The following is a 144179-nucleotide window of genomic DNA, read 5'->3' on the forward strand; positions in this document are numbered from 1 at the left end:
TTGGTTTTGGAGAAGCTGAATGATCAAGCTTTGTATGAAGTGGTGCAGATTAAGCTTGTAAAATGGCTCATTTCTGAATTTATTTTCCTCAAGATGCATTGAGGTAGTTCTGTGGAGGCTATTAAAGAGTAATTGCAAAGTATCGTTATTTACGTCCTTAGGCTGGCTTTCTACAGACTATTTGTATTACATCCATGTTTACGTCTGGCTTATATTACCTTTAATAAAAGGACACAGGTCTTCAGGATGTAGAAATGGAAACCCATATATTATGCTTAATATACATATTTTAGAGTGATTATGTTATACAATGAAATTGCATAGCATAGAAGACTGCATGCAGGCAAATGATTTCTCAAGAGTATTGTTGCAAAACAGCATTGGTTTAATGTGGGGTATAGAGGAGATATGATACCATATACTAGAAACTCTCTGTTCGCTGTTTTACTTACAGTCCCCTAGTAATTCTAGCTTTGGGATCCTGTCCCCTAAATGCCCTATCTTAATTAGATTGTACTTTTGGTAATTAGTTTTCCTAATGCAATATAGTCAGTCCTCTCTGAAATTTTCTTTAGATGCCTAGGGACACGTTACGTCTAAACCTGATGAGCGCTATAAGCTTATGTATGCAAAAGATGATTTATAGTCAAGCTCACCGCTCTATCCAACATAGTGAAGAAAGGAAGGACTAGAACAACAATCTTTTTGACATCCCCAGCAGGAAACCCAACTTGTTTTTCTTCCGTTATAAGGTTAATCTCTTGCCATACTACGAGCCATAGACATTTACCCACAGCCACTGAGCATGGCAGGTGTTTTCCATTTCCATCTTCCATTTTTTCTGGTTGATCATCAACATCTGTGCTCAGGAGTGGATATACCAGCCATGTGCACTGATCACCAAATAGCAGCTGGGGTAGAAAAGGGCAACAATTTTTTTTAGATTTTTTTTTTTTAATATATACACAAAAATTGTAGTCTTGACTTGATGAAATTAGTTTTTCAAATTAGTTTATTTTGATGAACTGCTTAGAAAAGCAAAAGAGGATTATAATATTTAGTTTGATGCTTCTTCTTTCAGTGACATTTTCCAAACTGATAATACCTTATATGTCTAAGAATAGCATGTTGAAAACAATAAACTTTCTTCAATGAAACCTGGGATTTGGATTTTTTTAAATTTCTTTGCACACTAGGGAAATTCCTGTACCCCATAAAAGGGTGGAAAAGTCAAGTTACCCAAAACAGAACTGAAGTGCTAAGCTCATCCCTTGAATATGTTACATTGCTTTGTTAAATTATTTCTGTTGCAGCTTATTTTATTATACTCGAGTAACTTGAAAGCACTACACAAAGGTTGATAAGATACATGATTTCTAATGACATTGAAATAAAAACCCAAAGGATTTCTATCTCAAATGAAACTATAGGATATTTTGTCAGTTGACGGAATGGAAAAATTGGAATAGCTGTGAGGTAAAAATTCTCAGAAGACATCCATTGTAGAAATGTTTCAGCAGTTCCAATTAAAATTCTCAAAGATTGATTCCTTTGACATTACACAATACTTTGAGGTAAATTAATACAGTACATTTTCTCATAAGCATGAATTTTTCAAAAAGAAAAAAGTTTAGAAATGCAGGTTCTCCTGGATCTCCATCCAGACAGAGCACCCATCCCATGGTAGGCATCTCCCATAATACTCCCATCCCTTGGGTACAGTGAATCAATAGAGTTTGATGGATGGCTGCAGAGGGCATTACACAGGGACAGTTTGAAGGTATGCTGCACTTGGGGCTAAAGCCAGACAGATGCTCTGGTCCTCAGCTGCTTTTACCACTCCCCTTTGCCAATGCAGATTTTGGGGGCCATAATGTAAAAACAGATTAAAAATAGGCTTCCAGTACAGTTGTTGTCATAGGCTGGATCAGCACAGTGATCCAGGTTAGAGCACAGTCTCCTGGCAGATGGCACGGGAGGTGGAGGGCAGGAACAGGCAGGTGCTGGAACATCTTATATTGTTTTTGCTATAGAAGGAAGAGTACTGTATAATTTTACCCTGAAACAACTACATTTCTAGGGAATGCAACACATGCAGAAAAAAATCAGACCCTGAACTCATTTTTCTGAAGTCTGTGCTGTGATCTGAGGGACATTTCAGTATAATGTTTTATCAGACTGATGTGCAGTTAATGCTTTTGGATGAACTGGATAAATTGAAATATTCTGGGTTGAACAGGCACAAACCACAATATTTACTTTTCTTCATGTAAAATCAGTTTTTTCTTACTGAAAAACTTTTCATCCTTGCACACACCCACAATCTATAATTTCTGTAAAGAAGTTCTTCCAATAAAAAAATTCCCCACTCTTTCTAATTAAGTAATTTAAATCTATAATATAATGGACACATTAAATGAAGTTTTTAATGTTTGTGGAGCCTTTGCCAGGTCCAGAAAGTGTGCTCCATTTTAAGTGCAGAGACAGTGCTACAACTCGTAATACCCCTAAAATGGGAATGAACTAAAATGAACTCATTACAACAAACATTGTTTATGTCAGGCAGAAAAGAACAAACCACAAGTATGTTACTCAAAATGTTTTGTTTTGTTAGGGTTTTTTTGTGTCACGTTAAGGAAAATAAGAACAAAGAATAGAGGACCGGTGGTGTTCTCACTTGTGGACACAACCTAATCTTATGCCTCAAAAACAAAAAGCAAAGCAGCACATTTGCTGAAACTGAGAAAATGAGACCTCGGTATTTAAAAGACCCCATGAAAAGGGAATATTAAAGCAATTTCTCATTTCACTTGCGTACCACATTTCTGCAGCTGTAGCTCAGCTAGATCAAGGCAGGGGTTTGTGGTGAATGTGATACAGAAAGGGAAGAATTAGCGGTTAGCCTGTGGTGTGGATATTTGACGAGTGAAGGGCTGGTGCTCTGCAGTCTGTCTGTGATCCACATGCCCAGCTCCCTTGCCATGGAAAGCACACCAAAGGGATGGAAGACAGAAAACGGTCTTCCTCTAACCTGGAGTTAAAATGCCACCAGGTTGAGCTCTCAGCTCTGGGAAGTGACCCCTGCAGTTTACCTGCGAATTTCCAGCCTCTGGTTGTCTCCTACACAAACACGGGGCAAGCGCTTCCCTTGGATCCTCTCTGTGCACTGTGGATGTGTATGCGGATGCACCCTGAGGATTATAAGGCAGTCTTCCTCATCTTCATAACATGCAACACAGTTGGTCAAGGCTGAAAACACTGTCCATGTGGGTATTTTAAGTGGGCATTTTTGTCATGGGTGATGCTATTGCATGAATTTTTCATTCATTCACCCTCTTAATTAGGGACATTTTGTCTTACAGATTTCAAAGGCAAGGAAGCTTGAGATGGGACATTTAGTCAGTGAAGCCAACAAGAGGATTAGTCTAATTTATTGCGTTCAAGTAGCCAATACAGTTATTGAGCACAATTTTACTGCATTTAAAGATTGCTACACAACGTGCAAGAAACCCCTTGCTATACCTTTCATTTTCTGTAGGAAAATATGGGATTGGCATAGGTCCATTGCAGCATGGGTCCAGCTGATCCTTTTTGCCCTTCGTATTGTAAAGAAGGGATGACCATTTTGCATTCCAAGAATCTTCTCTCTTTCACCAAGATTAAACTTCATTTTAGAAGTTTTCTACCTGAGCACAAAAATGGGGAGGTTTCCTTAGGCATCCTTTCCATCTCTTAAGCAGCAAATAAGTTCTCAAATTTTGGACAGTGCTCAAAGAACCAAACCCGAGCTCCGTATCAAAGATAAAGTGCACAAAGGCATGAGGACTAGTTTCACTTAAAGCATTGACTGGAAATATTGATGGTTAACACAACTAATATTGATTGTTAGCAGAGCTAATAAAATCTTTGGTATTTACACCATTTTAGGCTTAGAGGGAAGAAAGAGCCTTTCTCTTATTTCCTAGAACTTCCAGATTTGCTCAAAAACTTGGAAAAAAATGATGATCAGCTTAGCATCTTAAATTAATAGAGGCTCTGAGAGGAAGACTTTGATGTAAATCCACTCAGCCCTCTCTCTACCAACACTGTGATCTCTTTAATTACAGCCACAGTATGTTTTATAAATATTTGTTTACAGCTTCCTGCATGAAAGCACAGGGAAAATATGGAAATAAATTTATATAATTACAGTTTAATGATCTGCATTTTAATTGAGGTTTTACAAAATAATTTTGTAAGAAGTCAGAAATGCTCCAATAGTGCTGGTGTATGGTTAGGCACTTGGGGTTTGAATTCTTCTATTTTCTTATGTTAGCACCTATAAGGGCATGGAGACAGGGATATTAAAATATTTTTAAATGTTAGGATTTTTTTTCCTCACTCATATTTGCAGTATTCCAGAAAAAACATGTCTTCTTTTCTTATGTCTGGTTTCTTCTGATCAGTCAAAGTGCATTACACAGTTTCTTGAAGAAGCACTTTAATTAAAGTTGATAGTGACGTCTTATAACTACTTGCAAAACACTAAGCTGTGCTGTTGTTACTCTCTGAGACGCCCTCTTCCTAATTCTTCTCTGAAGACAAAACCACACTTTTTTTTTATTTACATTTGCATAGTCCTCTAGTTTCTGCCCTGTTTTCCCAACTAATACTTACTTGACAGATACTGTCACTTACCGAATAGAGAGTTAAGAATGAAGTAGTAGAAGAAGTTGCCAGAACTGTTTCTAAGATATCTTTTTGTATAATTTATGAGTGTGACAGTTGCCACGTTGGCTAAGTGAGCAGGAACTGAACCGAGATCTCTAATGGCTTGTGATACTATTTCATCCTTATTTGGAGGTGTAACAGACTCTTCTCCCTGTCACTTTGGTCCAGAGGACAAACATACATTCAGTAATGCTAAAATTAATGCTCTCCCCATTAAATGGTATTGGAGACCAGTTTTTCAAGGGGTTTTGCTGCATTTCCTCGGACAACAAAGTGTTGGCGATCCGAAAGTCTGGCTACCAATCTCCTTGTGGTAACACTATTACTAATTGTAAATCTTAACCAAACTCGCTAGAAGCATAGAACTTCTTTTTGTGACAACAAGCTGGGTGGGAGAGGGAGACCCAAGCTTGTGTCACTGTGGGAGAGAAGGTGACCTTGCTCTGTGTTAGCCAGGTCTATGCAGGTTCTCACGCTTCCGATTCAGATCTGCTGGAAATTGGATCTTGTTAGGTAAGGTATTGACAAAGCAATTACCAGTCTATGTTTTGCTGCTTTTATTATAACTCTTTTTTGCGTGTGTCCATATTTCAGATCAAACACTAAGAAAAATACCAAATGAATGCAGCTCACTGTTTTCAAAGTGGTCCTCTCTAGTAACTCGTTTCCCTACTGCTACGTTCATGAGGCCTGGGTTATCAACTTAAATGTATTTCTTTTCTTTGTGATTTTTCTTTGCTGCCAACTGCTAAGGCCCACTTAACAATTGCTAAAAACACATGTTTTGTGATTACTCAGTTACTAGAGGTGCTGGGGTTTGGGTTTCTTTCTGGTATAATAACAGTAGATCAGAACATTCTCAGTAAGTGCACCAAATGAAAATGCCGCTCTTTCCACCGACAAGGGTAAAACCATTTGAATATATCCCTCTGGATGTGGTCATCTTCCAGATGTGCAGTGGGATTGCTACCCTTTGGTATTTAAAAGATCACAACTGGGCACAGATTGAAACTTGTTTTAATTTAGTTCTTGTAGAGATAAGGTTGCAATGTTGTAACTTTTTATGTGCTACTGTTAGTTTTCTCAGAAACCTTTTCCTCTTCAGTATCTCACATCTGCTGTCCAGCCTTGCCTTTTCTCTTGTGAGCTCTTATCCGTTTAAAATAGTAACCTTACTCTATGGAGCCATAAACAGGAAATTAGAGTATTGTTACTTCTGGGCATTGAGATTTGCAATGTGTGAATATTCACTGAGCTCTACCATACCTCTCCCAAGTCATAGAAGACTATTTGAGTGCAGACTTGAGTGGCTAGCATGTACTGTTCCCATTAAATATAAGACTTGGAAGAACCACTTGTGTCACGTGAAGTACGTGATGAGCAGAAAGCTTATGCTTGTTTCTCTGCAGGTACTTTTCCAGCTGTGTGTGTGTAAAAATAGATTATATACTTAAATTATGCACCGAAGTCATCCATAAATAACCTTCTCATTTGTTTAAGAAAGATCCCTCATGCAGCACACATATCGCTCTCTTTTGCATATAGCTTTTGCAATCCGTGTCTTGGATATTATCCTATACTTGATTTTACTGGGCATCTTCCAGGTTAAATTTCTTTTTCGCTTTATTATCTTTCTCTGTGCTTTACCTTTTTTGTTAGATAAGCTTTCTCTCCCAGGCACAATGTATAATAGCTATCTCTAGGTATATTGTAGGTGAGATTCTCTGGCTTTCACTTCTTGTGATTACCTGTGTATCCTGTTTTCAGATAATGTATTCTGTGTTTTGTCATATGCTAAGCAGCCAGCCTGATGAAAAATATACAATCACCAAACAAACTGTTACTTAAAAATGGGAAAATCAATGTTGTAACTAATTATCTGTACTCTCATTTAACCCTATCTGATAATTCTATTGGATTTTGAACCAAGCTTCTAGCAAGTGCATATGCATACCAGGAACCAATTAGTAGCAATACTGAATTCTTTTACACAATGAACATATAATCTCATCACTGCAAAATAGTGTTGCGTATACTATTGGTATTCCATCCAGGCTGATAAAAAGTATGCTTATTTGCATTAGGCAAAATTCAATGTCATGAAATGTCTCAGGTCTAGTAGCTTAGAAAAGTCTAGTACCTTAGATATTTTGTCCATAATATATATTTTTTGCCTTTCTTTATATCAGCCTACTGACCAGCAGTAGAAAAAACATAATAGAGTGAACATCATTGTAGTGTCCTAAAGACAATTCATATCAGATCAAATTTAAATATAACAAGTTGAACTGTTTTCCTGTACTGAAATCAGCAGCAAAGTTTCCAGTGGAATCAGGGGCAAAGCAGTTGAGTTGCTTAATGCAAGCCATAATTCTTAGGAAGAGAACTCAGACTATGACATTGTCCCATGACTAAATATAGGGGAAAACTAAGCCTTTCCGTCTCATTTATACTATCACAGAGTTGTGAAATCCTCAGAGGATGAAAGGACAGATCTGAGCGTGAAAGCGCGTGATATTTTCTGAGCGAAGGATGTTAGTTTTACGAATCTAAATATAGAGGGTGGACAGACTGCATAACAGTCACAAACTCCTAAACTCCATGTGAGAGAATTCTAATTACAATGAGTGTAAAATTGCTGCTTATGTAATATCAAAAGAGTCCTGACCCATGCCAGAAAGAAAGGAGCCAGCATTTTCAGAAAGTCTTGTTGTTTACTGATGGAAGTTCCTCACATAGGCAGAAGGATGTGTCCTGTCATGTGAGAACGGATTTCCTACACAGAAGGAAGATATGTACAAAAAAGAGATGATGAGAATACGCAACCTTTGGAGGACTCGGGATTCAAAGGATTAGCTGCAGAAACTTGAATGTAAACAAACAAAACTCCATTCTGAAATCATCTTTATACAGAAAGCCAGATTGTATTCCAGAGTCTTTTAGACTTGTTCTCTGACTTTTCTCCTTGACATGCACTGCTGACACCAGGAAGCATGGAGCAAATTCATCTTATTCTTCTCCTCCTCTGCTTCAGAGCAAGAATTAGCCTGCCCAACGTTTTTTTTTCTTTTATGCTGCCTCCTTCACCTCTTCGGATGTTAATAGATTCACGCTGAATGTTGTAGTAAAGCTTGGGTAGGTTTCTTGAGAGAGTTTTGTGGGGGGGCATTGGCCTTTCAGTTGCAGAGATTGCCTGGCTGCCAGTAAAGAAGGTAGATGTACTGTAACTTTGCACAACTTCTCACCCAGAGGAAACTATACAGATGGCCATAAAATCAGAAGTGATGAGTGTGAGAAACTCCCTTTTAGTCTGGGGGCAGGGTGGTTACTTCACACTCTAGTGGTCTTCCCTTTCATGCTGCCAACAGCTATTTCTCCTCTGTTGACAAGAGAGAGAAACCAGGACTACTCCTACAGTTATTGCTGTCCCCATTCATTTGTTCATACTATGGGGAATCAGGCGAGAAGCTCTTGTTACTCCCATTAAATGCAGAATTTGTCTGCCTGGGGCTTAACGGGGTGGTGATGTTGCATTGAATATACCCCACTGCACTGATCCATTGCACTCAGGGAGGACTGTTGAATCATATGCCTTTGAAATAAAAGTTTTATTCCCTCTCTATAGCTAGGGTTTTTTTCCAAATCCAACAGCATGGATTGCTAGTGAATTTGGTGTGAGTTGCTAGTTAGGAAACAGTTAGAGAGAATTATTTACCTAGAGGGAAACTCATTAAAAAATCCTTCCAAACCAAAAAGCTATGTCTGTTCTCTAGATGCTGAAAAGCTAAAGGGGAAGTTTTGAGATTGTGAAGAAAATAATTTGATGGCCCTAATGACTCATAGCACTGCTTTGCTTATCATCTTTTCTGGTTTCTTATTAGCAGCCAAGTGGACATACACACAAGAACATTTCCTCACACTGGCTAACAGGAGAGCTGTAAGTTCAGCTGCTTATGATCCCTCAGCCAGTTATCTCCTCTGACTTTGTATAAGTGACTCTTCAGGATGCTGTTGTAATGGTTGGATGTTTTGGCCATTTCCAGAAATAAGCCCTTATGAATGTCCCTGAGTTTTTCAATGAGTCATTTCAGACTCTGAATCACTGAGATGTGCTACCAGGGGAAAACAATAGCCCCAATCAGTTGTAGTTAAATTTATGACTAAAAAAGCTATAAACCCCAAGGCTCGTAGAAACAGGATTCTAATTTGGTGAAATACTCCAAATCCAAGATGGAGAACAAGTACAACAGCTGCCTCTGAGCAGCTTCTTGTCAAGCTGCATAAGCTGTTGTCTGTGGTCTGGGGTGTTGAACTGTAAAGCTGTCCTGTGCTGCTCTTGGTAGATGCGAGTCTTCAGCCTCCTTTCCCACCCACTGTTTAGCAGAGCAAAGATGGGACACTCACCTCTCCTGGGAGGTGTTCAGATCTTCCAGAACTTATTCAGTTCCCTGCAGATGGAACGAGTAACAACACTGACTGCGGTGGCTTGGACGTGTATTTCAGGCATGGTCTAACGTGACATCAACTGCTAGCATTGTCTGGCATGGCTCTAATTAAGGCAAATGAGAAATTGCATCTCCAAAAGAAGATTATTTTGCAGTAGCTCCATGAGTTGGTAACATCAGCTGCAACTTAGTAGTGTCAGTTTTAATGAGATTGTTGACATCTTCAAATGGACAAATACAATAAAATAGCTCTCTTGGTTACAGAAGTTGCTATGATTGACGCCAAAGAAGCTCAACAGGCCCCAAGGCCATGGCAGACCATTTGAATTTCTGCTACACACTACTGTTCTTCAGATTCATCAGTGAATTGCAGGTAAAGGCAGGGAAACGTCATCCTCATTGATTATCCGTTTATAGATGTGTATGTTTTTTCTCAGGAAGAACACATTATGATGTACTTGTCGTATAGCATAGGGGTTTATAATACTTTTTATCCCCTCTTCTTTAGATCACAAAAAATATGCTTACACATTAATTATCCATTTTATCTTCCTAATATTTTTATCTTCTTCCAGCCATAGTGGGAAGAGCTTCCCTGTTCCTGACTCTTTTATTAACCAGCTACATTTTTGTACATTGTTACATACAGGTTGTTTTGAGGTCTTTTCAGCATTGTAATTCTGTAAGGATGGATTTTTTTTTTCTTTTCTGGTATTCTGTAGACCTTCTTAAAATGCATGTCAGACGTGCCCCTAAATGACACCTCCACATTTTCTTAAAGTGCACAGAATGTTAAGTGTGAGCATTTGTCTGTAAGCATATTTTATAAATACATTACTGTGCGTGGAGAAATGTTTCTTCTTCCGTGATTACACATTTTTTGTATATGGTATGGTATTCCATTTAGAGGAGCTGAGGGCCCAGTGTGTTAATGCCTGTTAAAGGGTGCTAGTAAACTCTTGGGAATGTGCCATCAGAAAAGACCAAAGCTTTCAATACACTTCATATAAATGTGTGGTTACTGAAATACATATGATATAGTTAAATGTGCAATTACTACTTGATTGAATGACATATCTGATGCTAGTTTTTAAGTAAATGTTAAGAAATCTGGAGAGAAACCTGTGAAATGAGGTTATGATAGCTGAACTGGTTTTGACAAAATTGGATGTAATGTTTGATTTAGGTAAAAGTTTTCATCCATGTTGTTTACTAGCTGAAAAATCAATTTCTGCATGACCTACACAATCTCTCAGTGGGGAACTAAGTTCACAAGAAAATTTCCTTTGGGAAAATTGAGGACCTTATAACATTCCTTTTCACGTTTCATGCAGCATTTTCAAAGTGAAAACATTTTCTCTTTTCAAGTCCACATTTTAGATTATGATAAACAAAATTAAAATTTAGGGAAGAGATAACCAATGCCAACAGAAAAGTGCAGCTTTAAATTTTAAAAAATGTTTTTGCTTTTCTTAATCTTGAGAAGATGGAGAAGGAAATATTACAGTTCAAAGCGCCTCATCCAAATTAGGTTTTGTTCGTTGCTGGCTGGTTTATGGTTTCAGTCACTAACCCCAAATAATCAATTATTTCTGCAGTTCCATCTTTCCAAGTGCTGTGCTGAAAAATAGCTCAAAAGTTTTGAGACTTTCATTAATTATTCCTACAGCTGTGGACTTTTGCTGTCACACAGAGCTTGTAAAATAGCTGAAGGAAAGCTGACTATCTTGCTTTCATGTCTGGGACTAGAAGGATGACTCTAAGACTCGTGAGATGACCTATTTTACTAGGCACAGAGAACTTGTCAAAGTTGGCAAAAAAAAAAAAGCTGCAAGACATTCAGAGAAGTATTAAAACGGCCTCATCCTGCTGTAACTGATTCCTGACCTTCCCGTCATTTGAGATTCTGCCTACCTTTGATGAACTTCTTTCACTTAAGCAAAAATAACCTCCTCCCCTCCACCCCTCCCAAAAGGAATCAACCATAGGGAAGAATACAAATTGTTAGCATTTGTTTTTTTGGCTGGGAGTTCAAATTAATTCTTCCATGTGTTTTATCACATTCCTCATGAAAAGAAATGCCATTTTAGAAAAGTGTTCTTGATTCTGAAGTGATATAAAATTTGTTATAATAGCAATTCTGTTTCTTTAATCTTCTCTTTGCGTTTTTGTCCTAGTAAATACGCTGTTTTGGCTACCTTAATAAAGAGTGAGGAAAAAATCGATAACAAAAATTCATCCTACAATTTCCTTGTCAATCTAGTTAGAAATTAGCTGTCAGCTTAAAAAAAAAAAAAAAGAAAAAAAAAGAAAAAAGGGATAAAAGCCCAACATGCATTCATGCTAGCACAAAATAATACAAAAACACTAGAACAAAAACACTAGAAGAGCTTATCTGGGACCTTGCTGTTTATCCTTCTGGCTGCGAATCTGTCGAAGTGAAAAGCATTTTGACATTTTATGGTAGTGGCTGTGTCTACGTGGTCCTGTAAAGACATCCCCAGTAGCAAGTTCAAGGCCAAATGCCTCAACTGTCTGCCTGCTGTGAAATTCTGGGAACTGTCATGCAAGCACATCACCTGACGTGCTGGGAGTCTACAGAGGATATTTTAAGTGCGCCTTGCCCCTGTTGTGCTGACAAAAGGAGCCACTGTGAACAGCATGGCTGACACTTGCTCAAAAGGCTGCTAGACCTCCCTACCAGGGCTGTGCGCCCCTGTAGCACTGTGCTGATCGTGCCCCTTGAGAGACCTTGAGCCTTACCATCCTTTGCCTTACTGGGCAACCCACAGGGCTGTTGCAACACCAGGCTTTCTGCTAGAGCCATGCATTTCGCAGGCACATTTCTTACTGCCCTCACCACGGGAGAAACATGTCCCATCTGCACGTGTCACCTGAACTTGCTCTGCAGCTACCGCCCATGGGCGACAAACTGCCTTAAAGAACTCACCACTTGCAAAGGCAACTGGTGCACCTCTGAAGGCCTTTTTTTCTATGCAGGTTGCCTTTGCACAGAGGCCAGGTTTGCTCAGGGATCAAAATCTCAGTGTGTCATCCCAGGGTGGCATTGGCCATCCCCCTGTGCCTTTTTGCACATGTGCTCAGGTACTTTATATTATCTTGGGCCTATTCAGCTTCCTTGCGTGGCCATGCCCCTCTCTCTTCTCATCCTCATCAGCAGACCCCAATCCAGACAGTCTTACTTGTTTCAAACAGGTAGCGGTTTCGCTTCTGGCGAAGAACTACAGAAAAGTTTAACCATTATGGACCTCCCTGACATACACCACTCCCTCTTTGCCTAAACTGGGCCATGCCCATCTGCTCCACTTCTCTCAGCTGCTACTGGCTTCTGCTGGCAAACTTACAGCTCTGTCACCTTCCCCGTAAACAGTGTCAGGAAAATCTCCTTCAACCTAATGGGGGCTAAAGTCAAGTGAGGGGATTGAGTCATACCTATAGATGCCCTCAAGAAGGAGGGAAACAGACATTTGTTAGAAGGCTGATTTTCTACCTCAACTTTTTTTGTTTCTCCTTTTTTTGGTTTAATTAAATATTAATTAGTTTTAAAAGTGTTTGTATCTCTTGTCTGTTTCAGTCAGTGGTTCTTAGACCATTTGTCTTTGGGAATCTAATCTCACCTAACAAAAGTTAGGTGGTCCTCACATTCTGGGCCAGATTTTCCAAACTGATTTAACTCATAGTAAGCATTTAGGCATGCAGCAGAGAGGCCGAATTTTCAAAAGAGCTCAAGAAGTTGGGTTGTGTAGATCCTTAAAATCCTACCACAAATGCTACTGCAGGAAGATGTTGAGAGTTCTCTAGTTTTCAAAACAAACACACAAACAAAAAATAAATTCTTTGTCGTGGTAAAGGAAGAGATAATTTAAAAAATCTTCCTATATTTGCAGACACTCATTCCTGGAAACTGTACTGCAAATACTCTTGGATTGACTGTATAATATACTTGGTGAAAACCCAGTTCTTCCTATCATGAATAGAGAATTGCAAGTCTCCTGTGTATTCTGGTAGCAGAGAAAGTTTATATGCCTTTGTTGCCAAGTTTTCTATATTTTATTTTTCAGAATTTAAATCAAACTTGTTTTGAAATCCAAAAAAAAAATGTTCAGGTCAATGCATTTTCATTTCTAGTTTAAGTGGAGGGCAGTGTATCTGGCTGGTTTTGTTTGTTTGATGGGGTTTTCAATTCCTTGAGGTTACAGTGGTTTGTGATGTCTTTGACTTGTAATTACTTAAAGGCACAGTCATCATACAAGCTTTTTTTCAGGCCTTGTTGTTCTACTATAAAGCTACCACATTCATAAAGGAGTCAGTGACTATTGATAATGAGCAACAATCAATACTTTTGTGTAGCAAAGTCACCCTCTCCCTCTTCCGGTCTTTTTATTTTGTCTTCAAAGTTCCCTTCTCACTCCAAATATGCTGCATGGGCCGGAGAGTTGCCGGTGCTCAGTGAACACGAAAATAGTGAGGTTGGCCTAGAAGGTAGGATGGATCTCTAATTCATCACTGAGAGGGCAAGGCTTTAGCACACGCCATCCCCGAGGTATGGGATTAAATTTGCATTGGGGATCACGGGGCAGAAGGGTGCTGGCAGTGGGCTACAAGGTTAAGGAAAAGCTGTGCAAGTGTTGATGCTGGCTGGAAATGAATACTCACTTTCCAAGCAAGAGGCACCACAGTCTGATGTTGTTGTGGAGGATTTCCTGAGAGTCCCCTTGATCTCAGTTGCCTTTATAGACTCATCTACTGTTCATGCATCATTACATGGGTATGATGCCAACCCTAAAACAAAAACTAAGAGTGGCTCTTCAACGCCACTTACAGAAGAGGAAGGTTTCAGTTTTGCATTGAGGAATTGTATTGTCTCCACAAAGTGGTAGCATTAAGAAAAAGTCTCCATCAAGCCACTAAAATGTCCTGTATGCAGCTGGGAAGAAATGAGGACTGGGGAAAGAGGAAATGGGGAGGAAGTGTAGAAAATCGAATCAGAAGACTATAAGACCAGAATTGAGCACCATTTTAGTCCCTTTTTGATATTTTAAAGAGAGCAGTTTGAAATCCCTCACTCCCTCCCCTTTCTGGCTTTCCCTCTTTCCCCTTAACAAGAATCAGTTCTTCTCACATTGCCCTTTGTTCTGTTTCTTTGTAGCCTGTGCCACATTCAGGATCCTTGCCTTCGGTTCTTATCGCTGGTATTAACAGCCATTTTTCAGGAAACTTTCTGTAGAGACATCCTCACACAAATGCTCTAAGAAGTCTGCTACTCAGGAGAGAATTATCAAGCAGCAAGAACCGCACAGCAGGGAAGCATTTCAAAATGGAGTCAAAGCTGTAGTGAAACATTTGCCTCAAGCTAAAATAAGCCAGGTAGACTAGAACTAAAGCAATCGCGTGGTGCAGATACATGCTGAGTAGATGTAGCATTGCTATTTTATCATTAAATCTTCCACACTTCATTGTGTAATGTAAAAAGGCACTATCATTCTCTACTCTCTCATGGCGGATTAGCACCGTGTACTGGCCCAGGGCTCCCCAGGTATCATCCAGGTACACAGGCGTATAAAGTCACTCAGAGTGAACCCAATGCATTCTGGATTTATCAGACATACTGTTCATATGGAAGCTGATTCTACAGTGAATGCACCTGTGTTTCCATCTGTGGCTGTAATTTAGTCTATTAGATGGACATTTAGGCTATATACAGTTGTCCTGGGGCAAGTCTGTCCCACCCAGAGCATCCAGGCTCTGTACTTATGTAATGTACACGTGGCTGATGCCTGTAAAAAGGCTGCCCAGACCTCTGGATTTTGGGTAGCCCACTCAGACTTAGTGCTCCAAGGGGAAGTCTGTGTATTTTGAAGTCCCAGGGGAGTAGTTAAATGCCTTGTCTCTTCTTGAAGAAAATGTATAAGGGACAAGAGGTCATGCTGGGAAAATTCAGACTCATGGTTAACTTTATCCTGGGAGAAAGAGTTTCATAATTTAATATATATACCCATGTTTTCTATATTCACTATCTTTCTGATTTCAGGATTTTACTTTTTTTTTTTTTTTTTTTTTTTTTTTTGATTCTGCTGTGTTCTTTCTCTCCCCTATTTGTTTTTAACCAAAACTATTGCTATAGGAATTTTGGCCAAAGTGCCCAGCAGGTCAGCGCGGGTGAAACATGCTGAGCTTTGGCTGAAATTAATGAAGGCTTTCCATAGCAGCAGGGATCCTGGCATGCTTGTGCAGCTCCACTTAGGAGCCTGTGAGCTGGATGGTGGCTTTTAAGCCAGAGCCCTCGTGTCTAGCTCCTTGCAGGCAGTGGGAGTGCAATCATTTTCTCTCCATTAGAAGTGCTCTCCTCATCTTGTGTGTGGACCTGTTGTGCGAGTGTTGGAAAGGGAAGAAAGCCCTGTCACTTCTCCAGACTTCCTTAAGCATCCCGCTTCCCCTACATGAAAGTAAGAGTGAAGGAATGATTTCTGGATGACCTAAAATATAGTGATTGCTCTTGTTGGCTGACTCCCTCAACTGACTGCTTGCAGAGAGGAAAAGTCTACAACTGAGAGATGTCAGAAGGGTAGCTGAGGTTGTTTTTCTCTTTTCGGTTGGCAGTATAGAGGCATAATAGAACTTGAGCGTGTATCTTTCTGGACGATCTTTAAAAACATCATCACCAGTTATCCCTGGAGAGAAAGACTTGTATCGTTTTTCTGTAATGTATACATACATTCTTACTGCCTGGCAGATGAAAACAATTTGTTTTAATTGTGCGACAAAGGAGGAAGAAGTACCTATAAACACTTACTTTTACCACCTTTAACCCTCCTGACCATGTATAAGGAGATGCTAGCATTTGAAAGCAATTGAGCTTGTTCTGGTCATACTCTAAGTAGTAGTCGTTTCTAAGATTCCCATTCTTAAGCGTTACAACAGTACTTGAGATGACTCAAAGTTCAGTGTAAATGTTAATGTGCTGACTGCTCTATGTTGATATTACTGTGGCATTTTTCCAGTAGAAAAGTAAATAATTAGCACATGAGAATAGGTTATTTTGTTAATAAACAGCATACAGTGCCAGTTCATCCAATATAAACCTATTGCATCTGTCTGTCTAGACAGCACATATACTCCATAGGGCCATGGCCTTATAAATTCTAATAATCTGGGTAAGGGTGGTTGCTAAGTGGCTGGAAACCTGGAATGGTGCAGACAGAGATGATTTAATAGTTGTGCTTCTTCCTCAGATTCACCAGTGATCCAAGTAGGTGTAGGGGATACTCTGCCTCCGGACATGCTGCCAGAATAACAACATTTAAAACAAAGGCCTGATGAGCAACAGGCGTAATGTAGTCTCATATGCCTTGCAATGATAGTGGAGTTTCCTATCCACCCTAGTGAGGATAATTGTATTAATTCCCATCCCAAGTTCTCTTTCCAGTCAAACTGAGCATGATGCGGTATAACTGCCTGTGTAAACTGGAGCAGACCTACTCATGTCACATGGGAAAGAGCAGTTTAATTCAGCAGAGGATGCAGTGCAGCACCCCTAGGAAAAGTTTCCTAGCAAACCCTGTGGTACAGGTGGATTTAGCTGAAGAGTTGGTCTCCAACCCCCTTGAGAAGAGATGAGGATCTGGCTTTTTCTACAGGTGTCACTGAGAGGGGGAGCAAGAGACTGGAGCCCACCTGCCTGGCAGGCCACCAGGAGAGTTCACTGTGGGAGTGCGAGGAGGGACACCTGATTATCAAGAGGTGGTGATGAGCTGTTTTAAATCAATTCACAGTGCTCCAGACAACATTAACAGAGATGTCTCAGCCCCTGAACTTCTCGCTACTTAATGATGAAAGGAACAAAAACACCAGCAAATTTGGAGAGCATCCAGAGCCTAAAGAGACACAAGTTTTGAGTTGGCATTTGCCCAAAAGTGAGACATGAGGAGAGAGGGAAGCAGGGTGTAATGGGATGGCAGGGAGGTTTAAAAGAAATAGGTAAATTAAAATGGCTCTTTTCCTGATAGGACCAATGGGGATGAGTTTCATTTTTCTTGAAGACACAGCTTTCCAAAATCTGACACTCTCTTAGGCTGTGGCTTCTTAGGGCTGTTTCTTTTTCCTTCCATCTGTCATGCAGTCATCAGATGAAAGTGTCGTTACCGCGAGCTTGAAAGTAAAGCTTCCCTTACCTTAAAAGTACTATTTCTCACTCCCCTTTGTCATGTTTTGAATCACTGTGACAAGCAGAATTGCTAACCTTAGCTCTCCTCCTAATTAGGCAACAGCATTAAAACTCTTTATTAATGCCACCCCTCCTGGGTGGTTGCAGATATATATACTTTCACAGAGTAATTGCTTTCTGGCCCTCATTTTAATTGGAGTCAGTGGGGGGCCTGTGGAATTCCACTGCCTTCATCTCCCACCGGCTTATTGTGCCTATGACACAGATTTAGAAACAGGGAACTACTTTCCAGATCTGCATCTGAAAGAATGTGTAAGTGAGGGGAAAAAAACCAACATCGCTGAAATGTAAGAGGAATTAGACTGGGAGAAAACAAAGTCTTTCACTTTGGTTCTTTCTTTCACTTGGGGGGGGGGGGGACAAATTGGTGGAAATTTCTGTTTTCTGTCTAACGTGGTGCAGCTTGTAACTAGGTTAACCAGATCCTGAAGGAGCGTAAAGACTGTTTGAGACTAAGCTTAAATGTTAGTTAAGGTTATGCCTGTTTTGCAGAAATGACCCTCAGTTTTCTGGGTCCTTGGAGTCTCGGACAAAGTATATAGAGAGAGAGAACATCATGGCACAAAGAAAATGCAATACACAATGTTACAAAGCCGAATATGAAAGGAACTGCTTCTCCCAATTCAGACCTTCCTCAACTTTAGCTTCAGAAAAATGTTTTAGTTTTATTGAACATTCATATTTCATTGGAAATGGACCCTTTTGAGAAGCAGAAAGAAACCGTTTGCCAGAAGAAAACGTTTCTGCCAAAGAAACTCCAACAAAGCAACAGGATTGGAAGGAAAATTTCTCTTCATATTTGATTATGCAAAATATAGTCAGGGTTTGGTTTTTTTATGCTTAGAGAGAATATAAGTTTTTGAGATATGTGCTTTAGCTAGATATTTCAAATGAAATGAATAGTACTGAAATGGTAACAGTATTGTTATTATCAGTCTTCAGAGTTAATACGTGCTGAAGTGGATGAAGCAATTCATATCTATCTAAGCTATTGTTTCAGACAGTGACTGCAGACACCTCTACTCTGTATAGTGTTCCAATTAATGTTTTCTAAATTATAGTCATAATCATAACAACTAGAAACTATAATTATTCAAAAAAGTGTGCAGATACGACAGCATGAAAAGAAATTCTGTCTCTCATTTCAACATTTTAAAATAAGAAGTTTGGTTCAATTCTTTTTGTATTAAAGCAGAAATAACTTCATAAAACTGCAGGAATATAATTGCCTTTTTTGGAACTTATTTTTTTCAGCATCTCACAGTTTTGACAGTTTTCAATTAATTCTGATAGAACTTACATCCATCCTTCATTCTTCTTTTTCTCCTTTCTCAGTAAATTTAGCTAGTGGAGCACAGTTTCACGACAATCTAAAAATTTCCCAGTGCCAGACACACAGATACACAAGGCTCAGCACCTGAGTGTCATTCGGTGGTAACTGGGGTGCTAACGTTTTGCTTCTTGTCTCTGATAAAAGGCTGATTACTGTTGCCAGCTCTATGCACAGTTGGGTGTTTCTAGAGGACAGTAGCTCCTCATCACGTCTGTCTAATTAGGCTGATTGGTTCACAGTGCCAAGCCAACCTGATTGAGAGGTGCTCTTGGCTCAGTGTCCTTATTTCTAACTGCATTTGCCTCGTGTTAAATGAACCTTTGCTGAGCCACTCTTCCAGCTAGAAGCAAAGATGCGTGACCAATGTAATGCTGAAGAAGTAAAACCTGTCCTGCTGTGGGTAAGCTATGCCACAAATACACTGAGGTCTTAGTTTTAGGTTGTGGCTGTGTCGAGAGAAAAAACAACTGGGGGGTTCACAGATGAAGGATTTGGAAGGACCTTCACATAACAGTTATCTGTACATGGAGATCAGCACAGCTTGATTAATCTCATTTTCCATTTAAAGCTATTTTGGCCATCCTAGGTGGCTTTACATTTTAGAAGATATAAACAAAAGACTTGAGAGGACTGTGCTTGTTTCAGAGGCTGTGAGGCTACAGCAGACGTGGTTTTGGGCCTCAGTTCTTGCAGCCCTTTCATAATTCAGTGATTCCATTCAACTCTCCTTCAGAGACATTTGCTTAGGACCATTGACCTCAGAAATGCAGCTTCCAGTGTTGCATAAGAAATAGGTTTTTGTAGTAGCAGCAATATGAAAACGCAAGAGGAGGGTATGCTTGATAAATTACACCTGAACAACGAGAAGGATGGGGTAGGGTTGTGCCTGGAATGAGCTGTCTGACTCCTGGGCTGCAAAATCAAGACAGAAACAGAGGAGAGGAGGAGGCTGCATGGTGTGAAGCAAAATTCAGATGTTGGTTTGTCTTTTAAATCCCAAACTTTTAGATGTTTACATTCATGACATTTATTCACTCCATACTGGTGGCCGTAGAAGCTAATTCTCTGCTAGCTGTAATTCTTGTAATCAAAACAACTGGTACAGCACACGATGCCCAGAAAAGCATTTGTAGCATTCATATGTGTGTGTGTATATATATATATTTTATATATATAAAATTGGATTTTGAACTCTTTCCTAAACGTAGGATTGCCCTACTCACAAAGAAAATGTAGCTCTTACATTACGGCCTTTAAATTATCCATTGACTTTGACAAGCAGTCACAGGAATGCTGTGATAACAGTGAATTTAGTATGGGCAAGTGTTCTTTTTTGCTGACCCTTGCAAGGAAAATGGCTTTAAGTGTCTGGAAACCTGAAACTGCCAGGTCCTCTGCTGGGTTCAAGTTATGTTACTGTTAAGTCTCAGTTAATGTCAAGTGCATCAAAATATGCAGAAATCACATTCCTCTAAAGCAGATGAACCACCTGACAGATTTACATCAAAATCACAGACACATTTTGCAGTTTCATTTGATTGCATGTGAGTGTTTCATAATCCAATATTCTGCTGTGTAAATTTAGAGTGCTGCCATTAGCTTTGAAAGCACTGCAGTGAATTCCATCATCTATGTATCTGACCCAGCAAAACTAAACCCAACCCCACATTCCTTGTCAAGATCCAAGTTCTTGAATATTCTGCTCTTTTACCTTTATTTATTCCTAATGGATTAAAAAAAAATATCAAATGGTTCCATTTTGGAAGGCAAGGAAGCTGATACAGCTGCAGCACTGTGCAACGTTTGATCCATTTTCCATTTCAAATATGCATCGGTATGTACAGCTGACAACCAAGAAGAATTTTATATTCAGAATTAAAAGCTCATTTGAACACAGTATACCCAGTGCATTCCCTCCTTTTATAGAAAGACCATTGCTTATGAGCGGTTGCCTAGAAAAAGGCTTACTTCAGACACACAACAGATAAGAAAGCAAAGCATTTCCACAAGCACGCTCCTTTCATGAGCTCACATGGCTTGATCAAGTTCTAATGACTCACAGGTTTGAAAGGCTTTGTCCATGTCACAAATGATGAACACTGGAGAGATTTGTCTGAATAAATGAGATAAATTATGCACAACTATTCCAATCAAAGGCCGAGGTAGAGCGTGGGTGGGAGAGAGTAGTTTGCACTGGTCTAAGAGTGAGGGAATTAGGAGTTATGTTTGGTGGTGCAATAAATAGATATAGGTATTAGCCTTCACAGTGTATTGCCTAAAGTCTTCATGCCAACACGGCTAAGGCATTACAACTGAAAAGCTGGGCTTAGGAAAGGCTCAACGTTCATTGATAGGATACTTTACATTGTTGATTTAGAATTTCAAGGAGTAAAAAAACACCTATTCCTCTTCAGTTTGAATGACAGACCTTCATGCTAGCATTAAGCCTACACGGCCAATGAGTCTGTGGTGGATAGGTGTTCATTTCTAATAAACAGGAAGCAGTTATTCCTTTCGTTTCCATCTAGGAGGCAGCTAAATCAGTGACCAAACTCTAGCTTTCTCCTTAACATATTCTGAAACCTGCTCACAGTCCATGCCTGAATCCACATGATGTGAACACAGGCACACAGGTTTCGTGTAGACAAACCACTCCATAACTCCATGTTCTTTCCTTCCCCACCTGGGGAAGAAGGGAAGATCCTCTGGCCACAGCTGAAAGTGGCATGCTTACATACAGCCAGAACCTGTCTCCCAAGAAGCCTTGCTGTTGATGGCTCTCTACCAGGTCTGTGATGAGTCTTTAATAAAGGCCAAGACACCAGCAGTGCTCTCATTGCGCAGCAATTTGCCTCCTCCACATTGGGAAAACCTATCCAGCTGGTTATGATAAGCTGATAATCATGCTTCCCTATATCTGCCAATCAATACCATTAGAGATTATAGTGTAGTGGTATTCTCTGAGTAAAAAAATAGTGCGATAAATTTGCTGGAGAGCCCTGACAAACTGTTTGTTAGATAAGGCCCCCGATATAAAAACTAGCCTTATGGGGAATATATAAATCGTTTACATGTCCAGGACTGATAGTGGAATATGAGTTGATAACTAAGATGGCTAATTAAAGCAGAAAATTCTTGTTTCCTGAACTAACATGTAAAATTTGAAGCGAATTAATAGGAACCCCTGAGGCTGAAACAGGGACATGGCTTTTAAACTGTGCTGAAATGCATTGGAATAGTTACACTTCTTTGTGAGACAGAATATACAGAAAAATACAGAAAATAGGAATGCGTGTGCTAAAAAGAGAGATTGTCCTGTCTGAGTAGTAATGTCTGACAGCTAAGACAAATTGGTTCGGCTCTGTTGTTTAAAATAGTAGCTGATATTTTGTCAAGTTGCTCCCTCATGGGTAGACTCTTACAAAATGAGAGCGATGATTCCATTAATTTGTGTCTCTTCTGTGGTCCCAGGTGATATAGTTAATATAGTTTCTGTAATGTCAAGTTAATACTTATTCCTCCTTTTGGTGCATTCTTCTATAAATTTGCCCTCAGCTCATATTATACCCTCTGGTAGTAGAGAAGTTGAAAGTTGAGAACGGAGACTTTAGGCTTGATCTAAAGAAAAATTATAAGAGCCATCAAAATGAAACTTCCACACGTATCTTCAGATGAAAGTTAGGTTCTGGCTCACCTGCTTTCCAATGCTACTTCATGCTTCTAAACCCAATTATGTGAATTAGCACAGCTCCCTAAATTCAGTTGTGCTATGGCTGTTTAACTCAGCTGACTACCAACCAATATCAGGCCAATCCAATACCTGGACATTTCACAGAATTTTCCCTCTTATATTCACCTGTATCTTCACTTTCCTTTTTTTTCTTTTTTTTTTGAGTGCTAAATTTTAAAGGAAAAAACTGAAGAGCACAGTGCCATAGCACCTTGACTTGTGAGAATGACAAGGTTTTTCAGCAGGAAGCCTTGGGACAAAGTTGCTAAATACAAACCTTCTCTTGACTTGTATAATGCTTCCCAAGAGGCCTGGAGAAATAGCTAGTCCTCAGTCCAGGGAACCTCTATGTGGAAGGTGGAAAGGAGCTTAGTAATATTTCATCAGATCTCCTAACTGAGCCATTTCATTTCTTGTTTTAGGTGAAATGAGGTAAACACCTATCCAGAGAAAATTTATGTTTTCAGGAAGGAATTTCACCTAAACTCTAATTTCTGTTTTATGTATCAATCACAATTGATTAGCTTAAATATTTAACAGAGCAGTTATTGATATTATTCATGGCTCTAGTAATTTCTGAGTGGCCTTCTCAGAGGTGAAATGAACACATGTAAAAATGTATTTCACCAAGTAATTTCATACATTTCCAGGGATGCTTCTCTCACAGTGACCGAAAGAGAAAAATAACCAAGGTAATTTGGTACAGTCAGATGGCCAAAGAAGCATTGGAAAGAGGTAAGTGTTTGTTTGAAAGTAATATACCCCAGGATTTTTTTTTTCCATGTTTTCATGCTTCTTGAAAAAAAAACAACCCACAGTTAAAACATGGTCAAAATTGATGCTCATCTCTCAGGCTAACATTTTCATGAGTGAAAACTTCAGGGAAGTTTGGCCGTATTCCATTTTTTCTGTTCTGTGCTCTTTTAGGATTTTTAATTTTTTCTTGGATAATTAGATCTCTGACATTAGATGCATATAATTAACAGGGAAAATGGTTTGCATGCTGACTGTAATAGCACTGTCTGATCTGTTGGCCAGATAACTGTTACGGCCTGGTTTTTCAGAATCATTTTATTCCCACAGATAGCAGCAGACGTGCCTAACTGGAGCCACCTGGATTTGTTTGCAGGGATGAAATCCTGGGACCTTTTCCTGGTTTCAGTGGCAGGACTTTGCATGCATCCTCAAAATTTCCCTTTAAGATAATCCTCTGTCAAAATATTTATTCTTTTGGTCGTTGAATATGAATGACTCCCCCTTGTCAATAGAATAATAGGATTGAAACTTCATGTACAAAGCTGTATTGCTCAGGAAAGACGTTTTTTAGAATTGGCACAGAAGCTTTTACTGTAATTTTCAAAATGTGCCTCTCTGGGTGGGAGGGAGATGTGTTCTCTTTAAACTAAAAATTAGCTTTCTCTGGTTAACCATAGTTCAGGACTCTGATGTCATTCACGTCTCTTGGAAAATTGTCACCAAGTCTTTTTTAATAGCCTATTTACTAGCTGCTAAGCAAACAACACCTAACAATAAAGGACTGCAAAAAAACCTGGTTGCAGCTGCTTGCTATCATGTATTTTGTGCTACTTAAAACTTATTTTTTGTACTTAGATCAGATAAAGTTTTGGTTCAGTAGAATAAAGTTTTCAATCCTGACTTTTCAAGGAGTAAAAAACATGGCCATGAGGTGACTGAAGCTAGCACCAGATTACTTTTATTTTTGAGAGTGGGATCCTTGAGTAATTTTTAGGTGCCTAATAATAATAAAAAATAATAATAACAAGGAAAATAGACCTAAACTGTTTTGGACCAAAGGGGTGTTAGGATTTTCAGCTAAGTGTTTGATTATGGTTCAGCTTTTCTGCCCAGGTCAATGGAAGGCAGCTTTCACATCTGTGGAAGAAGAGAAAGGTCCGTGAAGCATTTTTGAAAAATCGCATGATGATTTAAGCACAGTGTATTTCAGTTCATGGAGAAATGGCTTTTAAGACATATTGCAAGCAGCCTTTTAACTCCACTGGGTGCAATGGGATTGAAAAAATATCCCAAAGAAGTCAAAACCTTTACCAACTATCTGCAGTTAAAGTATATCATTCACAGCCCTGCACATTCTTTGCTTTTCTATGTGGAAGATAAAAATAGATTTCCTACACAAAGCTCTCATTAGGGGGTCACACAAATACACAGCAGACACTTTTTTTCTAAATCAGATCATTCTCTACACTACTTCTTTTGATGTATGGAGTACTTACTGCACTGATCTTTCCCCTATCTTTCCTGAGCATTACTGCCTGTTACTGTCTATCATTCAACATGTCTACAACCTATGAAGCCCATTACTGTGCTAAGTGTGCAGCATATGAATGTGTATGCGTATATATATATATAAAACTACTGTCTAGCTTCTAGTTTTTTACTTCAGTGTCTTTGTTTAAGCTTTCAGTCGTGAAAATGCCGTTGTGGTTTTTTTTTAATTTAAATTTAAAAAATGTTTTTATATTTCTTCCTCCATCAGTGCAGAAAAGCAGAACTTTGTTTATCATAACAAAAATGTAGGGGGGGGTCAGGGAGGGTGTAGAGGGGAAAGCAAAGGGAAAAGTTTGGTGATAAAATCTTTAAACACAGCCAAATACTGCACAAGTTAGATTTACGGTGCTGTGGAATTGAGCAGACACATATCCACTTTTTAAAATGATCATTTATTTGTTTTACTGTAATACCTAAGTCCAGACAGAAAGCAAAACTAGCTGCTAGGTGCTGTACAAACTCAAAACAGAAGGACAATACCTAGCCTGAAGAGCTCACAATTTAGATATAAACTTTATGTGTTTGCAGGAGTTCATATCTGAGTACTGGTCACATTCCCTTGGAAAGACAATCTCATCTGTTGTATTCCAGCTTGCTTACTAGTACTTTCCTTTTCATATTTTCTCATGAATCAAAGTTTTTTTCTGACTGAAGTTATATAGAATCATAGAATGGTTTGGGTTAGAAGGGACTTTAAAGATCATCTAGTTCCAATCCCCTGCCATGGGCAGGAACACCTTCCATGGGCAGGGATGCCTCCCACTAGACCAGGCTGCTCAAAGCCCCATCCAGCCTGGCCTTGAACACTTCCAGGGATGGGGCATCCACAACTTCCCTGGGCAACCTGTTCCAGTGCCTCACCACCCTCACAGTAAAGAAAGTCTTTCTAATATCTAATCTAAATCTCCCCTCTTTCAGTTTAAAACTGTTACCCCTCGTCCTATCGCTACACTCCCTGATAAAGAGTCCCTCCTCATCTTTTCTGTAGGTCCCCTTTATGTACTGGAAGGCTGCTATAAGGTCTCCCTGGAGCCTTCTCTTCTCCGGGCTAAACAACCCCAACTCTCTCTGCCTGTCCTTATAGCATAGATGCTCCAGCCCACTGATCATCTTTGTGGCCCTCCACTGGACCCGCTCCAACAGGTCCATCTCCTTCCTGTGCTGAGGACTCCAGAGCTGCACTCATACCTTCCTAATGTCTGCATCTCTTGAATGTTCTGATCATGTGGACTACCAAGTCTGCTGAATTTCCTTGTATGGGGATCCCAGAAAAATGCCCCAGTTTGAAATAATCCCTGACGTTATGAGATGATGGCTATCCCTTCTGCGGTAAACCACTTTCTTTAATTGTAGGTTCCCTGAATTTGTGTCTGTCAACCACCTGTGCTCACTTCTTTTAGTTCTGCTTTTGGCTAAATTAAAGCATCTCAAATACTAGCCCTCCCTAGGAAATTGTAGTAACTTGCTTTTCCTCCAGATTTCAGCCAGCCTGGTGCTCGTTGCTCAGTAGTCTTTTCTTTCCTCATGTTCCAGTAGAAGAGACTAATAAGACACAGAAGTATTAGGGACTACAAAATGAAAATAGAATTTTAAAATCATATGGAGATTATTAGCTAAGTCATCATTCATGTAACTTTAAGTGTCTTCAGCTATCTTATCAAAATCAATTTGACCAATTATATGGATAAACCTACAACATACTTCAGTACCCTGTTTACTCAAAGTCTGAAACCACGGAGCTCGGTCATTAGGTGTTTGAATTTGAGATAACCCGTTCCATGGAAACAGCAGGAGAGGTCCAGCTCTTACTGGGTCTTGTGTGCAGTCCCTTTCTGCCTGAACACTTCAGACACTGAGGCATCAGAATGACAATTATAGAGTGGTATTACCGCAGGTGGTATGACTAACAAACATAAGGAAACGTTAAGTGATTTTTCTCTTAAATCCAATGAAGAATAGAAATAGTTATGAATGTGGAAGGTAAAGGCACTCATACTTTGGACAATTTTCCCCCAATTTTTCTTTTATTTTTCTTCTTTTCTGACGTTTGTACTTCCAAAAATCTTGACTATCCTTGCAAGTAAAATCGTTTGCTCTTGCAGCTGAGCTTGACTCCTTTGAATAATAAGAGGCAGTGACGTGTACTTATCAAATGAAGCAGTGACTCCAGAATGCTCTGTGTTGAGATTTCAAATGGAAGTAAGCCATCGTATTCTTTCCCGTTGCTTTAAGCAAAAAAATAACTATTGTATGCACTGGAGCACTTTAAAAAATGGATCTTCTTTGAAGAAATCTAGTTGGAAAGGATCTCAACTACAGTCCTTAGTGGTTTTATCACTGCTTGTAGACTTAATAGTGAGATCTGATTTTTTTTATTTAAAGTGACCTGAATCCTTTTAATTGATTACATTTGATAGGCTCATAGGATAGTGATAGCCTTGTCTTTACCAAGATGACAAACCTATCTTCCTATTATCATTGTGCACTGGACTCTAAGACCCTTTATTGTTTTAAATAAAACAATACAAATCATTAGAGATAACCTGCAGTGTTTTTAAGGTTTACCTTTATTTTTTGCTTAATTCAAATTTTACTTCCCGTTTTTATTTTGAATTGGTAACTATATAGAGAGATAACCCAGCTACCATCAATATATTTCAAATTTTGATTCTTATCAAGATTCAAGGAACAAAACCAATATATCTGGTCTGTAAGATATGCACTTTCCCGTCAGATTTATAACAGGCTGAACGTTTATTTTCTTTATTCTTGTTTGAAAGCTGTAATAGATCATTATAATAAGTTACATAATTGTGGGCAACCCTCATCATACACACTTCTATTCCAGTTGACACATGCACTAATCTGATAGAGTGGAATGTTAATCTTGATAATGATAATTTCTGATATTTCTACAAAGCTTTTCATCCTACAGGGTTCGAAGGCATTTAAAAGATTTGCTGCACGTCACTGAGTTCTACCACACCCTGCAGAAGAGCCCCACTTTCCTGACAAAGGTCACTGGCACACTGAGAAATCCTTTTTTCTTCCAAAGCAAAATATGATAGCACAACTGTTGCAGGTTTGCAGTTGACAGTGAGGTTCATTTTGCATTCAGCATGCATGTTTGTGCCTAAATATTACAGTGACAGGCATGCTGTAACTACATAAGACAGGAAATACTGTGCATGCACAGCCTTTTAAAATTTGGTGCATAGCCATAAGATATCTGTATGAAAAAAAAAATGCATATACATATCCTTGTGTTCGCCACCAGCTATGCTGGGAATGTTTGCCAGATCTTATTTTGGATTCTATTTACAGTCTAAGCAAAATGTTGCTCTCAATGCATTTTCACTGACATTAGTTAAGAAATAGCTCATGACGACGGTATTCAATACTGGAGTGAAAACAGGAAACCTGAGACAAATCCAGTAAAGCCCTGCGAGCTGTAATGCCCAGCTCACGCCTGGAAAGGCTAACAACTGGACAAAGGAATTTAAGGAACAATTCAGGTTAAGGAAGGTCTAGGAAAGAAAGAGGCGGTTGAAAGCTCCCTCCTACCAAAAGCCTCTCAGAAAAAAAATGCACCCAAGACCCAAAGTGGTGACCCTGTGGGGGATTCTTCCCATCCCACTCTGGAAAAGGCGGAGGAAAAGAGGTAGAGCTGGCTGAGATGGTATGATTAGACGAGACCCTTCTGAGTGGTTCTGAGAGCCATCAGGAACAGTCTTAACTATCCAAGGAAACAGAAGTGAGGTTAAAGCTGAGTCCAGAAACAGTGGAGGAGATGATGTCAACTATCATATCTTTGTTATCTCTTTAAATATTTGGAGCATGGATACCAGGAGATACCATGGATTTGGAGCAAGGATTTAGTACATGGCTAAATCACCCCTGCAGCAACACTTGAACTGATTCACAGCATTCCTGCTACAGTCCTATTGGAGTGAGTCAGTAAATGGTTACTAAATGGCATGAATTTCTAGGAGCATCTGTGAGTTGCAGGAAATGGTGCTACTGATTCCACGGGCCTCTTCTTTTTATATCGCATTCCTATAAAAAGTGGGAAGGAATCATATTGCCAGCAGAGATGTAAAATCAGGTCAGGACTGTCGCTGGTTATTTAAAGGTATTGCAATGCTTTTTGTAAGACTGAACATATTACATGCTGTATCTTGGCTAAATTCCATCTTTTATAATTACATCCCCTTCCTCCCTTTCTCAAACATTTCTTGCTGTCACAAGAAGATGCAGCATTCTTCTTTCTCCTGGTCTAGATGTCTGGGTAGTGGTGTTTCAATCTCATCGTGATCTTTCTGAAAGACAGATTCAAATTGCCCAAGATGCAGCGTGATCTCTGCATCACTCCCTGTGGCATTGCTGTGGATGGAGAGAAAGAGGGTTTTGAAATTAGTACTCAGGCAGAGGTTCCATTTTTCTCCCTGCTTAAGTACAAGCACAAATCTGTTGGCTTGGCTTCCTCCACTGTTACTCGTTTGCTACAGTATAATCACTCCCTGGAGCAGTGGGAGGCTTAATACTTTAAAAAGTACTTTGAGATCATGTAGTCAAAATGCAAACCACCAGTATCCCATTAGCACTGGGAATGCTTTCAGAACATTGACCAGCTTGTGCTTCCAGCTTGATGCGCGGGTGATTGTAGCCCTTAGATGGCATTTTGATAAGCAGAATCCAGGGAGGGTTGTTATTATATTAGCTGCTTGATGAACTGCCAAGATTGTACTGAAAGCAAACAAGGGGTGTGTGACTATAAACAAAAAAACCCAGCCACCTGATACTATTTTAATATTGTTTTCTCTGTGGGTACAATGTTTGCTGGCGAGAAGTGCCCACAAGCCTGTTACTTGGAAACACAGGCAGATACTCCACTAGAGCAATGGTCTGGTCTTTGCAGTCTAGTAGCCAGCTGTGGGCGATAGTGGATATTTGAGAAGAGAGCTTAGTGAAGACATCCACCAGTACATCTGCCCAAACATACCATGCCAAAAGTAAAATTCCCATCACAAATGGCTCTAGGGGGGTATCCTGTTGCCAGTTTCCACAAAGGCAAAATTGAATTGACTAAGAGATGAAGCTACTATTTGTCACCTGGATTACTCACAAATTGGACTGAGGGACTTTGGGAGAGGCTGATCAAGTTTCACTGCAAGTGCCAGAACTACAACCTTTTTTCTGTGTCTAATAATTTTCTGTGGCGCTCAGTCTGCATCCTCTTGGAAGTTGGACTCTCAGTAGACTTAATTCCTCTTTCCTTCGAGGGCTCTGCTTTGGTGGCAACCAGCCTAATTCCTTGCTGCTTTGTACGCTTCTAGAGAGAGGTACATAGTGGTTTAAACCGATGCCATTTATCAGTAGTATCATCTCTATATGCTCCCTTATACCCTCTTTGCTCAGGAGTGTGGGATGGTTTATGCACCAGGCAGTGAATAATGACATCTATAGCTCCCTCTATCCCTTTTTACTTCTTATTTTTCTCTAATAAATACATGGGGGTCTAAACAGGAATAATGTCTTTTGATAAGGACTGATTTCATATCTTTCCTTTGGTGAAATCCAGCTCTAGTCATATACCTCTTTTGCAGAAAGGTTCTCAAGTATTTTGAGGGAATGTCTGTAGAGGAAAAGAAGGCAAAAGAACATGGAATGGGCCAAACCCCCTACATCAGCTTAATCTTGCCACCGTGGAGCTCTACAGCAGGTAGGACTTGGCAGTACAACAGCATGTGTATATTCCTGGTGTCAGGAGCCTCTGGAATGCTCTTATCATGCCAGCCACAGCCGGAGCTTAGGAAGAACTGCAGGATCCCCGGTGCAGAGGAGTGCTCTGCATCACACCCTGACACCTTCCTGTGTGCGGCCAGAGAGCGGGAGGGAGGGAAGATGGACAAGGTGTAGCAGCTATGCAGCAGCCTCGCACCACCCAGCAGGGGGAATGCTTGGCGGTGACTCCGGGCAACATTCAAGCGGCTTTACACGGTGCAACAACTTCAGCTGGGGGCTGAGAATCAGGTCTCATGTATTATTCATCCAAATTGCCTTTCCCCACTCCAGAAACCTACACTCATCTCTTCACTAGAGAATCTGTTCAATTTCCTCTTGTTTAGCACTCTGCTGCAGTGCTCATATTTCCGCCGAGTACCTTCACTTAGAGACTGATCGGCGGTAGTCACAAGTCCAACTTCTCAGGAATGATGCGTGGGAGAGAGAGGAAGATGTAGGTTCATCTAATTTGATCAGTCTGTTTTGTTATACTGAATATTTGATTTTCTATAGCCAGCTCCCATGGAAGGAAATAAAATTATAAGAAATCCAGCTTCTTTTCCTTTTTGCTTTTTTGGTAAGATTTTAGGTTTGACTCATCTTTCCCAGGCTAATTGTCAAGAAACTGACAGATCAGTCGTGGTTGACAAGTGAGTAATTGGGAGAAGAGAGGGAGTGCAGCAGGTGTCAGTACTAATTTGGTAAAACAACAAAAAAAAAAAAGAGTAAAGAGTGGTATGATAGTCACTTACACAGTCATGACGTTACAAGCTTTTCATACCAAATGTGTGCAGGATTTTACAACACTTAGAGCATTAACTATTAACCAGCCACTCCAGGTCCATTTCAAAGGTGACCTACAAGTTAACAAGAAGATGGTTTTGAGCCTCTTAACAGGAAAGACTGGTGCACAACCCTGCTGGGGAACTGGACAAAAATTAGTTTCATGGTTCTCACTGGTCACATTGCTGGGCACACAGAAGAGTCCTTGCAGGGGGCAGACCCCATGTCCCAGCCCTGACTTGGCTGTGCTTGGCTGGACCATCAGGGAAGGATACCGCTGCCAGAGCTGGAGCATTCAACTGCTGTTGCCCTGCCAAGGTCTCCATTGCCCACAGCTGCCCTAATTCTCCCAAACTCTGACTCTGGCCAGTCCCCGCTCATTGCTAAGAGGTGGATTTTGCAGAAAAGCCCAAATCTCACTTGCCGAGTGGAAGAAATGAGCTTTGCACCTGGAGAATTCCTCTGGCTCTGAAGAGAACAGTCTAAGATGCTGCTGTATTTTAGAAATCAAACCTTGGGAAATAAATTATTTTACTTACCTGCCAAATCTCCCTCTCTGAGCTCCGTATTTCCTTGCTTCAATCTCGGTTGTCACTGACACTGCCTCAACAGCAACCAGTGTTCTCTTTTTGATCTCTGTAACGGTGTTAGTGACTACAGGCCAAATAATAGGTTCTACTGGCAGACTCCTAAGACGCGCTTTTGCTCTGAAGTAGCTGTACAAATAGTATTGCAGTATTTCATGTTTATCGTCTGCTAAAGATTTCAGTGTCTTAAATGCTCTATTTCAAAGAAATAAAGCTTTTTTCCCCATCTAACTACCAGTCCTGAAAATTCACCAGGGATTCAAAGAAAAGCTGTTTTTTTTTCCTGGCTTCTGCATAGTTATTAAGAATACAGAGGCTGCAGGGCAATTTCTGCTCTGGCTTTCAGACGTATAACCCCTACTATCTTGAAAAGTTGCCTTCGCTTTCACGCTTGGATTATTTGAAGTGGAGGGGTTCTGCAAGGCAGCCCCAGGTAGCAGTTGTGTTTCTAAGGGATGGGGCTGGAACAGAATCTGGTACCGTCTCCCAGAGCTACAAGTTACTGAAGCTCCTCTCTGACTCAAACCTCAGCAAATCACCTCCAAACACCTGGACCTCCGGTATAGATCAACTAAGCAAAAATTTTTCTTTTCACGTTCCAGGATGTAAGTATTGCTTGTTGGAAACATGTTTGCGTTGCTTTTTTCTGTTTTCTTTAAATGAAAGAGGCATCTTCACCAGCTGTATGGAGCGGCTGGTGCATATATCTGGTGGGGAGCGCATCCATTCAGGCTTTCACAATACAGACCTTAATTCAGCGGGGAAGAGAGCTGCCAGGCACCTTTGCAGCAGATTTAAATCAGAGGCAAAAACTCGAGCAATATAAAGCAATCTGAGCCAGCCAGCAAAGTCGTGCTGACCTTCTGCCAGTACTACTGCAGCCTCAAGTGTGACTTCGGGTGCCGCATCCTTGGGAATGACAGCGCTGGGGGAAGCCAGCCGGCCCTTCCCGATGGCTGCATCTGCTCCGTTGCTGCCCGATGGAATGTTATCACTATGACAACCTACAGGTATAGGATGTGCACGGTAGTGGGAGCTCCAGCTGACCCTGATTGCGTGTGCATGGCTCAGAGCTGGGCTTCCCTGCCCGGGAGGGGAGCAAAGAACATGCGGATCCACAGGTGACTCTCCCCTGACTCTGTCCTGTCACTTACTAGCAAGTTTGGCATTTAAGGCAAGGTGGGAGCTTTAGAGACACTGGGTAGCTAGGATTTTGAATAATCTTCTCTGGGACAAAGTAAGGGAAGACTCATTTTTCTCCTCCGTTTCTAGAGTCCTTCTTCAGGAAAAGACTTGTAAGAATATAAAGCTGCCCTTCAAACTCTGCCTTCTCCAGCCTGTAAAAAGGTAAAATGCTTCCAAACCTCATACACACTGCCTGCCTCTCTGTGTGCATGTGTGTGTGTGTGTGTGCGTGCATGCGCGCATTACTTTCTTTCACTACTATGACAGCACATGCTCCTCCGAAGCTATTCACAGCATTAGAAATACAACTCCTCCCTCCAGTGCCCCGTGTGTGTGTGCGTGGCTGGGGCTTTCTGCTTCGGCTCACTCCCCTCTGATCGCGGGGCTGACGGTCACGACTCTGCTCCACACCTCCGGGCTTCACGCGGAGGGGAGGAGGATCGGGGAAAACACAGAAGCAGGCACACAACTGACCTACAGAGCCATCGATAACTTACTGCCCTCGCAGCAGAATTGCATAGGGGAGGGAGGAGGGAGGGAGAGAAGAAAGAGGGGGAGGAGGAGGAGAAGGAAAAAAAGAAAATCCAGAGAATTCTAGCCTTGCAAATGTAGTGAAACCGAGCGGTCGGAGTTCATTTGCTCCAGAAGAGCAGAGAAGAAAGAGGACGTTAAATGAAAAAAAGCGAGAAAGGTCTGTAGCTTTTTTCCTGATAGTAGCAGTGGTTTAGAGGTAAAATGATTCCTCCAAGCAGCACGGCTGAAGTCAGCGTGGATAGTGTGGAGAAAGAGAATGAAGTGGAGAGCACAGAGCAGCCCCCCTCTCCAGCATCAACTACCAGCCAGGAATCAAAGGTACTCAGAAAATGATATCTTTTTTTTTTTTTTTCCTTTTTCTCTTTCTTTGTTTTGAAGAGAGATGTGTTGCTTTGATTTTTATTTGGAGCCTCTGTGCCAGGATCAGCGGTAGAGTGCTATGAGCCACCTTTGACTGTGGTGCCTGCTCTGACACTCCTACTTCTGAATTCTCCCTGTCACCTGGGCAGCTCAGGAGCCTGAACTGGGAAAATACCCGCCTTTTGAGATGGTTGGGGTTGGGGATTTCTGCTTGTGTTTTATCCTCCTTATTACAGTAAAGACCTGGGGGAGTAGCGGGGCTCAGGGAGAGGATTGGTGCCAATAGGTGTTGTTAGCTCTTTTCACACCAAGCATCAGATCACTTAAAGGATTTTGTTCATGGTTGGAAAGATTGATTTTTCTCACGGGTTCAGAGAAGAGAATTTTGCCTGGGGGCTTGGGGTGTTTCACCTGCCTCACCTTCTTTGGCAGACCCAGCAGTGAACTTTCACTGTTTAACGAGCCAGCAGTTGAAACAGGATATAAGTGACAGTTTTGGCACAATAATCCTTATGTACACCACCCAGAAAAGGATTTTTTTTTTCCACAGCCTCTGATTTATTTATTAATTTTTAAATGTGGTTCAATTTACGTTACTGAAAACCAACTCCCGGCTCAAATGGCATGGCTCTGAATTTTTAATTGACTTGCGTATGAAAAGTTTTTCTGCCTGGCAGTATGTTACTTTAAAGATAGAGACATAAAGGGAGAAAAGTAGTAACCTTACATAATGAATGTTCTTTGGAGCTTACCTGGATAATGTGCTTTTACTGATCCTCTATTACTTACTTATGATTGATATCATGATAGCACCTGACAGATCTTCCTGTGAACTTCATCGTGACGCTATGTGCTGTGGTAAACATGTAAAAATAGGGAGGTCCTTGTCACTAGGAGCTTACGGCTGTGTCGAGCCTTAGGAGGTACCGTATGAGCAAAACAGCTGCTCGACAGGGAAGGTTTGTGGTGGCCCAAGTCTAAAGGCAGTGGCTGCCTGGGTCTAACGTAGGAAGACTGCTATGTTATTCCGCAGTTATAGCTAGGTTTCTGGAGAGTGAGTCGAAATTATCTATCTGTGTGGGTAGAGTTCTGACGTGGGCTTTGGGATTTATTTTTTTATTAGATGCTATACTCCAAGGAGGAGAGCTAAGGTATTCCCTATGTAGAACAGCCTCCTTAAAAGAAAAGAGCTCTCCCAGCAGCAATAGCATACACTATTCACACTATTCACTATACACATTCAGCACTGCTGGGACACTGCTGCAGTCTTCCTGGTTAATGGAAAATTAAAAGTAAACGGGTTATTGGTTTAACCCCAGGCTCTAAAAGGAGCCGATTGATCCGTACCTAAATCTCCCCCTGAGACCACTTCTCTGGAATTGCTGAATTGTTATTTGGCCAGTGGGACACTCAGGCCCCCAGTGAGGTCCCAAAAGTAACTGGATCCTTCACCACACTGCCAGCAGAATCTCCTCATATGTGCTGGGCTGTGCACAGGGCCTGGTGGGCTCTGAGCTCCCAGCTGTGGTCCTCAGTCCCGGGTAAGTTGTTACAGAGCTCAAGGTGCCACTCACATGGTCAGGCACTTTATTCCAGTGGTGCTTGAGGGACTTTCCCGCTGGGTCACAGAGCGCTGTGCCCAAGACGACCTGACAAGCATGAATCTGAAACTGAGACAAAGTGAAGTGCAGCATGTAGGGTTCCTTCTTGCTGTTTGTGCATCTATGCACTTGCAAGGGTGACAACAGGAATTAGGCACATCTGGCCAGAGAACAAATAAACTACAAACTGGTTTATAATCAAATGTTACTATCATCAGTTTTTCCAGTCTTGTGAGCGTTTGAAGTGATACACTGGAATAGGCAAAAGCTATGACTATGCAGTTAATGCCAGATATTTTTAGTAAACATGTAATCTGCGTATATTTTAGAACTGCAAATATGATCAGAAAGCATGCTGTATTGTCGTTTCAGTAGATGGAGGCAAAAGAACCTTCTGATCGCTGAGGTAATGAGATAAGCTTTCTTTTTTTTGGTCCTAGTAAACAGCAGGGTGGAAAAATTCTCAGTGATTTCACAAAGATGTTTTTTGTCGTTGTTTTTTTTTTTTCTAAGAGAATTTTTGTACCTCAAAAGCTTAAGACTTCAACAAAGGCATAAGCCAGAGTGTGCCAAGGGACTATGTCCAAGCTTTTATCCGACGGTGTCCCTTGCTGAGGGAGCTGTCCTGTCATTCACAGAGGGCTCAGCTTTCTTCAGGTCCTCTCTGTTGCATAGGTTAACAAGTTCATGTCTGCTGCAGTTACTGCAGAACAGTTTGTGCAATATCTAGTTACCCCACAATGACTTGTTTCTGTGGCAAAACAACATTATGACTCCAAATATAGGAACAGAAACAACATGGATAATAACAACCTTCAAAGTGCATTTGAAAACATTTCAGGGGAAAAACAATTTTGAAAAACTAATGCAGAACTACTGTAGCAAGCTTGCTTCCGGTCCGGTGTAATTGTAGACAACTGTGGCACATAGCCACTTGTAGTACCAAAGTCCAGAAAAAGAATTTTATCTAGCACAGTCCAGACTGTACTCAGAAGATGACACAGAGGAGATATTGCAGTTTCTGACTAGCATGAGTTTGAGAGGCAGAACTTCAGGCTGCTACCAAGTAGCTGAGATTTGGAAGAATAACTCTCGTGTTAGTCACACACCCCTGTCACAGGAAAGCAGCTCACCCTTTGATAAATGCTAAAGCCTCCCACTGCCTTTTCCTATGGATTAGGAGCATATTTGCAGGTGAGCACACTTGGATGCGGAAAGCTTAAAGACTAGACTCTCGTGCATGTCCTCCTCATCATGAACACCTTAACACCTGGACTTTAGTACAACTGCTCAGAATGAGGAAATCCAAATACACTTTCAATACACCACATTTCCTGGGTCCTAAGAGCAAATCCACTTCTATGTTCTAAGTACGTGTTTGCCTTATGGCATAGTATATATGTCTTTTGAATTATGTGTCCTCAAGTACTTTACACATCGCACCTCCAGTGTATTGTCTCATTAGTGTAACTTCAAATAGGCGTCCAAAGTGTAGGAAAGACACTGTAAGTGGGCCATCCTGTAGCACTACATATACTACTACTGTGCTAAAAACACCAGAGCTTGAACAGTTTAGAATGTTGCAAAACTAATAATTAATTTATTAAATTAATTTAATGGCTCTTGAAGACATTTACTTCACACCTAAGTATGACTTGAGTGGGTACTTAAAGTTTACTAGGAGAATAACTTTATGAAGGTACCATACAAATACATGTAATTTCTAATTCTGTTACCTTCATATGTTTGTAGTTATGGCTCCCACCTGTTTGGGTCCTTCACATCTGGCTACCAAGAAGGCAAATGACCAGTTTGCCAAAGGCTTTTGTAGATTTACAACTCAGTGAAGGAGGAAGTCATTAGCTAATGAGTCCTAAGGGAAAATTTGTTCCTGGTGGTAGCAATTAAAGACACACTGCACACTTGTACAATCACTAACTTAGCAATATAAGCAGAAATCTAGTAGCAACAATCTGAGGTCATATTTCTGATGTCTCTTATGTAAGGGTACCTTGGAATTTAGTAAAGAAAACTAAAATTTGAAGGAACATGTGTCTGAAGAAAAAAATCCTACACCTGGCAATATTTCTTTATGTTTTGGCATAGTTGGCACATAACTCTGTTAGCTTTATCCTTCTTATATTTAACTGACATTTCTATATGAAGAGGAAAGAGCCCATCTGCTAATTTCTTTAGGTGTGAGTCAAGTCATTATTGCTCTATTGTGAATATAGGCTGGAGGTATTCATAAACAATAAAGTATATCTTAGAAAATTCCCTTACCATTTTTAAGTTGGGGGTGGGCTTAGCATCTATAATGTTTGAGCTAGTATCAGCGGGGTTGGTCAGCACTGATGATCTTCAAGCTATTAGTGTTTCATTTCAAGTATGTTAAACATGTGTCAGGCTCTCTCATACACCCCAGAAGGGGTATCAAGCTCTGCTTCTGCTATTGCAGGTAATCTGTTGTGTAAAACTTAGTTATTTGTAGATATCAGTGGATATCTGTGAAGGCCAAATGTTTTTTTCACGGCTTTGCCCATTTCCATCTACTTTTTATAAAGTCTAGATGTAATTGTTATGTACTGCAGTCATGCATCTTTGGTGTGATAGCTTCAAAATTTTCCACTGAATCACAAAATCACAGGCCTAACAAACTGCTTACACTCAGGTCAGTTAGGTAAGTTGAATAGCTGAAAAAGGCAGGGGGGGAGGGGGGGAAGAGAAACTAGACCTCCAAAAAATATTCCACAAAATAAATGAGCCTGTCTCAGTCTGACACTTCCATACACTGACTGTCCAGTGGCCAGCATTCAGGGAAACACAGACCATTATCTTCAAATTCAAGTATGGCGATTCAGGAGACGTAGCGCGATTGTTCAAACACTAGCTTAACCTGACATATAGTACATAAAATGGAAGTTGCTGAAAAGTAGCAAACCATAAAAAGGATTAAGCGTTGAAGTTCAAGATGTAGACTTCATTTACGTATATTCCCACATCAGTCAAGAAGATTGAACTTACTTTCCCCTGTCCTGCTGGTCCGATAGACCAATAATGCATACATAAGGTTTCAAAACCAGGTGTTAATATTAGGTACTGAACTAACGTAAACAGCTTGAAACTCTTTGGATTTTAATAGGATTGCATGGGATTTAAATCATGTAGGATTGATGCTATGTTGTTAAGCAGAGATCTTCCCCACTTAAAGAGTTAATACTTTATGAGGCTCCATAGATGGTTACTCATGAATTAATATTTTAAAAGGGCAGGGAGTATGGTGTACAGTTAGTGTTTCACCTTCCACACCAGTGAGAAATATCCAGTATGTAAACTACTGCTGTAGCCTTCAAAGGAATACCAAACAGCTTTTAAAAATCCTGTGAAAGGGGAATAAAAAAGCGGTTCTCTTTCTTAATCTTACCTCCATGCCTCTGCATAAAATGGTGAGTACATACTGTGAAGGTAAGACTATGTGAAAGAAATGATCTTAAGTATTTTTATCTATTTTGATCAAGTGTTAGAACAAATTAGGTACAGGAAGATTTCATTAAGAGCAAGAAAGTAATGTTCTATCAATTTCTTGAGCAGACTTGTTCTTGTATTTACCTTTATTTTGACTTTTCTCTCTTTCTTACTCTTTTTCTGATCAAAACACTCTGGTATTGTTTTCGCTTTGATATATATGTCATATCAGTTCCTAGGTGCATTGAGATATCTAAGGCAAAATAGAAATCTGACCCGTTCATTCTCTTCTATCCACACTTTCTGCCTTGCCAGAATGAAGAAAATGTCTATTACCTTTCAACAACTAATGATGACTTGACTGAAATCTGGTGTGGTAAAAAAAAAAGGATTTACTAAAAAGCGTAAATTTTCACTGAAACAAAACAAGTTGTTTTCAAAGCTGGAAGACACTGCAGTCCTGCCGCCTCAGTGTCTTATGCTGTCTTTTTTTGATGAAGTAATCCTGTTGAATTCAGGTTTTACCACTATTTCTAAGAGGCTCTCCCAACACCTGGATGCTCTAATGGCTAAGGGATGCCCTCTGCCCCTCACCCTCATCTAATTCCAGTCTAAGTTTATTTCTGGCCAGCTCATGTGTCATTGTAATTTTGATAATGTTGCTTTAGCTTAAACATCTATTTTCCATTCTTAGTGCAGGTTTCCATCATGTCAGAATAGACTTTTTATCTCTTCCCAACCTTTTATTTTCTAGACTAAACAAGCCAGGCTGACGTTAAGATAAACTCTCCATTCTTCATCTCCTTCTAGTAGCAGACCTGCGCACCTGTTTCAGTTTTGAACACTCTTTCTTGAAAAAGGGTGACTGAACTTGTGCATGGTATTCTACATGAGATCTTGTACAGTCCCACTAATGCTTCACTGACTTTCCCAGAAACCATGCTTCTGATGTCTGTTAAGGTCACTACTGTATACTGTTTGTGTCCCCTAGTCACCCCTTAGGTCAACTAGAGGTCGCCATTCTATTTCTCTGTAATTTCCAGTGGATCCAGGATACATTTGTCTTTCCTCATCTAAAGTGGTTTGGATCAGGTGCACAAGCTTACATTTCCACATTTGAACTTCATCACATTTCCATCACTCCATCCCTCAAGCCCCAGACCTCCTCAGTTTTGACAATGCCTCCAACCTCATGTCAGAGGGAAATGGCCTTATGACATGCCTAACCTTTGCATCAAATTCAGTAATAGAAATACAGAGAGCAAGAATGACCCTAAAACTAGGCCAACATTGTTCTTTGAAGAACTGTACCAACAACCTTCTTTCAGCCTAGTACTTCTCCTTTTAACGGTAACCATCTTCCATTGAACTTTACTTTAAATTTCTTCACTACTTCCCTTCTTTTCAATCTAATAAATTCCCTTTTGGTTGCATAGTCAATAATTTTAATGAAACCCATATATACAGAATCTACCTTTGACTTAAAACATTTTCTCTAGAAAATTGTTCATCTTATCCAAGACAACTGGTCTAGGAGGATTGACCTTTTCTTTTTTTTCCAGTTTTTGTCAAGCACTATGGAGGTCAGATCTACAAATCTGTATTTGTTGGGATCACTTTTCCCGCTTCTTGAAACAGACTTCTATTTTACTTTGTATCGTTTCTGGCTTGATAAAGCTTGTTAAGAAAACTTGTTCCTTGACTTCCAAAGTAAATTTTGTAATGGAGATTAAATGGTTTCTTTTTTCCCTTTCACCTCAGCAGGCACGTTGAACTGCCTTTTTAATGTCATGCCATCCATCCATTTCTGCAACCTCGTTTCTATTATTCCTATTATTTTGCTCCAGGATCATTGTTCTGGGAAGAAAGTAAGATGAAGTGTTTTTTTAAATTCTGAGACAGCCTTTTATCTCATCCTTACTGTACCACAGCCTGTTTCTTCTTTAGCTTTCCCTAGCCTGAATCAATCCATTGACATTTCCTTAAGTACCTTTTGCAAGGACTCACTCAGCTTTTCTTGACAACATGCTTAGGCCTAAGGAACTCTGCTTGAAAACTCAAGTTTTATTTGCATACCATTTCTTTTTTCTCTTTTTCCTATTTTTCTTCCCCTCCCTACCATTCTTTGTGGACACTTTGCTTATTCCGTATTTCCTTTTTGAGGTAACTATTTTCATGCAGTTTGCCAAAAGCACTCATCACAGAATCTTTTCTTTTTTTTTTCTTTTTTTTGTTGTTTTGTATTTGTTGTTGGGGTTTGGTTTTTTTTGTTGTTTGTGTCATATTTCAGGTAGTATTAACAGATTTGCTTTGAAGAAATTCTATACTTCTTACTCGTTCAAGCCCATCCAAGTACTTGACCCTTTCTGATCAGTCATCTTTATCAATGAATCACGTCTCTAACCTAATACCTCACGGCTAGCAAAGGCTGTTCCACAACCTGTGGTCATGTGGGTTCATCAGCACTCTGCTTTCTGAGAGCCAGCACCCGTTAGCCGATGCAGTGACCTGCTTACCCAGCTGTGCTGCTTTCCAGACCACTGCTAAGACCTTCATACTTTCAGACGGACACACTAGTTTGGGTCCTTCTGTGTCACACTCCAAAATGTGATGTGGTCTAAAATATATCTCTAGGGAGCTGAGAGTGCTGAAGGCTTGGAATTTCTTCAAGGGGACATAGGACTTCAAAGGCTATCCTCTTGAAATCCAAAACTTGGTTTAGAAGTGCATTTTTCCCTTACACTTTATTTAATTTAAGTGAATGTAAATCATAACCATCTAATAGAAAACTGTAATTCCTTGTATGACGAGAATTTCTCCTATTGCCTACCTGAGCCATTGCTGTATACTCTTGATAGGAGGAAGATTTGACAAATTTGTGCTAATGTTTTCAGGCAGAGGACTAATTGTTCAGATGTGAGAATGAGTTGAATATTCTTAACACAGTATTTAGCCCTACACAGCTTCCGTTTGCACAGGCAAATGGTCATTCAGTGCTAAAAGAGCACTGCCTTTTCCAGGCAAGTGAATGTTTATATTCTAGCTGAAGCATAAGCAAACTTTGCATGTTCATTAGCAAAGAGGACCAGCTGTGAAAATGAGAAATCTGTGTGTGAATGACTGAAATAACTTGACCTTGTTTTCCTTTGACATACGCCTCTGCTCCAGGAAACTCCCTTGATTCAGCAGACCAACTGATACAATATATGCCCCTTGTCAGGGAATACAACGCAGGAACCCTGCAAAACATATTTACAATGTCTGAATGTCTGAAAAGCAAACTTGTGTCTTTGACATCAGCAGTTAAATATGACAAATGACTTGCATATCTTCTTATTTATTTAAAAATGAGCCTTATGTCTGTACTTTTGCATAAATGTGCTAGGCACTCATAGAAGTTTTCCTATTGACAGGTCAGCATTTCTTAGCTGACCCGTTTTTAACTGATGAGAGTAGATTGCTAAGCACTGTCAAATGGAATTGTTATAGTTTAGGGGCTGCAGTGGTGAAACTTAAAAATGCCGTAGCATTAATAATTGTGTGAGAGAGGTGTTTCCCAGCTGCAGGAGGCTGCAAGTTCGATATGGAATTGAAGACAGGGCTCTTTAGGCAAGTAACAGTGACAACTTGAATGCTTTTCTTTGCTGTAGACTTAATATGTTCCATTTCTGAGTGCCATTTAAAAGCTTTATTAAAATGCCACACATGCACTGCTTTATTAATAAAGATCATTTTAGCAGCCTAGTGTTCTGAATAGAAAAGCAGAATGCAGCTGACCTGTAGTAACTGATGATTAGGTTTAATTCAGAAAGGAGCAAAATACTATAAACTGGTATTCACAAAGCTATTAAAATCAACATTTAGAATTTTTTTTTCTTAGCTTATTCATCAAAGTAAGACAAAGAAATGTAGGCACAGCTCAGGTTAGAGAGCAAAGTCAACCTAGCAGGTTGTTACAGCAAATACTGTTGAATATGATCTTAGAGGCAGACTTGCATCTCCATTACCCCAATATTTAACTTGTTTTTTTCAAAAATTACTTATGCATAGCAAAGGGAGGCAGCAGCTTTTGTTGGCCGAGAGTCAGATTTCTGGCATAATGCATGCAAGTCACCTCCTCAAACATCACATATATAAGCGTACTGTTCATTATTGATTTGCCAGTGTTGTCACTGCCAATTTAAATGCTGTCGTAGCGATTTGCAAAACCAAAATTTCTTGGGATTGAACCGAGAGGCTGAAAACTCTGAACCAGCCTCAGCTGCCTTTGTGCATGCACAGGGTGAGAAATGGCCTTGGACTGGGCATCTCTGTCCTCACAAGTAAACGAAATACACTAGGCAAACTTCAACATAGTAAACTTGGAATAGTGCCACTGACTTTTCTACAGTTAAATTGAGGATCCAGTTGTTAAGATGTTCATGTTCATATGCGTTTTTAAATAGCACCTGCTGTTAACTCATCAACCAGTATCAACTCAAAGACCAAGTATATACAGTTTTTGTTGTACCTCTTAGTACCTCCATCTCATTTCTTCCATATGTTCACACATTCTCTTCAAAGATTTTTGTTTACAAATAAACATAAGGTGACTTGTAATGATTTGCCAAATGTTTCTGTTAATGAAAATTCCAGTGAAACTCATGCTTGTCAAGTGCAGTTTTGTTGGGGTTTTTTTAGTTGAAAAAGTTCTGGTTTTGAGGAAGTGTTCCATTTTCCTGATAGTGTAAACTTTTGTCAGGAAGATTTCCCTGGTTGCAGATGAAATTTCAAGTCAAAAGAGTAGAAAAATGCATCCTAGGTTAAATCGTACACCCCTACCTGTAATTAGAGACCACCTTCAGGCAGTTAAGTTAGTAGTTCAGTCTCCCTATTGTTATAAATGGAACACAGACTGAAATTGTTTTATCAAAGGTGATTTAGAGGAAAAGCCTGCCTTATGTGCTCTGAATTAGCCTCTCTGAGGGGAAATCTTTTTCCATTGACCATAGTCGGCAGCCACAGCTGAGTTAAAAGCTTGAATTTAAGTAGGGTGAGCACCACTGTGAATCTGTCAGAGTGAGGTCTTGAACCTTGCCTACAAAAACTGGTCAGCCGTCTGTTCCCCTGGCAGGTTGGTCTGTCTGACTTTCCCCTCTTCTGTCCACAGCTCTCTCAAAGACGTTTTGAAAAGCTGCGGTTGTTTTTCATGTCAACGTGGAATAAAATCATTCAAACTTTGAAAATTTTTGCTAAGTGGAACTGCTGCTTTCCAGCCAGCCCTGTAATGGAAAGTTATGCACCTATGACAAAAAGAGAGAAAAATGTGAGCCTATCCAGACTTCAAAATGTGAAGTGCTGCTATTAAACTGTAGCTACAAGATGAATCATGTACCGGTTTCATGAAGTATGGGCACACAGGAGTCTTTGGCAGGTTCACAGCAGTTAGATCTATCTCCTGTAGTTAGTCGTAATGACAAATGGACTTCATCCTCCTGGCCATTAAAGATCCAGACGAACAGTTAACTTTTTGCTAGCTCACCCACTCGCTCTCTGCCTTTCAACGTTTCTCTCTTTCTTTCCTCTCTGTTCCTGTTCTCACCCAAATGCTTTAATCCAGGACCAGGCTCTCTGACACAATAAGCCAGTGCAAGCTCTGTCTTTGCAGGAAAAACCTAGAGGTTTCCAAGCTTAGCCAAGTTTAAAGATTCCTGTTAAGAAAATGAATGGTGGCTCTTCCCTTAGGGGGAGGGACCTTTTATAAACACTGTGTAGATGCTGGCACTCAAGCCATAAGTATTCTTGGAAAAAAGCAAACCCTATAGTTTGCACTTTCCCTTTCACCTATACCCAAGCCTTGCTTACTTAATTCACAAAGAAATGCCCTAAGTTGCATTTTAGTTTCCTTGCATTGCCTGGTATTACATGGTCTGTTCCTTGCTTGTGGATGCCTATTTATCTCTTGAGGTAACCTCATGTTTTCATTATATATTTATACAGGGAACTATACATAAACTTAAAACCTAGGCAATGAGGTAATAGAAAACATTCCTTATGCAGAAGAAATTAAGCCCTCTTCTTAATGTCCCCTGTCATCTCAGTCTCCTCCTTTCAGGGTAGGTAGTTGAAGACCAATGCAACTCAGGAGATCCCTTTTCAACTGCACTGCCAGTGGAGGGCTTTTGAGCTCCTGCCTCCTCAGCAGTTTAGGCTCCCACAGACTTCCCTGGACTGCAAATCTGTGCTTCGACAGCACTGGGTTTTTTAGCAGAAAAATGCTCTGGAAAAATGATTCCTTAGAGATTATCAAAGCTAAAATGAATGCCAACAACTGTAATAGATGTACTTGAATCCTGCTACATTGTAGATAAATTAAAAGCATTTCATAAAGGTTCAGAAAATGATAGCCAAGCCTTAAAACAAAAATCTGAACAGTGTGATCTGCCTCTGAGGAGAACTCAGCTATGACTCGATGCTGGCCATAAGAAGTAGTCACTCAGTCTGGTAAAAAAAAAGTCAGACCTTTTTGAAACAAGATGAGAAAACTAACCTGTTTTTTCTGGCACTGTAGGGTACATGCTGCAATAAATACAATATTCCTGAAGTAGCAATAGAGGTAACGTCATTTGGTCTTTACTACCAGCTGCTGAGTTCCAGAAGAAAATCTCCTTTCCATGAGTTACCATCCCTCCAGCACAGTCGTACTCATAGCCACTACTGCATATTAAAAAAGAAAACCGCCAGCTGACAGGAGAAAATGGATGTTAATCTTAGAAGTTACCACTGCATTTGCTCTTCAATTCAGCAGTGGTCAGTAGCTCTGATTTCTGCTGTAATATGTCACCCTCTTAAGTCAGTACTACTCTGCTGATATCAAGAATTGTACCTGCTCTGACAGTAGAATAAAGTGAAGTACCTCATGGAAATTCCCCCTCTTACACAGGACTAATATTCATTTTCTTTAAAACTCTCTGTCCTAACTTGACTTTCCTTTCCTCTTCCTTCTTCTATTCCCTGCTCTCCTGCCTGCCTGAATCCCTCATGCAACCCCGTGCAATATGCTGCTCCTTTTGAAGTCACTGCTATTATTTTTGTCAGACAAGGCATCACAGTGTTTACTGGTTCAAGATCCCTCACTTTCCTATCAAATAAGTAACTCCTATTAAATCTGTTGCTATCTTATGTCAATACCAACATCTCTTTTCTCTCTCAACACCAAAAATATGAAGTTTGGATAGCCTTCATTTATTAGGTGAGCACAACCTCATGACAGCGTTACAAGCTTTTTTCTTTTTTCTTTTTTTTTTAATATTAGGTATTTGTGTGCAGACTTTCATTAGCAACAGTTTAACTTTAGAGGATTCTGAGGGACTTAAAAAAATCTATTTTAACATTCAGAAACAGTTATAGTCTTAAATTCTCTGCCTTTCTGTTTGCAGTATGCTGTATGTAGCATTTTACATGAAGCTAGCTATCTCAGTATTTGCAGTTCAGACAGTCATTTTAATCTTGAAACTTTGATAGAGGTAATTTGAGGAGGAAAGTTGTGCAGCTGGTGAGAATAAAATGAAATGTTTTTGTTTTGCAAGGTTGATCTTGAAACAATAGCTGGCCAAAGATGTTCAGCAGCTTGGAGGTTTAGGAAAAATACAAAAGAAATGGATTAGCCTGAGGCAAAAGGAGTCAAAGATGTATGATAAATCTCACACATGACAACTCTTGCCAATTAACATTGTCAACACTTGAAGCAGTGTTTAGGCCTTCAAACATCTCCATAAACTGCCAAGTAACCGTATGTCTCATATATGACAATATCATCATTAAGTTAAACAGATTTTTCCTGTGGAGACTTGGCCTATTCTTTACGTAGGACACTGAATGCATTTTTTTCTGGGCATGACTAACATGTAATAACAAGAAGACAAAAGACAGATTGAGATGGAAACTTTCTGTACTAGTAACAGGTTCCTTGGAAACTGGTACTACGAGCGTAATTTTCCCCCAAATGGTTTGGAAGTACTTTTTGAAAATGAGAATACAGCTAGAGTAGATGTGTTGAAAGGGAAGAATGCACGCCCTAAGTTGCACTTTGAGAAGAGCTTTAATGAAAAATGTGCTGTATCTGAACTGGGTCTGCAAATAAACAGATCTCTATCGTGGTGGACAGTAAGATAACTGGATGCAGAATGAACAACAAGGAAGATGTTATTGAGGTAGGAAAAAATGTTAATTGGCACATCATGTATCTGGTAGCTGCTGTAGGCCTTTAGAACTGGAAACACGGTGGGTACTCAGGTGAAGCATGGAGAAGTCCAGAGGAATTAAGGAGCTTTGTTCGACCTGTGCTGCCAGCTTTTCCCCCACATCCAGGACTTCAGGCCAGAGTGGTGCCAGGGAAGCCACATGGATCGGCACCAGGACCATATGGATCCTGATTGACTTGTCGTGTCAGAACAGGCAGTGCCAGGGTGGCCGCACACCCTGACCTCCAGAATGGCTGGCAAGAGGCAGCATTCACAGGATGGGACAGCATCAGTCTTCAGGAGGGATAAAAAGAAGATGGAAGGCAGCAAATTTGCTACCAGATTGCAAAAACAGGGTGAAGGGAACTATGAAAAACAAAAATTGCAAGTCAACCAACAAACACTGCTAATATTCTGTAAGGCTTAAGTTCGTGCCCCATCTTCCCACTGAGAAGAGTTTGAAATGGAAAGATAGAAACAAGTTGTAAAATTTGGATTTGAATCTCTGTTTATGAACAGGCAGCAAAGAATAGAGTGCAGAAACCCCTTAATAGGCCAAATAAGCCAAAATATCTACATTTGAGGGCTTTTTAAAAGCCAATAGGCCATATAGTACCCAAATTCTGGCATTGTGGTTCTAGTTCTTTCTTTGATCGGAAAATGAGGTAACATCATGTCAGAGTTAAAGCACAGTAGCTAAGCGAGCTACTTGGGCAGCATTAATTCATACAAACTATGAATTTGAAACAAGTGTCTGGGAAAGAGAAAAGAAGCGAGAAGCAATACGTGTCCCCCTGTATTTGTCTATATTTGGTTGTGGAGGAGCAGGTTGATAGAGATGGTTTAAAAAAAAAGAGAAGGGAACTGAGAAGCGTTGAATAAAGTCAGCCAGATAATAGGATTCCAAATGTGGACAGGTGTTTTTTCATACGGCGTGCAGAAAGCCTTTGCTTTTAATGCACAGTGTAAAAAAAGTAAAAAAAAAAAAAAAAGTTTTGTTTCAAAACAAAAAAATCAACAACCCAGCCAAACTCCAAGCCTTTACTCAGGAAACACGCTCGCTGAAGTCAGCAGGAGTTAGCAGTAAGCAAAGTCCTTAGGATTTGGCCCAGTGACAATAACTTTGTTGTAGAGCTGAGCACTTACGTGTTTTCACTGCAAAGCAATTTTAACAGCATAAGTTTGGAACCCCAGAAGTAGGAGTGGAAACACTGGCAGAATATTAACTATAACAGCTCCCAGTAGATCTCAGTCTTCCTTTTTGCTTTAAGACAGTACAAATGTGATTATACAGTATGTGGGATCGGAGCTGATGTTAATTTGCCCTCAGTTAGTATCAGCCTCCCTGCCAGATGTATTTCCATATTTGCTTCCAGAGACATACTACCATTTAAAGTATTATAAAACAGCTCTGTTTAAAAAAAAAAAAAAAAAAAAAAAGGAATAGCAAATCGGTAAAACAGTAAAATAAATTAGTGGAAACTATTGCTATAGGTAGACCAGCATTTTTTAGCAGAAGACTGGGGGGTTTTTTAAAGGTCTAAGGGAGTTGTACTGAGCTTTAATTTCTCACAAGATTAATAGTGGAAAATAATGATGCACACTTCATAGATGGACAGACACGAGATACAATCAAGGATAATTAATCTTACATTCACAATCACATTCACTGCAGTTTTTTCATGAGAAGAATAATTCTCATTCTCATTCTTCTGAAAAGAAGCAGAACTCAGGCCCTATTGTTGTTATTATTGAAGACTCTCAGCAGGTAGATACCAGTGTAGTTTCCTTCACCTCAGCAGGGCTGCCTGGATTTACATTACTCTGAAATCCAGCTTTTTAATCTCCAAATTTCGTTGTGCCACTTCCACCACAGCAAAGATTAGTAAATAACTAAACCAGGACTTACCAAAGGGAAATCACTGTTCCATTTAGAAGCTAAATGGAAAGAGATATTCAAACAGGGCAGCAAAATGGGGGATTCCCAGAAGGGACCTCAGAGATAATAGTCCAAATTCTTTCTATGTCAAGAGGCAAGAGATAACCACATGTGCCTCATCCTAATGAGGACAAGGTATGGAGATGACCTGCTGCTTAGCAACCAGATGCCTGAGGTGAAACCCAAAGTACAAAACAAGATGTTGTAAACACATACCTGTCTTGAAACTGAAAGTACAGGGGCATTTTAAACAAATTGAAGGACTATTCCTAACCATCTCTTGCTTTCTTCGTGGGCTTTCCTGTTGGTTTCTGGAGGAAAGACTGGAGACAATTCAATTGCCAGACCATGAAAGAGAGACAGGAGCCACACAGAGGTTTGCAGCTGGTTATTCCACCAGCCACCTTTCATAACCTCCTTTCTAAAAGCTCTCCTGCAGCTGGTGCCACCCATGTTGGAACAGCTGTTTAGAGGCAGGGAGAATATAATCCTGGATATAAATCTGAGATTTCTAGTCTTTCCCTGTGCTCCTGAGAGGAGCAGCTCTTCTTTTGCTAGGTGACGCAGGAGAGGAGATCAATGGGACAAAACATTTTCCAACCCTGATATAAAACAAGCAATAGGCTTTGGACATGGCTGAAATGTTGCTTAGTTAGGTTTCGAATGTGTTTTGATTTATGCACATGTTCACAAAGGAGGAAGATTTCATGGTTGTTAAGCTCAACACAACGAACCCAGCAGATCTTACTTTGGGACAGTTAATCTGATTTTCATGAATCAGATGATAAACTTTGGAAACCTACAGTAAAGTGTTTCTGAAAGATCTTGTGAGTTGTTAGCTTGAAATGCTGCAAATTTGAGAAAGATTCACTGTTTTTCCTCTATGCTAGAAGCAGGCTGCACACTAACCATGGCTGAGTGATATTGCGTGCATTTTCCCCAAACTAAACTTGAATCAAACTCATTAGGAAGTTTGAAGAAATACTAATAGAGACTAGATCTCTCAGGAAGAGAAATATAATACGCACTCTTTTCTTTCTGGATTACTCTTTCTAATATAGCTTGACTAAAAGAAAAGAGAGGAATACACTGTTCACAAACACAACAGCAAAAATTCTGTCAGATAGAAAATTTGAGAGTTTTGGCTAAATAAGTGATTTATAAAAGAGGAGGGGATTTTACTTAGTTTTTGATTAAAATGCCTTAAAGTTTTGTGGATCTGACATGCATAGAAGTATCATTATATTTATTTTGCATGTTTCCTCCTTTTTACAAGCTGTTTTAAACTATTTAAATGACAGTGAGTCTTTTGAAGTTAATATAAAATATATTTGGTAGGGAAGGTAATATGAGCTTAGAGTAAGTCACAATTGCAGAATATCTAATACAGAGTTGACTCTTATGCTTTAAGACTAAGTAGACAGTTCTGGACATAACTGGATTTCCCTGAAATTTGATGGCAATTGTTATATTTAATAAATTGTTTGTGTTTCCTCAAATCTACCTCTCCCTGGACTGCATTACTTTGTCCTGTCACATCTTATGCTCAATTTTGAAGGTAGATAAAGGAATTTGGAGGACAAGGGAGACTTTTTCGTATTTTCAGGTCTTGAAACTTTCAGTACTTATTTCACATTTGTCTCACATATTTGCTAATCCTGGTTCCTTGCAATATTAGAAGAAGATGTACCCAAAACTAGGATAATTTCAAACCAACTGCAGGAGCAATTGTTGAGAGCTAGATGAATTGTCCAGCTTGGTTTAAACCAAACCAGAAAGTCTTACAGAATGAACAGGTCTGGTAAGCAAACCCACTGTTTGGCTACACATACAGACTGTACCTCTTCATAATTTAGAGGTCTGCCAATTAGAGATGCAAACGCACAGCTGCCAAGGATGTTGTACATCAGGAGAAGGCTGAGAACATGTGGTTCACAGTGACATTTGTGAGAGCAGTGACAACTGAGCATCCCTTCAGATTTCATGCTTTCAAACCCTGAGGCTCTTTCAGGGACTTTTGCTGTTACACACTGACATGCCAATCAGAGCACTTTATTGTACTTAGGACCGTACGTGTGAAAAAAAATCACAGAAAGAGCCCTGCCTGAAAAGGTTTATATCCTAAATAGGTTTGAGGATCTGTGAGTGGGTTTCAAAAACAGTATAGGGCAGGGAGGAGAATCTGAGGATGACAATCAGAGCATCAAGAGCCAACCAGAGTAGTTGCAGATACCCAATAAATCACTAACAATGTCATTGTTAGGTGTTACGGAAAATGTCTCCCCTTTGACTAGTCCAATACAGTATTCAAGCAATCAGTTTCATTTATTTATTTTTTTACAACAATAACAAATGTATTTGTTCTAATGTCAGCTATGCAATCTGTTTAGGAAAATACACAAATATAATACGTAGCAGATTCTGCAATAACGAACACTCCCTCTTTGTAGCGGATTAAAAGGATACAGCTTCCAAGAAAGCTGGCTAGGGCAGACACAAATGCATGATAGGGCCAGATTCTCAGACTGTATAAATCAGCTACAATTGAAGTCAGTTTAGATAATTAAATTTGTACCAGTAGAGTATTTGTACTATTTATTATTTAGGAAGAAGGGGGTAGAAAAGGAATCAGCTTTGCTCACAAGTTTTATAACGGATGCTTTGCCAATAAGCAACACCAACCCCTTAAGTGTTTGAAAAAGCCTTTTATCTTGTTAATTCTATAAGACATGGTACTTCTCTCATCAGCAGGCAAACACACATATTATTTATGAAATTGCATACTGGCTTTGGGCATGTCATAATCTTATTTTTGCTCATTAAAATGCCAAGGCAGTGCATTTTCAAATTAAATCCAGAAAAAAACCCACCCTTTTCTGTGCTCAAAAATCACTTACTTTTGTATCCCTCAATTTTAAGAAGAAAACCATTAGCCTTCATGCTCACAAAAAGTAAGCACTTCTGTTTGAGCTCGTTCCTTGTTTGCTTTTAATCAGCATAGCTAACTGAAGCCCAGCAATGCTGCCAGGCTAGCTTACACCCTGGTAACATCCAGTCCTTCAACAAATCTAGTTAACATTTGAAGTATGTTCTGAGGGTTGCTAATACAAATTGAATGCTCCTTGACCCAGAAAATGGACTGTACTCACTAGAATAGATGCCATTCATCAAGACTTTGGTTCTTTCCCTTATTTGAAAGGCTTTTGGTCTGAGTCCCTTTCGGTAGTATCCCATGTACCTGACGCTCTCTAGTGAATCTACACAACATCATCTGGGCCCTGTATGTTTAAGTCCTTCTTTTATAGTGATGCGAGAGTTAAATAATTTGGAAACTTGCTGTAGGAAGCTGAAAGGAAGAAGAAAGGGTTCCTTACAGAAGGTGGATGTTTATTTCACAGCAGAGTGAAATCTGCTGACAGAGCGTTTTTAGTCTGCATAGCTAAACAAAATAGCTACATTTTATAAGAATTGCAGGAATCAAATGGGCTTGATGGCTGATTACAACTCTGTTAATACCCTGTATTACTTGTAATCCATCTAATGATATTGTTAACAGTAGTGTAAAGAAAGGAATAGAGAAGAGCAAGAGATATCTTTTTTTATTGCTAGCACGGTAGCAATACAGCAGACAGCTGATGTCTGAAAATGAGGGCTTGGTTATATGGTCTGTTAGTAAAGTACAGTTGATAAGCCCGGTTCATTTCTCCTGGAAGATAGTTAAGAGTGGAAACGTATAAAAATAATCTCACTGTTGGCCCCATGCTGCGCAGGAGCCCCCGCTGCTGGCACGGATGGTTAGCAGTGGCTGAGGAGGGAACAAGATCAAGCATGTTGGGAAATAAGCTGATGTGGGCAGACTCCATGAGGGTTGCTCTGAATGCCAAAGCTGGTGGACCAAGCAAACTAATATAATGTAATGTAATATAATATAACATAATAAACAGTTTTTCCTTCTAGTAATGCACCTAATGCACACCAGGACTAATGGACTGGTCTGGTTCAGAGTACTCTGTGCCCTGGGATGCATACAGTGTGTACGCTGGGTCCTCAACAGCCCCTGCTTCATTCTCCACATCTGCTCCTACTAAGCCATGCTGACTGCTAACGTAGACAAGCTGGAGAGGCAAGGGAAAAAGAGCTTCTAGATATCAAGGAGCATTTAGGAGCCTGAATAAATTATTCTTTGCAGGGTGGACGATTATCTTCTGTAGTTGCAAAGCTAGGGATTATAAAACAGCTCAAATCCTTGACACTTTCCCAACTTCCATGGGAAGTTCTTAAACCAAAATTGTAGAACAGAGTTGTGTGATTCCAATGCTTAAGTCAAATAAAGCCTTAGTGAGGGCAGGTGCAATTCTCGTTCACATCAAAAGCAGTGGCCCCTAGTTAACACTAAGAATGACTCTCAATAGCTGTCCTTTTGCTGCCTCTTTTTTTTCTGGTTATAGCAACTAAAGAGTTGTAGTATAGGGGAATTAGGAACAGAGGAGGTGGTGATAAGCAAAGGTTCATCAGAGCTTTGGGATCCCTTGCAGCTTGAACATTCAGTAACTCTGAGGAAGAAGGAGATTGTGCTAGATGATAATGAAAAAAAAAGGTTAATCATGCTCTGAGGTTTAGCTATTGCACTTATCTCTACCTTGCCTGCGGCTTAGTATGTGCAGTCACTGAAAGTCCGTGTGACTGATAAAATGCTTTTAACTAGAGAATAACTTTTTTCCCTGACTCTAATTTCAAACCACAGGAACATCCTGGATTTGATATCAAGGGTTCATGTTTCTGAAGTGCCAATGTTGCAAAGTCTCATGATGCTATCATGAGTCTAGAAAAACTCTTGTGCTTGTGGGAATTTAATTTTTGTTTTTATTTAAATGAAAGCTAATTTGTAACTGTCCTTGCAGAGAAGAAAATGTGAAAGGCTTAGGAAATTTATCTCAAATATGTTTCTTAAAGCCTTTTTGTGCTTGGTTTAGGGTTTTCTTTCAGTCCCAATACATGATTTTTCACTGAAGTGTTGAAGTATCCAGTGCAGAATAGCCCTAGTCACAGGTTCTTCCAAAGGTCGGTAGCGTTTCTTCCTAAGATTTAACTTTGGACTCATTAACTCTGCAGAAATAAATTATGAATAGTAAAATTTGCATACTTTCCTCTCTATTGATAGAGCAGATTCCTGCCTCAGGTGAATGCTATAGCCACTCTATTAGAAGCCAGTGGCATCACAAGTGCATTAAATCAGTTTACGGCAGATCAAAATCAGACACATATTACCTGCCTGTACTTAATCACATTTGAAATCTTCCAATAAAAGAACACAGCAAACTTCAAAATGAGGAGAAGCTGGTATTTAAGTAAGGGATGTGACACTCACTTGACCGCAGCATAATAATCACTTAAGCTTTTATGGTTTTACTATTTGTACGACAACTTGCCGTTTCTTGGGCCAACTTTTCCTGAATAAACAATCACATACCAGTACACTATTTCAAATTCTCTCGAGGGCCTAGTATGAGAAAGGAAAGTTGGATCACGTTTTAAAACCTGATGCCAATCTTCTATTGCCCTGTGTACTCACACTTATGCAAGATGCATGTAAAACACTCTGATCTGAGAAGTACTTTTAAAAAGTACTGTGCAAAGTGTGTGCAAGATGTTCTGCATTTTTGCGTAGTCACTTCTGTACACAATTTGGGATATAGTAGCTGCAGACTTTCGTTGGTGTTTTAGGTATGCAATGCAAGCCAAACCTGGTAGGTGTCTTCCAGCCTGAATGCAAATGAGTACGAAATATGCATTTGGGTAACAAGGATGCCCCCATTGTCTGGAAATTATTTAACCACATTAACACAGGACAGTTCTCAGGGAATCTCAGAGAGGACTACTAGCTTGTGCAGAGATGCCTACCAAATCTGTGAATGTAACCTGGTTAACTCATTCTTGAATTTCTGTCCTGCCCTGAACATTGTGGCTGGAGATGCATGGAGTCCACATGGTTGCATGCTCACCTTAGTGTGTATGCATACGTTTGGACGTACGTAGCCTGAATGCTGGACTACCTTCTTTGGAAACCTGTTGACTTGTCTGCCTGGGGAAGGAAAGGCTGCTGGTACATCCCTTGACTGGCAAATGATTGTGCACAGGAGAGCAGGACGAGGATAGTAAATGCAGACGTCCTTAAAATATACTGCACGCATTGTCCACACTAGTAGGACAGTTGTTTCATGATAAAACAAATACTGTTTTGCTCAGCTTAGTCTCCTTTCTGTGGCAGAAGCAGCATTTTGAAATTTAATTAACTTCATGTGGCACTGTAGAAATGGATGGCAAATCAATAATGAATGCCATTTCAGTCACCTTGTGGTGTTGTAATTCTCTGTGTTTTGCTACACTAATTAGGTCTCACTTCAGTGAGAAGTATTTCAAGAGCAGGGGAGTGTGAATTATTGCAGAGTTCCTCACTGTCACTGGGGAGATGAAGTAATCCCGGTACTGAGTAACCTCAGTGATTTCAGGAGCCGGTGACTTAACATTCGAGCAGAAGAAGGAAGACCTTACGTTGCGTTGGTGCTGTTGTACAGTGAGTTTTGGACTCAGCTAGTCCAAGACATAGGCTTCAGCTGAAACAGCTTCAGAAACCAGAAACTGCTCTTACATAGTTGGCATCTAGTGCCTTAATTGCTCTTATTTACACATTTCCTCAGAGATTGAGAGTTTCTTGCAAACAGGTATTTCCTTCCTTTGGATCCAGGGCTCCTCCTGTGAACCCAGAGAGAGACATGGGTGAGAGTGGTGCATGTGGGATGGGCCCCTGGCTCTTCTCCCTCCCTGCTCCCAAAGACGCTGCAGACAAACAGCTCAGGAAGCAGAATGCAGTTTGCTCTCACGTAGCAAACCCGAATGCTGTTTACTGGAGGCAGTGGCAGCTCTTTACTTGTTTATTGGACTGAGGGAGCTTGTTGTGAAATGTGGGGAAGAGAGCTGGAGTGTATCCCTTCTCCAAGAACAAGCTGCCTGGTCTGAAGGTAGAAGAGAGGCTTCCCCCCAGGACGCCTTGAGGCTTCTCTCCAACAGCGTGCTTTCAGCTGCATCATAAAGTAAGTGGATGGATCCGGAATAGAAGCTGGGGAGAACGAGTGCTCTGAGGCCACTAAGTCAGTATGACAGACCAGTGCCATGCTTTTTTGGGAAAGTATGCGGACTCCTTCCCTTTATATTAGTGTGAATTATGATTCCCGATCATCATTACTTCTAACATAAACAGTTTCTAATGTAAACCGTTCCTGCTGGTAACCACAGGCAGCCTGAGCGGCATGGAAAATTTCAATTGTTACATCACATTCATCCAGAGAATTGCAGCAGTGATTGATTGAAATGATTTTGCAGTGGTTGGAATAATGCTGAGTGAAAGGTGAGATGGAGGTATTACACTTCAGAGACAGCGAACATGAAGCGGACACAGAGCTGGCTTTCCTTTTACCCAGACTCTACTTGTGGGCTGCTGGAATTGACAAGCTCGCAAATTTGTGTAGTTGATACCCTGATAGCTTCTGCGCCTCACCTAGCGCCCTTCTCAGCTTTATATAAAATACGGTGGGTAAGGATGAGAGGAGCTCTCATAAGGTACCAGACAGTTTATAGGTAAAGGGTTTGAGTTAACAAATTTAAGTTAATAATGCCTTATTGTGGTGCTTAACAGTCTGACGATCAATACACCATACAATATACAAGAATATACGTGAATGTGTGTTAACTAGTATTAATTAATGCAATAACTATCAATTGGCTAGTTAATTATACTGTTACTGCTCCTTAGCCTTAGTTCCTTTAGAAAAAAACAACAAGAATTTCTCAGTCAAAACCGCATATAATCTCTGTTTCTGCCAGATTAAAGAAATTTAAATATATCAAATGTATTTACTGAATTCACTCCTGTTGTACTGCCATTTAACAGCTGTTCCGGAAATGGCTTTATGGGCTCCTAAGGACCATGCAAGGATGAATAATAATAATTTTACAAGTTTTCTCATGCTTGAATACAAAGGATATATTCTCCAATGCGTACAACTCTCTTTGCTGTCATACCTGAAAGAAAAGACCAATAGAAGCATTCATTAGGGCTATTAGGGTTTATTGTCTGTCAGAAAGCATATGTGGAGTACTTTATTTTCTGATTGGGATCTGTTTTCTTTGCTCTGAAGTTGCTGGTTAAATTCTAAAGTAAATTTTATTGTTCAGGTGGTTCAAGGTCTGCCAGTGGCTCCAAGGTTCCACAGCACACCCCAAAACCAGGAGCCTTGCCTTGCTGTTGAAGAGGAAAAAGGCAGTAATTTTAACTGGCTTATTTATTGCAGCTGCAGAAACTGAAACGATCACTCTCCTTCAAGACCAAAAGCTTGCGGAGTAAAAGTGCAGACAATTTCTTCCAGAGGACTAATAGTGATGTGAAACTGCAAGTAGACTTGATGCCTGAGGTGAGCACAAGCACCGGGCAGCTCCCCAGCTCAGAGAGCCAGGCGTCCTCCCCCACCAGAGCCCAGCAGCTGCCAGAAAACAACAAGGCTCACATCTTCCAGGAGCACATCTTCAAAAAACCCACCTTCTGCGATGTCTGCAACCACATGATTGTTGGTAAGAAACGATTTTTTAAATCTGTGTGGGCGTCCACGCTAGAACGTGCAGGATGACCTTTCCATAACTTGTGTCAGACCAGATGTCTGCTTGAGAATATTCATGCCAAAAGGATCTGGACTTGTGTCACATCTGCCACAGGCTAATACAGGTTCTATAGCTGTTGACAGATTTCTTGCCTTGTAGACACCTACTGTTATCACAAATCACAGGCGAGGGTTTCGGCTACAGTTCAATTCCTCTCTCATTCAGGTTATACTGAGCACCAAGTACAAACTCTGTTGTATGTTACACTAGAAACAGCAGAAATCTGTCTTGCAAATTTGTGTCTGCTCTCCTTACTCTTCTACAGCAGTAATTCTAACTCTCTTGCACCTTGTGCCCACACCCTGCAATGCTCCCAGCTCCCATTCACTGTGGCGGCCATGCCTTCCTCCTCCAGCTGCCTCACATCTCTCCTAAGTGACAATTGGGCAGGAAGTAGCATCTACTGGGTGGTAGGCTCCGGGCTGCTTGTGTGTGCGTGTTGGCTGTCTAGTTCATGTGTTTTGGGAGACCAGGTCAACAGAACAAATAACAGCTGAATTCACACTGCAGACTTTCTTGGGATTCTCTACCTGAACTCTGCTGCTCACAAAACCTGACACAAACTTTATAGCTTTGAAAGATTGCCCTGTCTTCTCTCTCAAACTGTCCGTGAGCATATAAATTACTGCCAGGGACTGACAGACAGACAGACGTAGAGGACAAGCCTAATCATTTATTATTCTCTTCAGTGTGCAGAGAACAACTCCATACTGAGCCCTGCTTGTCAGGTAATTTTCAGTGCGCAGGGGAAGGCCTAAAAAGCCTTCATGATGCGGATTATCTATGGGGCTGTGCAATGTGAGGGCGGGAAAGAAGCAGTGGCAGGTGGCTGGAGGTGTAGAACACGCATGGTCGCCACTGTGGGAAGCTGCAGGAGTTGCTGTTCAGAAATCTGGTCCTAGAAATTCACGTTGTTGTGGCTAGCTTGTTACGCACGTGATTTGGTCTTCTTGCTGCTTATCATCTGGTCTTCCCAGCACAGTAGGTTAGGAATAAATTCAATGATAGTGTACCGGTATGAAAGCGAGTGACATAATTTCCAGGTTTTTGAGCAGGACAGGGAGTAAAACACTGGTTTAGCTTCATGTAGAAGTAGTGCAGGTCTTTAGGTACCACCTATTGTCTGTAATTTGGTCTAGCTTACTGTAAGAAATTCAAGTCCCTTGGCATGAATTCAGTGCCTTTCGGATAACAGTACGGTAAGTTCTTGAAGGATGCTGATAGGATTACTCAACCTTTTTCAAAAAATGGTACCTCCTTTTCCACATGGGGGTGCTCAGTGTCCCCCACTTAGGTGCGGAACTCATGTTCTTTGGAAAAGGTAGCTGTCTGCAGAACGTTAAACCTGATGCAAGACAATCCTGCTTCCATAAATTAAAGAATTAAACATGAGGCCTGATTTCATCCTCTCTGCACCACAGCTCTACTGAATCCAGGGAAACAGAGGAGTTTTGATGCCAGATTTTTGGTGGTGTTTTCCAGTCTTTTAAGGTTTTTTCTACTTTAAGTGATATAACAAGTCAAAGGGAGAAGGAGCAAAGCATCAGCATCAGGGAAGTTCATAGGTCAGAGATTGAAAGGAAGTCTGGAAGATAGGCAGTCAGCTGAAATAACTTTACGTGTGGAAGCAGGCCCAGAACTTGTCTCCTTCTGTACTGTGGATGGACGTTCTACCAAAGCTTAGTTTCGCAAATATATACTGCAAATGTAAGTCCTTTGCATTTCTGGCAGCTTCTCATGAAGTTGTATGGAGATTAGTATCATCACAAATCTGCAGAACTCAGCAATACTTGTTTCAAAACACTGCTGCTCAAGATGGATTATTACTGGCAGCAAAATTCGCAGGGAGTAACTCCAGTTCATAAACACCCGTGCCCTTCTCCTTTGCTGGGCAATCTGTGTCCTGCCTGGGATAAGAAAGTCCTGAAGCATGGCTATAAGCTTCAAAACATCAGCTGCCTTCTGAAACTTTTCTGTTCTTTTCTATCCTCTGAGGGTTTCGCTTTTCTGTTCTGTATTTTAGCCACTTCATTAGAGAAAGAAGCCTTTCATAATTGCTGAAGAAGCTAATCTGACCTATTTTGTCTGGCGGCAGGCTGAGTCAGGTGAATTGCTCTGACCTCCTCCAGCTCATCTTTGCTTGGAGGTGTGACAGAAAAGATGTTAAGAGTTTTGCCTTATAATGCCGCCTTAGTGTCTAGATGTCCTGATTCTCATAGACAGACATCTACTCTATTCTTGTAATCCTCTCTCTTTGATCCTTACTGCAGTCATGCCTAGTTTCGCTGTATTGTATTTTAAGCAGCATAGGAGATCTGGATGTTACTGTTTGCAGCTCAATTAATCCATATAAGTTGTGTAACTATTGGTCATGGGGATGGTGAAGAAAAACAGGCAGCTTTTCAGGAAATTGTGTCAAGCATGCTCCCAAAGGCAGACTGAAAAAAAATCGCTTCTGTACAGGGACTCTAAATTTACACTTGCAACATGGAGCCTATTTGTTCTCTCTATTTGCATTTTTCACGGGTAGTGACATTTGCGAGTAATGAGTCTATGGCTTTAAATTCCTTATTGATGAGAGTAAAGGCAAAGACAGATACATGTTTTGAAGACTGGGGGAAAGAGTCCAGGAAAATCCCGGCTTGACTTTAGATGGTTTCAATTTTGCCACCAAGAATCATTCCAGGTTCACCTTAAATGGCTCTCTGATCTATGAACTAAGCAGCTCTGTTTGGTACAGGGCAGCGTGATGAACTGTGCATTGCACGGATGTGCAGTACGCGCTTCAGTCTCACTCGGGTGGCAGAATCCGTCTGTAGCTTCAGAGGGAGCAGGACACTCGAAGCAGAAGCAGCAGGCTCCCCGTGCTGCTCTTTTCACAGCAAAATTAAAGCAAAGGAACGTGAAACGTTATCTTCCTACAAAAAATATGTGCATCATCTCTCTTTGATTGTTAGGCACTATGAGCCAAATGTTGCCTTTGGGATGCACCACGTGTGCCTGTTTGTTCATTTGACGGAAGTACAGTCATAAGATAAAGGCCAAATACCAGTAATTGGTTTCAGCATTCAGAGGAAGATGTTTACTAGGATCAGTATAATGCAAACTTAATCATTCAGATCCTTTTCATGTATCCCAGAGTGCAATGCAACATATTCAAAAGAAACTCTGTTTATTGGTTTGAGTTCAAAAAAGAAAAAACAGTATTAATAGTGTGCTTCATACCTCACAATAAAGACAGGAGTCAAAGTGTTCCTACTAACTGGACTGGACTGTGGCTGTAGTTGCACCTCAGTAAACAGAAGGAGAATTTGATATAGAAGCGGTAGTTTTCTGCTAAATGAAATAAGGGAGAAAATTTCAGATTCAAGGGAGCTCTGAGGAGTGCAGGGATGATCCATTTTACACTAATGGGGCCTTCTTACAGCATCAAATACTCCAATACAATCGTCAGTTATAATACTGAAGTCAAAAGTAATAATTCATGTAATTTCAGAGCAAATCAATAGTGTGTTGGAGCAGACTCTGCTCCTTTCTCCGTGTGCTGCCACTGTGAGCTCCAAGTGTCAATTAGGTTAGGAGTGAGGATTCAGCTTCATGGTGGGTTACATATTTTCCTAAATATATCCACCCATGAACATCGTCTCATAGTATGACTCCTAGAACCCATTCATTTGCTGTTCTTACTAGTAGTATTTATTACTATTTTAATATCTAACCCTGGAAAGGGAAAAATTTGAAAATTGAAGTACCTCGTGGAATCACAAGGTCATTATTTAGAAGACACCGGTTTGCTTATTTTACATTACTATGAAAAGAAAATTAAGTCAGCACACCTCTGAGTTTACTTCATACCATCTACCATTTTCTGTGTTTCGCAAGAACGTGGGAAGCTTTGGCAATGTCCAATAAGGGGAGGCAAAGCTACCTGACACCAGCAAAGATAGAAACTATTAAATTAATGTTGCATCAGATTAGAGTCTTAAACTATGATGATCAGAAGCAAGTTCTTGCTCTTCTTCAGTCTCTGGTGTGTGATCATTCATCTCTGTGATACTTTACTCTTGAAGAAAACATGATATCAGTATTCTACTCTTGAAAAACATTGTGTATTTTTAAAAAAACTCCATCTGTAGACTTCTCAACATTTTACTCATTTGCAGTTCATTTCCTGTGCTGACTCACATGGAAAAAATGTTATTTTCCACACATTCCAAGCATATTACATGCAATTAATGTATTCCCATCTAAGTCAAATATAAGTAGCGTAGAAAAAAAATAAACCACTTTGCTTTTAAAAATAGCTGACTTTAAAGTCAATCCTTTAAAGCCATGTTTTAAAGAAATAGCTGCTCATTTATAACATCGTTGTATGTTTCTTTGTGTTTCAAAAATGTACTGAGAAGTTTCATTAAGGTTAAGTTTCACTTAACCTTAACTCTGACACAGAATTTTGACCAGATGCCTGTTTTGTTGACATACCTGTTGGGGTATCTTTACCTGGAAAGGCATGCTAGAGCGCCACAAACTTTCAGAAAGACCAAACGAAATTTTGGTCTGCAATTTCCAATAAGAGTCAAAACCAGGTCCTTCTGGATCATGCCATCGCTGGCTTAGGTACCTGAGATATACACATTTATAGTTTGACTCAGGCAATTGAGTTTCTGGTTTGGATGCAGATTGTCCAGACCTTTGCAGCTCTGGAGGTAAAGAAGTCAGTACCTGCCTTCTCAGGGAACTAGCTAGGTTCCAGTGAGAGAAACCTGTAGTAACAAGCAACGTTTCATAAAACCAATGATGAACTCCTAGCACAGTTTACTTCCAGTCTACTAATCAACAGTGCTTAAGCAATGAAATTGTCCTGTCCCTTCAGTGTTGGCTCATTCCTACCACTGTCTGTTCTGCTTTATCCAGTCATCCAGGTCGAACAACCAACAAAGTGCCATGAATAATTCTTTCTGGCCACATCATCTTTTAAAAGCAGCCTGTATTTCTTTATTTCACTGTGCTGCTGTGGCTACTAGAACTTTCAACCACTTTTATCCCCGAAGCTGTACTGCAACAGCCTCCATAAAGCTAGGCTCAAAGTAGATAAATTGGCCCAGCTTTTCAAATGCAGGAATGAAGGAACGCAAGAGATCTGGGTTGGAGCTATGGTCCCACATTTTTGATAGTCACTACATCCGAACCTCTTCTCTTAGACTATCAGTAACTATGACTAATAAGTAATGGAAAAACTCCATAGTTTGAGGAAGTGTTTATATAACTGTAATTTATGTGTATGTTTATTAAATATAGCAAAATTTCACAGGAACTATGACACAGTGCTTTCTGCCTCCAGTTTTATCAGCTCCCTCATAAAGAATATTCTTGACTGTTTTTAAGCTTGCTGCCGTACTCCATTAAGCAGGCATTCTGGTTTGAGCCAAGCCTGCCTTTATTCAGCATTATCCAGGTAGACAAGGATGTGATAAATGGTCACAGGTTGATCACCACTACTTGGCAGCTAGACAAAATAGAAGTACTCCTGGGAAGCATGGCTGTAACTGAAGCTGTGTTTCCAAGGCTATGGTACTGTGAAGGACTCCTCCAGAGCTCTTAAAAAAAAAAAAAAAAAAAAGGAGGAATCTTTATTTTTTACTTGCAGGATAAAGGAAAAAATAATGTTAGTCATTTAGTGTTCACCCTGCTCTCCACTATTCCCATAGCATCTCCCAGCCCAGATGACCTTGGGGGCAGAGATTCGTGTTGCCATTGCATCAGCATTGGAGTTGTCCCCTGTAGAGAATGGTAAAGAGCTGTCAGGGAGGAGGAGATGCCCCTGAAGCAACTTGTGGAGGTCATTTCATGTCCACCTCTCCAATGGGCTTGTACAGTCACTACTGAGCCTTCCCAGATCCTATTTTCCAGATTATAGACTCCCCTTCCCTATTTTCCAGATTATAGACTATTACAGTACAAAATACTCTGTGTGTGTGTCAGTGTTGTTTATTATTAATGCAAGAGGGCAAAGAGTTTCCCTATAGAAAGAGGTTTTCAAAAGCAGCTGAATCCAGCCTCCTTTGGTTTTGATTGTGAGGAAAACGGTCGGTTGTATAACCTTGTCAGGGACTGGTACCAGGTGCCATCCCATATGTTATCAAATGGCCTAAAGTCCTTGTCTCTCCCTCCTCATTCCCTCCAGTAAATCCACTCCTGGATTTAGGAGACTGGTTCTCACTCCAATTGATACTGAATCGCTCTGGGCACCTAAGTCTTCTAGCACTTTTGAGAATCGGTGTGAGTGAGAATTACTTCAGTCCTCTCTGACCTGCCATGCCAGGGTTTAGGGCAAACAAAACCATTGTATTTTTTAACACGCACCTGCAAAAAACTGATTGAAAATATTAATGTCAACGTATCTATTAGCTTGAAATTGAACCTGGCTTCTCTGATGATTTCTTTCTTGGGTTAATAACTCTCCATAAGTGTAGACCTTCACATTTTTGAGAGGAGCCCTGTAGGAAGAGCTAAACAAAAGCCTTCTGGAAATACGAAGTTAAGTACTACATTAATCAAACTGTACAATATGCAGTTAACCGTTAGTTATGGAGTAGTCAGGTATAGATAACGTCATCTGGACTCTGCAAAATTTCCAGAAAGTGGATAGTTTGTCTATTAAAATACTTAAAGTGGAGACGAACAGATGGAAAGAGATAGAAACACATATGGTATACGTAGTATAGGTGTGCTCCATCAGTACATCTCCTATTTTTAATAAGCATGACAAAAAGTGTCCAATTCATATAGCCCCACATTTGTAAAGCAGCTACAGAGAGCTACACATTATCCCTGCATTAAATTAATATTTTTCTTTGGTAATAAAGAGTTAAACATACTTTAAAGCAAATATTGAAAAGCAACTATTTAGTCTGTTTATCCTCTGGGAGGGCTTCCTCCTCTGAGATGAGGCAAGAATGTTATCAGTAAATTGGATAATCATGAACTGCTTAGCTGAGAAAAGAGGGTGGAAATATATTTTAAATTCTAATTTGTCCTTGAACAGCATCAAGTATGTTTCACATTTGTTACTAGATAATTTTTAAGCTTACTGTAATTTTGGGGAAGTTTCTATTAATGTGACATTGCAGTTAATGCTCAGTGAAACGAGACTTTAAAGATGTTGACCAACATTTGCTGCCTAATTAGATGGAAAACAATAAAAAATTCCAGCACATCTACAATCAGTATTTTAATGTGATGTTAGCCAAGATGATTTTTATCCAAAAACTACATTGAAAAACACCAAACACCCTACTCAGAAGTGGCCATTGCTCCTGAGATCAGCCCTAGTGAAGAACATAATGGTAAGCTTAAGGTTTGTTAAAGACCTAGGGGTGAAGCAGAGTACAAGATTTCTTTTTTTTATGTCCTGCTGTGTACTTTTCCTGAGCTCATATCGGACATCGGGTGTTTTCAGATAAGCAATTTAAATGCATCTTCTTTGAAGCTGACCTTCTAGTAAAAACATTATTTTTCCATTTAGCGTCTTTGTCTGCCAGAGTATCACCGTTATGTGGATAATTACATTACCACATAGCTGACAAAAGCATCATCTAGAAGGGAAATTATTAGGAGCTTCACCTTACTATGAGTTGCAGAGGCCATAAAATGAGGCAATTGGCAGAAATGTTTTTGCAAGAAATAGAGCATTGCCATCATGTAGAGTAAAATTCTTGTTGCTGTCCTTAATGTAGAAGGAAGTATCAGAGAGCAGTGACTCTTGTGGCTTACGCAGAACATTGCATACTCTTTCCGCTTTGGTAATTTGAATGCAAGTAAATGCAACTTCAGCAATTATCTTCTCTAAACTGCCTAAATTTTAGTTTTCTGGGAATACACAATCTATAATTGCTGAAGGATGCTGCACACACACGGATCCTCTCCCTGACTTCTAGTTCTGAAGAGACTCTCTGCAGTTGAAAATTGTGATTACATTGTAGTTTCCTCTGTAACATGCAGGTGGTGATCTTGAAAATCTTGAAATATTTTGTTTTGACCACTAGATTATTTCCTGCTTAATAGAAGGGTTGGAAGCAAGAAAGAAAGAAAGAAAAAAAAAAAAGGTGGCTATGTCTTCCCCCCACTCCCCACAACAATTCCATTTTCCCAGCCAAGAGAGAAAATGGCATATGGCTTCTATCATGCCTGAGCCAGCGTGAGCTATAACGTCATAATCAGTATGTTACTGGTTGTCTTCCTCCGCAATCACAAAAGAAAGGCTATAGATTTAGCACACGGGAAGATCCCTCCAAATGAGGAGCGGATGTATTGATGAGGGAACTTGTATTTGCAGTGCTAATATTGCCTGTTTTTCTAGCCGCACCCCTCAGAAGCGTAGCAGTCTTTCATATCGCAAGATCTGTGGCACGTGAAACTCTCCAGACAGACTTTGTGTTGCCCCAGGTCTTTTTTTGTGAAGCACAGGGATGAATTTTTAATATTGCTGGTCGCTTACAGAGCTCCATCATCAACGGGCTTGAAATGAGAGGCTGCTACATGCAGCCTCATTTTGTTTCACCTCTTTGCCGTCCTCTGTAAGCCCAGGCACAGCACATTGGCATCATCATGGGTTGATCTGCACATCTGTTACACTGCAAGGTGAGATGTTGTCTGTCTTGCAGTTTTTTACAGCTAGCAAATATGGAGAGGTTACGCCAAGATGCTTGGTCTGGTTTTCTCAATCTAGTCCCTCAACACAGCTGAGCATGGAAGTCCATTTTCCATTAATAACCTCTGGATGGGTGTCACGGTTTAACCTCAGCTGGCAACTAAGCACCACAAAGCCGCTCGCTCCCTCCTCCCCAGCAGGATGGGGGAGAGAATCGGAAGGGTAAAAGTGAGGAAACTTGTGGGTTGAGATAAAAACAGTGTAATAATGGAAATAAAATATAATATAATAACAATAATAATAAAATTATAATGAAAAGGAAAATAAAAAAGAGTGAGAAATAAAACCCAAGAAAGACAAATGATGGAAATAAAAACAACTTCTCACAACCAACCTCCCAATGCCCAGCCAGTCCCTGAGCAGCAACCCCCCCCCAACCTTCCCTCTAGTTGTATTGCTGAGCGTGACGTCATGCGGTATGGAATACCCTTTTGGTCAAGTTGGGGTCAGCTGTCCCTGCTGTGTGCCCTCCCAACTTCTTGTGCACTCCCAGTCTACCAGCTCGCAGGGTGGTGCGAGGAGTAGAAAAGGCCTTGACTCTGTGTAAGCACTACTCAACAATAATGAAAACATCCCTGTATTATCAACACTAGTTTCAGCACAAATCAAAAACATAGCCCCTTACCAGCTACTATGAAGAAAATGAACTGTATCCCAGACAAAACCATCACAATGGGATAAACGGCCACTGAGAATGATGGGTCTCGAATGTCACCAGAAGGGAGGACACAGGACAGTTTCTCTTGGAGAGCAGCAGATGAGCAATAGCCTCTTATGAGCGGTTGTTTTCCATAACAAGCTGATGACACGTGCTGGCAGACTGAACTGCATAGTGGTGCTCTCCGAGGGCAACAAACTCTTTGTTAGAGATTTTTCTGAAGAGCAACAGAGAATCCAACTCTTAAGATGTTGATGGGGTTTGGGTGCATCTCTGACAGATGCTCTTTCAAAATGCCCCATCTGGAAATCTATGCTGTTCCTTAACCAAAGAATCAAAAATGAGGCCGAGCTCTTGTCAAGGGTGAGACAGCATAAATGCCAATGTGGAAAGGATCTGGATACCAGGTTTTTTATTGAAGAATCAGTGACATTACAGCTTTTACCCTACTTAGTCTTTCTCACACTCACCCTCTGCCAGAATTTCATTCCCTAGGTCTCCCCTTCCCTGCAGCGAGGTCACTACTGGCCTGGGAAGGTTGGGCAGAAAGTCATGTTGGTTCCTTCTGTGATGCTGCTTGTACTTATCCATCTCAGGTGCCACTGGTCAAGGTCCCTGAGCATTCCCTGGCATTGATGTCCATGGCTTCCTCATCTCTGGGATCTTGCCCTATTTCTCAGACCTCTCCCGAGGCCAGGATCTTCAGCTTCTTCTCTCTGGGTCCCCTTCTTCTTTCCGAGACCACTTCTTCCTTTCAGGAACTCATTTCTTGGCACCAGATTCCCTTTCTGGAAACCAAGCTCAAAGTTCCTCCAGTCTAAATAGTGTACGTGCATAAGAACAGTGCTTCCAACGTAGGTGGTTCTATGATTCTATGATCAGCCCCTTAACTAGTGGGTCAATCTCCTGTCTCTTTATTAATTGGAGGATTTGGAATATGTCACTTCTGTTTAGTCAAAGTTTTATCAGAATTACCAAGCAGCCCATACTGGTTGCAGCTTGCAAGTAGCAGGCTGCTGGCTGAGGGTCAAGAGTTCAATTTCAGACATTCACCCATGCACATACACACAGTTATCTGCTGCCTGTTCGTGTTCACAATTTCAGCTATTTTTTGCCTATGACAGCTCCTAAATCTAAATATATGTAATGACCCAGCTCTCTCTTAGGGAGTTCCAGCTACATGCCAGTGCCTTCTGACACACTGATCTGCTGGTTTTTTCTTCCTTCCTCTCCAAATCATGCCTCCAGTGACTTCCCACCAACAGCTCCTGTTGCACTGGAAATCACTTTGCTAAGAGCAAGGTTATCTGATGGATTTTGCTAGACTTTTGTTATAGGTTGTATCATTGTACAGGCCAGACAGTTGTAGCTACCAAACCTATTGCTACCTCTATGGATTTCCTTATCTGTAATAGTGGTAACACAATTATGGTCAACGTTAATTAAGGCTTTTGGACAACAAACCACAAAGTCATGCTGGTGCAAACCACATGTGTAGATGAGAAAAGCAATGGCTTGAGTTGGCTTGGCTTGTTCGTATTTGAATCCAGGGTGAATTCGGATAATGCAAATACTCTCTAACCATGGACAGTTTATGAGTGATGCGTTGAATTGTTCCTGTTGAGAGACAAAATCTTAGAAAACAAATTTTTGGTTTAATTATTTAAATATTTAGAAATAAAGGAAAATTTCAGCTTAATGTCCATATTTTTTTGCTCCCCAGATTGACCGCCAGGCAACTAATACTCTTTTTGCATTGCTGAGCTGAAGAAACTTCTGTAAAATCGTTTGACAGAAGTTTTTCGTATTCATTTAAACAGTAATTGATGCCATGTGGAAGTGTACTTGTAGGTGTGCTTTAGGCAGCACTGCTATGTGTCAAGCACTAAATTCTCTCAAGTTGTAACAGTGAAGGCTGAGATTGCCTCTTTGAGCAGATGACAGCAGTAAACTGTGTTTTTCTGCCCAACCTGTGTGATTTCACTGAAATCAATAACTATTTCTGGAAAAAAGAAATTTAAAAAAACTTTCACTTGGGTTGAAAGGTTTCATTTGAATGTTTTTCCGCATTTACCGTTTCATTTTTTGTTTTCTAAACTGCTACGGAAAAGAAACTGAAACGCTTTTTGTTATAAAATGCGATTGTAAAATTCTGTAAAGAAGCAACACATTGTGACTAACTGTAAACATGGCTTCTCTGATCCCACCAAATTGGTATAACTGCACAGTTACTTATAGTGGTGCCCTGAATTACCCATAGTCTGAGCAAATCATGCTGTCACTTACACCTGTAGCTTCTGCTGAGGTCCTCCTCAGCTACATGTGATCCAAGGAAAAAAAAAGCTTTGGAGCAGAAGCTTGTGAGAGGCCAGATCCTGACCACACACTAGATTTTGGGTGGAGACACGTGTAGTTATCTTCTGTTGCTCCACTTCCCAGCTCCACCACTAGCTACTGTGAAATGGGCAAAAGAGGGAGGGAGAGGATTCGTGGCCATGGTAAGTCACACGTCAGCATTTCATGTGCGAGTCCCGTCGCTGCAGGCGCTGCCAGTCAGTCCGTGCTAACAAAGACCAGGAACAACACCGAGACATTGTGCTGATGAGGGAACGTTTTTACTACAGGAGGAAGGAGCCAAAAACCTCAGTAAGTTTGAAACAGCAGAAGGCCAGAGAGCAAATGGCTGTTTACATATCAGGGTTTTTTTTTCAAACTAAACTTTGTATTGTCCTAATTGATTGCCCTAATCTTCTGGCACATAGCAGTCTCTCATTTGAAACCCATTGATGATGGAGCTTTGCAAGCAGCAGGCAATGTTAAAAGTCCATTAGTAGACCAGAGAGGATATTAAATCCCTTTACTGAGGGGAGACTGGTCTTTTGTTCTGTAACATTTTTCCCACATTTTCAGCAAGCCCAGAACCCTGCTCTTCATTTCACAGCATAGTTTACGTTCAGCTATTGTTTTTCTGTTTTTCAGCTCCTCTATCATAATGGTACAAGGCCCTTGTTTCAGCACATATAAGTGGCCTTACAAAACTCAACTGCTTTTTCAAAGTGTCTCAAAACACAAAAAAAGGCTGTAATTGTATGGCTTTTCATTTCAACACGTGTAAGAATGGAGGTACAAATAACCTGAGCCTGTGAACATGAAGATCTTGTTTGAAGTCTGACGTTACTGAACACACTATGTTTACTAATATTACTGAGAGCAAGATCAGTCATTGATCTCTGCTTGTCCTCCTTTGGGACACCACACCAGCTTTAATTTCTCCATGTTGCCATTCCCATTCAGCTCTGGCACCATCATCATCTCTGGAGCAGTTCAGCTTCATGTACCATAAGCAAGTCTATGCCTATCTTCTTTGAGCTATTTTCCTTCTCAACAAAGCAACCTGGTGCAAAGATCTACAAGCATAGGCTAAGCAGTCTAGAAAATTGTCTAGAAAAGTAGGTATTGTGATATCAGTGTCAGTTTGTTTACAGCAAAGAATGTTAGATATGGTTTATTGTGTTTGGTTTTTAGAGGACTGGGACTTTTTCTTTCAATATTTAGCTCTTAGTTTATTTATCATGGCATTCCAGCATCTTAATTAACATTTAGATGATCAAAAACCTAAGATGATATTTTAAGAAATATGGAGGTGGATATTTCCTTTCAGGGACAGACATTTATAGCAAAGCTGCTGAATATGTGAAAAGTGTGTTGCAAAAAAACCTCTTGTGTCCAAATTTTTCAGCACAGGGCAGTGAGTTTCATTCTCTTCTACTCACCAGAATGAGAATCATTTTTGCACCAAAAGACAGGAAATGCCAATCTGCATTTTAAGTAAGTCTCATTGTTCCTGAACCAGAGAATAAAAGGTCTGGAGTTTGGAAGTTCTTTGTCAAGGAGTTACAGAGTTGATTTGCAAGAAGAATAAAGGCATTTCCTCTTGCTGATATGTATGATTTAAAACCATGAAGTTAGAAAGGACTTTATCTTAGCAGGGATATTTTTCTCTGTAACAGCCTTCAAGAAAAACCTGCCTATTACTGCCTCAGTTTTTTCTCAGCATGTTGTTTCTAAAGAAAACTATATCACTAGGAAGTCAGTTCTAATTTTATGCACTGTTTTGTAGCCTGCCTACATGCAAGCCAACTTTTCTTGCTATTTAAACATCGGATATTGTTATGGGGAAATTGGGTGGGGTAGGCACTGAAACAGACACATACCTCTCAGTGATATATAATCTAAAATATATTAATTTGGCAGGACAGGTACCATGGTAGAATATCAAGTCCTATTCTACAGAACATAAGTATAAAAGTCCCAGCTTCTCCCCATACCCCGTTTGGTTTTGACTGACACAAGGTAGACTCAGGGGAACGGGAACTCCAGTAAGTCAAGGTGTCAGGTCCAGACCTGGCAGCTTGGTCCCAGATGGAGGGGTTCCTTCTCTAACTCCCACATGTTATTAGATGTCCCTGTACAATGTACCCCCATCCCAAGGAGCTACTGATTTAACCTACCCACAACTCTGCACATTTTGAACCAAAAGATTTAACTGTAAAATAAAAAAAACACCCAAAACCCCTTTACTAAAGAGTAAAATCTTTGAAGTCAATCCCATGCTGCCGTTATTCATGAAAAATTGCCTAAATAAGTTTTTTGCCTAGTTTTCCCTGTGTGTGTTGAACTTTTTCATCCTACACATCTGTTATTCATGCATTTGCCACAGTGTTCACATGAGCGTAGACTATCTAGTCCGGTCAAAAGAGAAGGGTATCTGTAAAGTGCAATTTCATCTCCTTGAAAAAGGAAAATGGATCCTTTTGAAACGTCAAAATGACAGTGACAAGGGCTGCCATAATATGTTTATCTGCAGGCCAATTAGGAACAATACGCAGCAGACCACAAAATCATTATGTCCTCTTTTTATTACTTTTTTGAACAATCCATTCAGTCGTGTATTTAGCAGAGGAAGGTGCAATGGGAGGACTGGTAATAGTACAGGTAATTTTATCTGAGGTGTATCAGTGAATGCACCTGGCAACTGTGCACCCATCAACTTGAATTATCAGTCAGGCATCAGACAGGAATGACTTCCAGCTGTTGGCCATCTAGGGTGGCTGGGGAAATCTGGGTTCAGGCTTTGATCTATAGCTCACCTGATGGCCGGTTGAGGATCTGCACCTCTGTCCTCTCCACAATGTCAGCTGGGGCAGGTGAAGGGGTCCCAGCATCAGTTAGGAAAAAGAAGCAGGAGGGTATTACCGCAGAGAAAGGGGGCAATTCCTGAGGTGGTGCGTGGCACCTGGGGAGGCTGAAGGCCAAGGAAGGGCAAGAAAAGGGATGCCCAGCTCATCCTTCAAACTGCAATGATTTGGGGCAATTAGGCTCAAGATTTTTAACTTTAAAGGTAAGGATGTTCTGCATAGAAAATGCCATTCTCTGATCTACTCACAGCTCCTGACTGAGGCAGAGCAGAAGGAGGAGGGTGAGCGCTTGTCCAGCAGTATCCAGCTGCAGGGGCAGGAAATAGCCATAGAGGAATTTTTAAAAATAGTCTCCCTTTTAGCGTCAGAGCTTTTACGCAAAGACAATTAATTATGAAGACGGGGATGGGAGAGGAGGTTGTGAATGGCTTAGAGATGACCGCATGGGCACCAGTGCCATTTCAGGGGCTTTTCTTTCTCCTTCTAAGGTGACCGCCTAAACCCTTCACTGCTACAATACTGGCCCAGCTTGCTTAAAATTCTCTATTTCCCATAAATTCTGGCATGGAGACAGCTTTCTGGTGACAATTGCAAATGTGCTTGGGGAGAAAGGGGCAAGAGACTCATTATTTTTATCAGCCTCCCGTGGCAGAAGTTGAAGTTCTATGGAAAATACGTAATTTTAAACGTATGTATTTATGAAAGTTTTAAATCAAAACAATTTCTTACTGGCACATTCCTCTCAGCTGGAATGATAAAAAATAGTGGTTGGGTCATAGCTGAGTTAGCTGGAGGTGACAGTCTCTGTGTGTCTCTTTCCATTCTTCTCTCTCTCTTTTATAGACCTGAATCTTTATCGTCTCTTTTTTTTTTTTTCACTTTAGCATAAGTGCTTAATACAGTTATCTTTATACAGTCAGCAAAACTTCATGTTGTTACCAACATTTGGGGTTTTCTTTCAAATTTCTCCAGGCTGTAAGGCGCTTTCTCCCTCTCTAGCTATTAATCTTATATTGAGTCTTGAAACAACAGGCTAAAAGCACCAGCCAACAGCGCTGCGGCCATAGCTGTGCTGGCCAAGAGGGTGATAAAGGTTCCTTTCACAAGTGTGTGACAAACATAATTCTCATTTGCATTCCTTAGGATAAATGTCACTTTCCTGAAATGCACAGTAGTTACTAAATTACTTTTATAGGAAAGACAGACATAAAGACTTGGAATCAAATTCCGCCTGGTCTCTTTTGTCTCTCTCTGCCTCCAAATCTTTTCCATTCACCTATATCGAGGTGTTCTGTTTCCATTTAGGCTTCCTCCAAAAAAGGCTTAGATTTACAAAAGCGATGCAGTGTGTCCTTTTGGTAGTATTTCAGGTCAGATTATCAGAATAGTTTAAGATTCAATTTTCCATGGCCATTCTGGAAAGCCTAGCCACTGGTTTAGATATTCAAATGGGAGCTGACACAGTCGTAGAGTATTTCTAGCAAGGTGTTATTAAACATGACCTGCTTCTCAAAACAACGTGTCCTTCCAGTGCCGGGTGTCTGGATGCATTAGCTGGTATTTGAAGAAAATGGCTGTGGCAGAACCTCATTTGTAAGTTTATTTAAGAGCTACTCAGGTATCCTGACACAAAATTTCCTCATTTTCTTCCAGTGAAACACTGTTTCTTTTGTCAGTTTTGGCTTTTTCATTTGGAAAAGGAATACCAACCTTTACAGACTACGAGATAATTAATAGATACACTAATAAATAGGATGCAGGGAACATACGTGCAAATATATGTGTGGTTTTGCCTATATGAATTTCATGACTACATTGACAGTTATGTTTATGGGCACTATGAGTCAGGTAAATATGTCCAGTACTTTCCATTCTAAACCCCCGGTTTTAGCAGCTTGCAATTTTTACAACTTAAACGCCAGCATCTGGGCCAAATAGTGCCATATTAGTGACACCACTGACGGTTTTACCCCTTAGTCCCTCAAATGGGAGCCATCCCATGCAGGTTTTGGCAAACGTGTTCACATTGCAAGGCGTAGAGAGACAAAGATAGTGATCCCATAGGAACGCCCATGAGGCCATTAATCACCTTGTGTTTGGAATTAGATTAGTATGGTACTCAAGAGATGATGCTTCAGGACACACACTGATCAATGAAAGTAAAAACAGAAGTATTGGATAGAGCTGCCCATTCATTGAACACTGTCCACCCTGTTCAGTGAATGAAGTAGTGTGTCTTGAATAAAAATAGTGACAAATGCATCCCTAGATTGCAGTCAAAAAGTAACTGAGCAGAACCTTTGTTCTGGCGTGCTCAGCATTTAACAACTTGATTAAGTAACCTTAGTAAGGGTCTTTGGAGAAGATGGTGAGAGGGATGATTATTTTTGAAGGTAATAACAAAAAGTCCATCAAAGCTGTTAGTCTACTCCCCCTTTGAATGAAAACCAGAGAAAAAAAAGTAGTTACGGTACTCCAAGTTTAGCTTAACTGCTAAGTCTTTAGTTCCTCTATTTCTGTTCCACCACAAATTGAAATGATTCCAGATGGGCTAAGACATTTGAGTGAGTACTTTATAACAGTAGCTTCCAGCTGTGCTTTAAGGTTAGCATAGGGGAATATCTGCTAATGGTAGGCTGCAATCAGGCTGTCGGCTATTTAGGGGGGCAGGAAGCAAACAAGAGAGTGATGGTCAGGCGTGCAGGTCATCAGAGTATGTTCAGCAGAAGTCCCTGAGGAGAATGTTTTAGTATGCCAGGCTTCACTACTTCTGCAGGAATACTGCACCTTCCAGACACTGCTGTGGCCATCTCAAATGTGAACTCTCTCCTTACTCTTGCCCTTCCCCATGCTTCATAGAATCATAGAATTGTTAGAGTTGGAAGGGACCTTAAAGATCATCTAGTTCCAACCGCCCTGCCGTGGGCAGGGACACCTCCCACTAGATCAGGTTGCTCAGAGCCCCGTCCAGCCTGGTCTTGAACACCTCCAGGGATGGGGCTTCCACCAGCTCTCTGGGCAACCAGTTCCTGTGTCTCACCACCCTCATGGTAAAGAACTCCTTCCTAACGTCCAATCTGAATCGACCCATCTCTAGTTTTAATCCATTCCCCCTAGTCTTACCATTACCCGACATCCTAAAAAGTCCCTCACCAGGTTTCTTGTAGGCCCCCTTAAGATACTGGTAGGCCACTATAAGGTCTCCTCGGAGCATTCTTTTCTCCAGACTGAACAACCCCAACTCTCTCAGTCTGTCCTCTTAGGAGAGGTGCTCCAGCCCTCTGATCATCCTCGTGGCCCTTGTCTGGACACGTTCCAGCACGTCCATATCTCTCTTGTAGTAGGGGCTCCAGAATTGGACGCAGTACTCCAGGTGGGGTCTCACAAGAGTGGAGTAAAGGGGGAGAATCACCTCGCTCGACCTGCTGGCCATGCTTCTCCTGATGCAGCCCAGGATACGATTGGCTTTCTGGGCTGCTAGTGCACACTGACGGCTCATGTTGAGCCTCTTGTCCACCAGCACCGCCAAGTCCTTTTCTTTGGGGCTGCTCGCTCTCAAGCCAGTCACTGCCCAGCCTATATCAGTGCTTGGGATTGCCCCAACCCAGATGGAGGACCTTGCACTTGGTCTTGTTGAACTTCATGAGGTTGGCATGGGCCTACCTCTCCAGCCTGTTGAGGTCCCTCTGGGTGGCATCCCTTCCCTCCAGTGTGTCAGCCACTGCACACAGCTTGGTGTTTGTCAGCAAACTTGCTGAGGGTGCACTCTATGCCACTGTCCATGTTGCTGATGAAGATGTTAAACAAGACCAGTCCTAGTACTGATCCTTGAGGGACTCCACTCGTCACTGGCCTCCACTTGGACATGGACCCATTGACAGCCACTCTTTGGGTGTGGCCGTCAAGCCAGTTCTTTATCCACTGAATTGTGAGTCCATCAAACCCGTATTTTATTCAATCTACAGAGAGATTAACCCAGTGTGAATAAGCACACCATAGAGAGGCTTTCAACTTCAAACAGATAAGTGATATAATACAAATTCCCCTCAAATAGTCTGCCCCATTGCAGAGTTGTTATTATTACTATTATTATAGTATCGTATAGTATTGTAGTAATAATAATGTAGTATAGACTGCCCAGAGAGGTTGTGGAGTCTCCTTCTCTGGAGATAGTTAAAACCCACCTGGACGCGTTCCTGTCCAACCTCTCTTATATTGGCATGACTGTGGGACTCTCACTGTACTCACTCAGCCTTACATAACCTGTTTGCAAGATCTACGTTCTGCCTGCTTTTTCCCCATTTCAAACTACCAGGATGCCTTCCAAAACCAGCCACATTCAGGCAGCTGCAAAGTCAACAAGCCTGCTTACACGGGAGACCGAAAGCTGATGCAATGGGTCAAACTCTGGTCTCATTTACACCTATATTGAATGTGGATCTGTTCTTCTCCATAATGTGAGCTGTGGATGTGCCTCAGTTCTAGATCTCAGGAACTTCTGGGTCAGACGATACATTGCCGATATGTAGTTGTCTAATCTCTAGCATGCAGTTTTGAAATAGTTTAGCCACGATTCCCTGAGGAGGTTTGATTTACTGTAATGGAGATCAGAAACTGAAGAAGAAAGAACTATCCTGGGGAAAAAAGAAAATATGCCTTGTAGAAATGCCATTTTCAGAGCTTGAGGTACGGTAGTTAAGTGTAAATACAGAATAAATGCTGCTTCTTTAAGCCCTTTAGTTATTCCTCAGTGGGAGGCAGGGAGATACATGCAAATTATTTCCAAGCTGCCTAGTCCCACAGTAAACCAAGTAGTTAGAAATGACAATGAATTAAAGACTGAAGCTCTTGGTAGTTACAGGGAATTTCATTTTCGTTTACAAAGACTTCTTGTAGACTCAAGTGTGTGGCTGAAATACTTTTCCTCCCTTTGAAGCCGCTTCTTACCTACCCACAGTTAACAAGTGGCATTCAGCAACAGAAATATAGCGTTGATCTTTTGTAATTTATTGTCTTATTCATTTTCACATGACCGTAGCTTTCTGTTCTGAAGAAGTTGGGGTTTGATTTTTGAAAGTAGCACAGATACTTTGCATTCCTTTTGCCTGTCATTTGGGTGCACAGTTGTGTCGAGAACTGTGTATCTTCTGTGATCACGTGGTTATAACATGTAAGGACCAATATCCACCTTATGATGTTAACACTAAAATGGCTGTAAAAGTGTAACACAGACAGCAGAAAGGACTGTGAGAGTGACTGCCTTTTCAGATGAGTCTCAGGAGTAACTTGGCAAAGCAGGTAAGAGTTATGCCAGTACAGACCAGCCTGAGAGGAGGATTAGAGCCAGTGTAAGCACTGACAATAAATATGTGTTGTATAGGCAAAGCATGATGTCAGTTTCCTTTTTTTTCATTCTGCCCTATAAAATATAAAAATGTGGAGGAAGTCCTGTTTTCTTGCTGTGTCAGTCATTGACCATCAGGAAGGGTGATTCAGCATTTCAGCGTCAGTAATGAAAGCACAAAGCCGCAGAAGTCACTACTGGTTTGAGCGTGTGTTATTGGAAAGAAACTATAACTGAAAAAATCCTCACAGCATAGTAATCCAAGTGCAACCATGCAGAAAAAAAAAATAATCAAACAATCAAACAGGGACGTGTTCTTTTAGAAAATCCTGTGTTTACTAGAAAAAAAGACCCCAGGAATGAGGCTAGATGTCTGCACGTACCCGAGCAGCGATGTGCCATGAGTCAGCTCAGCCGACAGGGGCTGGGCAAGCAGCAAGCAGGGAGAAGGTGCTGACCCCACTGCATGGGAGTCCCTGAGGTGCCCCCCACACTCATCCCCATTCACTCCCCATCTCTCCAGCAGTCTCAGTAGGCAGGCGGGGAGGAGGTCAGTTCCCTGTCCTACAAGAAGCGCACAAGTGAAACGCCTGAGCTTGGCTTACCGCAGCCACCCTCCCAGCTCCTCCAGCCTGCCTCTATCTATCTGGCTTGAAAGCGGCCACTTCAGGGACCTCTTCCCCTGAAAGTGGTCCTGTCAAGGCTCGGCTTTTGTCACCAACCTGATGAGCCCTTCCCTGAAGTGCTTCTTTCAGACCCAGCATTTCACTGAATGAAGTCAGCGGCACGTACATGGTGTTGACTACTCAAATAAACAAGAGCTACATGAGTACTTTCAGATGCAGGATCCTTGTGACTAATGTTCCTATCATGTCTGACTAATGAGGGCTGGTTAAAATGTCAAGAGTTTTTCGGGGTTTTTTTACTACCTTTTGTGTTACTCATTCTCACAGTAGATGATAATGAACTGACATGTTGTTTACTCATTCCATTTATACAGTCCTGTAGGGATAAAAGAGTTGCTCCAGCTTAACTGCTTCTGTGTAGTTTAGGAAGTCTTATGGGTGTATGAATAAGAGCGACTGTTCCTGCCTGGAAGCAAACAGACTTGGCTCTGTCATTTAAGAGTAGGTCCACATTGAAGATAATGCAAAACTACTGTTGCCCAAGTGGGAGAAGTCTATTTCTGTAAAGCAAAATTTCTCCTGGAGCTCCCCTACCTGCAGCGCTGAACTTTTCCGCTGCCAGTGAAGGAGAGCAAGGTCAGACCCATGGCATCCTCACTGCCGCACTCAGGGACGTGCAAGGAACCCTTCCTGCACCTCTGAGGACCGACCCAGGGAGGTGAGAGTAGCAGTCCCTGGGTGCATGGGTGGGCAATTGTAAGGGAGCTGTCTTAGCCCTCTCACGCACCCCTGGAGCTACCTCTCACCCACAAAACCTGGCCCTCCACTGGTTGCCTGGCTCCCCAGGGCAGCTCCAGAATCTGGGTGCTCCTTCAGTGCCTCCCTCAGCCATGCATGGCTCTCATGCCAGGCTCTTTCAAAATCTCAAAGGCGCTTTGCTTGACGTTCACGAGGCAGAGCCATCACTGATAAGAGTATCATACAATAATCCAATACATATCTAAAAGAAGCAATAGCCTAGGGAAGGGCCTGGGGAGAAATGCCTAAAATGGAGAGGCTGTAAAGAAAATGCATATATAAATGTATAGAAAACAAAGTAGTCAGGGCGAAGAATGCTGTCAATATTTACTGCAACTGACCTCCCCATCAGTTCTTTCAGGTCATTCATTGAATGTATGGAAACTATTGATTTTGTCTAATTAAATCATTTCCGTGCATTTCACAGGGACAAACGCTAAGCACGGACTGCGCTGTAAGGCTTGTAAGATGAGCATCCACCACAAGTGTGCAGACAGTATTGGACAACAGCGTTGCATGGGCAAGCTGGTAAGTGAGCAGCTCAGGGCAGCAAGTGCAGTGGGAGGCACCAGCCTGTGCTGGAGCCACTTACTTTGTGTGCCTGACCCCCTGGATGGCATTTATCTGGTGCACTAACAGAACTGACACGAGGTCACTTTACTGAGGTGGAAAAAGTAAAGTCAGGTGGTGCCCTGTTATCGATTTGGGCAGCTGCTACCACTCAAAAACCTGAACAAAAATGAAACACAAATCTGGTCTGCTTTGTGGATGCGAAAATGCAGCTACGTAATCCAAATTTAGCTAAATAATAAAATTAGTTCTCTTGATTTAAACTGTGCTTGCTGTGGTGTAAATCTCTCAAGGAATGCTATAAATTAGTCAAAATATTTCAATGGAGTTTAACAAAAGAAAAACCCTTCAAATTACATTTTGTTCTTTTTTCCACTGTTACGGCTTGAAGAAAAACCATGATTAATCTTAAAAAGAAAACCAAACGATGTTTCACAGTGAGACACTACAGAGTTTGAAGCAACCTCTCAGCAGGAGAGGCTGGGAGGAGACCTGCCCCTATATGGACACAGCACCTTAGCGCCAGGGTCACCTTCTGAGCAGCAAACTCTCGTTATTGGCAGAGGCAGGACACTGTGTTTGGAAGGATTCTAACCCAACTTGATGATTTCTGTGGGAATACGGTACTTTTGGTTAGTCTTGGAAAAAGAACTTGGAAAAACGACCATTTGCAATATGAAAACTGAAGACACATATTCATGTTTCAGATGTTCTCAAATTTGTTGCAACCTGAAGGCACCAGCGACAAATACGAGCTAAAACAAAACAGTTTCACTGTGTTCAATGATGAAAAAATGCAAGCACTGCAAGCTAGAAAACCCACCTTTCACAGGGAAATCTTTTTTCTCCAACAGTATTCAGTGAAAGCTATTGTTGTTTATACACCTGAGGCAAAACTTTATGCATTTAAACCATAATAGTAGCCCTAGTGTGAGGCATTCTGGTATAGGAAGCTGGTCTGTGAAGAGATGAATGATCTCATTGCGAGCCTTGGACAAGACAAATACTAAATCACGTGAATTGTTTCACGCATTTCTTGATTGCAACCTCAGCTCTTGTGGTAACTAGTTTACAAAAGCAGAAAAATAGATGCCAACTTCACAGCAGGAAGTCACCAGCAAAGTCATGGGATTTTTATTAGCTCGTGTTATGTCTGAATCTAGTTTGGGGGCAAACAGAGGCTGGAGAGTCTGGAATTTATTCCTGTAAGAAACCAAATTTGTCAGTCCCGTCGTTCCTTCTCAATCTGTACTGCAGCTCATTAGTAAAAGAACTAGTTTTCTATGGGTTTTTTGATGTATGCTGAACATAGAAAATACACACATCTCCATGAGGCTTTTCCACTCCTCAATACGGCTGGAAGTTTTCACAAAGATTAGAAATCTGAGAGACCATCTGTAGATCCCTAATAACTTGAAGGGCATTTCCAAAGACTTAGTACCTTCATTTTGGGTACTCAGCCTTTGCCTGAGTTATTTGCTAGCTGAGACAGTAAATAGAGAGGTAACAGGAAATGTTTAACCCTCTAAGAATAGTTTTTAGCGTGGTATTGGGCACTGTTATTGGCTATATTGTAGTATTCTTTAATGGTATAGCTTGAGTTGTTATAGCGCGTTTCTCTACAAATGTACATTGAGGGGACGTCTGGTCACAACTTGTGGAGTTTTTTTGACCTTACAAGACAAAAAAGCAGTGGAAGCTGCAGTCAGTCAGCAACAAATCTTAGAAAAACCTATAGAAAGGCTCTAAATTCCTTGGGTTTCACAAGTGCATATGTGGGAACATGAGGATTTGGAGTTAGGGTGGGAAAGGGTGGTTTAACAAATGCAAAACAATGCAAATTCACATTACATAAGAAGAAAGGGAGAGGGAAACTTCCCAGAACCTCTAATGATTCAGCACTTCTGCTGCAATTAATTAGTGCTGCTTTTGTGTACGACAGAAGAAAAAGGGGAGCTGAAAATGAGCCCCTCCTTCCACATAAATACGGGAAATTGGTTTTTTCCAGGAGAAAAATCAAATAACTCCCTGATCTCTAAATCCCACAGTGACTCAACAACAGGAGGCAAATTTCTAGCCTCGCCACACTATTACGCCATTAGCCAAAGAGCTGAGGTTATTTCTGCTATGTCAGTCATGGCAGCAGTGCACTTCACTTGTTTTTGCTTTCTCTCCCTCCAGCCAAAGGGATTTCGACGGTACTACAGCTCACCACTACTCATTCATGAACAGTTTGGCTGCATCAAAGAAGTGATGCCTATTGGTAGGTTTTGATTGCTTTTCCGTTCAGTCTCCTTTTGGCAGTGCTCTGCAGCAGCAGCGGCAGACTTCCAGCCGTGGTATTTACCCTCAGCAGCCTTCCAGCTCCTTTCGGTGACTGGATGTCCTCCCACCATCTCAGGAAAGGAACCACTTCAAAGATACAAAGCTGGAAGAGGAGAGGGTGTGTTTATTGTGCGTTTCACTCAAAACCCCGTACATAAAACCTCTTAGCAATTACCCTGTTTCTAATAATAGCTACCTGAGATCAAGGTAGGAAATTAAAAGGGAAGAAACACTAGAATATGGAGGTGAAAATCTGAGCTGGGAAGAACCAGATAAAAGACAGAGAGATCAAAACAGGAGGAGTCATTCAAACCACTGGTCTGGCTTTTGAGTGATGTTGCTAGGTTGCTGTCCTTTTCATCCACACTTCTTGCTTTCCTCATACGTTTCCTTATTGACCATGTCTACACATTGTCCGAGTATTTACAAGACCAGATTTTGCTCACCGTAATATCAAATTCCTGAAAAGAAACATTTTGAAATGGAGAAGTTGAGTTGATTCTGGAAAATATTTCTCCGCACCAGTACTCTTACCAGGCAAGCCTGGCAGTACAAAAAATGAAAGCCAAAACTAGGCAGTCAATTGAAAATGACTTGTCTGAGGACATTTACTTAGTTGTTTTCAGCAGTTTAAAAAAAAACCAAAAAACAAAAAACAAAACACCAAAGCGGATTACATGGATTTCATCTAAGTTTCTCTTTCTAAAAAAATCCATCATTTTTTTTGTGAGAATTGATAGAAAGATTTTTAACAAACTCTGGCTAAAAAATGAAGTGTGCTTTGCTCTCATAAAAATTCAAAATCCCATATATTTTCTCAGTATTTTGGCCAAAATTTCCCTCCTTCTACACAGTGCTACAAATGTACTGTATTCTACATATCGATTGCCCTGTGCCTCAAGGGAGGCTGAGGTCTAATAATGCAGTATGTAGAAGAGGATTTGAACTGAATTTGCTCGTGCCAATTGAAGACATCCCTTTCTCTGCCATGGGAGATGACTTTTGGGGCCAGCTATGAGGGAGACTGGGAATGAAAATTGAACAGACGTACGCCAGCAGTGGTGGTGGCCTTTCTGTCTACCCCTAGACTGAGCTGAGCAACCTGGAGCACATTCCCAACGGCAGGTACCTACTCACGCCTGCCTCCAGATCCCATATGGCCCCACAGCAGGGATGTCAGTACCTTTCAAGGAAGATCCAGGCCATCCTATTTATCCGCATGAACTGAGTAGGAGCACTGTGAGGGTAGATGGATAAAGGTGATGGCCCACCCATATCACAAGAAAGCTCAGAAACAACACAGGGTTTTTCCCTCAAGCATCTACTGTTGAGAGCAACAGGCAGCAAACATGGATTAAAGCCTCCTGGTACTTTGTCTTCCTTACCTTCAGTGTAGGCAGCATCAGTGATGTTTAGAGAAGGAGGATGGCAGGTGAAGAGAGACAAGGTGGGGACACGAAGAGCCTGTATGAAGGGAGTACGATCTTTATGGGAGCAGAAAGGCAGCAGAAAATCGCTAGCAAAATCCAATTCCACTGAGTTCATCAAATACTTTTTATCAGGGTAGTCTCTCAACTCGTGTCTAAGCCTACATCCCATGTTAGTAGACGCAGGTGTTTCTCCAAGTGGAGCAGGAACATGACCAGAAAGGTCTTCAAGGGATTAATGCATGTTTTGCTCCTTCTTTTGTAGCCTGTGGAAATAAGGTTGACCCTGTGTATGAAACTCTCCGCTTTGGGACTTCCTTAGCCCAGAAAACCAAAAAGGGCAGTTCTGGAAGTGGGTCTGACTCTCCCAACAGAAACTCAGTAAGTATCCCACATCTTTCTTCCATTTTGTTTCTGGAGGAACAACAGATATTCATTCACAGGAGTTTGTGCCAGAGTTCACAAAACTTGTATTTCAAACTCAAAAAAAAAAAGAATCTCGCTCTCAGCTTACAAAATGAGACCAGAAAACACATTATTTTTGAAAACTCAGGTTTTAAGTATATTTTAGATGATTCTTGAAGAAAAGAAAAAAAAATACAAATTAAATTAATAATCTTTTATCCAATTGGGAAAGTAAATTAAATTCTTTTGATTTTGCATATCTGCGTAAAAGCGGAACAGAGATATTTAACTGCCATGCTGGAGCAGACGTATCCTGCCTGTTGTTGATGGTGAGCACTTATTCTTCATACAAGTGGTAACGACACTGCAACTGCAACAAGGCAAGGGACTGGTACCTCCACCCCTGCCCAGTGTAGACTCAGAAGGGAGGCATCACAGATCTCCAAAACCCAAATAAAGGCAGGTGTGCTCAGCTTGTTGTATCCAGACAGGGAGATTTTCACCTCATGTTAGTCTTTGTCATTCACTCTCTCTGATCATAAAAGTCACTTTCTTCAGGACAGTGGCAGAAGAGCTGGAGATAGACAAGGGGAACGATAGTTCCCTTAGCCTTGCCTTTGCTAAATCCATACCTAGTTCAACAGTAACAATTGCCAATTTCTTGCTTACAGAAGTTGTTGTTTCAACAGTACTGGGACCCATGAGATCAGGAGCTCATTCATGGTGTTGAAAGAACGTTTCATAGCCTTTCACCTCATAAACAGGCACTTAAGCCTATGCTTGAGGCTCTCTTTTTTTCCAAGACATCCTCCCCGCTCCCTCCCCCCCCCTGCAAAAAAAACCCAACCAAACAAACACCTGAATACACTGGAGGCTAAAGCTGTTTGTCATGTCTAAAAATCAGACGCATGTTATCTGAAAATCTCTCCTTTTATTCCTCAGAATAAAAACCACCAGGCACAGAGACATAATAAGACTGGATCTCCAGGCCTCAGAACAAATACTTACAAGTTTAATTTAAAGTTGTGCTAATATCTGTTTATGTTTGGTACAACGTTTCCCTGGCACTTAAATGCTCACTCACATGGCTGAACTGTAACCTCAGGTGGTAAACAACGTCCATTTGTGTCAGATGGGAAAGAAGACAGACAAATTTAAACAAGAACTGAGTGAAATCCGCAAGGGAGTTATTAAATGACACATCCTCTATCCACCCTTGTTTGTGCCTTAAAAGGAATTTGGTAATTTCCATTCTTTTTTTAAAACACAAAGTGACTCTACCACCTGTCGCATTGTGATTACAGTTCTTTCTTTCAATTATTTAATTTACTTTGAAACAGAAGTTCTGCAAATGTAATTATTGCTTTCTAAATCAATAAAGCATTCTGTTGAATTATGAATGACAACTCAGGCGTAGAAATCACGAATGCTGTGTCAGCTTGCCCTAGGGAGCTGATCGTAGCTAGGTGGGGTGTGGGTGTAGAATGAGGAACGCAAGTTCGTTATGGGAATTTCTCCAGGGTATTGAGGCTGAGAAAGAATATAACACGTGTCAGCATACAGAAAACAGAAAACATTAGAGAGCTGAATAAACAGGCATGTGAAACCATAACTTCTGCCAGTGCAAGCCTGTGGATTGGGACAGGGATGAAAACATCATCAGGCACATCCCTGATCCAAATGATGGGGCCATGGAGCTTTACAACTGTGATGTGTGTGCCAGGAGCAGGCACTGACCAGTGACCAGAGCAGAGACACGACACAGAGCCCTCAGGGCCCAGGTAAAAATGTGCCAGAGCATGTGAGCTAGCAGCACATGTGTAGTTAATAACGCAGAGGGGCTAACATCTTTCCCCAGTGGTCCTCACTTCTGTGCTGCTCTGCTCCTCTCAAAGCAGCTGTGAGGCTCACAGCAGCACAGGGGCTTTGCTGCAAGGCTGTGCCCCAGCCCTGGGACCTGGGGAGTGCTTCAAGGTTCTGCCATGTCACCAAACCAGGGGCACCAGGGACATGGTGACACCGAAGATCCTACTTCATCTGGTAGGTGGTGCCCAAGCTGTCAAAAGGCTAGCTCTGGGTCAGAGCTGAAGGTAGTCAAAAGCAAAGGCGACTAGCCTAGGAGCCGTGCCTTGCCTCTACAGCCATGAAGCTTCCAGCAGTTCATATCTCTGCTCAAAGTAGAGATAACTGCCTTCCTCTGAACTAGCCAAGGTATTTTTAATATGGCTGAGCAGTGTGGACGTACCCACTGTGATTTTTCAGCCTGGAGTCTGCATTTCCCATAAAAGAAAGTGGCCATATGCTCCAGATTTACTACCTACTGCTTCCTTCAGAGATGTGCTTCTGCAACCCACACTTATACAGAAAGTCACTTGAGGTGAAATAAATGTGATTCCAGTTCTTGTTAGTTTTTCATGGATCACCTCCTCTTACAAGCAACTTTGTACCTCTCATTTCTATTAGACCATTTTTTATACAGCTTTTTACTAAAAAATCATTAAAGGTAACTGAGGTTACTTCAGGAGGTTTTGGGTGAGGTATATATACTGAAGAGATAATCACCGCACATCCCATATGCAGTAGTACCCGACAAAATATGAAGCTAATCAGCAATTATGAAGCTTATCTATGAGGACTGAGGAACGTGCTGTAGCAATAAGCTGAAAAATAGCTGGGACTTACTATTTCAGCAAAGCCAGTCTTTCCCTTTCTGCACCCAGCAACAAGAAATCTCTAGATATGCTCTACACTGACTCCATGTTAGCATTGCTCTTGCAGTGCCTTCTCATCCAGGGGTGACCCATTTGTGCAAGATGCAAGACAAGCATGTCCTGCTGCAAAAGGCTGAGTCTAAAAACAAGGCATAACGGAGCAGTAAAGTAGAAGGTTCTTAAAATAGCAAGGGAAACAAGATAACCACAAGATACTTGTGGCATAAATCTACTTTTAACCTTTTTGTTCATTAGTATGCTTGGATGAAGAAGTAGCTAGGAACGTACTAGATAGGGGAAATAAATTGTCAAAGTAGTTTCTAAAAAAAGCGTTGCTGTCAACACTAGTAAAAGGAAAAAAACATACAAAAATCTATAAAGCAATTCAGATTTTGTACTCCTGAACAAAAGCAGTGAATATTCCTCGTTTGGCTTTTCTTCCTGTAACGCAGGCAAAGGTCTGCAAAGCAATGGACGGAGTTATGTGTACAGTACAATTGTGAAGTGTCATGGAATAATGAAGTTAAATCCTTCCATGTGCCTTGAAATCCTGTTAACAATAAATAAATAAAGTTCAGGAGCATGTAAGGATTTACGGTTTTTCAGGTTAGGAGAGCACCTGACTCAAGTTCAATGTTTGGGGGGGTTATCGGTTGCTTTACCCAAAAGGAGTCAAGTGTGGAAAGTTCAGAAACTAAAGTTCCATAAGGCCAGATTGGATGGAGTTGTTTGGAGCAGCTCCTGGTTCCTGATGCACTGTACATGGAGAATCTGACTACACAACCAAGGAATCTGGTGCCTTATGCAGAGTATACTTCTGAGGCTTGAGATTATGTCATCCCACATTTTCCTACACCCTAGAACAATGGGTCCCTAATCATGATTGACATTAATATGGTACAAATAAGAAATCATAGTAATTCTAACAACAACATTTGGGTTTCATTTTTCCCTAACCATGGCAGGCATGCGACTGTTTAAAAAGAAAGTGAGGGCAGATATTTAAAGACTGACTTCACCAACTCCATCCCGCTCCAGCTTCTTCTTTCACAGCATGTTAACAGAAACAAAATCACCCTTACATTACAGCTATTTTACTGAATAATATACGCAGAGTTAATAAATTAATAGTCAATAGTTTCAACTAATGTCCAGGCTCCTTGGTAGATAGCTATTTTGTGTACCTGCAGGATCTATGAATTCCCCCAAACCCCTTCTATTTTATACAGAGAAATGCATTGCTTAATATAATCCTTTGTTCCTTAATTTTCACTTTACTTTGTACTGCAGAAATCTTTTGTACTCCAGACTGTAAACTTGGTCTGGAGTTCTTTCTGGGCTTTCACTGCTCCCTGTGAAGTAGGTGTTTGTTGTGCGTCACCAGATACGATGTTTTCTGCAATCCCATTAGGCTGACTTGCTGCGCTCTGGTAGCACCCAAGTACTGCATTCCCCAAAGGCTCTTCTGTGCTCTTATTTCACCTCATTGCTCACTTTTACTGGCTTATCCCATCTCATTTGATCTTTCTGTCCCTGCAGACAGCTGACCTGGCAGAAGTTCCTGAGGAAGGCGATAGCTCTGCAGGCACCCTTGACATAAGCAGGAAACGCAGCAACAGCGGTGAGTGCTGCCAGGCCAGGATACCATCTTCACATGTATAGGCCTGTGTACAACCTATTTTAGGTGGTTTTTTTATGGCATGTCCATCTTTTAGCAGCATGCTGTTTTTCAAAGCGGGAGGTGAGTGCGGCATGTGGTTGGTGCAAGAATTTGGGGAATGCTTTTTGCCATTCAGATGAAATCCAAGCCACCAGTAATCTTAATTTGTTGTGTCCAGACCTGACACTGGTTCAGGTCCACTCCCTATCTCCTGCGCTTCATGAACATGACTGTAGACTAATCACTTAACGTGCTTCAGTTCCACATTGGCAAAGTAGAACAAAACTAATACTTTCTTTTCCATATGTTTGACTTGTCTACGTGTCTCTATATGCTGTCTTTGGGACAGGAAATGAATCATATAATATCCATATGTCTGTAAAATGTCCAACACAATGAATCCTGATTATAATTGCAGCTTCTCAGTATAACTATAGTATGTGCCCAGCAATATTAATAGCCCAATTCCTTTGTCTGCTTTGCAGTACAAGAGTAATGTTTTTATGGCGTTGGTATGATTTCAAGATCATCGTACCAATTGAGAACTTAGTAATGAAATCTCAGCCACTGAGGGATGATGTTTCTGACCCTGTTCTTGAATTCAGTCACGGTGAGGGAATCAATGTGTACAAAGGGTTTTTGAGCACTAAGCAAAACTTCAGGCCCAAACCATCAGAACAACTTCTCTGGCAGCACCTGAAGGCTGCTTTGCTGAATCTCACGTGAGATGTACACTGCAAAAACAAATCACAGTGAGCATAGCTTTCTTCTTCATAGCACCCACAGTGCTCCTTACACGCTTAGCAATTCACGTGTGTGAAATGCCAGCTTCAGCTGTCCATTCCCATTTTATGCTACCTCCTTACTTCTTCCCTCCCCTCCTGGTCCTATCACTTCTCCTCACTGTGTTCAGTCATTCCCTTCTACGTTATCTGCTTTCTCCCGACACGTTTTTTAGGTTTTCTGTTTTGCAAATGCAAGTTGACCTGACCTGGTTAAAGACAAAGAATTACGTCTATTTCACATTGTTTAATCCTGACCACCTGAGATTAATTTGGCCCTGTTTGAGTTTTCAGATAACTTTATATTTCATTATCGATCAGTAGTTTCATTTCTGAAACCCAAAGAAACTTTTCTCCGAGATCTGTATTCACTGAATGCACTAAGAGGCATTCAAGGAACTTACTCAAAGAGATTAGTTTAAAAACTCAGCGTGTGTCAAACCTCCAAATAACTTCCGCAGCACATTAACGATTCCTTTGATCAGCACTGGCTTTTTTACAATCCATCCTTCAGAGGCTCAGGCTATAAATTATGCATCAGTCACTCCAAAAATTTCCCCTTGGTAGATTTTTAATAAACTGCCCGCACTGTTTGCACAAGCTATGGAAATGGTAAAATCCTTTTCAGACTGTAAAAATCCCTGCTATTTTTTTTTTTTTTTTTTTGGTCTGTCGCTGCTAGGGCAAACAAATAGGAAAATAGATGGATTTCTGTTTGTGTGGAGACAGGAACTACATACCTCTGTGGCCTTCAGATTCAAGTGCCTCCTAGTAATATCCAGAGACCATGAGCTAAACAGAGATTAAAAATTTAACAAAGTAAATTCAAAATGTTGTTACAGGGTGATTCACCACTCCTTTTTCCTCAGTTGTCCGCTGCCTCTTTAGGCAGTTCCACATTAATGCCTTGATGAATCAGGTCCATTCCGGTTCTTTTTTTTTTTTTTTTTTCATTAAAAAACTGTCTTCTGCAAATATGATTTTAGGAGAATGTCCATTTGAGACTCTTCGCTTAAAGGGAAACAGCAGAAAAGACACAGCCTGTAGAGGGGTGAAAGGACCCAGCACACGTGTGGCCAAGTAATCATTCCTATAGACTCCTGTGACAACTTAAAGGAAAGATTCTTTCATTCAGGGCCTGGCATAAGTACTGTGAAGCAAAGCTTCCTAGTTTACAACTGTAAGATGGCATACCTAATTTTCAGCCCTTCAGCCTCCTCTAAGCCAGTTATACCCCTTCACTGCTGTGAATTGCCATCTGTAACAGAAGTCCCGCAAGCTAAAATGTACTTTAAGTGACGTGTGTGAGCCTGTTATCAACAGGGATTTGAGCCCTTTCCCCTCGAGTCAAATATGGGATGTTCTCCCTTCAAACCCAGGTTTGGTGAGCACTTCTTGACAAACACAAGGATACAGTCCAGCTCCCACCCCACCTGCTGGGTCAGCTCTGCAGCTCATGAGGCTGTACATTAGTAACTTAGCTTCATTTTCTGTCACCAAGCAGAAATTGCTCTAAACGTGATCCTGAAATATTTCCACTTCATCTGGTGACTGACTTTCTGCAAGTCCAAAATGCCCCTGGTTACACAACTTGTTATTCACCAAAACTTTTTCTATTTGCCTTCCTAACGCCTTTTTCTCTGGACACAAAAGCCAAAACATAGTGATTTGAGTAGGAATTAAATGCTGACAGATTGTAACGGCAGCATTTTACACCCCTTTATACAGATGTCAGATATACATATACTCCTATACTAGAAGGTACAGGAAATTAGCTTTATTTTTAAGGTTGTCCCTCTGGTAGTCGTGACAGTTTGCAGGGTCAGAGTCCCTCTACAATAGGACTTGGTGAGGGGCACATGACGCCCCCAGGTTGGCTGCAGTCAGACCACCTGGACACGACTTGGGGCATTTTCAGGTTAAAGGCTGCAGGTATCAGCTCACGTGCTGTCTTCACATTCACACGTTGGACTTTATGACGACAATATTGTCTTACATTTTATCAGAGAACATGTGCTTGTGCGTGCTCGTGGATGCGTGTCACTTTGTACAAAATCTTTCTCCTGTGTTCTGTGGCTGCTGTTTTAGCTATCCTCTGTTACAAGAACACTACATTTTCTCAATGTCTAAGTACAACTCTCTACTATCAAGGAACCTTACTTACACTCATACTTACTTACACTCATAAAACTTCTTCAAAGACTCTATGTTTGGTTGTCATTTACAGTGTAGAATAGACACAGAAATATGTATTAATTGAAGAAAGGGCGAGCAAGTGAAAGAGAAGAGGGGAAAGAAATTCAGCAGTTAAGTGTTCCCTGGCACCGTCTCTCCTCTGGACACATGCAAGTGTATCACAGAGAAACAAAAAGAAAATGCACACAATCAGACTGATAGTTATTACCATTTTGGAGATTTCCAAATTGTTAGAGACTACAAAATCCAGCTTCTGCTCAAAACACCTGCGGAGGTAAATGGTGGGAGAAGATGCTGATGGTTCTGGCTACTCAAAGACTCCAGCTATTAAAATCATCTTCAGACTTTATCCAGAAGCAAGAAACACCAGGCAATTCTTAAATTGTGAAGGGGGAATTCAGTCAATGTAATAAAGCGGCTGTAGTTTTTCTAGGGAGATAAAAGAGGACAGGCATCAGTCAGCTCATGAAGCGGTTACAATAGAGGGTAACTGATTAGATATCAGGTATGTTAGGCGCTGTGACCGTTGTCTTATTCTGTGAGTTTCTGATTTATTAACTTGGAAGCAAATTTTCACACATACAGGCCTGCGTCTCAGATAACCCATACTGATTTGAAAGCAATTCAGGTACCTCCTATAAAATCAGCATATCCAGTGCCCCCCAGGCAGGGACTACTGCAGAGAGAGATCAAAGGTGGCTATCAAACATCTAGAGATAGAGGGTTGAAGAGGAAAGAAGGGGGTTTGCATACAAACTTCCCACAATATTGCTCATATATGGTCATCAGGTTTTGCAGGTGCTTTTAAAAGGAAATACTGCTCATCCTAAACATGAAAATACAGCATTCGGTGTGAGTAAAAGGCTGCTGGACTTTAAATAGTGATGCAATTAGGGGACCTATGTTCTATATCCAGTGCTGTACTTGTGTATACCCATCTGATCAAAATGGTTTATTTGTTACAATTGTAAAGTTTTCAGGACAGAGGTTGTTTTGTGCCATGTGCCTGTGGTATATGGGCTTTGGGGGGGTTGGATCTAGAAGGGTTCAGAGGAGAGCACAAGGGATCAAAGAAAGTAAGGGGGAAAGGGAAGAGATTAGCAAAATAAAGCTGATCCTGTTGAGGTAAAAAGTCTTAAAGTACTGCTAAAATGTCATCTGTTTGCTTTATTTCAGTGTTTACATACTCCGAAAATGGCACAGAACACTTTGGAGACGAACCAAAAAGTATACATTCCCCGGTATGGGCATAAATTTTGTGAGAATGCAATGGGAATCGGAAGTCATGTAGAAGTCTTGGTTTTATGGATAGCCGAGGACCTCGAGTAGGTCTGCTGAGGCACTATTCTGGAAAAGCATCAATATTTGACTGTCATGTTCTTATACCATTTCTGGGCCACTGGCCACAGTTGGAAGCAATATACAGGACAGGATGGCTCTTTGATTCACCTGTTATGGTCCCTTTTATGTTCTTCTGTTTATTACAAATTGATATTGTGAACACAAAAAGATCCAGTGTGGAGGACGTGTCATTACAATAGAACTGCAGTAATATGAAAATCACAGATTTGATTTGAAAAATTATTTGGGTTTTGGTTTAGGGACTTTTTTTTTTCTCCAGATTACCAGTGGAGAAAATGAGGACAGAGAGTAGCCAGTCTTCTTTGTGGGAAGCCCAGTGCAAGCAGCTTTCTATTTAAGAAAGTGATCTTCCCACCCTGTTTTTTGGACCTGCGCACTGTACAGCTCTAGTGCCATCCATAACAAGGACTGTATAATAGACACCTCATATAATGCCATTGGTACACTACTGGGCTCGTGAGTCATACATTAACAGAGACCAAAAGGTAGACTTATATTTAAGACCTCACCCGAAAGACCAACTTGTGTAGATTTCTGCTTGTGTTCTTTGGAAGCCTGGAGTTTGGTCTTGGGGTTCAAAGAATCTTATTTTTAAATGAAGATAGTTACTGCCTTAGTGGCTCACAATGTACCTATCTGGGCCATAGTCCTCTAAGGTGTGAAAGCAATGAGATGATTCCGGCTCATTCCTTGGAAGATCAGGCCATGGTTCCCCAGTCTCTAACAAAGTGAACCAAATTCCTGTACAGGACAGATTTTTAAATTTTCTCTTTCTCTTTTTTCTTAAAGGGACCATTTTATAAAAGCACGATACAAATGAACACCTATGTTGCCTTGTACAAATTTGTACCACAAGAAAATGAAGACTTGGAGATGAGGTAATGCCCCAAAATATTTGTTAGTTGATTTGACCCATGTGAACTGGGGGTCATATGGCTGTATATGACTTTGGGGGAGGGAAGGTTCATTCTGACATTTGTACTAAACATTTTTTATAGAGGTATCCACTTGTAGATACAAAGATATTCTCATAGGTGAAAAGCTGGTGACCAACTTTTTTGGCAAGGACACAATAGATAAAAAGTTTCAAAAACACTTACGTGACTTTAGGGGCAAGATGGCTTTCAGCTAGAAAATATTCAGTTTTCGGTTGCTTTGTGTTTTCAACTAGGAATTCCTTACTAACTCTCATGCTAATGCCGAACATTTTGCCAGTCCTGTTTGATTGTCCCTCACATTCAGGTTATGTTTGAGAAAAGAGAACGATGTCCAGCTGCTGGATGACAGTGTCTTCACATAAGAAAGATGCCTTCTGAGCTTTGAAAAATAACCTTGTTAATTATATTTTTTAACACTTCCTTCCTTGGTTCTGCATCAGCTGCTAGCACTGCAAGGTCTAATCCAAGCCCACTGAAGTGAAAGGACATCTTTTAGCGCAATTAGTTTGACTTATGCTCCTCACATTTTGCACGGTCTTGCTAGAGCTTTTGTCATGAAACGCGTCAGCTCTCTTCAAGGCACCCCCTATGTGAAAATATGCCCAGAATTCAGGTAATTGCCATAGAAATGCCCCTCTCATCAGCATGTCCTTCACTGAAAGCCTTTTTCCTGTTCCCAGCTATAACTTCTCATCACTCTGGAACTAATGTGTGGGATGTAAGGCAGAAATTACAAGCTTCCCTATCATTCTGCTTTGCTGGCATTTCCTGGTCATTATTTTAGGAATGTCAGCTCTTCCGGAAATGACTACAGGGTATGGTGGCCTTTAGTGCTACTTGCTAGCTGTTCTGCTTGAGGGATTCCACTTTGCGTTTCCTCTGTCAAACTGGGGTGTGTATTCCAGCTTGCACATTTGTTCTATGAAGAGGAACACTGCTCAGACAAGCCTGCACTGGATTACCACCCTCATCAAGACATAGCAATCCAGAAAACACAGCATTCTCCAAAATTCTCCTATCCCTCATGGGGAAAAAGCAACCTGTGGTCTGCAACCTGGACTGTCATGGCTAACAAGCACTTTCCAGAGACACCAGCCAGGTTTTAGTGTAGTGTTACTCAGCTACAACAGTGTTGTTTGTCCCATGGCCAGAAATTCAGTAATGCATGGGTCTACACTGTTTCATAAGGGATGCCAAATAGCGAGTAATGTTGTTTGGTCACTGCTGAGCCAGGCAGGATTCAGCTCAGTTGCATGAATTTTCATTTAACATAGTTGAGTTGCTGGAGATAGGTTCAGGATAGCGGTGTTGTCAAGACTGACAAGCACTGTCCTGGGAACCTAAGTCAGGGACCTGCCAGACACTGACCAACCCTAACATAATGAAGGCAAGTAGCAGTGGAAGGAGCTTACCTGGGAAGTAGAGTTAGGGGAGATTTCTGGAGATCTCGGCTCACCTCTGAGGGGATGCAATGGGTAGTAGATTACTGCAGTGGAGAGGTGTTAGCCCTGATTTCAGCAGCAATTAGTACTTCCCACAACATTGACTTTTTCCTCAACAGCAGGAGCAGCCAGTCAGGTTTGCCAAAGCTCTGGCATAAGTAAAGTAGGACATTGCAGTAATACGCTTATTCTAAAGGAAGGCCTTATATTGCAGTAAGTAGAGAATCCTGGAGGTAAGCAACACCAGGTTTCACACACTGCAATGAATAGGATAGGATAGGAAAGGATAGAATAGAATAGAATAGAATAGAATAGAATAGAATAGAATAGAATAGAATAGAATAGAATAGAATAGAATAGAATAGAATAGAATAGAATAGAATAGAATAGAATAGTTGGAAGGGATCTACAATGATCATCAGTGGTGGCTGATGAGCTCCTATCTTGCCATCTACTGAAATTTACAGCGCTGATGTAGAGCAGGCAACTTATCCAGGGTTGTGATTTGCAAAAGAAAAAGGCGAGACCTGAGAGTGATTTCAACCAGTAGTGAACATGGAGCAGGTTGCCCCCTTTCAGGGATTAGCAGCTTTAGTCTAGGAAGCAAGAGTCTTCCTGAGGAGGGCTTCAGGAAAATCCTACCCTGTTGCCCTACTGATAGCACCTTTCTGTGAAAGCTGGAAAACTGGTTCAGAACACGCAGTGTTACAAGACAAAATGCCTGTTTCTCCAGTTTTCAGCAGCAATGATAACCACTTGGAAAGTGGAACAAAGAGGCCCACCACCATCCCTACCTCCAGCTCCATCCTGGACAGGTCCACATCTTCTATGTGTGCTCTGAAAGAGCCCATTACGTTGGACCCATTATCCATCACATGCTCCAGATGCATTCGCAAGCTGTTGTGCTAATACCTCAACAATACACTGAGCCTAACAGGGAATGCAAGGAAAGCTGAATAATTAGGAGTCAACCATTAATTTTATTAAGATCAAAGAAATGCCTGTTATCAAGCAGGCAGAACTTTCTGAGGTTAATCCGTTTGGAAGTGGGCTGCCACTTACTTTCTACAATGCAGTGCTATTATAATTACATAATAATGTTGATGAAGTGCCACCAATGGGGGGAAGGAGGTCAAATAACTGTTCAACTACCTGCACAAAATCAGCTCAGCACATTTTGCTATTAGCATTTCCAGCCAAATTGTTCTCCCAGCTCTGCTTTGGAACTAGTCAGCTGGATGCTGATACTTAGCAATTACAACCCTGCACCACACATTATAAAGGTAAATATGTCCCATTCAAATCAAAAAGACATTCTTGGGCAGAATTATATCCCTGCTGACTAATTGCCTTTGTCAGTTAAATAGAAGTATTTTCCTGCTGCCTTCCTTCTGCAATCACAGCTTGAAAACACAGATGATAAAGTGGTGTGTCCCAACAATGTGAAATGTCTTGAAGTAACAAGATAATGCCTGTAACAAATAGGGACTTTATTTTAAACAGTTTCATATTAAACAGGAAGCAAAAATTTCATTCACAGATGTTGTATCAAAATAAAGATCTAGCCCAAATATACAGAGACTCTCTTTCTACATTACCATGTACAATTGAAGAAAACCTTGCTGCCTCATTGAGTCTACTTGCAGCAAATGCTCAGATAAAATGACCAAGAAAGGACCGCCTTCCTATTAGAAAGTAATTGTGGAAGCTGATGCAGCATAACAGTTAAGAGTCATCTTAACTACTATTCCTCTTTTAATTACAGGCCAGGGGATATGATCACTCTTCTGGAAGACTCCAATGAAGACTGGTGGAAGGTATGTGCTAATGATTTTATATCTGTTTTCTTTCTAAAGGGAAAAAAAAATAAATGTTATTTTCAATACTGAACTTGTATTAAAGCTACAAGTATTAAAGTTATCAGTCTCCTTCTAACCATGCTTTCTCCACAGGGGAAAATTGACGACAGAACTGGATTTTTTCCTGCTAACTTCGTTCAAAGAGTGCAACATGATGAGAAGATTTACAGGTGTATCAGGACATTCATTGGCTGCAAGGAACAGGGACAGATAACTCTGAAAGAGAACCAGGTAAGTTCCCCTGTGTCAGATCCTCACTGGACTTGAGCATCCAGCAGTCTGACCAATGACTGTAGGGAAAGTCATGCAAGATGAGCACAGGCAGAGGCTGTTCACTGCACTTTTACAACCAGATTTATTATTTGTACACTAATAATGTCTAGTGGCCAGTTAAGAGCAGTGTTGGGCTTGTGCAAACACATACTCCCTGCCTAACATCGCCTAAATTTTCAGTCTCAAAGGTGTTCATAAAGATACTTCACATGTTATGCACTCTCCTACTGACTTCAGAGGGACAGCTTGAAGAACACACGGTCTTAGAGGCAGACCTTGTGTGCCTGGAAAATTATCTGTTTTTCTCCTCACTATTAGAGCTAATCTAATAATAGACAGTGGCTCCCTCCCTACACCTTAACTTACCTAAAGATATAAACACAGCCCATTGTTTTGGCTTCAGCGGGAGCAGAGTTAAGACAGCACAAAACAAACCTGTAAATCTTAAATTTAACTCTTGTTCACCAGTTGCAAAGTATTTTTAATCATTAATTGCTTGTGTTGCTACTTACACGCCCTCTTTACAGGCTGTAATTTATTCTAAACTAGAAGTGCTGCTGTGAGCTAAAGTACACCACGTACGGTGAGGACTTGCAGGGTCCATTCACCCTGGCATGCTTTCAGCAGCTCCTTCTACTTTGTGTCCTTCAGGTGGATTCACTAGGCAAAAGCCATGGCTGCCATTATGTGGTGATCTGATTGTAAATGTGATTTCTAACGCAATTTTTACCAGATATGTAATACGTCAAAGTGTCAAGTCTTGTGATGCTGCTATAAATGCTTGCTAGGGTAAAGTGAAAGGAGAACATTGCTCAAAACCTGCATGAAGGGACAGTCAGGTTTGTGCCATAAGCTCATGTAAATAGGAGGATGGACGGCTAAGGGTGACGCACAGCTTGAGTTCTCTGACACCTGGATGAAATTGAAAGCTAGGTTTTTCTCACTGCATCTTGTGAAGCCCAGCGTTCTTCCACCTCATTTGGTATTTCCTTTCCTTTGGCAATTGATGTCACATCACCAGGAATTGTTTGCCTTACAGTGCCTGGACAGACACTGATTTTCATCCAGTAGAGCAGAAGTCAGCATCAGGGTGGACTTCAGGGCCATAGATTTTTCCACGCAGAACTTCTGTAACACTTCACTCCACTGGTGGATGAGATTAACTTACACCTTTGCTGCTGACATACAAGTGCTAACAGTCCTTGAGTATACACAGCTTTTTAAGGAAGGCACAGCAACACAGTGACAAGAATATATTTTAATTCCTCCTGTGCACGTAGTACATTGGGCAGCCCTGAACTTGCTATAAAGAGAGAAAGTGCTTTAATTTTTTTTACCCAGCACCTCTTCTTATTGTTTATATATGTGCACACAGAGGAAAAAAATATTACCAAAGCAGAATGAGAGGTTTTGCACCCTTTGTGCTCTAGAATAAGCAATACCCAAGGGCAAAGCTTGGGGAAAGGGTAGTGTGGGAATACAGTGCGCCAGCATGAGGGAATGGTCAAGGTCTGAATCCTTTCTTGTCAGTGTCGCTGCTGCTGAAAACAGTGAGGGCCCAGTTTCTTGTCTCATTTCTCACAAAATCACAGTTTCCAAGTGGGCAGGTCTGGCAGCTTCACCTGAACGCAAGGACTTCCTATTGTCCCTACTTCATAACAGGCTCACAGGGGAGCTCACAGTCAGGGGGGCGTCATTGTCTTTGGTAGGGCAGGAGGTAAAGAAAGGGATGAATCCATCCTGTCTGTCTACTACTTCCTCTTTTTTAGTAAACTTATTCATCTCTATATCAAACACACACAAATGCTTGAATGTGAATGCTGTCAGGTCCTCATTCCATTGGGAGAGGCTTCAGAGGAAGAAAAAAATAAATATATTTGATGTAAAATGGGGCAGAGATCAGACTGAACACACACTCAAATGCAGAGACATGAGAGGAAAGGAGTGGAGCCAACAGATCCCACTTCACCCTCACACAAATTACGCAAAAAGGGGACATTCAACTAGCTTCAAGTAATTTCCAGGTGGGACAGTCACAGTGAGGCCATGGACACTCATCTGATTCCCACTGCCCATCCATACAGGGTTTGAGCCCCCGTAACAGCCCCCAGTGAGAGCTGGCAGCCTGCACAGGGCTACTGTGTAGCAGCAGCATGGGGACAGGAGCACAAGTCTCCCGAAACCTAGCCTGTGGGACGTGTGCCCGCGATGGAGATCGCTGCCTGAATGGCTCTATTTTTTGTCGTGTTTTTTAACAGAACAACTTTATCTTCACTGTGGAAAACCTCTTATTATGAAAAACATTTTAATCTCTATTGGGAATTTTTCACTTTAAAAATTTATTTTGTATTTCCAAGATCAAATTTCCTTTCTTCTTTTTTCAGCCATTTCTCTTATTTTCTGTCCTTTGTTTCCCTATTGCTTTCCGTGTGAAGCAGAGAGAGGGGTGCAATAGGGAAGACATAAAAAGAAAAAAAGTCATCTGAATGGGGTATCTGGGAAAAGTTTGGCAGAATTCTGGTTGTTGGGGGTGTGTGTGGGGGGGTTGTTCTATTTGGGGATTTCTGGGGGATGTAACCAGCCATTTTAGCTGTCTCTGAGCATAGTGTCCAGAGTGCTGTGAGTGCAATATATGTACCATGTGCAAAGCACTGGCTTGTTCCAGATTAGCGAGAAGGGGAGATTATTCATTGCTCCCAATTCCTGTCAAGTCTCACTTTAGCTAGAAAAACTCATTAACTGGTGTAATAAATTCTTCTGACTATAGTATGGCAAATTGTCTCAATTTTATACTGTTAATTCACTGGGTCAAATTCTGCAGGTCCAGAGCCATTCAGACAACAAAGGCAAGGATGATATGCCAACAGAAAAACTTATCCAGTGACAGTAATGTGAATTTGCATTATATTGCTTGATAGCATCCATGGTTAATATTGCAGTTCTCTATCCCCTTTGTGCCTTATATGAATGCTCCCGGGGAGAGAGCCTATTCTTGTAAGGCAAAAGGCAATATATTCACATCAACAAAGCCACGCGACTACCTTAAGAAAAGCCATTTCAGACAAGCAGAGGCATTTTCAAAGGTTGAAGCACTGTGGGTGAGGCTTTCTCTGGAATCGCTTGGCAGTTTCATGCCCTGGGAATAACATTTTGAGCTTCAGCTTCATGCAAACCTCTCTGGCAAAACCAATACTCAAGGAGAGGACTGAGGAAAAAGCAACACAACATCTTGAGCAATACGCATGAGGTAGTGTTCATGAAGGATCCCTTGAAAATTTCATTATGAAATATCAAACCCAGCCTAGGGGAGAAAAAGCACGCTGCTTCAGAGACATCAACCTCTTGGAGTTTAGGGTTCACTGACAGATTTGTGGGTCCTGAAATCGATTCAGAAGGTGACTGGGCACCACAGGGTTCAATCAGGAATTGGTGGGAGGGAGGCAGACACAGCCCCTGACATCAATAATGCAAGATTATTAACAGGGAAACCAAAACCAGACAATTTCTGTGGCTTTCTGCTCTTTTAAGCTGTCTCACAAACAATTCTGTCTGCATAATTTCCGACTATGGATTGTACTATCATTTGTATATACAAAGTTTTTTCCAGCCTGCAACTTCTGCTCCAGCCTACCTGAATTCATTACTACACATTATACAAATGCTTCTTTGCATGACTACAGGCTCTGATTTGACCTCTCTTCACGAAAGAAAAAATCACCATACCTAATATATCATCAGTGTGTGGAAAAGCATCTCTTAAAATGCCTCTAACATTTTTGGTCATCGTTATTTTTAAAGAAATCATAATAGTCTATTGTTTGAATGGCTGTTTTCACTCCTTTTATAACATCCTACTTAAAAAAAGGAAATAATCTCTTTTAAAAAAAACCACCCTACTCACATCCTTCACTGGATGCCTCTCTGACATCTACAGTCACACTAATACAAATCACTTTAGAGTTGGGCTTTTTGTGATTAAATAACACAATTGATTTTAAATTGCACAAGTGATCTTGTGCAACAGAAATGACCCCAAACCACGACATTTGTAACAAGGCTGGCAATCAAAAACTCTCTGCCTCATCCAGATGTGGACTGTGAGTTTACATAAAGGTCAGTGCAACGGATCCATTCTGCGATGGATGTGTTTTATAAATGTCACTGATGTAAACTAGCCCTGTTACTGAAAGCATCTCCCGGCCAACTTCTGCAGCGACTGCAAATAGGCCACTGCTGTTGTGATGGTCACAGCCTCTGAAGCAGAGCTGTCAGCCTTGCTGTCCCCTTGGCGCCACAGCTCAGGGGACAAACTTCCCTCCTACCCCAACATCCAGTCACACAAATTTCAAAAAGAGTGACTTTTAGGCACATGTACATTAGCAGCTATGTGCAGATATGATCCAGCCACTCCAGAAGAGCCTGAGAATGGGCTTAAATATATCCATGAGGTAAGGCTAAACAAGGCAGGATTGCAGCCCAGGTCTCCAGCCCCGGGGGATCCACCTTCCTCAGGTTTTCTTCTGATCAGTCTGGATGTTTTGTTGCTACCTGGCCTTTCACCTCACTGCCTTGCAATTACTTTATGCCACCACATTTTTCATCCTGGGATACTCTGAAAGGAGCTCAACTTCCAAGAGCATGACTCAGCTGCCTTTGAAAGTCAGTTGCATCATGATGACTTATGCATTCTGATTGAATCACTTAAAACACAAACCTAGCGCAGAAAGTGATGTTGTAGTTCTTCATGTGCTCCCCAGATATAACTGCTGCATTTCACAGCTAGGCTTAAGGTGAAAAGGGTCTTTTTTCCAGCTATCTCTGATTTTCATTGACGTCAGTCTTGCTGGACAGGGATGGGTGTCCCCATTTATTCACAAATACTGAGTGGCACACAAGTTTTGCAAGAGTCCAAACTATGGGCACAGCCCGTTACGCATCCAGATTAGTCCAAGTCATCTTTAAAATCCTAAATAAATGCCACAGGTAAAACAAGCCGGTGTTCTCAGTCCGAAAGCTAATGAAACAGCTGATGTAAAACCTGTCATCGTCATTTGGACTGTGGCTGAATGGGTATAAAAAGTGAACTACTTATCATTTCCATCCACAAAGCTCACAAAGTAGGCAACAGCTCTAGTGGGCAGCAGCAGTTGTAGAAACTCACAGTGTCCCTGTGCTGTCATTCTTACAGACAAACAGAAGACTTGAGCATTCAGACCTCTTGACCTGGCACTGTCTGCAGGCTCCAGGACAGTTCTTGAAACTGTACTGTCCTCACAACCAAATTCCTGCTTCATCAGAACCAGTCTGTGGCTGACAGATTGGTTAAATGTATGGTAAAGAGAAGATAAGCAAGAGACAGCTGCAGAAAATTAAAGCAAATTCAAAATTACTCCTGAACAAAGAGAATTTGCCACTTGAGCCCAAATTAAAAGCACAGGACTTAGAAGAACAGGAGAGTATTAATGACCGTGCAGGCTAAAGGATCATTTCCTAATTGCTCATCTCCCCCATCTGCTCGGGGCTGACTGACAGATAAAACATCCTCAGGGCAGGTGTTGACAAGTTCAAACAACAGCCATGATCCAAACAGTTGTTTGTTTTGTTTTTAGTGTTTTGGGGTGGGGTTTTTTTTAAACAAAATGAGATGAAAGAAGGGGGAGGTGACTTTATAATATTGGATCCCACTTTCAGCTATTTCTGAAGATCACTGGATGACTGAGAAATAGCCTGAGATGTGGTCCCTTACCCTGTGGCTTACACCACTACTAACCTCTTGAGCCAAGGTGCAGGGAAAAAAACCCAACCGTTTATCTCCATTTGTGTTGCTACCGTATTCACCGGAGGGTGGCTGCTCAGTGGCTCGCTCACTTACCTTTTCAGGCCAGCAGTCTTCCCTTCAGAACATGCCAGCCCGAGTAGCTGCCTTTTTAAGCAGTTTCTAATTTGATACAGAAAACGGTGATCGCCTGACGGTAGCAGTGGCACCTTGTGTCATCACAACCATCATGTTTACCGTCTGTCACCAGGGATAAGATCTCAGCAACAGCTGGTTCATCAGGTGGAGTCCAAAACTCTGGGTACTACCATGCACTTATCTGGGGTTACTCCTGATTTACACCCTCCGAAGAAAGTCAAGAGCCAAATCCCCAGGTTTACAACTTGTGGGTGAAATCCTTGGCAGCACTCACAAAAGGGGATGAGGACAAAAGTGGCCAAAGATGGTGGTGTGTTCCCTCTTGTCTGAAACTGCGGAATTTGGAGCAGCTCCAGGGCTTTGCCAAGCTCCAGCAGCTGCCGCAGCCCCAGGAGACCTCCTGAGTTGCACAGAATTAGGAAAGTGTGGCACTTTCCTATATCGTGGACAAGTTCGCTCTGCCCCGGACACATCCCCTTCCTTGGGAAGGAGTGGGAAAAAACTCTGCCATCTGGGAATGGGCACATGCAATGCTGAGTGTATCAGTGTGAGAGAATTTCAGCTGCAATTTGGGAGAATTCGCAACAATGTATTAGTATGTAGAGTGAGACAAGTTGTTCCATAAAGGCCTTGTACTCCTCATGGCCAGTGAAGATCTAAAGTTATTGCTGTAGCAGAGCACTCCCACTGATATCAAGGAGCACTCAAACTAGCAGCAGAACCAAAAAAACCTCTAAAACCAGACCAAATCTACCATCCTTTTTCACTGCAAAGATAAAGAAAGCCAGTGTTCAGAAAGCTCAGTATTTTTCTTTTGTCCACAAATCGTTCTGCTGACAGTACAAGACATCAGGGAAAAGCACTCTGTTCTCCCAATATGTTCTGCACAGCAACAGCGGTTAAGCAAGAAACGCAGCACGGCTAGCGAGCAGTGCAGACCTGCTGGAGGTCCCTTCTGGAGATCTGACCATTTGGGGAATTCTTTGGCCCATGCAAAAAGCTAGGGGTCTTGTGTATATCTTTAGTTAGGAGTAAAGCACAGTGATGGAGTCAGGCATTCCTTTTAACCGGCCAGGGGTAGTTATGGAGAAGCTGCAAAGGCTCATTTTCCCACACAGCAGCAGGGATCAGCCGCAAAGGCGTATCTTTCAACCCAGGTGCTCTTGGAAACTCTGCCATGCTTGGCCGTCCTTAGTCTTGGGCTTCTTTGCAGGCTTTTTCTGTCATCGTTGAAGTTTTCGTATCCTTCTCAGAGGCACAGGCCCACATCTAGCACTAGTCAGAAACACCTTTGTGTGCTTTACAGCTCCCTGCTTCGAATGGTGATGTGCCTGCAAAGGGAGCAGCTGCTGGGCTAGGAATTCATGACACAAATGAGCTTGGCTGTTTTGCAACAGAAGCTAAACTAAACGGCATCAATTCCATATCTCTGCCATGTTTTCCATGTGATTTAGCCCAGACAACAATACATTAATTTTTTTTAATTGCGTGTCAGCTCTGTTGGTGTGCTCAGTCATTCTGCCCCAGGCATCCAATTCAGTTAGTGTTAAGTAGGTAGCTTAAGTAAGAAAATTAATGAGTCCGTTTGCTTTCCAAACCTTTGTTTGCAGGTGCAGAGATGCACCTGGCCATTTCCAAATACTGGAGATGGTCAATATGAAGCAGCTTCACCTCCTTCGTATGACCTTTCATTTCCCTCTGTCAGCATCAGTGTTGCTAGTAAATTTTATGTATGTAACAACAGGAGGACAAGCTGGCCCAGAATTCAGATGTGGTATTTAGGTGTCACTATACAATCCATAACAGTCATGCTGAAATGGATTTAGGCAGGAACACTTTAGAGCCATTTTTGTTCATTTCATACCCTTGGAATTACTGTAATTAAATACTGTAAATGCCTATCAGACTGAGCCTTTGTGAGGGTTAGTCCAGGCAGAGGGCTTTAAAGACCTGGCACTGACATTATGAGAAATCAGTGAGCTGGTCTCAACAGGACCATCAGTTTTCTGGCTAGTTTTTAACCTTGTTTGATTAGTAAGAAATATATAGTTCTTTGGCCCAGATGTTTGAAAACAATTCTTTATTTTTGTGTGGCTCTGTGCTCAAGTGCCCAGCCTAAAGTACGTGTGCCGCTAGGCTTTCAAATGACTTGGCCGTTACCAGAAGTGTCTCAGGAAGGGCCCTAAAGTGGAAATACCTGAGATCACAACGGTCTTCAGGAAATGCAAACCTTTACTGCGATGTAATATTTGTGCTATTGTAAAAAGCATATGGTTCCACCACAGCTGCCTCCATTCGGCGTAGGTGTTAGGCAAACACGCTTGAAGAGCTGGGTTTAGATCACATACTTTGGTACCCAAACCAGATACCTGTAGGTGCAGGGGCTGAGTAAATAACATAACCCACTGCTCATTTGAGAAGTACCTGGGCTCCTTAAACATGCAAAAGAGAATATGCTTGCATTCAGATCAGCTGCTACAAGTGACCCACCTTGGCGTCATGATTACTTTTCACCACCAACCGTTGAGGGAGCCAGCTAGCTCATGATCTGAAATGCCCATTCCTCTCATACACAGGCAACTAAGTCACAATCATTACAGTAGGCTGAAGTCATTATTCAAGTTTCAAAAATCTTTGATCTACCACAAAGTTCTTAACGACTTTAATGTCTCTCATGTATATGTGGTACTTCAGGGAGGCAGGGGAAAGGTAACTCTCTAAATATATGAGTTTGAGTTTCTTATCAAAGCAGTGAGAGTCTAAAAGGGATTGTTCTACTTATAGAAGTAACTAGCAGGATGTCTAACCCACCTGATAAATAGCCTGGAATAATTTCTCTCTTTGATCATGGCAAAGGGTTTAATATTTTCCCACTTTCTTTGCATTCAGATTTGTGTGACTTCTGAAAAGGAACACGATGGCTTTATCAAAGTATACAGCGGGAAGAAGAAAGGCTTTGTCCCCATAGACGTCTTAGAAAACATCTGATTTCAACAGCCCACTTGCTGCAGTAGGAGCCCTTTGTCGGCAATGCCTGTCTGCCTCATCTCACACTGTGTCAACCCAGATGGGCTGTCTTGCAGATGTTCAGGGAAATAGTGAGAAAACTGCAACTGCAAGAAGAAAAAGACATTTAGACTGCCACAGCAACACTAAGAAATAGGAAAAGTGGACCGTTTGAAAGAAATTATAGTCAGAAACCACTAGGGAAATGAGAGGTCCTTGGATACTAACAGGAATAAGGTAAGGAATTCTGGGCTGATTTCTGGTGCAAGATGGCTGTTACAACCCTGATGGAGACAGACAGCTTGTTCTGAAGGACTAAACTCGTGTCCTGTTCTTGTGTCTTAGAAAACTGTTGGACTGCTTTCTTGTTTGAAGTGTGTATTTAGGGGGGAGGGGGGAAAATACCATTCAAACTGTCCTCGTACTACAGTCCAATGCTTGTAGTAAAGTGTGGCTGTGGTTCTACAGTTTTGTCCCCGGTCTCAACCGATCAGTTTAAGCGTTTAATCCTGGTGTTTAGTCTCATAACGAAGCAGTTTGGAGACGGCGTGTGAATGTCAGTTCGAGAAATGCACTGTGCCCTGGAAGTCGGCAGCTTTCTCTTTCTGTGCGATCTTCCCATATGAAAGAGTAGCGAACTTGTGTGTCCTTCCTTTGTTTTCTCTGTATACGAACAAAAGCTCTCAGCATATGTTGGGTGTGATGGCTGCTCTCATCGCTCACAAAAATAGCCGGTCCTCCGATTCGTAACCCTGCTTGGAAGCGTCCCTCTGTGTTTCCTGCACCTTTATCTGGTGATACAGAAAATGGGCGAAATGCGGGGAAAGAGCCACAGGCTTGAAGCGTTTTATATTTTTCTGTGTTTATTGCACTTAAAAGATTTTATATATTAATCCTATTTATAAAAAAATAAAACAGTTAACTAACCCCCAGAAGACTGAAAATGCTAGGAAAGGACAGACTGCACATAGAAGCGAAGTCTGTAATTATCGAAATCCAGAACTCGTGACAGAAAGGCACTGAGTGTCTTAGCATTGTGTTCACACACCAAAGGCATTTCCTCATGTGCTAAATAGAAGTTTTGCAGATTCAGCAGTAAATACATTGACATGGATTCCTCCTTGGCATAAACCACCGTGAGCATCCTATAAATCTTCTCCATGCTAGTGAGACTGTGCAGACAGTTCTGTTTTGTCCATGTAAGCCTCCATCTTCAAACATGTTTTCAGCACAAGAACCTTTAGGTACCCAGAGAGCAGTCTGTGGGACCTGGGGATCTTGACCAAATTATACAAGTCAGCCAGTGCCAATCCTGTTGTAGAGCTGGGGCCTTATGTTGTTTAAAGACAAGGAATCTAATTTCCAAGTATTTAATTGGATGTAATTGCACCAAATACATTTAAACAGCTTAGCATGTATTATGACGTAGAGATTAAGTCCTATCCCAAAGCCCCCTACAGAATTCATGCCTTGTTTGACCAGCTTGAGACTGAATGTCAGTCTTTACTGCGATTAACCCCAAATTGATGTCCTAAATCCTGATACTGCGAGAAGAAATTCACATGCTGGCAAGCTAGTATAGTCAACTTTGCAAAGTTGACACTGTTTCTAAAAACAAGCTACCAGTCCGGCTTCCATGGACTGAGGCAGTTTGAATCTGTGTTGCAAAGCCCAGGTCTCAGGAGTTGGGTTGCCCTATTTAAATAGCTGATCTTACTCAAAGCCTTACGAAATCCAGTGCAACTCTACACCCGAACAGAAGTTCACACAACAGATCAGTCTTCAACCTCTCAGAGACACGTTTTGCAGCTCTTACGTATCACTTAATTGCAGAGGAGGAAGTTGCAGGAGGGTCAACTGCTGAAATGTGGTCCTTTGTAACATAAGTGGTCTATACCAATTATTAACATCCTCCTGGCTGATCAAAAGTATCTGATTTCATATCTTCTGTGGGTATATCAGCAATTTAGAATATTTTTTTTTCTGTTCAAACAACGAACATTTGCTCACCTCATTTTCCTAAATAGCCAATAAACTCAGTGGGAGGACAGAGGATTCTGCTAGGCCTTAAAGATCAAGAGGAAAAGCAGTAGAGACGTATTAATCCACTCTGCTTTATAAGATTATTTTTTTTGTATTCACCCATTCAAAGGAAAAACTCAAGTGTTCATTAGAATTAAAATATTGGCCACTTCTGATCAGGCCTGTCAAGTGGACAAAGGAAATCTGTATTAATCTACACATATGTGCTGTTGTTTACATGATTGCGTCATACTGTGATTCCCTCCTATTTCAGTCTTCTATGATTTCAATTTATCCCTAGAATGTGCATCATACTAGTCAAAGAATTATATGAATATTACCTACAACTCACAATGGCCTTTAATCAATGTCAGTTTGATTCCTTTTGATACTGAGCAATAACTAATAAAGTAACTGAGTAAAAACAAAACAGACCTTACGTGGACTGTATTACATCTGAGAAAGCATTGCTTCTGAACCAAAGCTTTCATGGTTATCTTTTCTTTGTGGTTTTTTTTGGTTTTGTCTTTTTACTGGGCTTTTGCTCCTGTTTGATATGTAGACGTAATTTATGCCTAATTTAGCAAGAAGCACATACATGAATCTTACTTTAAGCATGTGATTCATTGGCTATTTGCATGCTTAAAGCTGAAGCACTTTGCTGAATTAAGGTCATTTTCCTCAAATTTATTTTGGATGCCTTATTCTGAATCCAGACGAGTATCCCATCATTTTTTTTCCTACCATATGCAGTTTGCAATATATACTGCATTAGCAAGCAGTTCAAAGTCAGAGAGAAGATGGAATGGACTTTATCTGACGTATGCTCAGAAAAATTGAATTTTAGGAGATAAATGCTGTTCAGATTTAATTTAATATTCTGCTTAATAAAGACTATGCGATGGCTGGAAGGAGAATAGAAGTGTATGTTTCTTGGCTTCTTTGCATCAGACTGTATCATTTTCGGTTATCCACCTTCAAGAACATTCACTAAACCCATCAGCAACAAATGTTATGGAGCATTTCCATTTAAAATCTACAGCACTTGCTTTTGCCACATTTAGCAAAACTTTAGCTAAAGTACTTTTTCTGCAATTTATGCAGCATGTGTAGACTCAGAGTGAAGTTTTGTGGTGAGGCCATCCTGAACATTTGTTTCCAGAAGATCAGAACATATTTTAAGCCATTCAACATCCCACCACAGCATAAAACTGGCTACAGAATATTTTCTTTCATAAGTGCTAGGAACAGTTGATCAACGTGAGTTGAGGATGAGATGCCTGAATCATGACCTCCTCCTGTCCATAAATAACACAGTATCTCAGTTTATTATCATCTTTCTCTACCGTTGGCCATTTTGACTCAGCGGCTTCCTTTGGAGACAGAAGCTGCATCGCACCAGCAGCTGTGAACTCATTGCCCCAGGGAAATTAAGACACTTATTCCTACAAACATTGTGTATCTTTAGCATTGCTTACAGGCCTTTTTTTTGTAATTATTTGTTGAGATTCAATTGACTAAATATAGCACCCAGTGCCATCAGAGGAACCTGCACAAGACCAGCAGGCAGTGACACTGGAGATTTGGAAGAGCCGTGACCTTCTAAAGAAGCTACTGGAGACCACGTAGGTTGTCTAAAATGGCACTAGACAGATGTCTTTGGAAAATGAACCCAACTCATTTATTTTAAATATGTGCAGACAAGTCTGATTTATTGAGCACTCAAACTACATCTTTCTTTCCCTAAAGGACATTGAATAAATGCAGCAAGCCATATCAGTCTTGTCCCATTTAAATCCACGGTAAAAAGAATCCTTGAATGCCACAGGAACCAGAGTTCAGCTGTGATCTCGGAAAAGGCTAGTCAACATTACTGTTCTCGCAAAAATCTATGATGTAATTTGTCTGATCTAACTGCAAATGTCTACAACTAAGCTAGTAAATCAATTTGCTTTCCCCCTTCCCCAGAAAAGAAAGTAACGTGCACTTCAGTACTACGTTTCACCTGACCGACTGGAGGCTTCTGCTTTTGCATGACTTAGGTTGTGCCTCACAAGTGCCTGTTTCAATCCATCGACAGCCAAGGGAGCATTGGATAGCTGGGTCAGATGTGGACCTCTGCAGACTAAACATCTGTATCAGGGCAGAAGAATTCCTAGCCCTAATTTCTGGATGTGTAGGTGTAACACACATATCTCTCTAACAGATACACCTGACTACCACATGTCTTGTACTTTATTCAGTGCCTCTGAAGTTACTGGTCATGGATATTATTAGAAATGAGAAAACAGGTGCATTTTATTCCCCCTTTTTCTTTCTATAGAATTTCCTTGACAGGCTAGTGGAGAAGAGTGGCTTCCTAAGTAGAACATTTTGCATTTAAATACAAACATAACTTTAATATCATATAGAACTGATCCTATTAAGGACGTTTTAATTCAAAATACTGAACAGGAAGAATATTAGCATGGTCCTATCCCTGCCTGCAAGAATACCGACTGTCCATAAGTTCCAGCAGCAGCAGTGGCACGCACTTACTGTATGCCTGGGGAGTTAGATTTATGTGACATTCATTTTCTGCTAACATTTCACAGCATTTCTGCTGGACAACATTCTGAGATGCTACGAACCATCAGAGTGAATAGCATTGTCCTGGGCAAACTGACCAGGGTGGGTGTTGCTGTGCTCATTCATACATAACAAAAACCAAAATGCAGATATGTATTTTCTATTCACTCATGATACGTTTATCAAACGGGTCATACAGCACTGAAAACAAGCACAAAAGAAAGTGAACAAGTACCATGTATATCAGGTTCTGTTTAAAATAGAAGGAGGGAGGAGTGTGAATGATATTCCCATGCATACTCCTTCTGTACTCTGCTCTACTACAAATAGGGTCAGACAAGTGTTTAATTTCATATTTGAGACATTTCACAAAAAATGTAGTCCCAAATTATCATCCAGATTGTGCGCACTACATTTTGTAAAGAAAGGAGAATAAATATTTTCCCCAATGGGAATGTATGTCATCATAACGTTGAGTTTTCCATGGCTAAAAAGAACATCTGAATCTAAGAGGTACATGAGAGTTATTTTTAAAACCATTCTTTATATAGAAAATTGTGATGTGCCTGGGGAATGAACACTTGGCAGGGTCTCCACAAAAGAGGCCCAGAAAAACTATAGTAGGACTGCTTCAGGTCAGCATGTATGCCCACCTCCTGAGTGCCTCAAGGAACTCTATACAACACCTACCTCAATTAATGTCATTTGTTCAATCAAATAAGCTTAAATTAAATGTGTATTTTATTCATGTACATACGAGCAACACATAAACATATATAGATATATATGTATATCTTAACATTCATTAACATCAGCCCAATGGCAAGAGCATATGGCCTTAAAAATCAGTCCTGACTGATTTTTTTCCTTACCTTAACGTGCTCAGCACTTAGTTAGGATGGTAATTTGTGCCCAGGGTAAGTACTGAGACAGATTATATGGACAGAGGAGTCTAGCCTTGACAAGTTTTATCTGCGTTAGACAAAGCATATGACATATAAACCCAGAGTTACAGGCAGCTGAGCCGCAAATGTGCAATACATTGAGCACAGTCAGGATACTCGCTGCTCTGAAATGTATGTCATTCGTCAGGCAAAGTTAGAACTGCATGCCACATACAAATTGTCAGCCTGAAAACATTGTCAGGACAACATGTAAATCATACCTCTCTGACCTGACTGCCTCACAATAATGAGATATTGAAAATAAAGAATAACTTCTCCTTGGAGGCCTGAAGGAGAGGAAGGCAGGCGGCATTCCTGTGGGCTTAAAATAAGATTTTAAAAGAAACGCTAGTCAGTCCCACAAACACACCATGAGCAGGGCATATAAATTTACCTTCAGTAGAATGAAGTAAATCAACATCTGAGTAATTACTATGCTACCAGTGGCTTGCCAGCTGATAGGGTCAGAGGCTGACAGCACACAACTGAAAGACTGTGAGCGTTGTTTCAGCTTTGCATCACAAACAGGAAAAAATGAGAGGTAGCTGTGGGTAAAATCCAGTTTTTAAAGGAAGCAGTGTGGTATTGGTAGCAAAGCAAACCCTTCAACGTGTCATATCTTTTCCATGGAGCCCCCTCTCCCTGGTGGAGCTGGTCGGGGTGGCCATGGCAGCAGCTCCCACGCGATGTTCTCGCCCGAGGGCAGCACTGCAGGTGTGTGGGCACAGTCACAGAACAGACCTCTGGGCTGTTCCCGGCATGCCCACGCCAGCAGAGCCCCTTTCCAGCTGCTCTTCCTTCCAGGGATCGTGCCAGTTTTGTTGCTGGCTGGCCACTGCCTGCCCTTCTGTCTGGCAGGAGAAAATAACCAAAATTATCCCAAGCAAACAGAAGCCAAAGAAAGCAGCCAGTGTGGCAGCAGTCCCTAAAACCTTGGAGTCTGGCCTCCCTGCACACCCCTGTGGTGCTGCAAACTGCACTGCAGAAAATGGTCATTCTTTGTGCCTCCCTGCAAGGTGTCACTCCCCTCCACTGCTCGTGGTCCTTCGACAGGCTGAGAGTTAGGGTTGTTCAGCCTGGAGAAGAGAAGGCTCTGGGGAGACCTTATAGCGGCCTTCCAGTACCTGAAGGGGGCCTACTGGAAAGATGGGGAGGGGCTCTTGAGCAGGGAGTGTAGTGGTAGGATGAGGGGTAACGGTTTTAAACTGAAAGAGGGCAGATTTAGATTAGATATTAGGAAGAAATTCTTTATTGTGAGACTGGTGAGGCGCTGGAACAGGTTGCCCGGAGAAGCTGTGGATGCCCCATCCCTGGAAGTGTTCAAGGCCAGGCTGGATGGGGCTTTGAGCAGCCTGGTCTGGTGGGAGGTGTCCCTGCCCATGGCAGGGGGGGTGGAACTAGGTGATCTTTAAGGTCCCTTCCAACCAGAACCATTCTACGATTCGGTGATTTTATGATTCTATGAGTATATGACTCTCTGGCTGGGCAGGCCGCAGCACCTTTCTCACCAACACACCAGTTGCCCTCATTTTACACCCACTGAGTCTCACTGTCCGTCCTGCCAGGAAAAACGCTTCAGGCCCATCCAGTGCATCCGCTCTGTTAAATGCTTGCTGTCAAGCATGTTGCCCCCAGAAAAGGAAAGGCTGGCATGGGCTTTGCTCAGCAGCCTTCCCACATGGGCATCTTCTATGAACTGGTTGGAAACCCTCATTCAAAGGGATACGGGGCTGCTGTGAGCCACATCCCCACCCGCACTGGGGATGGAGAGGGTCCACTACCATGGGATCAAGGATGGAAGGGGAAAAACACGCTACCTTATTTTGATCCTTTAGAAGAAGTCTGGGTCTCTAAGGCCCAAGTATAATTTGACTCATACCAAACATAAGAGAAAAACCTTCTGTTTTCAGCCCATTTACATTACTTATTGCTCTGTGCCTCCACATTTCGCTCAAGAACTGCAAAGCGAATGCAAATCTCTCCTGCTCGCCCTTTCACTCACTCCACATCCTCATCAGCTGCTGCCTTGCGTCTTTGTGTTCAGTCTTACAAAGGTCTCCCTTCCCTGCCTTTTCTCCTCCTGCCAAAGGCAATGTTTCCCGTGGGTATTATCCAAGTTACAGCGAGAAATTCCTCCCTGCAGGATGGTGGGGCCTCGTTCATGCTGTGGACACCAACACCCAAGCAGAATGAAGGGAGGGAGAGCAACTATCTTCATTGGTGTTTTTGGTGTTTTGAGCAGGGCCTGGAGTGACTTGAATGGAAAATCTCCAGCTGGGCAGCACCCAGCCCTGCTGAGGTACCTCTACCACAGTCAGGTCTGAAGATGCCAGCACAGCAATCTTGTTTGCAATTTATTCCTGCCGCAAGGAAGTAGAGGGTCACGTTTGTTTTTTTTTAAAACCATAGGAGACCACTTAACCAGAAGTCACTAGACCCTGGATGGGTAGTGGGAAGGTGAATTTTTTGATTAGCGGGCTTGGGTGTGATCAGGCTCCTTATCACCCACAGCAGGCTCACTTGCAAGTCTCTCATGCTTGCAGGCAGGCCTAAAGTACATCATCCTACATCAGTACGCTTGTGGGAGACTAAGCTGACAGTACATGTGGTATGTACTACCTAAGCACAGCTATCCACATTACTAAGTATTGGCTGAATTGACTAAGCCATTTGAAGATCAGTCCTGCCAGGAATGAGGTATCAGCTGCACAGGGAAGAAGTAATCCCAGGCTGTTATAGTGTAAAGAGAAGGTTACCCCATAAAAATAATATCCTAGATCCCATGTGGTCAGTTTCTTGCTTAACCATGGACAAGGTAATTCAGCTAATGGTACTGGTGCTAAAATGAAAGTTAATACTCTGGTGGGACATTCTAGAAAACCACACCGGAACAGATATGTTTTTATCAGTATTTGTATAGTTTGCAGCATTTTACCATGTAAATAAAGTGGTAAATACACAAAAAAAGCCCAAGACAAAATTATTAGCTTACTCCTGCCCGTCATCTTATACATGCAGCTTTTAAACCATCCGCTGTAGTTCTTCTGTAGAGATGTGTACAGTCCTGTGGCCTCTAGAGGTTACTGTAATACGAATTGCTAGCACAAATGGCAGGCAAATCTGCTTTACTGACATCCTGAAACTAACTCACAGGTGCTGTATGGAAAATCAGTTTAATTCCTCTATATAAATCTTCATTAGACAATAAGACCTTTCTTACAACCTTCCTTAGAAGGGCAAAAGGTCCCACGTGCCCAGACTGGAAGAGACAGATTTCTTCTTGAAGACTGCAGCAGCAAGACCATTGCTATCCTCCACATCACTTGCAAGGCCTTGCTCTTTGAAGACCCCAGAGTCACCACAAAGAACCCGTGCTGGCCTTCCCTCTGAATACCAGGGGTGCAATGGGACGTGCAAGCCTGCACGCAGTGTTAACTGGGAGAATCTTTGTATCCTGCACACTTATAGGCATTTTGTGTAAAAAAAAAAAAAAAGGGTGGCACGCTGGGCGTATCTGTATCTACAATGTGCTTCATGCAGACGTAATGAAGCCTTGGCTGTAGGCTAGGTCTGAGCTGCTCTGCAGCACAGCTGGTGCAGAGGGTAAATGCAGCTGTGCAGAAACCACCACTCTGTCTGCCCAGTGTTGACCATATTGTTCTCACAGGTGACGATGCTCTAGCTTGGTTTCTCCAAAACCCCAGTGGCCCTTCTGTTGGTTTGTGTGAAGTTATTAATGGTTGCAAAAATACAGTCTGCTTCGCTGTATGATGCCCCCTTCCCACCCCCAAATACACAAACCCCATTAACATAATGCATCAGCTGAGAGATCAGATGCTGGAGCAGACACGTGTTTCTTCATCTGACGGCACTGTACTCACCCCTTAGACTTCGGTTACACAAAAACTGCTAATTGAGAAGGAAGCTCCGTAATTTCTTGAGTTTTAAGAGCTCTTTAAGAAGTCTTCTTGCTTCAGTGCCCCAGTTAACCTGTTCATAGATTTAGCTCACTAGTCACATTTAATGCTAGCAATTAATGAAACAATCTGCAGCAGGCCAGAGGCATCAAAAAAGCCTCTTGCCTGCAGTGCCGTTTTTGTGCATGAACTCCTCTGCCTGCCAGATCAGTGCAACTGTGGGTGGTGGAGGTAATAGGAATGGCCATTTTTGCTCTCATTCCTGTAGGGTGGTTCCACCTCCAGACTAAGACAGATCTTCCTCAGCCTCAAAGAGTCGTTTTTTCAGGCAGGCATCGCCAGGTAGGCAGGTCTTTGTATGTTTTAACTTAAAAACTGGGGGGATACTCCTTGGACCTTCAGAGTAATGCCACTTTTCATAGCCAGCTTTCAAAGAGGCTGCCCTCTTGTAAGTAAGATTTCACCCTCTTTTAAGCAGCATCACTGTGGCTTTGGTCTCAGACCAGTCAACGAAAGACCCGACAAGTAGATGGAGCAGCATCTAATGTAACGTTGTAGCCCCCGAGTCTCTCCGCAGAAAATGAAGATTCAGCGCCTGCTTAGTGGAAATCCAAACACAGATGGGATAAGCACCTTCTCCCCACTGTCTTGGGAGCAAGGGAAGGAAGAGCTGTCAGTGCTAATGAGATATAGAGCAGGTGATGCAATTATCATCTGAGAGCCTGAGTAGGATGAGACAGATGTTGCTTTCAGGGTTCATTGCTTTATTAGCAACACCTGCTAACCAGCTTACATGATGACCCCCTAGCCACACCAGATACAGTCTAATGTAAAATGAACTGTTTCAAGTAAAACCAAAACACTCTAGGTGATATCAAAGCCACACTCGAGGCTGCCCTTAAACAGTGGGAGTCCCAGCAGGAATTGAAAACGGAGCCATAAATTTCTCTTAAATGAAGTAAATATGCCATTCCAGCTTCCGGAGAATCCGTCTCCAAGCTTGTACATCATGAGTCCCTTCTTCCCAAAATGGGACCATCAGCTTTTCACAGAGCTGCGGAGGAATGGTGACTCTCAACTCACCTGCAGGCTGAGAAATAAGCTAGTTAACCACGGGTTTGAGGTTATTGTAGGAAGGTCTCCCCAGCTGACCCTCTCCTGATCAGATTCAAGCAGTGCTGAGGAATGGAGGCAGCTCCCGCCACGGTGGGAACGGCACAGGGAGACCTGGGGTATGTAGAAACCGCAGTTGCATGTCAAATCACAGTCAAGCACTTGCGATAAGGCCCGACATGACAGATCATCACTCAAATAGGCACAATGTGTTTGGGAACTTGGTTTTGCCCTAGGGAAGATGAAGGGAAGCAGGAAGACCCTGTGGATCAATTTATACTCCTGTGGCCCGAGTGCAATGGCATGATAACAAGTGTATGCCGTGTGATGCTCGGATTCATCCATGCTACTGAGGGCTGAGAAAAAGCGGACAAGGGTGATAAAAATCCATTAAACATGGAACAAGGTAAGTGAGTTAAGACTGTAAAACGCTTTGAGAATCTTGTACCACTGGAGCCCAAAGTGTTACCACCACACAGACGTCTGGCTGCAACTGCTGCTCTGTAAATCACTGTAGACTTACTTAGTTTAACTCCAAGGGCACATGTGGATAGGCCTAAAATCACACCCACAAAATGTGTTGCTCTTGCTCTTAGACCTGAATGGATTGTGGGGAGCAAGATAAGATCTTACTCAAAGGGAGAGGGTGTTAAGAGTGTCAGCAGGCACGGAAGAAATCTATTCTTGCCACCAGCCCAACTTGACAAGAGAAAAGGACTATTTATTTTTAAGTTGTGTTCCCTCATTTAAATATTTTTCAGGTAATTGACACTGGGCACCAGTGAGCTGATGTTCCTTGAAGAAGAGTGAAACATTTATTACCCTTCTCGTCTTCCTTCCTGAAATGATTGAGGTGAAAGAAAGGTTAGAAGGAGAGTCTTTTCTGGGTTGCCTTATTTCTCTTTTGTCTTTCACATTGGTTCCAGGAATGGAAAGTCATTAATCACCTATCAAGATGGCAGATAAGAGTTGCCTTGGGGTTAGCGAGGATTGGAAAAGATCATTTAAGCATGGCAATTAATTGAAATGAATAAGATGGGGACAGACTCTTTATTCAAAAGTAAGTAGCAGGTGATAGGCAACAGATTTGGACTGGTATTAAGAAAAATTGAGTGGGGAATCTTAGCTGACAAAGCTGAAAAGTAGAAAATGAGTTATAAGGTAAAAAGAAAAAGCAGTAAATGAGTGGAGAAAAAGGTTTATAGTGAGAATCCCAGTTTATTTATTGTTTTAAAATATTCAGCTGGAAACCTCTGACTCTGCCTTTCCTCCTAATTGTGTTAGCCATGTCAGTACTACGCAGACAGAAGAGCGGGAGCCAAACATCAGCCACCTTTGAGGCTCCAGAAGAAGAATGCTTCAGACAGTGATTGCGTTATGCCTCTCTGTGACAAAGTTTCCTCTCCCAGTTAGACTCAGCAGACGCGCACAGATGCATAATGCTGCAGCTGCTGAGTTGCACCAGCTCTCATTGTATCTTTTGCTGGTTTTATGCATCCGGTGCTTTTGGCACAGCCATCACCAATTCCACCATCCTCCTCCCCACAGAAGCCTTCCTCTGTGTGAAGGACTCCCCGGGAAGCTCCTGCTGACCACTCTCCTCTCCCAGATTTGCCGCAGACTCTCAGGGTTGTTTTACGGGGGCAGACAGTATCACCAAAACCCCTCCTGCTTTTATCTCCTTTCTGAAGGAGGTGCCAAAAGCTGACAAAATAGCCTGCTTTGAAGAGCCAACACAACACAATAAATACCCGCAACCTAAAAATACCTAAAAGATTGAAAAGTGTTAGTGTCAGAACAACTGGGGATGAAAAGCTTTTTACCGTGTTCGGCGGTAAAAAGCCTGCGTTCATAAAAGTCTCTGAGAGATATGATTTGATCAACATATAATCTTTTAATGACAATCAGTTTCCACATGGGTTACTTCTACCTCTTTGTTAAGCTCGATGCATTCTCTACTATAAAGAAATTTTTTGTCCCATACCCATGCAAAAAATTTCCTGATGACATATTCACAGTTGGAACTTCACCAAGGTAAGTAAAATCTCGAATCAAATGCTTCATTTTCTACAAGTCGCCATTTCTATAAGAAAAGGGCATTAGAAAAATTTTAACATGGCAATGGGTGCTGCTTCTGATATACTTAGATGTTGCAAAGATGCAGCTGGGCTACAGGGTGTTGTGGTGTCTATTGGCAGGGTTCGCTGTGCTTCCCTGTTGAGCCTGTTTGGATTTTCAGCCGAGGTCTGGTGGGACATGGTGAAAACACACCAGAGAGTAGGCAAAATCCCAGTTTGCCATTAGAGCAGCTGTCAAAAAAAAAAGCTTTGATCTCAGAGGAAACCTGAGGAAGGGAAAGGTTTCCAGCAGGAAAAATTAATTCCATTCACTGACCTTATCAGCTGGCTACAAACTGTTACTCTCTAGAAGGAAGGAGGAAACGGGACTGAAATTGCATTTCAGAGACAGTTGTGTGTTCAAAAGTCAAAATTTCTCTCTTGGCTGTTACTGAACAACTCATGGTCTTTAAATTGGGGCAGAGGCAAACAAGACTAAGTTTTCAGCTTCTCTGTGCCCACAATGTCCATTTCCTAATGAATCCTGACATCCAACCACCAAAGGTCAGGGCCTCTTGGAATTTACCCCTTGGAGCAGAGTTTTGTCTTGGAGTGGTGGTTTCCAGATAAATTAGCAGCCTCTCGGTCATAACTCTCATTTTCACCTTCCTACGAAAAAGAAAAAAAGCAAGCTTTGAAAGGGTACCGTTCGTGTTGTGATAGCTGGCAAAATTAAAAAGCACCCTGCAGCTGACAACTGATCCCTGTGCCACATGTGTGAAGCATCCAGTTATGACTTTTTGATTCCTGCTGAATAAAAGGTCAACTTTAATAAATCTTCTAATCAAAGTTCAATATTTGGTGCAATAATTATTATTTTTTTTTGCATAAATATCCTGTTCAGCCGTTAGCTGGAGCACACAGAGGCAGGTTGATATAAAGCATCAATCTTGAGGAAACTGGAGAAGTTCATAATAAGCTTTCAGTCATATTTGCAATGCAAGATTAACACCATTTCTGCATGACTTGTCTCAGTCTAAGTCCTGAAAGACCAATAACACCCAGAGCAGCTGTGATTAAAGTTCACACACTGGGCTGTCATTTAGTGGACATTATACTAATTACAGTCCTGCTGGCTTCAGAGCAGAATTGTTCTGTCTTTTAAGATACCAAGGCTGTTGTAATCACATGTATTCAAAATAAATCTCAAAAAAATTGAGAATAAATCTCAAAAAAATAAAGATTCGGCTAGCAACTTCATTAAGATTGGGAACTTGAAACTAGCTCTGCTGCAACAGGGCAGATTCAGCTTTCCAAAAACGATGTTTGCGTCAGATATGCTGGCTGGTACAATTCCCTTTGCAGGCACTATTACTGCTCGGTATATGGGGCATGACTCATGGTACATCACAACACAGAGTGATAGCTAGAGAAAATTGAGCTTCTGAAAACCGAGATTAAAGGGGAAAAGCCACAGGAATAAATAATACAATAGACAGATAGGGCTGGAGCATACAAATGAGACGTCTCAGAATAGGTTTTGGCCTGTCATCTAGCCCCTGGTGATGGGCTGTAGACATGCTTTGTTTTCTTAGCGTCCCAAGGGAAGTGTGAGATAATTAGAAAAAGTGAACCATGAGGCCTCCTGCTACCAAGGTATGCTGGTACTTGAGGGTCAGAGACTTGTGTATTTTCCAGCGTCCCCTTGTTTTCAGTCCTTTGACAAACAGCCACGGGCCACCAGCCCGCTCTGCCCGCCTGCAGCCTGCAAGGAGGGACGCCTGTAGCAGCTCCCCCGTGATGCAGGTTTCAGCACAGAGACCCATTCCCACGCAGGAAACCTCCCACTCGGTTTGTGTGGCTCTGCCCTGGGCACGGTGGGTCCAGGCACAGCCACCCACCTTCCCATGGGAAAAGACCTGCAGCCTGGCTTTGCCCCCTCGGTAGAGACATTTGTGATACAAGTGTAAGAATTGCACTCCTACCGATTTTTTTTCTTTTTTGGGGGGAGCCTGAATTTGAAAATTTGTCTTGTAGTTCTTCCTATGAATTTCATATTTGTCAGGTGGTGTCTTTTATGGCACTGGGTGATTTCAAGTGCTGCTTGCAACTACTCTTTGCAAACTTTAGTTTAAGGGAAAGGCTACGCGTTGCCTCCAGTATTTCATACTCCTCCTTATCTACAAATGCATATGCAGCGCATAGTGCACAAGCCGAGCAGAGCACACTTTACACATCTCATCTGCTTCCTTTTGGGAACAGAAGAGATGTCAGATCTGGCAACTGGAGGGAGAACAAAGAAGGGACAGGGAGGTATCAGAGAGCAGAAGGAAGAAACAGTCCTCTAAAATCTCTTGCTGCTGTTCTGGCTCTGCAGATAAACACATAAATGTAACTTAATTATTGGGCCTTTTTTTTTCCCAAAATTAGTATTTCTCAGTAGTAAGATGTAGAGGCTGATGTTATAAAAGGGTGGATGATTTCAAATTAAATTAAAAGCAGACAATAACTTCACAATGGCTTTTCCAGAACACAGGCGTCCTTTCAGCAAAAAATAGTCTGATGTTATGGTAAGGGCTGTTATGCTTTCATACTCAAATTGCCACAACATTGCGAACTAAATCCATGCAACTCATGTATTGTTTGTTATTCTTAGCCTTACTAGCCTTGCACCGGGCATGCCACCTGCCCTTTTGTTCTGCCTCGCTTTCCATAGTCAGAGGCGAGCTGCTGAAACACTTCCCAGAAATGCTGGGCTATACGTGCCCAGGAAAGTCACCTTGTGTTGTCCCACCCACACAACCTCCCACTTGACAGACGTCTTTTGTTAAATCAATACCACGGAAAAGCCAACAGAAAAACTCCTGTCTTTGTGCAAGTGCCTGTAGAACCTCAGCGTTGATCACCCTTGAAACAACTGGGAGGAAAATAACATCCGCAACAGCCTCTGTTGGAATCCCAGAGGAGTAAACGAAATATCTACGCTCCATCCCTCTTTTAAAAGGATGGCCTTCGTCCGCAGCGAGTCGAACCCCACTGATGCTGGAGGGGTTTTGTGTGGGCAAAAATGTTTAACTGCCAAGGGGATGGAGGTCAGACTAAACAGGTCCTAATGCCGCTTCCGTGAAGTCAGCTGAAAGACTCCCATGGAGAATATGATCCTACCTGTTACTGCCTGTGTTTTAGAGTTGGAAAGAATTAAGGAGCAGGTTAAACAAGATGGATTAAGAACAAATTTTTTAAAGCCCAAGGTGGAGGAGAAGAGAAGGAAGGGACAGAGACCGATACATTTGTGAGAGAACTTAAAATTTCAAGACAACGAAAGATACAATGAATGAAACATAATCATTAACAATTTGAAGTTTTAAGCTGAATGCCTACATATGTATTCCTTAAAGAAATACATACTGGATCCAGTGACGTGCATATATGCCCACCTAAGAAGATGCTACAGCCAGGATGAAAGTGATGCCGTACAGACTGTCAGTAAAGGAAAATTAGTTTCCAAGTCACTTCTGTGTGAGGTGATGTCCTGGGCAAAAGGATGCGAGCCCAAAGACACCATCAAACACCATCCGGACAGAGACTAGGGCAATGATGTGAAAACAATCTTTTGCTAAATGCTCTCCCTGGTTCTCTGATAAAGGATGTAATTGCTGATATTAAAATCAAGAAAGAAAAGTAGAAACCAATAGAAATTTATATGGAACAAGTTACCATGCATAAAAATAGATTCTAGATTTTTGCTTAGTGTCTTTAATTTTTCTTTTTTATTATTAAATAAAATTTGGAGTTTATAACTTGGAGTTTATGCTGAAGTTACCAGGGAAAGATCTAGGACTGTCAAGACTGGGGGAAAGGAGTTTTCAGAGTATGCTCAGTACAATAGAAAATGTATTAAGAACTGCCAATGTTGATGCTGAAGTTCCAGTTCAGTGCTAGACAAACACAGCTCCAAACTTTTCGGAAAGTCATGGCAAAATGTACCCACAAGGAGGTGATCTGCTCGTAAGCCAACCCACTCAAACACGCCATGTGCTGGCACCCACAGATGCAAGTTCTCTCCCTTCAGATGAATAGAGACATTTTTTGGTCTAAGGCAGAGAAACCACAGACCTTCAGACCAGGACAGTCACATCCGGAAAAGTATGTAACCTGTTCAGGTTTCCCACCCAGCACAGATGAAGCTTCAGCAGAAGTAGGGATTTAAAAAAAAAAGATCCTAGGATACAATAAAAAAAAAAAATATGTGGCCACTGTAAGGGAGACTGTGTTACCTGTGCAGGTGACACAGATAAGATGAACACCAGCTACACAACTAGTTACAATTTAGGTGCTGAAAAGCCTGATGCTGGAAAAGGCATCAAAAATGATGCCAGACACATCAAAAATGACTTCTAGTCAGGTCGTTATTCAGAAACTCATCAAAAGGATGTTTTCTGAGTAATTTGTTCACCTGGTGTTATTGCTTTCAGAGAGCAAGGCTAAGGCCAATGTCGAGTTCTCTAGTCCAAGAAAGACATAAAAAAGCACCACGGATTCTAAGATGAATGAGACAGATCCAGACCAGAAATAAAGCCCATGTTTTGAGAAGCAAGGGCAACTGACTGGTTGGACAAGATACGAGAAGAATGGCAGAATTTTGGTCTGAGAAAGACATGATTTACTTAGAAAATAATCTTCACCCAGCACGGAAGCTACTAACTTCAAGACAGCTGTAACCCTGCAAGACTGGGAAGAACTGGGAAATGTGGGAGACAGGGTAAGGGTCACGTCTGAACTTTACCTCTCTGAACCATTGTTGAAAATCACTGTTATTAACCTGAAATATAAAATGGCAATGAATCAATGAAAGCCTTTGAGAGGCCTTTCATTACAAGTATCCTTGCACTAAGTTATTGAGCGTACTTCAAAGAAACAAAAAGGAGCAATTGTGCTATCCAGGAACAAGGAGTGGAAATTATTTTAAGCCTTAAAAAACGGCACTTACTTTTTCAATAAGTGTTGCCCAAGTGTTTGCAGCACTAGTCAGAGTTTTCAGTTGTCTAATCACAGTTAATCTCAACCTCAAAACCGGTTATTAGTCAGGCAGACACTGGGAAGGGGAGGAGGGGAAGGTTTTAGTGTCACACAGGTGTCAAAGCAAAGCAACCCCAACGAAGCCAGAGGTATCACAATAATCTAAAACACACATATAATGTAAAGCACGCATATTCTGCTGAGGGATTGCACCCATGCCAACGCGACGGGCACATGAGCGCAGAGCACTGCGAAGCAGCCCCGTGTGCAGAGGGAGTCCTGTAATATGCAAAAAACTTCTCCCCCAAAACTCTCTCCTACATGGTGAGCGGCAGCGAGTACTTGCAAAATTAGCATGCAAGTGAAGTACCAGAAACTAATCCAATAGCCGCTTGTGCTTTCCTGTTCCCCGAGGCACTGGTTCTGCGGAGGAAAAGACAGTGGGCCTAGGCAGGTTCCCTCGGAGGCCAGCCCTGTGACCACACCCGGAGGCGTAGCCACCATTTTGGAGACCCAGCTGCTGACCTGGGCAGATGTTGACCTGCAGCAGCAGCGGACAAGGGGAACGGCAATCACCACGGGTCAAGTGCACACACGTGTTTCTGTCACTGCTACTATGTGTGCCCTGAATAACCCAAGCGTGAGTGGGACCAGATAGTACCAGTGTATTTTGCATTTTGCAACCCCAAATATCAATGACCACACGGAAAAGCTGATCTGTGCTAACGGAGCTACCGCTGACTTAATCTTTTAGCTTAAGCAGACAGGCACAAAGAAGTATGACCCTAATTCTTCCAGAGATAAGTTTGCCATCTTGGGGGGAGGGTTGGAAAAAAATAATTTTGGAGAACTACACCATGAAGTCCCAGACGTTTCTTAAAGGTGGACAGACGTGGCATGTAATGATCAGCCGCACGAGTTTATATGTCCCTGGTGTGAGCAGAAGACATGCTGGTGTGTTTCTGCTGGAAATGACACAGAACATTCCTGATTAGTGCTTTGAAAACAGCTTTTCCCCTCCTCTACATAACTATGTAATCTTTTAACATGATCCTGGGAATTATCCTTTTTTCCAGTACCCTATTTGACTTTGTTGTTGATGTCATGGAAAAAAAGCAGTCAGTTGTTTACCAGAGCATTTGATTTCTTATCAGCAGATCTGGCTATGAATAATTATACCACATATTAATACCATAGTAAGCCAGCTAATGGGCTACAGACGCCTAACAAATAACAGGATGAGAGAAGAAAGGGCAGATTGGCAGGAGGTTGTTTGCCTTTCGCGAGGGTTGAATTATAGAACTGGCCGGGCTTCAAAACTATGAATCATTAAGAACATGCACACAGCAGTTTTACATCAGCGAGCTCTATTGACTGTAGAGGAGCTAATATTGATCTACTAAACATATGGGAGTGGGGAAGCAGGTCTCACATAGTTAAAAATGTGTCTTAATGTCTGTCCTTTGAATTGTGTTGGATCCCTGAAACACCCACACACTTCTGACATCATGACCAGACCTTTATTCAAAGCCTTCGAAACGGTAGATGTTTCCTTTCACGTTCACAGTGACAGAAATCTTTGAAACACGACAGAAAAAAGATGATTGTGAGTTACCACGCTTATCATACCTTCTATCGCGCTAACCCAGTTTGCGATACCTACACTGATGTCTATATTCATAGAGAAGTTTCTAAGTACCAATGAAAAGAAGATACAGAATTAACTTGCCTTTCCTTAGTAGTTGGGATTTATCTTCATTTGTGAGAATCGGGCAAAAATATTGCGTGGCTGGTCTACAGACATCAGCGCTGTGAACTGTGACCTGAGCAGCAAGGAGCCACTGTCCAGGACTTTGTTCTTCACTCCTGCAAGGAAGGAAGAATGAACATTGCAGACCACGAAGCCATGCTGACCCCAGGGAAGGAATGGCAGACCATGATTGCTTTTCTACCCATAAATACATTTCTTTGTCCATTGTAGGAGATAGCAAAAATTAGCCCAAATGAGCTATTAGAGGCTATTTCACAGGGCAACAACAAAAAAACTTAAGCAGAAATTATACTTAGCCTGTTTTATTCACAGGACTTAGAGAACATGGACTAACATCAATCGGACCACGACCATATGAGCTTTCACCGGTGTGTTCTATCATATTTTTGCATAAAAATTACAAATAAACATTTTGCACGCTGGCATGTAGTAGGTAAACACTGAATTTAAGATCTTAACTATAACATATGATCCTTCTTTATGTGCTCAGTTCATGCCGCACATGAAATTGTTCATCTTAACAATTTCTTCAATTTCTTCACAAGACCTCTTGGCAGCATGGTCTCCCATCCCCAGTGGCCTGTTGCTAATAACCTCTGACTTTATTCTTCCAAATATCACAGTCACATCCCTGTCACTGTGAGCCATAGCACAGGGCTAAAAAAAAATGGAAGCTGAACACAGTCCTCTTCTTTCATTCTGACAAGCAGGCACACATCCACAAGCACTTAACCGTCTTGGCAGCCTCCAGTAATGATAATCAGACCTGCAGCCTGTTGAAATACAGAGAAGAATCTCTCTGCAGGGTAGGGTTACATGAAATACAAGGCGTTGTTAAATTCAAGCACTGATTTTCCATCTCTCCGCTGTGAGGAAGTAGCGGGTGTGTGATATGCATCTGTTTCAAGGAAAATGTTTCCAACATGACCTCCACAGGTTGTGTCCTGTGCACCAGTAAACAAACTAGGCATGATGGAAATCTATCATTTCGGGTTTGGCTTTTGAAAACCAAGGATATGTGTGATTTAATTTTCACCAGTTTACGAAGGGGATGAACAAGGCACAGAGCTCTCTCATTTCTCCTGTTAATCCAACCTGCCTCATGGAAAACCTGAGCTGTGTCCCTTTGTGACCCTTTTCCTTCACTTTTATGTAAGAGAAAGAGAGGGAGACCAGAGGAAATTAAAAAAGCAAGGGAGATAAAGTGATGTCTCAAATGACCAAGACATTGACAAAAATGCAAAAACAGCTACTCACCTTGAAGTTTCCAAGTCTTCAGTTTCCCAGACCCTTCCAGGGAGCCAGACTTCATTCCTTGCTTTGGGGCACAACATTATTGGCCTCTCCTCCTTCAGAGAAAGCACATGTGGTTTAAATGATGAAGGACAAATAAATATTTGCTCTAAGATTAATCTTGACAAGCAAGATCTCAGGAAAGGACCAATTTAGGGCTGATTGGCTGCCTCCCTTGCACGAACATTTGGTAATTTAAAATTTGATCACTTTAAATCATTCAATCACAGTCAAACCGTAGGTCAAATTGTGTCCTTGTTTTCCTTAAAGTGCTTTTGGAAACAAATGAGATCACTGAAAACATAAATTAGTGCAGAATATATTAGATATTTACAATCTATCTGTGTGCAGTCAATGAATGATTTCACCATAGAGAAGAGAGAGTAAGCTAATGCAAACAGACTGGGCATGGCAAAAGCTTTCGCTTAGTATCAAGTGTATTTAATACAACTATTTTATTACATACTTCTGAATGGAACACAGTCTTTCTGACTGCAGTTGACCTGCACCTGCACAAATGAGAAGAAAATCTAGCTTACAGAGTAAAGGATAAAAAAATAAATAAAAACCTTTATTTACCTGAAATACTTGAATCTTAAGGAAACTTGACAGCTTCCAATAACTGAAAGTTATTTATGGTACTTACACAATGATCAGATTCACACCTTTTGCTTTATGATACATTTTTGATCATTGTTATTCAAAACCAGTTTGATTAAAAAGCAGTATTTGGTACAGTGTGAATTCATTTCTTTTGCATGGGGCTTCTAATAACTCTAATTATTATTGTAATAATCCTAATACCTATTAATTGTCCTCCCTTTCAATTTCGCATTCTTCAGCTCAGACAAAATCCTGGTAAAGCTTTCACATTGACTCTTCTCAAGCACCATGGCTGTTGGATTTAAACCACTGCACTGCATTGTACATCCTCAGTTTGACCTTGGGCAAACTATAGAGGAAGCCAAGCAAGTCCAATAGGAAAAGGAAACTTTCTCTGCCTGGGGCTGTGAGTTATCTTCTGCCACAGTGCAGTCACTTGGCTTGCTGGAAGGGAAGAAGTGGCCTTCGGGAACGGTGGGCAGACACCAGAAGAGAGTAGACCTTCCCTGTTTTGCAGCACAATGCAATGCAGTCCTTTAATAACCACAGGGTTGGAGAAGACTCACTTAAAAAAGGGATAACCAAATTTCATCTGAAAGAAGAACCAAGCATTTGAGTGGTCAAGAAGACGTGAAAGGAAACAAGGCAAGACAATTGCTTTGCCCCATCTGAGCCCTGGATACTGCGAGGCTGCCCCATTTTAAGTTTTGTATTTCTCGCCATCGGTTAATTTATTCAATGCTGTTTGAAGTAGTACAGTCCAGTGAAATAAAATATCCCCACCGCTCCTTTTCACACTGATTCTGCACTCTGCTTAGAGCTTGGATTTCAAAGTTTTGTATTCGTTCCCTGCACATCGGGCTAATTACCTTGGCTAGACAACAGCCCACGTTACTTGCAGAGTGACACTGGTGAACTCAGAGAATTAGCTGAGGATCACATAACTTCATAATCCCCATTTCAATGAGATGTTAAAGTGAAAACTCTTTTCAGACTTGTCATTCTCTGGTCCATCTCCACCCCCCAAAGAAATAGGCTGCAGAATGGAGATTGCTATCAATAAAATCAAATTTGCAAGAGAAAGGACTGTACTGCTAGCTTCTTAATGGGAGGCTTCAGTTACCTACACTGTTCATTTGGGTTTTTTAATATCAAGAAATATGTGGATTCGGAATAGAGATCTCATCATAGGAACTAAACTGAAAATTGGAACCTGTACAGTAAATATTCACATGGCATTATCCATAATAGAAGCAGAGATACTGCTGCTAGCTGAATTAATGACCAAGAAAACCTGAAGCTGATCCCCCAAGGAAAAGGATGTACAATGCTGTCTCTCCCTGCCCTCATTTTAAGACTCAATCTGGTTCAAACTGCTAATGGGACAAATATTCAGCATTTTTCTTCCCTCTACCATTTACCTCTCCTAGTTTTACCTTGGCAGACATCATTACCATAATCTAGGCTCATTAGGTTGTGCATTGGGCCCAATTTTGAATGCTTAATAAGAAATCCTCCCTTGTCCGTGTACCACTGTTAAATCCAATGGGACTATTTCTGGGGTGATTATTTACATAATTAAGGGTTGTGCTACAAGATGTGGAGCTGACTTAGCAACTTGCTTTGTGTATTCAATAGTTTCTATTAACGTATTTATTAACCAAGTCAATATGTTGAGGCATATCATAACTGCTACTATTTCACTGTCTAACAACAAACAAGGGAGGCAGAAGGGAGGGGGAGAGAATCCCACACTTCAAATAACCACAAGGCAGTTCTCAGAAAAATGGAAGCAAGGAAGGAAAGGAAGGAAGACACCAGGTAAATGGGACACTGAGAAGAGCAGATGTAAGGGAATATAAAAAAAATAAATTGTATGGTTGATGGCAAGAGAGCAACTATGATATGTAACGATTTTGCAAAGCATCTAATACCATGTCACAAAATCTTACTGTCAAAGTTAGTTCAAATTGCTCTGGCTGTGAACACTGTCACCTGGAGAAAAACTTGATCAACCAGCTATGAGTTGAGGGTGATGACGGCAAGCAGCAACACAAAGCCGAGAGATTAAGTGTATGGTCAGATTCTGCCCAGACCTGAGGATTTGGGAGCTTGGATACTGTGTCAAGGTATCACAGAAGTGAATTTAGAACATTGATTAAAAAAAACTGAATGGCAATTGCTGATTTAGAAGAAGGGACAAAAGGTCGATGAAGAAACAGACCAAATATTCCTTAACGGGAACTACGTACACTGGTCAGGATGAAAGCATGTGAATTGTGAATTGCTCACCACACAGGATTACAGCGGGTACAAGGTGGGAATGGCCATTTTGGGGCCTGACAACCCAGTGAGCCCAATGACTCGTTTCCAGCATGGGTGAGGATCGTTGAGAACAGCGGTCGGCAGCCAGTGTTTGAGGAAGGCAGGAAGCTGAAGGCATGCAAAAAGCCATCCTTGCACTGACTTCAGTCCCCACTGAATCAAACCCCTAAGTCACCCCTGGGCAGAGCGGTCCCACTTCTTACATGTTCCCAAGGAGAAGAGGGTTTACACTGTACATCCACCCCAGGCTGCAGAGAAGAGGTTGGGTGACATTTTCCAGAATGCAAGGAGGACAAACATCTCTGGTACCTCCTGACATCCTCCCGAGCAGAGCTACCCCCTGCAGCACTGACTCTGTCAAGAAGAAGATTTCTCTGGTCCTCCTGAATTTGTCCCATTGCCTGAATCCGGTCTTTAGAGAGGGCTTGGTTTTGCCCTCCCAGTTGCCATTGTGCTTCTGGGGACCCAGGCCCCAATGTTCACAGCACAGTTTGAATCTGTCGTGGCCCTGTTGAAATCAACTCGGATTCCTGTCTGCTGGTGGGAGCCAGGGCAACCACAAGGCCCACTGTGACCACGCATTGAAACTGCACATACAGCTCATACACGTACAAGCAGACCAGCGCTGGCGACCTGATCCACCCACATTTCCTCTGTGGTAGCTCTAATTAGGCTGAAACTCAAGAAACAACAACAGCTGTCTCTCCTGAAAGTCACAGCTCCTGGGCACAGTATACACCATTCACAAACATCTGGTGCAGGATTTAGACCTGTTGCAGCGTGCTTACCAGTGGGTATTTTAGCTCTGCTAGTATGGCAGCATTACATCTTATTTAGTTCCATAATTAGAAAAATCAGGATTCATGTGCAATAAAGCATTTTAGTATACCCTTTAGTAAAATAACCTTTGGAAAGGGTAAACGCTCTGACGTCAGGAGTGGCAAGGAAACAGGTTTCTCAGCCAGATTGTCTAATTACCTTTTCACAGACTCACAGGGAACCACCCCAGACCCAAAAACCACATGGACTGGTGGCAGGGGCTTGTGTCTACCTCCCACGCTGGGTTGGAACTCACTGGGGCACCTCTCTGCTTTCCAGGTCAGCCCCTCACCTTTCTGCCATGCCTCACCGACACATTTTTTGCCACCTCTGCCGTGCCTTCCCTCTCCGTCAGCACAGCTCACAAGGATTGGGTCAGAGTGGGAAGGTTCATCCTCCTCCTTGCCCCAGGAGATGCTGGCTGCAGGATGGGGGACAGGATGTCTTGGTGAGAGCAGGTGTACGGGCATGTGCCCCTTTTCCAGCTTCAGTGACTTCCCATCACACTGGAAAAAATACTCCTGGCTGGTTCTTTCCACACTTCCCAACTGGAGGGGCAAGGAAAAAAGACAGAGAGAAAGCAGAAATTAATTCCAGCTTGACTTCAGTGCACTTGTTAAGAGTGCTCCCTGCCTGCCAAATAAAAGCACCATGGTAACAGCAACAAGCAAATTAATGAATTAGAAAACACTGATCTTTGAAAATTGTAGCTGTAGCCACAAAGCCCCATACAAGGAAAAAAACATACAAATTCAGAGGCACGCGACACAGATCTAATACAACTGCGCGGCTCCTTTGCCCAGCCAGAGAAGGGTGCCAAATCACAGCCATATGCAGAGATCTGAAGGACTGATTTCAGATGGGAGACTGGTGTTTGGTCCACTCTAATTTTTGCTTTTGTTGCCATTACACTCTTGCAATGGGAGCCCTTTGGAGGGAGAATTTCATCTATTGTTATTCTAACAGTAGGTGAATTTACAGTGAAACTCGGGGGACTGCTCTCCATTCCGAATCACACTGCTTTTGCAAGTGCCAGCTTCTTGCTCAAATAGCAATACAATCAAATTTCAGAAAAATTCTGAGTAAGCTAAGCCTCAGCTTAGGAAATCAAGTACAAGTAAAAAGTCTTGATATTTTAGGTATTCATGAGGTGCTTGCTATATTTTTTGGAGGGTTTTTTTGGTCTGCCAGCAAATGAGAGTTCTATTGAGGGATTCAATAAAAGATTAGAGATTTTTTTAAATTATTATTTTATTTTTCGATGCTTAAGGACTATCTCCTACATGTGAAGAAGAAAAGGACTAGCAGCAGCCCCAAAGCATTCAGAAAAATCTAAGAAATGGGCAACTTACCGAACAGCAGAGATGCCCAAAAAGAGGGAGAGACTGTTGATTAACAGCTAAGAGTTGTGATGAAGGATGAACAGCTGAGTTTTAGCTTTCTTGAACTGGAGCTGGGGATGACACATCAAGAGGAAATGCCAGACAGACAGGCTGAGATTTCATTTGGACACAAGCAGATGGGTCTGGAACAGAAAGATTGATCTGAGGCTTGTCCATATAAAGACAGTAATTAACTTTGTACTTACAGATGAGTCAGGTACACAAGAAAAGAGAAGGAAACTACAGGCAGACTGCTCTACGAGTCTCAAAATATGAGCTAATATTTTCCTTCCCTGTTTCCATGCCCGGCTAATAACATGTGCACTTTCATGTCACTTGCTTCAGTGATTTCTTATTTTAACAGAGAAATCAGATTTTCCACAGCCCTAAGCCTTCAGAGGCATCCTGCAATACAAAAATATGGTGACTGAAAACAGCACACATTTTCAGAAAAACAAGATGTATTTCAGTTTGGGGAATCTAAAGGGTTACTGACATATGCACAAACAAGAGTGAGTTATGTATTAAATACTGCATGTGAGTTAGAAACATTTTATATTACACTTTGAGAAGAGAAAAATGAAGTCTCATTGGTGTACTGACAGACCTGGAGACTGAGGCTGTCAATCTTCCTTTTTACTGACCACATCTGCAATATGACTTGCAAGTTTTCTCTAGAGGCTGCCAAGAGGACACCAGGCTGATTTTTGATGACAGAGGCTAATTTCTTTCAACACAGGACTTGTGCATGGGACGTAGAGGCTTTTTGGCTCCTGCAAATGCTCAGGAAATGACACATCCATCACCAGATGGGATCTGGAGTGCTCTGTGGTCAGCTCATCTTCACAGAAACACGGCGCCTTCAATGTAGTTCCCAATAGGACGTGAAAGATGTGGGACAACCCTTCATACTAGCAGTAGGGCACCCTGAGTGCTACGTGAGCCATGACCAACAACTTTTATTCAGTGATGTTTCAACGCCCCACTCTTGCCTCACTCACTGGTCAAAATCGGTGCTGCAGAAGCCCTTCTTGGACAGCTGGGAGATGAAGACTGTCTTTAGATTGGTGCTTGGAAATGCGGTCCAGTTACAGTACCTCTAAAAATCTACCCTCTGTCAGAAAGAGGCACATCCATGCCGACTCTCATCATTTCATCGTAAGCTTCTGGCTGCTTCGTGTTTTTGCCAAAGCCCCGGTATCCACCAGCACGTGGCAGCCCTCACAATTTCGGCAGCTGCAGTCCTCAGAAGCCACCAGCTGGTCAACACCAACGAATATTCTCATCGCCCTTCTGCCCACACCCTTTGGTGCCTCTTCCACCTGCAACATCTTCAGGTAAAAGCAACACTGGTGCAGGGGTTCAGTGGCCAGACACCTGTACAGACGTGCACAGCACACACGCACTAGCTGTTATCCTGGCAGTACCATGGCAGCCATAATGGCTAAGGGGTCACTAAGGCTGTACAGCAGATAAGGATATAGGTGTATGGGTGCACCTGTATAGACAGCTTAGAAGGGAGAGTCTGTTGCATGTGAATTTTTCAATGCAGGGTTGTATCTTCTGCATAAACATCAGCTTTACCCGATCCAAATTGAGCATATACTGCTAATTTAGTTTGCCATTAAGCACATTTTGCAGTAATCTTTATTAGGATATGAAACATTATTAGATCTCCATTGGCTAAATGCAGCTATTTTCACTCAAGTACCAGAATTTTCTTCAGTTTTTTTGTCTCCTCTTTTCTGTTCAGGTCATTTGATGACTGACAGCTCAATGTACTGCAAGAACATTGGAGGGTAAGAGATTACTGTGTGCTGCAGTCAGAAGATCCATTCTGCATAAAAATGTATTCTCTTCATTATTACCTCTTTGACAGAGATTTAAGAGGGTTTTGCAGCTGAGGGCCACATGTAAAAAGACTACAGATCATTTCCAAAAGACAAATTGCAAAAAGCCTGGGTAATTTACAGTGAGATATACTCACCTACATTAAGGAGCTGATGAAAGCACATCTTCAGAGTCCACCACTGGTGCACACCGAATCATGGGAAGGAAATCGGAAATAGCAGGCAGCAGCACAGCTGTTTGAAAATTCTAGGAATTACATATTCTTCCACTGGAAAATGGGATTTTGTTGAACTGGGAAACAGTAAAATCTCCAATGTTTGTTTGTTTTTCTGTTTGTTTTACTAGTTGCAAAAGGAAAGGCATACGTTGTGTCTGCAGCTGTGTGAAAATCTACTGCTTTTGAGCTGCTACAGAGAGCTGCTGGAGTCGTCGTTCATTTCCCCATTGCTCTCACCTTCCCCTTGGGTCCTGAGCCCCAGCTGGATCAGACATCCCCGGAGCCATGTCAGCCTTCCCAGAGATGCCCCTGATGCAGCACCCGCTGCCTCACATCTCCCCAGCGAGGCAAGGGAGAAAACGTGGCATCGGAGGCGCAGCGCAGCCTGCCACTAGTGCTAGGAGTGAAACACAACCTCCTGCCCGGCTCTCCTCCTCTGTCCTCACCTTCATACCCTGGTGCTGGACCTGAGCCCTCGTAACTCATGGTAGACATGATCCTGCACGGCACAGCATGAGAATCATCGCTTGGCCAGAGAGCAAGGGAACAGCAGGGAGGAGGGCCGGGGAGCTGCAGGTCCCACGAGGGTGCTTCAGGCAGATGGAGAAACTAATGACAGCTCATAATGTTCAAAGCACTCAGAGAGAAAGCCAGCTTTACATTCTTGTGTGTTGATCCAGATTATGGGAACCCGCATTAATCTCTTATTTAATGCTTGGCTGCTCTGCAGTACCAGCCATCAGGAGCCTTGTGCGCTCCCTGGTTCATCTATATAATCCAAAGGTGCCGGCAGTGATCTTTGATGACCTGAAAGGTCAAAGAGATACTAAACCACAATGCAGTAAATCACCTTATATTTTAAAGACAAAGTAAAACCAGCTGTTTGGTGAATGGTCAGATAACAGAGGCAAGAAGGTGCTATCAACAAGCTTTTGAATTCAAGCTGATCCCAGCGATACACACATCTTAGTCCATGGGCTCCTTTGGAGCGTGCTCCTGTGTTTAGATAAGAGACACCAAACACAACCTGGATCCTCCTTTAAACCAAACTCGCCTTTGCAGGGAGCTGTGCGAGGGCTGTGTTACTTTAGCCCATGCTTGCTTTGCTTTTAGTGTTCGGGTTTGAACAGCACTGAGAATGTGTGCTTTCCTCCTTGCCACTTCGCAACACCAAAACAAAAGTAACCACTGTAATCAGTATTATAAATAAATGCAGAAGAAAATAAGCATGTCATTAGGAAATTCCCTCTCTTGCCTAAATGGGAATGATGCCCCTCTAAAAGTAATTCCCCTGAACAGGGTTTCCAGAGTCTCTTTCCCTTAGTGCCGCCCAAGCTTACTGCCTCTTCTCTGTGGATGTGCCGCTCTCCTCCACCCAGACACTTACTTTCACAAACCTTGGAGGAAATTTTGATCTTTGAGACAGATACACCTCTGTCAGATATGACTGATGTTGGCAAAGAGTTTGTAGGCAGGGGGACAGGTACTCTGAGAGTACGATCGCATGGCCTCCTTTCCACAGGGAACCAAACTGAAGAGGGCAAACCCTTGAGATGGGAGACACTTACAGCTAGAGCGTGGTGCCACACCATCAGGCTATGTACCTGAAGAGGGTGAGCCACTTGGGGAACATACAAAACATGTAATAAAGGGGCAGAAAAATGCTGAGAAGGCAGAATGGGTAACGATTCGGTTGTCTGCTTTGGCACATGCAAGGAAATCCACAAACCCTCCTTTCCCACAGCACTCCCAGTGCCTGCACCAACAGCAATTTTGCCTCCTAGACCTTAACTAACTAACATTCGTCCCAAGGCAGAAAAAGGATGGGTAGATTCACTGCCTGATCCCATACGTGCAGCTCTTCCCATTCTCCTGAGTGCCCAGACCCCACACAGAAGGGTGGCAGTGGAGAGCTGTCAGAGATGACAACACTTCTCTCCCTCCCAGCTTTACCGTGCCAGTGACCTTTCCCAACCCCAGCTAACAAGCTGCGAAGGGAACATCTGCTGGGGGACTTGTGGTGAGACCGTGACCGGTGCGGCACAGCTGCGAGGCCACTGAACAGCAGGGAGGACCGGCGTGAGGAGTGAGACGGGCTGTCAGAGGGTGGCTGAGCAGCCGGCACAGCCTCTGGCTCCAGGAGCGGCACAGGAGGCTCACGTGCAGGTACCGTCTTGCACGTAGATTTGTGCAAAGGTTTTGCTTGCTTGGGACATCGCGCTGTGTTTCTGTTCATCTCTGACTGGAAAAAAAAGGAAGGCACACAAAGAAAGAAAGAGCCAGGGAAAGAAGAACATCCATAGTGCAAAGCACCCACCGAGTAAACCTGGGTGTCCTCATCCTAAGACAGATGACCCAGTTCAACCCCTTCTCAAATCACAGGAAAGGCTCTCATGCTCTGATTCCCTTTCTCCCTTGCTTAGCAAGCTACAGCTCTACAGCCAGGTTTCGAATATTTCCATTCTGCAGTTTTTAGAAACTTCTCCGTCATCTTGAAGTCAAGTCAGCAAGAGACAGATGTATTCAGACCTTCTAAAATTGTTACCCCACAACCCTATGGCCTTAGGACAGGCAAATGTTTACAGGGTCCACTAATCATGTTTCTATCTTTCTCACGGTGACTGTGTATTTCTGCCTAAGAATGCAATCCTGTCCTGCCCTTTGCCCCTCCCACAGAGGTGCAACTAAACAAAAATGGAGTGGTTGTTTTCTTGGCAGGAGAGAAAGCACATGTCTTCTGGGAGCCACCAAAACAAATGAAGTTGTCTAAAAAAATCGCAACAACTCTAAATTTAGCAAGTGTCAGAGCATTTCTTATGCAGTGCTCAGCTGACGGATGGGATGCTGAAAGCAGACCAAGCCTCAGTGCCACTCTGAATACCATCTACTGAATAAACTACTCGTCATCAGCATCAATAGGCAGCTACATTAACGACAGTGCCTTGCCTTGCTTAAATCAGGGCCAAGCTTTAGTCAAGCAGGGGCAGGAAGAGAGAATACAGCCTGAAGGTGCTACAGCTTGGACCCAGAGCCCAACACAATGGCCTTAAAATGCGATAAAGCAGTGTGGAGGTAATCTCCTAGCTTCATCCCACGTTCAGTAAATCTGTGCTCTGAATTAAAATTATATGATCCTGAGTTAATCTTGACAGCACTATTTCACCCAGGCAAATAACCACACTAATGCAGCTATATTTGCTCCGTTACTGGAGTATATAATAAGTGCGATGTAGAAACAACCTCATCTTAAACAGACTTGAGTACTCAATCACTGCAACAGAAGGAAATTTAGTTTTCTCTGCAACCACATTACTCTTTCTTCTTTTGTCTTAACCCAGAACTTGGTAACACAAAGTAGAAAGACATTGAGTTAGGTCCAGTAAGAGAAATATTGAGACTTGCTAATCTTTTATCATTCCTTCTCCAACATCTTTGCTGGATTTCGGCTTCCATGGAGTGCTCTGAACACATTGGCCTAATGATTCCTTTGGATGGCTCTAAGAAGTTCCTTGTTCATTGTCCTAATTAGTCCCCCAAGTTGGTCTCCCAAACGTTTCAGATGCTTTGCAAGAGAAAAATACATCTGCCTTTGGGTCTCTGGTAGGAATAAATGAAACAGAAATGCTATGTCAGGCCATAGAGACAGGCTGAAAGGGTGAAACAGATGCTCAGATGTTGTTAGAGCAACAACCAATGTCTTGTCTGCATTGTTGCACGTTGTCACGTATCTTCTGGTTCAACAACCCAGTCATCCAAGCAGTTTTTGCTGTCATTACAAAACAAAAGGGAATCTTGTAAAACTTAAGACTTTGCCAAAGAATAAGAATAAAACCAACCACTGTTAAAGAAGAGTCCTACTGGCAACCTCAACAGAGGGTGGAGAGCTGGAATTCAAGCCAGTCAAGCAGTGAATTAGGATGGACTAGTGGAAAAGGATAGGTGGTTCACATTACTGCTGACGGTGACAAAATTGTCAGAGCGTGTGCTTCATTGAAGATCCGTGTCCGGGGCTTTCCTGGACTGCTCCATTCACGTATCAAAAAAAGTGAAGAGCTAGAATAAGAAGATACGAGTACCAGAAGATTCACTTAGGAGAGGAGTAAAGAATACAAACATTATCACAGCAGTGCTCTCCGTTGACCAGATGACAGAAAAGAGATACTTAGTAAGGGAAGCGGAGAGTTTTAAAATTATGTCAGAGAGTGTGAATGTCATGTTCTGTTTGTTAGAAGCCTTCAAGTCTCATCAGGAAACAGTTCATTAGAAATTCCTCTGCAGCTAGTACAAAATGTCTGCTCTGAATGACTTGAATTTTCTTTAACCTTATTAATAAGCTCTGATATAAGCATAGTGTGCCTAGAGTTGCAGTGGCAGACATTATAATAGTTATTACAGTGCATGTACGAGCTGCTATACGACAGGTATTGTAATGTTAGTAATTAACCAGAATGCTACTAGTGACGCAATTCAGAAAATGTGATAGTTTGGAGTTTGGTACTTCTAGAGAGCAATTTATCCTGCCTTTTGATAGACATCTAGGATACCACCATCAAAACAATATACCAGCTAAAACCACAACTGTCAGTTAAAATGGTGTTTGTTTTTAACTTTCTGTTTCTTGGTACCAGTATCAGATTCTCCAGTCAGGCTAGTTCTCTCACTCAAGTCTTTGACAGTGCGAACCAAATCTTTACCTCCTGGCATGCAGAGGAAGGCTGTGGAGAGAGGCTAGCAGACAGTTAAATAGCCCACATTCCCAGGCCTATAGGTGTCAGCCACTTACGCTGTGTACCAGGAAGTCTGGTTTATAGAATCATAGAATCGTCTAGGTTGGAAGGGTCCTTTAAGATCATCAGGTCCAACTGTTAACCTAACACTACCAAAACCACCTCTAAACCATGTCCCTAAGCACCATGTCTACCCATCTTTTAAATACTTCCAGGGGTGGCAATTCCACCACTTCCCTTGGCAGACTGTTCCAATGCTTGACAACCTTTTCAGTGAAGAAATTTTTCCTGATATCCATCTTAAACCTCCCCTGGTGCAACTTGATGCCATTTCCTCTTGTCCTGTTGCTTGTCACTTGGGAGAAGAGACCAACGTCCACCTCTCTACAACCTCCTTTCAGGTAGTTGCAGAGAGTGACAAAGTCTCCCCTCAGCCTCCTTTCATCCTCTTTCAGCTATGAAGAGGAATCCAAGTCTCACTGCCTAACCTCCTGGCACCCACCTCCACAGAGCAACTTTACTCCCTTCTTTAGCTCTGCTGGAGTCTGCCAGACACCTCTGTTACATCACCGGTAAGTGATCTGCAGGACGATGACTGGCACAACTGTGAACGTGTGCATCTTTGACCTCCCTATACAGTGCAGAAGAACAGATCTCTATTTCTTATTTGTCCTTAGGCAATTAAAGTAGTGGGGAGTAACCTTCATAGGACGACATTGATTTAATGCTTCTCCAGATCAACTTCTGCCTTATCACATTTTGGAGGGGTTTTTTTCAGTAAAATGCAGCACAAGGGCTCCCACGCAGACATCTTCATGCATTAGAGGTTACAAAATCAGATTCTGTTGTCATTCACTTTATCTTCCCTTTTCAAAGGGCAAAATACAAGCAACAACTTGCTATGATTAAGGGTAGAATGGATTGCTACTCCTTGTAAAGAGCACTTTTCACACTGCATTCAAACTTCTGCCTACTGCAACTTCATTAAGATTAGCAAATACCTGTGTCTCCAATGGAGGTTCATCTCATCAGTCACCAGAAAATTAGATGCACACTTACTGTTCAAAGATACAGGTCGTAGAGCCAAACATCTCCTTTGCTCTAGCTAGTCAACGTCTGACAATCAGTAGCCGTAGCATCAAATTTTAGGCTAAGACTTTTGACATACCTGGAACACCCAATGCTTATAGTCTCCCTCTGGCCAGACGACAATCCTTAGCAGCTCTCACATGTTACCAGTCTCCATGCCCCAGATTTCAATGAACTCTGAAACAGGCTGACACCTATGCAATGGGGCATCAGACACCTATTTTTTTTTTTTTGGAAGTGTGTTCCATTTCAAGTTATCTCGAAAATACGAAATTGCATATTTTACCTTCATCACTCATCACTAGCTGATTAGATTAATAGAGCAGGGGTATATCAACCATCTGTAACCTCTATGGAGACTGCTGGGTAAGTTTTGCTCCTAGAGGTAAGAATTACTACACCCAACACTGGAAACAGAATAAAACTCCTGTGAACGACAGCTACCTGACAACTATTTAGACCAAGACATGCAGAGGGAAATTGGATACAGATGAAGCTCCAGGGGACATTAAATATGGATGGGGTACCTTGAAAGAGAAAAGACAAGATGATGTGTCACAGTCTTAAAAAATGCACTGGCTTGAAAGATTCACTGCTACGAAAGAGGGCACAGTCCAGCACAATCAGAGACCTGCTGCATTATGTCGTGGAACTTAGCTTGACAGTCCTTTGACAGATTTCAGGCAAGACCTATTCAACCTGAAAGGGTGAGGCCAAAAAAGGGAGGGGAAAAAAAAAACCAAACTCACAACGTGGAAAGCTTTTTTCAGTGCTTGCCATTTCAGAATGATGACAGCTAATTATAGCAACTGCTCTCGTTACAGGTGACCTCTGCTCACAATGAGTGGTACCTTGTTACTGGAGCAAGCCGAGGAAATGAATTAAATCACTCAGCATACGTCCTCGCCCCTTCAAAGCATATCAGAATCTGGCCCCTAGTTAGCTATGCAGCCATCCTGCCCCCCAAAATTTCCACTAGAAAGGACTTACTGCTGTAATGGAAAACACTGCACCAGCACATCTCTGTGTGGGCTATACGTGACCTATCTGAGCCTAGAGAGTTATAAAAAAAAAACCCTAACAAAAGAGATAATCAACATACTTACGGTCTTACTTCATGTTACTGTCAGGGATGCACTCATGGCTGGTTTTCTGCTAATGCTTAAATGCAGGAATGTCTGTATTCCTGACTTGTTTTTGTCTCCATGAATAAATTCATGTCACAGACGGCTTGGTTAGCTGGCTATTCACAGACATCAAAGGAGATGAAACTTTGAAGGATGTGTGAGGGGGTGAGACATAACTATGAAGGTGGGCAAGAAATATTTCTCTTGCATCTTTGCTAAATGGTCACAAGAATAAAATTAAAAAAAGTTATCTCTTTTCTGGACAGAGGAGGAGGAAAGTTGTTCCTACTTTTCAGTGAGCTGAGGAATCAGAACCCTTCTATCATGATGCTGTTTGTGCATCCAAACATTTCATAAGAAAAAAAAATCCTTTTAAATGGCAAAACATATTCTTTCTTGGAGAAATGCTGAAAAGGTTATTTAGACAATCTGACATTTCTTTCTTGATTTTTTTCCATATAGAAATTTGTCATCTCTGCTGCAATTTTTCTACAGTACATTTTGGCTTCCATTTTTATTCCAAAAGAATCTCCATCAAGCTCCAGGCTTTACTTTCTTATTCAAAGTCACATTAATTGAATCACGTTGCAGACCTGTGGCTCTTCTTCAATAAGGCAAAAGAACTATGATAAAGCTAAAGCAATTTGAATCTCATGCTACTGTACACCAAATTACTTTGCTAGGAGAGAGAGGAGTTCAAAGGCTGTACAAATACAGATGACTTTTTTTTTTTTTTTACAATTCATGAAATTGCTAAGAAGCTTTGTGCAATGTTCAATATCTGTATTCAGGGCTAAAATACTCAAATATGATGATGCGCACATGAACTTCAAAAGTAGTTTCAAAGCTTTGATGGAGCGCTTCTCACTTAAAAGACTTTGAGTGCAAGCAATGCAAAGAGTTTAAAACTTCACCAATTTGACCAAAAAGGTGAACAAGGATGCTTTTGTATTTATTGTGGTGCACAACCAAGCAACGTGTCTTCTCTTCTAGAAGGACTGGGAGTAATATGTTCAGAAAATATTAGTGATGCTATCACCCCAAAAGGTTAAGAGAAGGATTTACTTATCTGTAATGATTTATGGAACTGACAAGACAGTCTACAAATGGGGCTAGGAAATACACGGGCAGAAAATCTTAGAAGGAAATCATTGTGTCAGGGCATAGATCCTTTCAGTAATGAAACAAGTGTTCTAATTCATAAATCATGTTTGTCAGGAATAAATAAAAACAGAATCAAAGCTGGTACCTTCTGTCTTTACGAAACACTGAGGAAAAAGGTTCTCTCCCTGAGGCGTAACAGAGAAGGAAGCACTATTTGTTGATCTACTCCAACAAGGCATGTCTGAGTGATGTTTTCCACCCTTCGTGTGGTGTTTGTGCTGTATATTATCGATATTGGCTGCTGATGCCAAGGTCTCAGTTGTCAGCTGAGTGCTCTGCTGTGACTTGGGTTTTAAGCAGCAAATTGTCAACGTCCCTCCAAGAGATGGACACTGCAGTAAAACCTGTCATTTACTTTAATGGCCCAGATGTCAGAGAGAAGTTCTGCCATGGCAGATGAAGCTGTCTGTTAATCCTTCCCCTCTGCACTGAGACTGATGGGATTGCCATGCTTACCCATCTAGCGAAGCTCCCCACATAAATTAGTCCAAGCAATTTCCGAAAGTATAATAAATAAAGATCGACCCCCTCACTGACATTCACTGGATGGCATCACAGATGAGATGTACCCAAGGACATATCATTTTGGTTCAGCAAATTTCAACCTTGGGTCAAGAGCAATACTTGACATGATGCAAGATCTGACCAGAAAAACTTCCCAGATACACCCAGAATAACCAGGATTTGAGCGGCATACTCTTCACTTATTGTAAGCCATAGCATTGATACAGCTTACATCTCGGACCAGTGCTAGATCTTCCCCTGCCATTAAGAGATAGTAGCTGATAAATGGCACTACAAAAAAGGTGTCATCTCTCCTAACTTTTATAATCTAAAATGTAGGCACCTATGTTAAAGCGGTTGCCTGGTCGCCCTCCATAGCTGACAGAAAGTCATCTCCATATAGCAGTTCATGTCACCTGTTTTAGATATTTATCCCAGAGTGTTCTTCAAAGGTGTCTCCCTTTAAGGAGGAAAAAAATTCACTCACAGTGTTTGAGGTGCCTTAACAAAAGGATGACTCTGTGCGCTTGAGCAACAGACACATTTTGTTTGCCTGCAACAACTCACACTCTAGAAGTCTTGTTCAAACACGAAGTGCAAACAACTATGCTGAATCTACTAAAAGCAAAAGACCAAAGATACTGGGTCAGGCAAAAAGAATAGCTAACATAATATCCTGAATCTAACAGTGCCCCCAGGAGACATAAAAAAAAAAAAAAAACAAAAAACAAAAACAAAACAAGCCAGGACGTATTTTGATATTTCTCTGTTTTGTCTAGCCAGCATCTAGCATCATTTTACCCTGCATACAATCTTACCTCTCCAGATATCCTTTGTGTAACCAGAATTAAACTAGCGAAGTTTTAATCAAAGCATGTGCAGATTTTCTGTCTATCCAATTCAGCAACAGTATAATTTATTGTCTATACAGGCAGCCTGCACCAGACCCTCAGTGCAGTTACGAATTCAGGTAGGGTTAAATGGTACGTAGGTGTTTCTAAACGTCCTTGGTTATGGAATAGGATTGTATCCATCTCCATGTCCTGGCACAAAGCAGAGATTAAAAATACTACCTATATACCAGACTACAGGGCGGTATCATGATCTCCATACATTCAGCATAATAAGCAGCGTGAAAATGGGAAACCAGTCCTGATGTAAACGTTCAAAAATGCAACGGTCCTGTAGTGGACCTTGGTTTGGAGCAAATGTAGACTCAAAGGTGAAGATGTTCACTGCGTGTCAGTGCCTCAGATGGGCTCACCTATTAGAGGAAATGAAAAAAAAAAGAGTCATTCAAAGCGAATCCCGGCCTCCAATTGGGAAAATAATCGCGTATCATGCAAGCCATAAGTAGCAACGGACAGGAAGGTTTGCGCCATCAAGAATGATACTTTTTTGTAAACCTTATGCCTTCATTGGACCTGCCACTCCAAGTAGGGGTATGCCTTTAAAAATCATAACTTTGCAGGTTTGTGTGCCTATTTGATACATTTCTGCATAAAACAAGACTGAGAAAAC

General features: G+C 41.6%; 1 protein-coding gene across 1 annotated transcript; it reads left to right on the forward strand.

Moving 5' to 3' along the window:
- Positions 1 to 33468: 33468 nt before the first annotated feature.
- STAC (SH3 and cysteine rich domain) lies at positions 33469 to 109072 on the forward strand. The gene is made up of 11 exons (XM_063325483.1): positions 33469 to 33961; positions 57579 to 57855; positions 79704 to 79804; positions 82028 to 82109; positions 83864 to 83979; positions 88254 to 88335; positions 92529 to 92593; positions 93504 to 93592; positions 96860 to 96911; positions 97047 to 97184; positions 106030 to 109072. The coding sequence occupies exons 1-11, from the start codon at positions 33845 to 33847 to the stop codon at positions 106126 to 106128; spliced, it is 1218 nt and encodes a 405-aa protein (XP_063181553.1). The 5' UTR covers positions 33469 to 33844; the 3' UTR covers positions 106129 to 109072.
- The last annotated feature ends 35107 nt before the right edge of the window (positions 109073 to 144179 follow it).

This window comes from Chroicocephalus ridibundus, chromosome 2 (genome assembly GCF_963924245.1).
Source record: "Chroicocephalus ridibundus chromosome 2, bChrRid1.1, whole genome shotgun sequence".
Lineage (NCBI taxonomy): Eukaryota > Metazoa > Chordata > Aves > Charadriiformes > Laridae > Chroicocephalus > Chroicocephalus ridibundus.

Bases quoted from the DNA above. Each gene is read 5' to 3' on its own strand.
- STAC (XM_063325483.1), top strand. From the start codon at position 33,845: ATGATTCCTCCAAGCAGCACGGCTGAAGTCAGCGTGGATAGTGTGGAG. The intron at 57,856-79,703 runs GTAAGAAACGAT...TGCATTTCACAG, and splicing joins CTGCAACCACATGATTGTTG to GGACAAACGCTAAGCACGGA. The intron at 83,980-88,253 runs GTAAGTATCCCA...CTGTCCCTGCAG, and splicing joins ACTCTCCCAACAGAAACTCA to ACAGCTGACCTGGCAGAAGT.